Consider the following 121,896-nt stretch of genomic DNA (forward strand, 5'->3'; position numbering starts at 1 on the left):
CATTTGGAGTGTTTGACACTCTCGCCTTTCGAAGACACGATTTATTTCCCTGGGAAACGCACGTGTGGTTCCTTATCTGGATTAGCACTAATTGGCCAGACGACCGTACTTAAAAGGAGGGTCTTCCATTTGGCAATCTGGAGGCACTTAACACTGTGGGAGTTTCGTTTATGAAGAATGGCCCGGAATGTAAATTATCGAGTGTGGGAAAAAGGAATGTCACAGTGGTCACCCAGGGAAGAAGCTGAATCATTACACTACAGATCCAAAAGTTAAATTTTAAATATTTTCTCACAAAAGTGTGCTGCATAATTTATTCGAGGAATTATCACTCATCAATAAAAGTTTAATGCAGACCAACAAGTTTTAAAATTTAACGAAAAATTTGAAATAAAAATAATGTTTATAACTCTTTATATCAATAAATTTAACTGATGCTTATTTTAAAACTGGAAGAAAAATAGTGACGGGTTAAGATCTACCTCAACTGGTTAACATGGATTATTGTGCTTTGTCCTATCAAGTTTGCAAATAAATGTAGCTTATTTTATGACACAAACGCATACAAATTCTGAAGCATCAAGGCTTGCATATGTCTTTCAAGCGATCTACATGAGTAATAATAATTCCGAATATACATGTGACGCAACAGCGCCAATTATCAATTTCACTATAGCTCACGGGAAATAGCATGGTGGGCTTAGGCTTAGTATTAGGTTTAAATAGGCTATAAATTTGAAAAAAATCGACCACAGAAAAGATGATAATAAACCATTTTTTTCCCTCTAAATGCCAAGGATTTTGAGCAGACCATTTTTTTAATACGTAAAAAACAAACTGCATGGAAAAGGATAGAAGATCCGTCTGAAGTGAGTGATTTAAGACTTAGCAATGATCACTCGGAAAAAGACGCACCCTAAAACAAATTGGAAAACGATCACTTGCAGAGATATAAGCTGTCTACACACAGGAAACAGACTCTACCTTTGCAATCGCGATTTCCACAGACCAGGCTCCCTGAAAAGGCTCAGAAAGGATTAGGGCGCAAAAGCAAATGAATAAGCATATTATTCAAAGACAATTTATGGATACTCTTATAATTGAAGGGGGATTCATCTATCTGGCCGTTTATACTTTTTTTATACATTACGTGTCTACAGAAATACGTTTAGAGAATTTTCTATTCACCGCTTTCTTTTCTTGCATCTTTTCGATAGATGAGCAGAAAAGTAGTTGAAAAAGTAGTTCTTATTTTGTTTCATTTCTTCAGAAATACAATTTGCATGCTCTTCTACTGAACTTTTCACTTAACGGAATTCTTAACACCTGATCAAAAGCGTGATTCAGTTTTCTATCGTATGAGCAGTTTTTAAAAGAAAGGTTTTGATCTGTGTAGATTCGATCTACAGTCCTTACCCATAATCGCAGAAGTCTTTGATGTTTAAAAACATTAATCCTGCGTTTCCAAATAATGTGAGGGCTATTTTGACTAGCAATTTTGAAATGTTGTCAGATGACGAAAACAAAACTTTTGCGCATAATTCTGAATAACAAACAAGCATTGGAAGTGTCCTACCCTCGAATTTCAGGCATTATGCCTCGTTTTTATGTCTGTCAATGACAAAGAACGCTTTGAGCTAGAACGCATAAAATTTAGTTATATAGTCTTAACGCCAAAATTGTAGATTCCCATTCAAATTTTGAGAAAAATCTATTCGGAAAAAGCTTGTTCGTCTATCTGTTTGATGGGCTGTTCGAATATAAGTTAGCAAAAAAATTTCAAAACGGGAAGAGCTAGATAGATAAAATTCAGTGCAAGGATTTAATATTTATAGTGTAGACATTTTCAAATTTTGAGGCAAATCCTTCAAGAGACTCATTAGACACATGAAAACGCGATAGCTCAAAAACGCATGGACTTAAATATATCCAATTTTCAAGTGATTTTGAGACTGCAATTGTAGTTCCGTGTCGAATTTTGGTTTCAATCGATCGGAAAAAACTCTTTTAAAACGCAAATTTAATTTTCGGATACTATTAACCGCATGCTAGGGAAACTCGCCGAGGACCAGACGACAGACTCAGTAAGAATTCTAAATTCACGCTAAATGTTGATACTTCGTAACTATTGTATGCCATCTCTGGGATGGTACCTTTATTAGAGAGTATGTAAAAATGATTTGGGGAGATTACTCATGTTAGTTGCTTCGTAATATTGTGAAACAGATCAAGTGTACAATTTCTCTTCCAGCATATGAAATCAAAATTGTATACAGTTCGACATATTTGGTGAGAAGATTTTATATACTAAATTTCATTTGTTTAAGTGATTGCATTTTTAAGTTATGATTTTCACATTCAAGTGAACGCACAAAGTAACAGACGACCAACTCAAAAGCGATTCGAAAAAGAAAAAAAAAATGATAAATTTTGACACAGGGCAGAGCTTGGATTACAAAAATTCAAACAGTTCCTCATTTCCCCTCCCTTTTTTTTTACTAGAGCCTCAAATATTCTTTGCTTGGATAATGCTCTTGTTATACAGAATATAAAGCATTGTCTCCCCTCATGGAAATCTCATACTAACATACAGGGAGGCTAAATGTTGATATTTCGTAACTATTGATGCCATCTCTGGGATAGTACTTTTATTAGAGAGCATACGAGAATAATTTGGAGAGATCTAATGTATGAATGAAGGAAACTTCTCCAATATATGAATGAAGAAAACTACTCCAATGTATGAATGAAGAAAACTTCTCCAATGTATAAATGAAGAAAACTTCTCCAATGTATAAATGAAGAAAATTTCTCCAATGTATGAATGAAGAAAACTTCTCCAATGTATGAATGAAGAAAACTTCTCCAATGTATGAATGAAGAAAACTTCTTCAATGCATGAATGAAGAAAACTTCTTCAATGCATGAATGAAGAAAACTTCTCCAATGTATGAATGAAGAAAACTTCAATGCATGAATCCCTAGCGGCCTATCCTCGCTACCCATCGAAAAGACATTTCATATATAGTTTTTTGAAGGTAGCCGTCAAGATTGAGAGGACTTAAAACAAAGCTTCCATGGTTATACTTACAGAAAAAAAATCTAAATTTTTGAATATAAACACCCACTTTTTTTCTCGATAGAAAGGGATCAGTGCATTGAAAAACCTTAAATGAAGTGGAATCGATGCATAAAACGTAGTGTCGTAAAACTTTTGGAAAGGATAGTATTGTAAAGAAGCTATGGCAACACAATAGGGGCGAGAAAAAATTATTTTAATTGAAAAAAATTTTCGTCTACAAAATAATCACCTTTGTAGACGAAATTCACTGCAAGCAAGAGATTGTTCTCAACAGTGGCAAACGTAACATAACGAGTATAATCTCCACGTTTTATAGAATCTTTCAATTTCTGACAAATACAATAGATTTGATGAGTACTCCTCAGATTTGGATCTAGATCCATAATTGAGATGGCAACGAAATTTCAGAACTGAGGAAGATGACTTCCAATAATTTTGTTGCAGTACTTGTTTAACACATGACGTGTGGAGAAATGCCATCTTACATCTATGCTATGGCAGTAGCATCGTTTCTCAGCAGTTCTGGAATTGCGTACTTTGTAACACAGCTGCATGCCAAACACTTGTGATAGAACGCTTCCTTATACCTATGGAACTAAATTCTTCGAAGAAATATGGACGAAAAACGAATGTGACGCATTCGTTTTAGCTTCGAGCAATGGCCCTGGTGCTCATCATAACGGGAGCCTCGGTCTTGGCTTCGAGGTAGAACTCGAGAACCGATTCCATGGATGCATAAAGTGGTCTGAAGCACGTTAAATCCATTGGGATCAAATATCCGTCCACTGGTAGGGTGCGGGAACTTGGAGAGGGAATGATAGCTCAGTTCCTGTTCTGGTCGTTCTGACCGCAGTTCAAAATTACGAAATAGGTCTAAAATAACTTTACCGTTTCTTTAAAACTGGGCATAAATATACTTAAACTAAATTAAGCCAATTGTGAAGATTTTCATCTATCCTGTGAATTTTCCATTCGCAATTATTAAGAAATGTAACTCATCCGTCCATAAGATCCGATGTAGCAATATGCTATCTTTATCAGGAAAAAAATTCGTAAATTCGACTTAAGTTGTTCGTCTCCAGTAACAACATCTCAGCGCAATGGAATCAATATGGTAATATCTGAAAATAGAACACAGTAGTTTGAGGAGTTTGGTGCATCCAAATAGAGCGCAATTGAACCAGTTTTCACAGAATACAATGAACCTACAGTAATCTTATTATGCACATCCTCAACAACTTCATTGAGAATAGATCGTTTTATTGAGAGCAGCCTAAAACATGCTTATCCAGTATCTTAAAAAAATTTACCAAACGATATACATATTTATTTATACGGAACATGACGTCATTTTAGCTTAGATTTCGCCAATAAATTCTCATTACAGTTTAATCAATGCACCTCGTTGTTTAACTGAAAGTTGTTGTTATCATCTTGTTGGTAAGTTCGTGCACCTGATTAAAGGAACAATCATCTCACATTGCTTATTAAGAATTTTCCATAAACTATGCTTTGCACATGGTGTTCTGTAATTGGTGCTGCTATCAACCATCCTTGCGAATTATGCAGAGTGCCTCACTGCATATTCTCTCTGTGTTGTTATTGATCCTTTACAACGATCTTCTTTGCAAAAGTTTTTTCACCGGCAGATTTCAGTGTACAAATACATCCCAAAATTATTTATGGTTTTTCAATGCGCTTATTTATTTATGCAAGAAAAAAAAAAGCAGATATTGCCACTGGAAAGTTTTGAATTTTTTTCACTGTAACCATAACTTGAGAAGAGCTCTTTTGTTTTGAATCATCACAATCTCAAGCGCATACCTTCAAACAATAATTTCCTTTTGATTTTTTTAGAAAATAGGCCACTAGGGGGTTTCTATATCATGGAAGTTCATCTTATGATCACCTTGTACTTAAACCCATTAAAAACTTGGTAAAACCAGGCGTCATTTAAAACGGCAAACTCAGACTTGCATTTTACTTGCGTATGCTTTCCACTTTCTACCAGCATGCTAACATTTTAATAATCCAAGCGTTAGGTGCTTTCAATCTACTTGCATTATTCTAAAAGGTGCTCATCATAAAATATCGGTTTTTTTATTTTTTACTATTTGATCAGATTAATAAAGCATGTTTTAAAATCGCATTTTCCTGGTATCTTGGGATTTTTTTTTTTTTTTTTTTGCATGCTATATAGATTGGCTAGTAACGACGTATATGATACAATTTTTAAACAGCATTTAAAATAAGACTTAACCCTCACCATATAATTGACGCATTTTAATAAAAAATGGCTGTATCTCCAGTAAGTTCCATCAAATCAAATATTTATGATAATAAAATAAATTCCAAATTCTCCGTAGCCTCATTATCCTACTCATTGGCAAAAGTTCCCCCCTTTCACTAAGCAATAAAATGTGATTATACAAACAAGTTTTAAACCTATTCTCACTTACGCTGCACAAATTTGGGGATTCCCTGCTAAAACCAACCGAAACAAAATTCAAGTTTTACAAAATAAAATAATTCGTATCATTGCCAATGCTCCCTGGTTTATTCGGAATGATATTTTACACGGAGATGTTACACGGAAGTTACACGGAGTTTACACGGAACTCCAAAGCTCGATGATTTCACCAAAGAACTTTCAAGAAAAACTTTTAAATCAACTCAAAACTTATGAAAATTACACAATCAAAGAACAGATTAACTATGCCCACTGCAATGGAAAGTACTCCTTTCCTTACTCTATTACTAAATGGACTTTGCCACTTAAACCTCCATAGTTTCCTCCCAAATTTAAATTGCATTTAAAGAACTGCTTTAATTTTCACCTGAAACGCTTTTAAGTAATATTTTTCTACTCAATTGACGCACTAATAGTACATTACTTGTGTCTTTTCCTCTGCCACTAATTACCTTAAACTGAATAGAAGTGTCTAGGCACTAAGGCTCTTCATACATCTAATTCAAGCAAATTTCTCCGTAGCGGTCAATTTTTTTTAGTAACCGTGTTCACAGAATGATTGACACAATACGGAAACGAAAACTCAATTTCGGACTAAAGGAAGGCTGAAAAAATTATTCTTTAGCATCAAGAGATTAAATTCTGGGGCGAATATTTTCTCTTTTTATATTTCATATGAAGAAAGTAAAAATGCACTTTTACATATTAGATATTCTGATTGCAGAATGTATTTAGTGAGTTTTTTAAAGCATGGAATCATCAATTTCTTCTATGTGCATTCGTGGAAAAAAAATTTGTAACTTTTTCGAGTGCTCTAAATAATCTGCACATAAAATATTAGAGCCTTTCTGATGGCTGAGCCGTGAATACGTTCAAGAAAGTGTCCCTATATGCAGAGAGCTCGCGTGTGTATCCTTTATCTGAGAATACCAGAAGAGAGTAATAATGCTCCGTTTCGTTATAAATAGGATCAAGCAATCTCCGCGTTCGCCCAACCGTTTTCGAGGAGGGGAGGATATTTTCCGCCCCAAAACGTCGAGGGCTTGTTCTTTTTCCAACGGAAAGGGAAGAAAACTAAATGCTTGTTCCACAGCGATAATCAAGCAACTGTGACATAAAATTTAAGAATAACTGACGTTTTTATTTTAGGACTGAGTTTTTATCTAACTTGCTTCATAATTGTGGAAAGGAAATTTTGTAATGAATTTTTCATTCATTTCCGCATTTCTTAAACTTTTTAAATTTTGTACATTGGACAGAACCCATAACAAAGAATATGATGCCAAAAAATATTTTAAGTCTCTAAAACTTGATTATTACTTAATCGATTAATTTTAATTATATTTTGATTCCATTCTAAGGTCTCCACCCGAGAGTGAATTAAAAAAGATTTAAATATTACATAATATTCAACATAATGACTTTTTAAAAAATAGATGCATGAAAAATTTCAAATCAAAAAATCTTTTTATTATTGCAATAAATAAAATGTGTTACAAAAAATGTTTTCGTGCAAACTTTCAGAAAAAAAAAAGTATAAAAATTGGTAAAAATTTCGACTTCGATATGTTGATGCATTTGCATATTTAGAACAACTTGAATCCGAAAAAGTCATATTTGGAATTACGTCCCTGAAAGCACATAAATGCAACCCGCTTAAATGATGCAATTTTATCCCCAAAACTCAAAACATTCTAATTTCAGAAAAGTCTTCCTGTCTCTTCATCCATTTATCTTTGAAAAGATAAATCAAAAACGTCCGAGAAAAATGAAATTTCGACAAAATGTTTTTTTTAATTATTATTATTAAAGATTTGGATATGTTCCAAAGTTTAGACTAAATCCATCCACAGACTAGCCGTCAGTGATCTGCTTGTTTTTAGGTTTATAAAGGCTATCGATGAGAGGAGGCTAATATGGCGACCATTGATACTGACGTGTCATTTCGGTCTCTTGAGGAATGTTTCGAAACGTTAGAGAATGTGTTAAATTGAGTAGGGGATCCAACTAAAAAGTTGTGTGAAGATACAAGAGCTGCCTTGGGTAATCTAAAGTTGCATTTTGCAAAAGTCTCGAATGGATCTGCTGGTGCAAAAAAATTAAGGATATTTATCCTAATACAAGTAGGGGTTTAAAAGATGAGAACCCTCAACATCAAACACTAACATACATAGTTCAGCAACAGATTGTAAAACCCTCCGCGCTTTTGTGCATGTGTTAGGATGGGTTTAATTCGTCAAAATAGGGGTGAAATGAAAGATAAAATGAGGAGATGTTTACATCTAACAATGAAGACTCGCGGTTTTCTGAGACGTAAACATTACAGATAATTATACCGGAAACACCCTTATCGTTCCGCGTCTCACTCCTTAATGAGATGGGGTCGTCGAAAAATGGTCGTCTCAGAATCTGTTGACGAACTCTACTGATATCGTGGCGATATCTATCTTGAAGAATGAAATTCATTCATTTGACAACAGTGTCGTTCTCTGTTCAAAAGAAAACAATTTTTCATCTGAGGAGGTGCTTCTTTGTTTTCTAGGAACTTAATCTTGATTTTGTATCAATCTGGGCTAAGTATCATAAATTAGAGTTTAATGCCGTCAAGTCAAAAGTTAGGGTCTTGAAGAAGAGAGAAAACAACGACCCCACTAGAAATTTGGCTCTAGTGAGGTCGTTATCTATATAGTTATATAGTTATATGAGGTCGTTATCTATAGGTACTCCTCTTTATTTTGTTGAGGAACTAAAATATCTTGATATTATCCTTGGAAGTAAACACTGTTGGATATACCACATTTTACATCCTTCAAATAAATGTGAAAAAATCTGCTTGGCCTTAGTAGAGTTTTCAGAAATAGCTTTGGACTCAAATCCTATCCCTTATTTGCAAACATTACATTATTCCATTTACTTTTTACGGTTCTCGAATCTGGGACTATGCGTTGATACAGAAAATGAATTGTCGGCTCTTACGAAAAATTCAAAGAAGAATACTGCTACGTGTTGTTTCTGGTTATCCTACGCTATCCTATGAATCTGTTTCGGGCTTTCCACCTACTGGTATCTTTATAATCCATAATAATGAATTCAAGAAAGCAACAAAGTACTTGGCCCATAAGAATCTCGATGGTTCCCGCGTTCCCGCCAAATTTCTGAACTCCCTCACCCTTCTGAACGATTTCCTCTTAACTTAGTTAATTATTATAAAGACATTGAAGACAACTTTCCTGTTGTCTATTTTACAGAGGGTAGTAAAATCAACAATAAGATTGTTCTAGCATATGTTATTTTCCAAGATTTTTATTGAAACTGAAACGTGTCAATTCAGAATAAGAGACGAAAGTATTGTTTTCCAGGCTGAATTACTTTGCATAACTCAAACAGTTTCTTAGATTTGTAATAACGAAAACCTTATATCGAATTTCTTTATTTGAGTGAGTCATCTTTATCCGCCTTAAATAACATCAATTCCCCAAATGGAATAATTGTTGAAACTCAATCTGAATTTTCTTCGAAGAAGAGGTGTACAAGTTTTCTTTTATTTGTCCGAGGTCTCACGGGAATCTATAGCAATGAGTGTGCCGACTGGCTTGCTAAAGGAGCAACAAAATGAGTCGATTTAAGTCTTTATCATTCTGAAATCGCATTTTGAGAATGCCTTTAAGGTTAAAGTTATATCTAAGTGGAGTAACTTATTTCAAATATCAAATAATGCACAATTCACAAAGGAATTTATTCCTTCCGTTAAGAGATTCTTAAAAGCTAACTACTTTGAACCTAATTATAACCTTATCCAGTTTCTGATTAAGTATGAAAAGGTTTGAAAAGCTTCAAATTGTCGCATACTGACACGTGTTTGTGCTGCAGTGATGCAGTCCAGGGTGGCAAGCACTTGACACTCGAATGCACCAAATTCAATCCCGAAAGACATGCAGTCAGGTATTACCTGCTATATAACAATATAGCTTGGCCTTCTCCTTCGTCTGGCTTTGTTCAGAGAAAATCACCTTTTATATCTCTCTGTACATATATTAAAAGTTTTTACCCGCATTATTTATATTTTATTTTTGTATGTTTGCATATATATTTTTATGCTTTTATATCTATTTTGAATAATTTTTGATCATGCTTCTACATTATCTAATATTATTTCCGTTAGTGTGTAAGCAACTTTATTATTTTTTTATTGTATTTGTGTATTTTTTTTTCTTTTGTATTTGTGCCTGTGTCTTTCCCATTTGAAATTTTCTTCCCCTTTCAAGTGAGTACTGTTTGACAACGGATTATAAAAACTTCCCCCCTTTTGCGCATGCATTTGGATGGGTTTAATTCGACAAACTAAGGGTAAGAGGAAAGATGAAAGGAGGAGATGTTTACATTTAACAATGAAGACTCGCAGTTTTATGAGACATCATCATTACAGATAATTAACGATACAGAAGGGAAAAGGTACTAATGCACAGTAAAATGTTTCAGAGCAAATTTTATTTAATATGAGGGACATAAACATTAAATGATGAAGAATAAATGAAAAATTTCTGTTCTTAAAATTTGGTAATTACTTTTTTTACAAAATAATAATGATCTTATTTATATAAAAATGTTTCTTTTTTATATGTTATTAAATTTTTTCAGAAATATTTTAATTCCCATTTTTCTACTTCTTGGTCACAATATTTTATTATATTATGTAAAATTTTCTTCGTACTATTCCTGAAAGTTTTTTTTATCACTTTTGGCTACACATATCAATACGAAATTTTGAGTTAAAATAAAATGCTAACAGAAATAACACAACACTCACATACACATGAAAAATAAATGAACTAAAAATGGATGAAATCCAAGGTTAAAGGTGAATACCGGAAATGCGCTTATCATTCCGCGTCTCTTTCCTTAATGAGATGGAATCGTCGAAATGTGGTCGTCTCAGAATCCGCTGACGAACAGTATTGACTTAATTAGTAAACCTTGTGTTGCATTATTTGTTGTCATACAAAGAGTTTATGTCTAGGGACTCAAAAAGAGGGGGGGACGCAATTGTTCCGAAAAGCAATAATTAAGCTAGAGAAATTTATACATAACAACTTTAGATTTTGTTGCAATTGTAGATTTGTGCCGACAAACGATAAAATCGAAGATAGAAGACTCCTGTTAGCTGTTACAGTGAAATCATCCTCATAAACAATTTAATTCCACATAACCCTTTGAATACAATGACATGGTCTAACTTTGATGCACTACCCGTCTCGCAACATTCTGACTTACCGTCTGATTCTGACTTACCTTCAAGGACAAAATTTCTCTAGGTGTGACTGACCTTACGATCCCGCGGGGCCCAAGTGATCACTTATCCTTCCCTCCAAATTCTATGTTCTGCTTTTCTGTTTCTCTCCCTGGCAGTAAGAAAAGACCCATTTGATATCCATGCTTCTCATGGATAACAAAAAAAAAAAAAAAAAAAACCTTACGTTTTGGCCGTGCGGGGCAGAGGGCGCTGTGTCGGTCCGCCGGAATTTGTCAGAGACTATGAAGAAGAGTCACTCTCTGGGGCTCGGACTCAAGAAATTCTCTTGATAAAGTCACGCTGAAAATTTCCTTCCGAAGTTTTTTCGCGGCATACACACGGACGGGATAGTAAACCATTTCCCATGGTATAAAATTAGATAGAAATCCATGTTGTCGTGCTCACAGACTTGCGGCTGTCTAGTACGTGGAGAAAATATCGAGGTAGAATTTTTTGACGACTTTTCGTTTGCTTACAAGAAATAAAAATACTTAGAAATGAATATAACTCATTGGTACATGAACTGCATTAGAAAAGTCATTGATTTTCTATAGCTCACGTTTTCGAATTCGAAAAACTGAGACCGAGCATGCTTTGAAAACTCTCTTTGACTCTTCTTTGAAAGGGTGTTCTAATTAATGTTGAACGGTGAATTGAAATCCCTTTTTTTTATGGGATCATTCTTTTTATTTTAGGTAGGCAGCATATATTATGTGATTACCCCTTTCCAAAAATCATCATTTTAGTTAATCATTACAAAACATTTTTAACTCCATCTACATGTAAACATTTATTTTAGACAAAACTAATTTTATTATTATTATTTTAGTAACTTTGTGGAAATGCATACGTTCTTACAAACAGTTGTGTGACATCTACATATGTTACCAATTTTATTTAAAAAGACACTCGATATCTATAATTACTGTAATAAAAAAAAGCGTAGGTAATGAAATAGGTAGAAGCCTAACTAATTGCAGCTAAAAAATGCTAATATTTTATAAATAATAAAAAATGCATTTTCAAAAAATATTTTTTAACACTCAGGCAAATAGCATTTATTAATCCGCTTGTCTGCATCAGCAGCATTAGGTAGCTTTCTAGTCGGTCTAAGGTTTAGATTCACAGTAGATTTTCACGAAATATTTTATAACAATATAATTAATTCTTAGAACTTTAGCTTACGACTAATTAAAATCTTTGCCCAAGAAACTGGAAGTTCAGAGCATCTCTATCTTTTCTGGCAACGGGGTCGACACGAGTTGAAAAATTGAGTTGGGAATGAAACTTAGTATAATGGTAATATAGCTTTAGGATGTTCATTCATTTAAATTTTAAAGCATTTACATCTGGACACAAGAGAAAAGATGGTGAAACTTTTCTCTGGGTGCTTTTGCGAAGAGATCTTAGGGATATCTTCGAGACGTGTCGATTTAGGAAAGGAAATGTAAAGTATCTGCCCTGCTCCTGAATTTTAACAGTAGTATTAGTCATTCCCTTTTGAGAGCACATTTTGGAAATAATTAAATAAAAGGGGGGGATTTGGATCAGGAAATAATAGAAAATTTTAGAATATAAGCTAATTTAAGATTAGAAAAAATAGGAAATTAAAAATACTTATCCTAGGAAAGGACACGTATCTATTTCTTTAATTACTAAAATTAGATAAATACTTCCAACTGTTCAATTCCAGTTTCATCAAATAAGGTACCCAAATGTATAAAAATATTTCAGTTTCTATTAAGAATAACAAAAAGAAAATTAGAAAAATTTAATTTTTTAGGGCCTTACAATTAAAAAAATGTCTTTGAGCAAAATGTTTTTCTTACATTTCTTGTTATAAAAATCACAAAGTTCAGCGTTTCCATTCGTAAAACTTGCAAAGATATTAAAATGCAATTAAATTGACTCATGACAACACTTGGGCCGATGTTTGAACCGGGTTTTTATTGTAATTTTCAGAACAAATATACGTATAAAGAAAGATTATTCAAATGGCAGCATTCGAAGGTGAAACTCATTTATTAACTTTCATTTGATTTTAAATAATGATCAGGTAATACATTAATTGAAGCGCTTAAAAACTTGTTCAAAACTACTTTATCTATTCATAGTCGCATTCTTTTAATAACGCGCATATTCCACAAAACCTATTTTTAAAAATTTGCCATTGATAATGAACCTCTTCCAAGGTGAAGGAATTTTTACCTTACAAAAATGATTGTTTTGTAGCTTAATGTTTCTATCTTGTTTAAAGCAACATTCCTCTGTCCAAATTATATTTCACAGAAAAAAAATTGATTTTAATTGAAATAGGGCCCATTTGTAAAATTCCAGACACTGATAGAGCAATTTTCCATATAATTGTTGTAACGATCCGTGGACTCCATGAATGACGTGTCGATGCCAGTTATGACATTGAAATATTCTTTATACTGTCTGTTTTGGAATACAGAGCTCTGAACTGGTTGTTAGACACTAGCATGAGGGCACTGTAAAAATAAGCCAAAATATCGATTTCTGCATCGCATGCATAATTATCACAATTTCTTCATCCTTGTCATTCCTCTGTAGGAAAGTAACGATTCTGTTATTTAAAATCACTAAACCATTCTACAACATACTTTCCTAGAAAGACGCCAGAAACAGCGTTTGTGTTTTTTCCTACAGCCAGACCAGCATTGCGAATACGTACTGCACAGATCATAAACATTTCCAAACGTTCTTTTTTATTGAAATAAGCCAGTCTTTTAGAAAGCACGCAGTTACGAGCTAAGAATTTTATTTTCGTGTTCGACATTCGAATATTTCTTTATGATATCTAAAATGTTCAGTTTCTTAAGTTCCCTTCCTTATAAATTCGAAATTACATTTGTCAACCAATCAAAGTGAGTAACATCATGCGTGATAGTAAAATTCGCTCAGTGACTGGATGATTTACTTACTTGACAAATATCTGCATACGACAGTTTATCTTTGCTCATTGAATTTGCATTTCTGAAGTAAATGTTCTCATCTGATTTGGTAATAAGCCCTTTTATCTAAAAAAAGCATATCTTTGAAAATTTTGTCTATAGAAACGTGAGATCTTGCGTGTGAATAGATGAATGTACTCGAAACATTTTACTATTTGACACTTTTACATTATGGGGAACGCATACATTTTTTAAACTTTTTATTGATCAATTTACTTTTACTTACTATTTATATCAAAATATTTTCATATAATTGGTATCTTATTTGATGAAACTATGCAAATTGAAGTAATATCTAATCATAATAGTTAAGGAATTTAAGAAATAGTTAAGGAGAAATTGGACACAGAGTGCCCCCATTTTTTGGGATACTCTTTGTATTTACTTTTAAACGGAAGGTGGTTTGGAGATATAGGAATCATGATCGTTGAAAATCTGCATCAATTTTCCTGAATGAGAGTCATGAGAACCATTACAAAAGGCAGTCTTCTTATAAGTAATCTACATAGACACATATTTAAATTATATTAGATTTCATTATTTATTTTTAAAACTTTATATCATTTAAAATTTTTAATTTTTATCATTTTCTTTTTTTTTATTGTATCGCTTATTGATTGTATGATGTATTGCCTATTGACACCGGAATAAGATAATTCAACAATAATTACAAATTTAAAATCGAAAAGTAAGGGAATATTCCTTCCCTAAAAAACATAAATACATGTGGTGATATGAAGATAAAAAAGCCAAAGTAAAAAAGAAACAGTAAAAGGACAAGCAGTATAAATCATATGTTGCACAAAATGACAAATTTGGCACACAAAAAAATAGAATAAAGCTCTGAAAATAGAAGGAATAAAGATAAACTAAGAAAAAAATAAAAACCAGGAAGGGTCATGAACATGAGAATTGACCTTATACAAGGTGTTTCTGAATTCATGGACTAAACTTTAAGAGTAAGTAAAATACATACAAAGATTTTTTATTTATATATATATATATATATATATATATATATATATATATATATATATATATATATATATATATATATATATATATATATATATATATATATATATATATATATATATTTGTTGTAGCAGCATGAGGTTAGTCGGTATTGAAAAGTGTAGGTGGGAAAGCAAGAAATGTTATAGAAATGAAAAGAAAGATCTTTACTTAAGTACATAATATTACTTCATGTGCACAAATGTGCAATAGTCAACATCGATAGGCCTTGTTGCGTCTAGCAAGTGACTGGCGCACCTACTCTTTCCAAGTTTCTAGATGTTGCAGTTGTAGCAGCGACTGAAAGTTTTGGAATACGATTCTCATCAGAGCCGTAAACGAGTTCCTTCAGATATCTCCATAAGAAAAACTTCTATATTGATAAATTAGATAAATGTGCTGGTCAAGCGAATGAGCCTCATCCCGTTGAAACCACATGGCATTTCGAACAGTAACAGGATTAATTATCAATTAATATCTCTTTCAAAAACATTCAATACTTCGCACCATTGAGTTGATGTGGCAGTAAATATGCGCCAATAAAGTAAATATTCACAGTACCTGCCCATACATAAGATATCCATTCTGACGTATAGCATATGGAGTGGAAGTGACCCACATATGGGAATTGCCGAAGACGACCACATCTGTGAAAATGTACTCTGTAAACGTACTCTGCAGCAAAAACAAACAACAGAAATCTGTGCCCAAAGGCAATCAGCTGCCCTGAGTGTTTGCGTTCTCTGTAACTGATATGAAAAAGTCTTTCTTCATGCAACATTTTCCATACTGTGTTTTAACTCTCACCTGTAGTTCGCGCAATCTATCTTGTGCTAGAGCTTGAATTATCTTCAAACTATCTCAGATTACGTTCTTCCGTTTCTGGAATTCTTACATGTATCAAGTAGCCCACATCCAGTCTCTTGACATAACAAAAAACCGCTTCGGCAAAACTGGTGGTGTAAACGAGAAAAAAATTTGTGATCCGTCATTGTCCTGTTGGGGAAGCGTTCATGGTACAACCTTAACACCTCTTTTCATTTACATTCGCAGCTCCATACATTAGATGCATGCCTGTTTTTTCAGAGAACGTAAATTGCTCTATTACGCAAAAACATTCTCTAACAGTTGAAGTTCACGTAATGCCATTCAAACTTAATAAAATTGTCATCCAGACGATTTGATAATGCAAACTACACAAACTTCTTTATTTATTCAATATTTTTTCCTCAAAAATCCATTTCTTTTTAAACTTTCTTATCGTCTGTTCTAAACATTTTATAGAAATAAAAAGCCTTTTCTTTTTCTTTTTTTCCCCCCATTTCTTATTTTTTCCACCTTCACTTTTCATATTGCTACACAAAGACAAGCCTTCATTATATGTATTTTACCTACCTTTAAAGTTTGTTCCATGAATTCTGGACACCTTGTATAATTAATTTCATATTTTCAGCCATAATTGAAATCTTTATAGTATTTATATATTAAGCAAAATTGAAGCTAAATGTCGCTTGCTCATAAAGAAAACGAACTTAACTTTTGATTGCTTGTTGCAGCCCCGTTTCAAAACCTTTTATTTTCTTTTAGCTTTAAAACAAAACTCAAAAGAAGAGACACGATACTGCGAAATACAGAACAAAAATCTAATCTTAGAGCGGTGCATGCAAATGAGGCATGCTCAGACATTCTCCTGCGGTGGTTACAGTTAATTAAATGAAGTTAGGGGATTTTAGTTTTTTCTTCCCTCACGACATTCAAAGAAATGAATTAAAGAGCATCGATTATGTTAATCAGGTCATTTAGTTCCAAAATGCAGAGCTCCTTTCTTCTGATGAAAAATAAAATAAAATAGCTGTTACCAATAAAATCAACTGAAATGTTGACTCGTTTGTTGAGATTGGTTGCAGAAAATTTTCATTACGTTTCCTGACCTTTTTCAAGATAAGATGAATTATTTCATGTAAATATAAATTAAATCTAGGGTTTACTCCTTCTACCAATTTTATGCATATAATTTACCTCGTTGTGATGTCATTTCTCTTATTATAAATTATTCTTGAAATAAAGATGTTAGGGTAACTACAGATAAATTCAGAAAGATCGTGTTAAAGAATGCACAAAGCATTGCTTTTAAAAGTGAATAGAAATTTTTCGGGGCATTTCAAAGGAAGAAAATATTTCATTTTATTTCATTTAAATATTCCTGTATATGAGTTGGATACATTTTTGAATTTGCATTACATTGTGTCTAAATCACTGAAAAGCTTTTTTAATGTAATTGGAAGGGAAATATTAACTACTGGTTATTCATTATATTAAAAATATAAAAGATTTAATTACAGATAGTAGCATTTAGAACTGCCAACAGATAAAAATAAAAATAATATTTCGAAGTATATATTTCAACTCTTGGGAAGCACTTATAAAGCTGACTTTTTCTGAGTTGTTGCAACAATGTTTTTTTTTAATTTATCTTAAAATACACGAAGTTTTTTTGTAATTAGAAAACTTAACAGCGAATACAATTATTATAACTAGATGTTTGTTTAGTTCCGTAGATAATGCGATGGAATTTATGTAGGACTCAGAAATCACTACCATTTTAGAACGCACATTTAATTACATTTAGGACGATTAGGACATTTAGGATATATATACATTAACATAAAAGAATTGAACATTCAGTAGATTTCGTCGAATACGTCTCGTCTTTACTCTCGTGCAGATCCGTCTGATCTGACACGTCTTTTCTCTCGTCCAGATCCGTCTGATCTGACACGTCTTTTCTCTCGTCCAGATCCGTCTGATCTGCTCTCCGTCTAACCAGCGTCAACTCCGTCTAACAACCAGCAGATGGCGCTCGCCAACAGGCGCTCGTCACTACATTTATATAATTACTCCCTTTATTTATTTCAGTTTAGAAACTTGAATACACTCATCTGTTCCAGAGAAGAGCAACAAGGTAGTTCTCCGATTCTCATCACATATTGCCTAAAATGTGTTAAATTTCATTAATCAAGCTGGTTGCGTCATATAAAGAATCTTCTGGTCGTTATATAAAGAATTTTTGTCACAAACCCGGAAAAGCTTACAAGGGTTCTTTGTCATTGAATCCAGTAACCTTAAAATCCAATAACAACCACTGTATCCTGAAAAAGTCACAGTATATTGTGGTTTTATGACTTCTTTTTATCATTAGACCCTATTTCTTTAAAAAAAAAAATTACAAATGGAATCCAAACCTGTTCTATCACAGGACAACTATACTGCGATATCTTGAGGGATTTTGTAATCTTACAGTTTCAAAAGTGTGGATGCCTTGATACAGCATTTTCATGCAGAATGACGTACCTCCTAGAAAAGATTGTCATATAAAGCAGTTGCCAAGACAACACTTCACAGATGCATGAGTGGATCAGCTATCGTTTCCCAATAACCTGGCTCGTTCGCCGCACACTTGCGACTTTTAGTTGTGGAGTTTCCTGAAAGGTAATATCTATCGTCAAAGGCAAGCGTCTGTGCCAAATCTGAAGACAGCATTCTTGATATTCCATCAGACTTACTCACTTAGGTTAACAAGAAAATATGGTTTTGTGATAGTGGGCACTTTCAGCAATTATATTGCTACTTATTTTAATATTATTTAGCATTTATAAAGTATATTAATTGTTTCATGTATAATACATCTCCATCTATCGGCAGACTTTTGCACTAACTTTTTTACATCTATACTTATAATAAAGCTCAATGTGTGTATGTGTGTGTGTGCTAGCGCTCTACAGGCCAGGTCATTTGACATACAGCTATCAAATTTGGTACATGTATACCTTAGAGGTCGGGAATGTGCACCTGGGGTCCCTTTTTTTGAAATTTTAATTATTAATTAAAAACTAACTTTCCCGCCAAAAAAATCTTCCATTTCCCCCACCGCCAAATGAGTAAGGCTTCAGTGTTTTTTTCTCCCAACAGTAATGAGGCTAGGGTTAACATTTTTCGGTAGATTATTTCAAACGATTCTGTTTATTTTCTTAATGTTTGATGCATTTAAAATTAAACATTGTTAATTAATCCATGTTTCAGATTCATTCTGAAGTACTTTTGAATTAAAATAACACAGAATAAAAGAAATTAAAAATGTATAATCTGCATAGCGTTGTTACCCCAACTGGTAGAAAAATTCACGCCTTTGCGTTACCGTAAAAGGCGAAGAAAATTCACGCATGCGCATTGTGTTCTGATTGTTGGCATGGCAACCATTATCAACGGACGATTTAAACTACTTTTAGGTTAGTTGTATGCTTTTGTAAGTAAATTGTATTTATGTTAGTTATATATATTTTTGTATATGCTTATAGTTTTAAGTACATCGTTTTTTAAGTAGTTTTTTTTAACCTGTTTTCAGGGATTTAAATTATTTTTAGATTAGTTGTATGCTTTTGTAATTAAATTGTATTTATGTTAGTTATATATTTTTTTGTATATGCTTATAATTTTAAGTACATCGTTTTTAAGTAGTTTTTTTAAACCTGTTTTCGAGCTATTATTTTAAACGATTCATTTTATTTTTTTAGGGTTTGATGCATTTAAAATGAAACATTGTTAATGAATCTATCTGTTCATGATGAATCTGAGAAATTTTTGTTGACAAATTCTTGATATATTACATAAATTAAGAAAGATATTCTTTAGTGCCCATAAAGTTAAAACGCTCAGTGACTCTATTATCAGTAATCATATTATTAAAAGAAACGCTTTGTTTCAGTAAAAAATATTATTATATTAATTGCAGATTAATCATTTACACTTTAATTTAAAGCATAAATTCTACGAGGGGTAACAGAAAATTAGAGAGATACATATCACGTTATGACTGAAGGCCTTTATAATATTATGAGTGAATTATATGACTATCAAAATTTGAAGTTTTAAAATATTTTGCTGAAGAATCTATTAAAGTTGGAATTGCGTAAAATATTTAATGATACGATCGGAGTTTAACCCCCTGCTTGGCGCAATTTTTAAAAATCGCCAACAATGGCCTTGCGAAATGTTCGAAAGCAAAGGAGCAGATGTTCAATTATAGTGCATAATAAAGATTGCCAGCTTTGGCGCGTTATCGCAACTTGGCGAAGAAGGGGGTTAAACTCCGGTTCAACCTATTTAATTATTAAAATTTAAACGAACATTAAGATTGGCGAACCGGCTGGTCGCCAAAGGCGGCTAGTATATAATAAATGTTAAGCACATATTTGAATTATCTGTAGTTCAAATTTTATTTCATTTGAAAAAAATAGAAAGCATCCTAGAGAGCTCTGTAATAGGAAATTTATTTCTTGCTGACCTTCTATTAGCGCCAAATTTGGGACTAAAAATGTCTACTATCTGGAATCTTTAGATTAGTAATTAATTACCATTGGACTTTCTAAAATCTTCTTAAGGAGTTGAATAAGAAAGTAAAAGTATTTGTTTCGTTTATTCTTGACAGCATATAGAAAAGGCAACCGTAAGCAAAGCCGCGGGAATAACAGGTAAAACTATAATAAATAACGAAAGTGATCATTTCAGAATATCGTGAAAACGTGTGTTTATAAAGAAAGTAAGTTACCACAATTTTTAAATCATATATTTATTCAAACAAAATGCAGCATAAAAATATTTTACAAGTTCTCATAACAGAAAAAAAATTCCACATTTCTTTCATAATACATCTTTATAACACACTTTTAAACTAGAAGATACATTTTTTACAAGTTCTTTTCAACTCGAGAAGACTTTACAATTATACATTTCATATGATACAATTTAAGCAAAGCTTTATATCATTCTGATAATGATTTTACCACAAAGAGTTGATTTCATTGATCACAAATTGAAAGTACAACAAACCAAAGTAACGGACATGAAAGGCATCAAATGTTGATTCAAAGAGAACAAAAGGGGAAAAAAAAACAAAATTAGGGAACAAAAGAAGATAATCATAAGATGTGAGCACAAAGCAAAAATTTGACTCAATAAAGTCATAAGCAGTTTACAAGTTAGAATGGTAATGGAACAGTTACATTCCACAACAACATATTTTATACATAATCATTTAAAACAAATAATAAAAAAAATTGTGGAAATGAACAGTTTTATCGGATATACAATTTAAATTAAAACCATTGTGTTTCTTCAGTTTAGTGTATTCTTCAATTTATTCTTCACCAAACACATTTAGATTTATAAAAATAAATTTCTCTATGATGTCCTCTTACCACAGGATGTCATTAAGTGTTGCATTAGGTGTAATGAGTTGTGTGTGTGGTGTCCATGAATCCACCACTAAAAGAGAGAGAAAAGAACTGCCAGATTTTAAAAATGAAGAGGAAATAGCTCATTTAATCCTCCTCTTTCCATTTCAAGACTTAAAAAATCCCAAGTGATAACATTTTACTCATTGATTCAGAATGAATTCATTTTGCTTTTCTTCACTACTACCCAACATGTAATGCTGCCATATTGTATAGTGCTGATCATTATTACTCAGCACTGTTCAATAATGCACAATATTACAAAATCATTTGATAGATTCATTTTGCAAAAGATAGATTGATTTTTGCATTTTACTGGAATAACATAATATCTCAACAAGGATTGTAATAAAATTCTTAATGACTAGATGAGGTTGCAAAAACTTTTTTGCAACTGGAAAGGGGTAAACTCTGAACATTTTTATAAAACTTCTGATAGAAGGGTTTGAACAAATGTTTTCAAAAAGTAAAAACTAAATGAACCAAAAAAATACTCAGGCATGTCAAAGAAGATTGAGAATATCTTTGTTTCAAAACATGCTGCTGAAATACAATTGCAAAATATATATATTGATCCAATGATTCATCTCAGTGGAATATATATAATTTTTTCCTTAAATCTGCAGGTATATTAGGATGCATCTCTCTATTATCATTGAACAAAAGCATGTCCATACACAGCCCACTAACATGAAGCAATACCGTAAGATCCAACAAATTATTGAACATTATTAATTTAAAAATACTGATGAATTTAAGTAACCATATATGTTCTCTCCAGCTGTATTCATCCAATTGGCACTCACTCATATTCTAAAAATTTAGTAGACAAATAATAAAGAAGAAGTGCAAAGAGGGCAAAATGTAAGCGGTGAGTGTGGGGGCCAAGTGTATATAACTTGAAAGTTAAGAACTGCAGAAAATACAATATGGAGTTGAATTCTCTCTGATGTAATTTATGAAAGGTAAAATTATTTCCATTCTTCTTTGACCTGCCATCGCAAAAAAAAAAAAAAAAAAAAAAAAAATGAAAATTCATTTTTGCATTCCAATTTAATAATGCACTGTCATTCAAGCATACAAACTTGTGGCTGGTCCCAGGCATGTAAGCTTTGTACTTCACTCTTATTAAATTTCTAATTATATATAATAAAGATTAGGTGAAACAACCATACATCAAACACCAATGTCCAAATTCACACTTCGATTGTTTACGAGTCTTTTTTATTGGTTTGGATAGTCATATAAATAAAAAACATGGAAGTCTTCAATTAAATTCAGCACGACTAACATTTCATCGTGAAGTCCGTAAATTTTGAACAATGATCAGCTAATGATGAAAACACCAAACATGCCCTTATAAAAGCTTATGCACAAACTCTATACTGTTTCGATCTATAATTATTCCTTTCTTCGCGAATATTCTCTAATCAGATGTATGAAGGTCCCTTTCTAGAATTTTCTATGCCACATTAGCAGAGAGATTTCACCCAAAGGACCCTATGCAGACAGTGGATCTTTGGTGAAAATTAATATCAAACCTGCAATTCTCAAGTACTCTTTAACCACAGGTTTTTGATAAAATTCATAATCGATTTTTCCCTCACTGCATAATGTACCAAAATTTTCAAATTTTGTATATCTTTGGGTCCTTTATGAGAGTACACAGTTTTAATGATTTAACAACTTTTCTTATAAACTAATTAATTTGCAGTAGAATATAAGAATATGATATTAATAATAATGAATTAATGAAAAAACTGATATCAAAAGTTTATAATAATCAAAATAATAAATTAAAGACTATAAAAATAGAAAATAATTAGAATAAAAAATCTATTAGGTGTACTAATGAATGTTTTAAAAAATTGTTCTTATTGTTCTTTTTTCAACACACATACATTTTGATCTGATCTGTATTACCTGTCCAATTCGAATTGCTTGAATAGAAAATATGAAAACAACATTGGAGAATCATTTATAATCAATCTTAAAAGGTACTTCATTCCGTCTAACTGTGTTCATCTACTTCTTTTAACAAGAATCAAAATGATTTATCGACACAAACTTGAAAAACATAATGAAATATATTCTTCCATCTGTCGAATATTCCTGAAAGCAGTTTTATTTCAAACAGGAACTCTCTCTACATCAGGAACAAATCAGCCATTTTTGATGGCTGGCGGTAGATCGCTGAAGTAGAGGTGTTGCATAGCTTCATCCGCAGAAGTTCGAATGGCTGGATTGCACACGAGCAGTTTCTGAAACATGAAACAAAAATTCATTGAAACTTGTAAAATATAAAGCCTCTGATTGGTTTAAGTGGTATTTCTTGTGCAGTGGCCGACAACCATGCATTTGACACAAGTTGTCCATCTCAATGCACAGCTGGCACTTTTTAGGTATTGTCAGACAACCAGTAAAAGTGATTCGCTATTATATTTAATGCTGAGGAAAATCTCAAGACATCTGTGGAAGAGAAATATTGAAATGCATCCTATGCTTTGAAGCATTCTTCAAGCGGCACATTAAGACGAACAGGCTCAGCATATTAGAGCAACTTTTTAAAGAAAATTCCCAAAAGAATCCCATTTCTAAAGATCTGACACTCTGTAACTGCAGGTACTCAAATGATGTTCCTTAGTATCAAAAATCAGCAGAGTGAAGAGATGTAAAATGTTATCAGATGAATATGCAGAAAAATATTAGAAAATTTTCACACTTTTTCAATCTTTCATCACAGTCATTCCAATGTGTTTTGACAGTTGTCAGAAATGTGATTGACAAAAAAGCAAAAAAGAGAGCATTTAAAAACATGAAACAAAACAATAAACGAAAGAAAAACATGCAAAAAAACAGGAATTAAATAATTAATGTGCAGAAAGAAATATCAAAAGTACAGCCTACATAGCTTTTATATTCATTTCAAAATATTTTTAAATTTAAGAAATCAAATGCATATGATTTTTTCAAAGACTCTTTAAGAAGTATATATTAGCGGGACATATTTAAATGTGCAGGGTTAGTAAGAAACGTTTCCCACTTTAGAAGGCTGTAGAATGTATTTTATTGGTCTAAATGAGACAAAATTTGAATAGCATATAATTCAAACAATGTGCATAACATTTATTAAATAAAAAAATTTAATATAAAAGTACGCCGCTATGACATAAATGGTACTTATCAGCATTGATATCATAGCGTCATAACATATGTCTAACAGAGTTAATTATGAAAGGCAGATTTTGCATGAGCATCAATTACTTCTCAGCACATTATACCTATGTTGTAAGAAAAAGTGATACTGATAAAACTTTCTGCATTAAGAAGTCCACTGTTTCCTATATACTCTATGCAAGATGACACAGAAATTTGAAACAGTTGGGCAACTTGGCATTTCTTCAAAAAGATGACAATAGCAAATTCCGTCTTCCAGCATCAAAATTGTGGCTACCACAGTCGTTATAACCAGAAGTCAGTCGTTACATGATAGTGTGAATGTGCCAATTGTTTCCCATGTATAGAATATGGGCATAGAATATATAACTGGATTTTTCATTTGAAACCCTACGATATCAATCTTGTGCACCTATTGCAGAATAAGAACTCAGATATTCGTAAAAATTTTGCACTTAGGTTCTTTGCTGGAATGGTGATTGATGTATCTTTGCCATAGAGTATTTTTGCACCAACGGGCAAGTTAACACACACAATAGTTGAATTTAGGCAGTGAAAATCCCTTATGTTAAAAATTAACAATCCTTACAGCCTGAAAAATTGATGGCTATAGCTAAACTGTTCTTTCTTTCTTTCTTTTTTTTAAAAAAAGAAAGAATTACAAAAGAAATCCAATCCTGTTCTGTCACAGGACAATGGTACTGTGACATACTGAAAATTTTTTTAATCTATAAATTTATCAGCATGGATGTCTTCAGGACATTATTTGCATGCAGGATGTTGCACCTCCTTGCATTGATTGTCTGCAAAGCAATTGCTAATGGTGTATGCACGGGGAGCCATCATTTTCCAATAGCATGGCTTTCCTTATTCATTGGAATAATTCCTTCTGAATTTTGGTAGTGGGCTTTCTTGGCCATACATCTACAATTAAAGATCAGATTTAAAGAACAGACTTGGTGCCATATTCTTGATATTCCGAATAGAGCACATTATTGAACTTGATGGGGAATATTTTAAGCAGTTTTAATACTACTTTGTTGTATTATTTAATATTTAGAAAGCATATTAAATGTTTTTATGTGCATTACATAGTCACTAAGAAATGGATTTTTTTTTTTTTTTTACTAAAATGTTTTGTTAAAAGCATCGTTTGAATCATCTGTACAAATTTTATCTTATTTGGACAAACAGAACGCATTCTAGAGTGCTCTGAAGTGATAAACTTATTTTTTGACAACTTGTATATAGGACAACAAATTTATTGTAAACTTACCTCACTAGTATATTCATATTTTAACAGACATTTCTTTAATGATCAATGACCTTTCAGGAATATCTCAAGCACATTACTGTTGGTTTATTTATTATAAGTCTTCGATTGCCATGACTCACTTGGTGTTTCATAATTTGCTTTTCACCATACATTACAATGGTCCAGGCAGCTTAATTTTGTGTAAAAAAATTCAAATGTATTTTTGAGACCTAGAACCTTATTTTTCCTGATAAATATTTTTCTGCAACTTCGTAGCTTTGCCAAATATGCTGTGAAAGGATATGTAGCAAAGAAGAAAGAATTTTACCTTTCTATCCACAGTAGAAGATTCCTTCTGTGTGATAAATTACAGAAAAAAGATATTTTTTTGTTAAAAAAAAAAAAAGGAAAAAGATGACAAATAAAAGAAAAAGCAGAAAACTGTGGATCTGCGAAAGAATCCTATCCCTGGGTTGCTTTTTTACTATTCTTCAGACTAATATTGTCATGTGGCTGTACATGATGCACTGATGATCAGGACCCTGATGCATTGTAGGAATTCAATATTCCATCATACAAGTGCAGTATCCAATGCAGACATCTGTTGTTGCATCAAAATATTATTAAAAGTAAAGGGCTACATCTGAATTCAATACCATGCTTTAATAACATTGTATGGAAAAGCCGTTATGTGGTAATACTCCTCTTCGAAGACTGTGGGAAGGCATGAACTTTTTAGATAATTTCTATTTAAACCAAAAATGTATTCAAATTTTTTTAATTTGAGCAATTGATAAAAATATGCAAAATGTTTTGTTTTTTAATTTTAAAGAGCATATGTGTCAAATTTCATTAAGATTGGACGATACTACCTATTTCAATAAATATAGACAAGCTGATATATATGATGTTATTCAGGTTAAGATAATTTCAGGCCTACGCATTCATAAAAGTCAATAAAACAGTTTCTCATTTCAGCGTCCCTAGAACTGTCTGCTTCCACAGCCAGCAACTAACCCACTTCCTTCCTTCTGTCTATGTGCTTTAATACATTTAATAGGAATCCAACGATTCTTTGTTTTCCCTGCCAATCATTGCTAAGGGATAGTAGAAACTCTCATGATTATGACCTTTCTTTTCTTTTTGGTGTTTTATGTTTCACTAAAAAAATATTTAAAAATTCATATAGTGTTCTTCTCCTAGGGTCCCTCCCCTTCAGCAGGCATGGGACTAAGTAATTTTAAACATGATTGGGAGCATTTTAAAATTGTGAAAGCAAAATCGAAACATTGCATAGTCATTAAGTTGGTTTCATTGGATTTCTATGTACGCACACTGAAAGATGTCTACGCTACAAAATAAAAGCTAACATAAAAATTTAGTCTTTATATAAAACGAAAGCAATTTTTAATAACTGTAAAAAAATAAAGGAAAGCTGTGCAGTTATTGAAATGCTATTATTAAAAGGAAACCTGTTTCCTCTTCAAAATGATATATAAGCACTGAGGCGATTTTTATTTTACAAGTGCTTGTATACATTGGAATCTTCCGAACATTGAACGAGCACCATCGGTGCATATTCCGAAGCAATTTTTTCATTCTATGTTTGCCTAGTTCATAAAATCATTTAAAATAGCAAATAATGCGAGGGCCGTTGTTTTGAGTTCTATTGGTTTGCAGAAAAGTAGTTCTTCCACTACTGACATATTATCACAAAATCGAACATAGGCAATTAAATGAGCATCTTTATAACTATTTGTTGCTTCGTCAAGCTGCATTGAAAACAATTTGGCAGGCAACTTCGAGAAAAGCTGACACTGTACATCTTCAGCTATATCACCAATTAGACGTTCGACAGTATCATTTGAAACAGGTACGGACTGCAATTGTTTTGAAAAATTATCTCCAAACATAGTTTCTACAATCTCAATTGCTGCCGGCAAAATAAGTTCTCCGTCAATGGTGTGAGGTTTTTTTACATCTGGCTATTTTATATGAAACTTTGTAAGATGCAATTAAAGCTTTATTCACAGACAAAATTATTTCTTTAAAAAATGATTTTTGCTTTTTATGTGATTTTAATTTTAATTCGAAGAATTATCTGGGTTTATTGACGTACTTACTATGAAGCGTTTCCAAATGTCGTAAGTTTATTATGCTTCATGCTGCCTGCAGTCAACATTTTTGAGCAAATGATACACAGGGGCCTTTCTTCTTCATTTATTTCAGTACTGGTAAACCCAAAATTTAAGCATTCTTGACAATATTTTCTTGATTTTATTTTCGGAACCACGCTTCTCTGTGTACTTATTGATGCTTGACTGTCGTCTAATGCTCGCTTACTTCAGCTTAAAAATTTATCCACGAGTCTGCATAAATCTGCTGCCGTAAATATTTAATATGGTGAATTGTAATTAACACGAAAGCATATATAACATACACATTCACGATATATTCGATAGCGATAGAAGGATTGACTCGAATGAGACTGGCTGGAATAGAAACTTGCGTTATCAAACATTTTTCTTCTATACATTTCTTTCTAAACATATGCGTATGCTCGGGACAGCATCGGTTGTGTGGATTCTCTTCCACATATATTACTTTTTTTTTTCTTTTGCTTAGTCATGCTTCTTTTTTATTTCTTTTATTATTCGAAAAAATGTATTCCTAGTTTCTAAATTTAGCTCACCCCGTCCAGGTTAACTTTCATTAAAGAATTTTTCTACTTTCATATTCTTTTAACGTTATCTCCCTGTTTGGCTTTCACTTCAAATATAACATTTAAATTTTCCCCGCTTTCATTCTCTTCATCTGTTCACTGCCCGCTTTGCAAAATGCCAGATGTGGTTTCTCGCCGATGTTGGCTCGCCTTTACTCTTTTTTTGGAAGTTAGTTAAAAATAATTTCAGAACAGAATACAAAATACTCAATATACATTATTGCTGTATACTTTTTATTGTAAGCGGGGGGGGGGGAGATGAAAATTATGATTGAAAACTGGGCCACGAATACTGAAAGGTTGAGAAACGCTGCCATAACAGATTAAATGTTTATGAAAATTGCAAAAGAATAATAAATAATCTTACCTGTAACAAGTCCCTGCCTTTAGAGTTGAGCTTAGGCACTACTTGAGCAAAACTGGTGGTGGGGTGATAGAGAGGAAAAGGCTGAAAAGAGAAAAATAAACTCAACAGTGCCTTCATTCATCTTCAAAGTCTCCAAAATTATTTTCTAAAACCAATTTCTTAATAGAGTGCTTGGTTTTAAATTCAACTAAAGTATCTACAGAAATTCTTCAAATGAAATTGTGAAGAAAAAGTATTCAACATCAGAATGAAGAATGGATGAATTAAATCTACACAATGAAATAGAGGGACAATATGTCCCGTAGTAACGAGTTAATGTTTTTGCAGATAAACTATTCAGTTCTGCCATGAAGGCCTTAAAGATAATGCTGAATCATTTTTCTAATACAGAAGAGTCTCTATTCACCGAGTGGAAAGAAGCATTTAATGTTCATGGGCAATGCAACATATTGTTGGATCTAAATAGGCCATTTAAAGCAAATACAAGGGGAAACTCTTGAAAAGTATAATGTTGCTGAAGGAACGTTAAGCGAAGAAGGCTCTCAGACTGCTGACAAAAATTTGATAGGAGTCTTTAAACATCTCCTTACAGATCCAATATCTCGCCACGCAACTCTTATCAATTCTATCTCTTGAAAACATTCCCCGCGACAAGGCCAAGGATTCATCGACAACTCAACAGCTTCGACACTAAATCCACTCCGCTCAAAAGTGTCCAGGTTGTCAGTTAAATGTATGAGTCTAATAAAAAGCAAATTTTAATCTATGTTTATAAAAGGAAATGTTTGTGCGTCTATCGCACTTGCAGTAATGACATTTGCTACATGGACATTCAGTCATAAACGTGATATCTCGAAGCCCGAATATTAAAATTTAATGCAATTTTTTTTATTTAATAGTTTTGTGCTTTTACTTCAGGTTCCCCCCCCCCTCCAATTGTCACATTTCTGATGACTAAAGGAAAGGAGGGAGGGAAGGAATGTGTGCACCATCAAAGAGAGCAAACTGTTCTGCCCCTGTGCTGTAATTTACTGAATTTTGTGTAAATTTTAAATAAGTCACTTTTCCCGAAAAAGTTTCAGAATTAAAATTAAAATTCCTACATATGCATTCCAACTCTATCACCTTTTTCAAACTTTTTTGCGGTGATTATTCAAACATTTCTTTCCCTTTAATTTCAGACAAAAAAGGTCAAATTACCTTCATTCATTCATTTTTAGTCTTTAGCGATCCACTAAAGGAAGTTTTACTTTGCTCTGGCAAGGAGCTATATTAGAAATCCAATGAGCAGTTCAACCGTCTCTTTATTAAAGTTCTTATTCCTTTCTCACCCTCTGGAATGAATGCGTGGTTTGGCGAAATATAGTTACTTCAGCGTGACTGTAGCATCTTAACGAATCCATTGTGCGAATATGAATTTTGGAAGGACTTTTTCCCTAACCGATTGAAATCAAAATTTGACATGGACGCTACAATTATAGTTACAAGATCATATGTCTAATTTCATTCATTTAATTCATTGCGATTACACAAAGTATAGATCGATACATGGTCAATACTTTAAAAGATTTGGTCCAAAATTAGATAATAATCGGCATTTTAGATGCTAAACCTGTATGCAAATTTTATTTATATTGCTCTTTAAATTGTGTAGTTATCAAGTTTCTCTGAATGGGTTTCATTTAAAATTCGATAAAAATCTACAAATCTCGTCTTTTTATCTGTCCAGCTTAAAACATTTTAAATTATCAGAAAGACAAACATAACAATGAAAATATGTTTTTCGAATACAGAGGCGTCTGGAACATAGAAATTCATCCAAAATTCACATTCAAATTTTTTGATGACTTTCTCCATACTTTGTATATGAGAAAGTAAATATACGCCATTCGATTTGTTGCTTAAGCAACCGCCTATGAATCTGCCTGATATCATCTGGCAGATGGTGTTAGATTCAGCAACCGCAAGGCTGACATGCAACAAAAAAGCAATGTAAGCTAACATGCAACAAAAAAGCAAAAAAGCGACTGTAAGCCGTTAATTGGAAATCCAAAGTTCATGTAAGATTTTACACATTCAATCATTGGGTCGATTTTTACCGGTGCATGGTTTCATTGCTATAAATTTTTTAAAAAATGCTAAGTGTGCAAAATCAATCTTTTTACATCACTTTCAGAACATATATATCTTGGTTTTGATTTGACTGGCATTCGAAATGAATAATTCGAATTCTCTAAACATGTGAAACTTTAATAATGTAATAGAAAATAGTATTAATGTGTATATTACAAAAGTTTGTCAAGCATAAAAAAAAATATTCATTCTTTGTAAGCAGTATCAAAACAAAACAGCAAGAGAAATTTTTAGTGTCCTGCTTTCAAATCCAAAAGTAAAAGTCTCATGCGTAAAAGCACATGTAGACAAAATACACAATGAAAAAGCAGACCAACTGGAGAAGGATGCAACGCAAAATGGGCAATTTTATATGCTAACAAAGCTTCCTAAATCGCATATAAAAGACCTTCTCTGGAAAAGCATGCTAGAGGAATGGCTAAGATATTGGAGCAATGGTGATACAGGCAGAAAAGTTTTTAATATCCTGCTTTCAGTTAACCTTCATCCCACTAACTGGATAAGAAAGAATATTATTTTCTTCTCAGAACACCTACCTACCTCAAAAGGTTCGATCTGTCGGAGAGTGATCAGTGCGATTGTGGGGGAACTGGCACGGCACTTCATTATGCTACGGAATGCATCCTTACAATCTCTTGGCATATAAAAAAAACCACCACCAAGCCATGAACAGGAATGGCTGAAAAGAGTCGCCAGCAAGTTCCTCTCCGGGCAAAAAATTCATAGGATAAAATTTATGAATGAAAATAGCAATCGATTCTTGCCTCCCTTGCTCTCAACATCAATTATCACACTCACAAAAGCTAAGGAGGGGAACAAGCACCGCAGTCTCTTTTCATACATTTGCATTCATAAATATCAATCAAACAGTTTCTCTTTCTTACCATTAACCAAATTATTTTCCATTGTATTTTTATAACTGCATCCTCATCTTCTATGTCATGACAGTAAGTGAACACAGAATTCATGTACATTTTCATACCTTTTTTTTTTTTTTTTTTTTTTTTTGCATATTATTATTCCAAATAATTTTTCAAAGTTTAGACTGGTTGTTACCAATACTTTGAATATAATTCCCACAGATTAACTAACGAAAATTGTATTTGAAAATTGACTAAGTGTATACTATATATGTGTGTATGTCTAGTGACATCTCTTTATCTAATTTAAGTCTTTATTTATTTCCAATTTTTCCTCATAATTTAGCCCACATTAACTTCATCCTAAAATATTCTCTTATTTACTGATCCAATTCTCATTTTTTTTATTTAATTAATTAAACACACGCTCTAAAAAACTGCTCATTTCAGCATTTTTCCACGCTCCAAGTGAAGGGATAAAAGTCCTTAATGCAACATTCTGTTAAAGATACCTAAATTTCCCTTTTCAAAGATTACACGTGTCAAAGAAATCCCTATCAAAATCTCATAGTAAAACCAGTGAAGGGGAAAATTTTAGTGTCTACTGCTCTTGTATCACGATGCAGACTGACTATTTCTTGCCACTTATTCTTTGTATGTAAATTATGCCTCCCGTGGTGAAATAAATCAAAGTATTAAAATTTCAAAAGTTTTTTCTATTCGGCTACGCAACTGCTGAAACACGTTATATATATATATATATATATTGCACTGCAGATGTAAATGCGGGGTATTTATTAAAAAAAATACCTTCCTCGATATAGGAACCCCCAGCGGCCTATCTGCTAAACTAATCAAAAAGAAATTTCAGATACTGTCCTTTGAAGGTATGAACGCTAGATTGAGACTGAACTGCCACTCAAATCTAGAAGGAGAAAATTCCTTGTACGTACATGCTATGTAAGGAGAAATGTGCGAACAGTACTCATGTACTAGTTATAGTGGAATAACAATACTCGATCATTTTAATGAATAAAAAAGCAAGGTTCTTCAATAAGTATAAATTTAACGAAGATGCAATTACAAGATGCAGAACAGATTCAATGTTTAAAATAATCACAATCTCGAACACATACTTTCAAATAAAAATACCTGAAATTTCATTTCGTTTGGTTGAGCAAAGAAGCCGCTAGGAGCTCATACATATATCTGGGAAGTTTTTGATGATCACCCAGTACCATTAAAAGTTTTATTTCTTTGCAATGCAAACTTCTTTAAGCATAAAATGCTCAAACCAAAAGTAATCATTAAAATCAGTTTGAAACAATAACTGTCCATTAATGGAGAAAATATAATGTCAAATATAAAATAAAAAATAATGCTGAAAGAAAATATTAACCATTACATCTAAATGAAATCAAAATATTGAATCAGCAGACTTCAGCTCATTAATCTTTGCTACAATCTAGCTTAAAAAAGTTTTAATTAAATGCGAAGTTAGTGATCCCATAGTAATTTTTATTCTCTTGACTTTGTCTCGCCCTTCATCGTGCAATTCTCTTTCGTGCTAACTTCTGTTTCTTTGCAGTGAGATCTTCTCTATATATAATAATGACGAGCATTCAAATTAAAATTAATCATTAAAACAGAACTCCAACAAGCAGCGGTCTAGTAACAGAAAAAAAAGGAATTTCCAAATACAAAATAAAGAAAATAACTGAAAGAAAATAGTTGAAATGATTTTCAGAAAATAATTGAAATGGTATGAAGAAAGAATATTGTGAATTGAGCGTTCGAATAACAACTAATAACATTCTTACAGATTGGAAATTTTCCCATCTATCTTTCACCAAGCCCTTTATCGTACTTAATAGAACTGTTCTGTTTCATTTTTTCTGAATGAAGTTGTTGTTACAAACTCCTGGGCATTATCCATATGCGCGTTCATAAACACTTTCTGGTTCCATTCGGGATTTGCAATCATAGACGTATTCTTATGCAAAATGCAAACCTTTTAAATTTTGAAGATTTCAACTCACTGATCTTTGCTACAATCCAGATTAAAGGAAAAAAAAAACTGCAAGTCGAATAATTCCATAAGTATTATTATTCATGTTTTATACACACAAAAATAAAAAAACTGTTTGAGTCACTAGATGCCAAAACAGCATTACAAATTTCGGTAAACAATTATTTATGACAAAACAGCAAAAATAAATTTACATCTTAATTATTTTTTTCATTTTAATTACATTCATAGCTACATTTATTGAACATTATTACAAATATTAAAGATTCCTGTGATCAATTTTTTTTTTCAAAGTCAGGTGGCCCAATTAATATAAAATTTAAATTTAATTTAATAAATCGATTAATTGATAACTAAGCTCAGAAAATATTAAAACAATGCATTATCATTAGAATCAACAATGTACAATTTTTTTTTAATTCTAGCCAATCAGGAAGTGATTTAAAAAATCGATTACAACATCCCCTCATTAAAAACAGAGAGGAAAATATTAAATAGAAGATTATAATCACAGGGTAGTGAAGTACGTGCTATTGATAATACTATTATACCAAAATGATTTGAGAGAAATTTAGCAGCTAATAATACTGTAACGATGCATAATATGAATTTATTCTTTTACTTTGTATTCAGGTAACTGAGTCATTCCAGGCCATGTTTCTTCTGTTGGAGTACCTAGAAGCTTGAAGCAGTTAAAGTCATTTTACGATAAATAAGACAAGAAAAACTGTACATGATGAACACAAAATACTTCCCTGATTACGAAAATTAAAAGTGTTTAGTTTTGTAAATGTTAAATACTGTTTTTAAGTTTATAATATGGCAATTTAAATGTGAACATCGTTAGTGCATCGGAGAGTATCGAGATTATTCGTAAAGCATTTTACGTACAGTACACTCCCGAGTATACAGCTTAATGGGCCTTAAGGGTAGGCCAGATAACAAAAAGCTGGATACTACGGAGTTCTTTGAACACATTTCTTTGACTTCCAATACCAAAAGCCACTGTTACAATACTATTTTCTCACTTCTTCTTAAGTGTCCATGCCACAAAAATAAAGCTTCCTCACCTTCTGTATGCTTACTTTTCAGAATGGTTTTTCTTACTTTTATTCCACTTCCAATAGCAACACATCGCTTTTCAATTTCTGTGGGTAAAAGCTAGTAGTAAATATTATAGTCTTGTGCATGTGTGCAAAATATTATTAATATAAGGTAAATAGATTTACAATCACTTACCTCACTTACTAGGTAATAGCTTATAGTATAGCATATAATAATTTGATAATTCATTCTTAAAACTGCTTAGTACTGTTAGATATAACCATTTCCACGCCAAGGAAATAACCCTCTGGGTGTCAAAAAAGAAAATTATCAGAAAAGAAAAGAGAAGAAAAGCTAAACTTCAGGAAGTCACAAGTAGATCTGTTTTCTTGGCTACGAAGTAATTCTGGCAAAGAAATTGCTTCAATTTCAGAAATGACAATTCCAACTTCAACTGGAGAAGAAAGTTCCGCGCAAAGTACACAGTCTAGCAATGAAAATATTGAAACGGTGAAATTTGTTAAAGATTTGTGTGTTTATACAAATGTGACCGAATCAGAAAATATTGACGAAAATGACAATAACAAATATGATCAAGAGAGTATAAATGATCCTGGTCTATGATGAAGTATTATAACTGATAAATTTAGAATGTTTTGTATTAAAATCGAACCTGTGCAACGCAAAGGTGTTTTTGCTAAAAATGCTGAAGGTAGATCATTTTCCACTACATACTACTTTAAAAAAATGCCAAATGGTGAAACTCAACTTCGCAGCAGGTTAATTTATTTAAAGACGCAAGAATCCGTATTTTGTTTTTGTTGTATACTGTTTTCCATAAGAAGAGGGAAAGACCAAATGACACTCTTTATAAATGGCTATAATAAGTGGAGAAAGCTCTCAAATGTAATCCAAAATCATGAACGCTCTAGTTGTCATATTAATTTGTTTATTGCTTGGAAAGAATTATTAAAAAGACTAAATTTTTGTTCGACTATTGATAAAACAAATCAAGTTAATATAAGTAAGGAAACGGACCGACTCAAATTACTACTTCAAAGAATTGTAGATGTGATTCTATTTTTAGCGCGTAATATTCTTCCACTTCGAGGAACCTACGAAATAATAGGCAAGTCTAATAATGGAAATTTTTAAAGTTTAAACGAATTATTAAGTAAATACGATCCTGTGCTAATGGCTGATATAAACAAAATAATAAATTCTAAAAATAGAATTGTGCATCATTTAGCACATAGATCACAAGAACAAATTATTTCTGCGTTAGGAAATGAAGTCCTTAACAAAATTAAACACGATATAAAAGCAACCTTGTACTATAGCATTCAAATGGATTGTACTCCTGATATTTTCCATAAGGAACAAAATTCGATCATTATTAGATATGTAAATATTGAAGAGAAAAGGTTAATTATAAATGAGTCATTTATAGGGTTTATTGAAGTAACTGATCTGATTGGTGAAGGACTAGCAAAAACTCTATTGGAAAGATAAAGTGAGCTTGATTTAGATATTACTAGCTTTTACCCGCGACTTCGTACGCGTGGAAATAGATAGGAATTTATAGCATCAATGGCTTTATCTTTTGTTACTCCTGCGCATGCGTGATTTTTCAACGCCAATTGGAGCAACAGAAATGTATGAATTTTCTACGCCAGTTGGGTTAACGCAATATAGATTATAAATTTTTAATTTCCTTTATTCTGTTTTATTTTAATTCAAAAATACTTCAGAATGAATCCGAAAGATCGATTAATTAACAATGTTTAATTTTAAATGTATTGGATACCAAGAAAATAAACAGAATCGTTTGAAATAATAGTCAAAATCGTGTTAAGCCTAATCTCATTAACCTGGGGGGAGGGGGAAGCACTGAAGCTTTACACTTTTTGCGATTTTTGGAGGGAAAGTTAGGTTTTAATTAATAAACAATTAACTACTCAATTAAACGGAATAAATAGTAGCCTATGTCCTATTCCAGACTATAATCTATCTCTCAGCTAAATTTCATCCAATTCTGTTCAGCCGTTCTGACGTGATTGACTAACAAACATTCATCCATCCAAACTTTCACATTTATAATAGTAGTATAGATATAAATACATTTTAATTACAAAAACATCCAACTAACCTAACAACAATTTATTTACATAGTATACTTGAAATAAAACAAATCAGCAAATCAAGTCCGTGTTTCTCTAAAATCAAGTCAAGTCTATTTTATTTATCGATCGAAATTGAGATAGCTACAACAGTGTAACACACATAATTTTTAAACTTTCAATTAAAATGAAAACACAGTTGTCAACATTCAGAACACACTGCGCATGCGTGAATTTTCAACGCCAGTTGTGGTAACGTAATATAAATTAGAAATTTTCTGTTTCCTTAATTCATGTTTTATTTTAATTTAAAAGTACTTCAGAATGAATCCAAAAGATCGATTAATTAACAATATTTAATTTTAAATGCATCAAACACTAAGAAAATAAATAGAATCCTTTGAAATATTCGGTAGAAAATACGTTAAGCCTAACCTGATTAGCGTGGGGGAAAAAACTGAAGCCTTATTCATTTTTGGCGGGATTTGGCCTCAGATTTTTAGCGAGAAAGTTAGTTTTGAATTAATAAAAAATTAACCACACAATTAACCGGAATAAATAGTAGCCTATGTCCTATTCCAGACTATAATCTACGGCTGTGCTAAATTTCATCTAATTCCGCTCGGCTGTTCTGACGTGATTGACTAACAAACCTCCATCCATCTATCCATCCAAACTTTCACATTTGTAATAGTAGTAGTATAGATGAATTGTAGAGGGCAAGCATACGACAACGGTAGCAACATAAAAGGGAAATATACAGTCCAGAATACTTTCTCTAAACCTGCATGCAATTTATGTGCCTTGCCTGTGACACTCCTTTAATTTATTAATTCCAGCAGTATATATTGTAAAAAAAATTTTGAGATATTGCAACGCTTTATACTGCTTATTTTCTGGATCTATAAAAAGTTTGAAAATTCGACAAAGGCATTTAAACATTACTCTTAAACCATTATCTAAAGGGAAAAAGGTTGGGAAGCCAAAATAGATTCAGTTTAAGCTGTGTATACACAGTTTGAACACACTTGTAAAGCCCTAGAAGAATTTATTGATGTATGTAAGGTTAATACAGCGGTATACGAAGCATGTTTAATAGCATAGTTTACAATATTGTCCAAAATTAACACTATCAATAAACTATTTCAAACTAAAACAATTGTTCTTGATTCGGCTTTCAATTTAGTGAATAAAATTAAAATTGAAATCCAAAATTTAACACATTTTTAGACGAAGCAAAAGTACTAGCACATAATTTGAACATTTCAGAACATTTTCCTGTAAAAAGAATTCAAAAAAGAAAAAGATTATATTCCGAATTAGCAGAAGACAAAGTTATAAAAAACCCGGTAGAGGAATTTAGGTGCTATTCTTTTAACACTGTAATTGATACTGTTATTGTATAAATAGAAGACAGATCTAAAAGTATACCAAATATTATTTCTGATTTCAAATTAGTCACTGATATAAAAATTTTAGAAAAACATGAATTAGAGAAATGTTCCAAAAACTTTGTAAAGTTTAAACAAAGATATAGGTGAAAACGTAATCCAGGAATTTTACTACGGGATTTAATTTTGAATGAAAGAGATGTAAATAATGCACAAGATATATTGCAGTATACACTAAATAATAATCATAATGACTTACTTCTAAACGTATTAACTATGTTAAAACTATTCTTTATGTTGCCAGTTACATTAGCAAGTGCTGGGCGCTCTTTCAGTAAATTAAAATTAATAAAGAATTATTTTCGGTCAAGCATGTGTTCAGAATGCTTAAATGCACTTGCTATATTAAACATCGAAAAAGAAATTGCAAAAAACTGTAACTTTTCTAAAGTAATTGATGTATTAGCAAAAACAAAATCACGCATTAATAATATGTGGGGTTTTTTTTAATCAACAAAAAATTAGGGCCCCAAATGGCTTCTTATAACCGGGACACTTCATAGAGAAGGCTGGCTCTGTCTAAAACTACGTATAATAGGAATGAACTCATAAACCATTTTCAATAATAATATATTTTAACTATAGTAAATAAAATGATTAAATAAATTAATGAAACAATATTTTGCATAATATGTATAAATTACATAATTTTTTAATGCTGAAATTATTTGAAAGGCATTCAAATTTCAATATTAAAATGAACCCAAAGGATATTTAAAAATCCGCTTCAGCTGGTCATCCACATCACTTCCAGGAAAGAGGGGTCTTCCAGCATTGGCAAGTTCTACAAAATGAAACACTGGTCACCATAAAAAGTATGACGATGCAAGCATATATATATAAATATATATATAAAAAATGAAACAAAATAATTAAGCATTAACAAACAGGAAAATAAAGGCAATTGTTTCAGTATGAATATTAATTTTAAAAATAGAGATCTCATTTTCATAGTTAATTGATTCATTTGCTCAAAGACACTGAATAAATGGTACCTTCATAATAAAATTGGTTGTGATTCTAGCAGCATTACTCCACATGGTAGAAATCTAAGATTTCTTTGATAAATGACTATGTATGTCAGGAAATATTGGACATAAAACAGTTTATAGTGATCTGTCACTGAATGAAATAGAAAAAAAACAAAGCAACAATTGGATTCCTCTCAACAATCTAAATACACAGTACTACAGTTTTTGTTGACAGAAGGTGCTAATTTAACAAATAATCGATTGAAGGGTAATTGAGTGTATGTTGCAAAATATAATTTTCTGCTAGTGATTTTAAACAATATTTTACCATATTAAGAAATTTTAAACTTTCTCAAAAAATTATGTAACATTAATGAGATAGCAAACAAAATATGAAAGTCAAAAAATTCACCGAAACTCTACTGGTTTTCTTTTTACAAGCTGTCCTATATATAGGATAGTGTCCCAAATCACTACTGCAGATTTTTCAATCAGGCATCTGGGCTTTCATAGAATGACAGGAAATAATAGAATGGCATTCAACATAAAGTTCAAAATTACATTTCTAATAAAAAAAATTTTAAGTTGCTATTTTTTGTACACATTTTAAACTAACATTGGTATGTTTCTTCATTTAGATTTCTAATCAATATTTAATCATCTTACAATTTTAAATAATTTGATTTTTTTTTTTTTTTTTTTTTTTTTTGAATGCTTAATTTTTTTTTTCTACAGTATTTCAAGGTACACACAATGCCAGATAAGCAACAGTAATACTCTGAAAAAATTCAAGGAGTTCCAGAATTTATTCTGAGACAAAAAGTTCTGAAAATTTCCAACTACAACCAATGCCTTTATGCATCTCAAATGCATTTATAAATAATGACCAATGCTTTTTTTTTTTTCCTATGCAAGGCAGGAAAAATGTATTTTCATGAGACTGTCAACACATCTACATCAGTTTTTGTACTTGCTACAAAAAACACCATAAGATGTTATATCTATTTTCTGCTTTCTACCTGTCATTCTTCTTTCTTTTGTAAAGTATTTCGTGTCTTCAAAATTGGTGATTGTTGTCCCAGTAAGCAGCTGCAATTTCATTTTTAATGTCAAATTTTCTATCAGATGTTCCACAATCTATCTTTTCGAATATTAAAGACACTATCCCATTCTATTCTCTATAACTGTTTCTTCTACAGAGTTCTCACTCAAATCTGGGGAAAAAAATCCCCTGTACGTAAATTCAAGACATGAAAAAATGGGCGAATAGCACTCATGTGCCAGTTGCAATGGAATACAATTTTAAGGAGTGGAAAAAGCAAAGAAAGAAAGCATCAATTTAATTATTCAAAATAATAAAAAAAGACAATTTCTCTTTATTTATCTAGAATTTAGAAAGATTAAATTTATATATTAGAAGGAGGGAGTGGGTGCATTACCTCTCATGCACTTTAATTGTAAGTCACAAAAATTAAGGACTCGGGTGAAACAAAATAAGAAACCTTTTTTGTCATCATGATATAAATCATTTAATGATTACTAAACAAAAAACATTATAAAGCAAGATTACTTTTTTTATTTATTCCTTTTTAACAATTTATTTATGCATCAATTTCTGCAACTTCTGCTGCCATCAGTTTCATGGAGCTAATCTTTAACAAATAAGGTACAACATTTTTGTATGACTTAATGTACCCTTTTTAGCTGTTTCACTTTCAGTGAACATATGGGAAAATATATTCCATATATCACAGAACGCAATAAATGGCAAATGTGACACAGCAATTTCAATGACCATAAAAATGCAGCTTTGAATTATTGTTCTTGAATTAAAAAGTTAGAAATTGGTCCATTTTCGTGCATTAAATTTGACATTTTCGGATTTGACATGTCATCTTTTCCTGTATTCCTTTTCGATACTAAGTCCAGCATCAATGGTGATTCTTTTGAACTGGCAGGCAGTCTTGTCCTTTTGATATGACTAGAAAGTGCCTGCTTTCCCATATTACTTAGACTTATCATTTTGATATAAAGCGAGCAGGACGCTACAACAATGAACTTCTCGAGCCCATTCAGCAAAATCAATAGATTTTTTTTTTTTTTTTGTCCGTTCAATTTGCATTAAATAAGGATTTTCAGCAGTTCATTGTTAAAAACAAATTCTCTAATCTACTTCGTATAAGCTCACTGTTTTTCAAATAATAACAAATCATTCAATAAATACAAGTATGATAGGCTAAACATTACCGCGCTGCATCTGCAAATTTAATGTTCCCACCAGAGAAATGTATTATATTCTTTCACACAGTTACAGAAGTCTCGTGCATGCTCATTAGTTGCAATTCGGAAACTCATAGAAAAAGTACAACTGCCTCACAAATATTTCACGAAGTTACAAAAATCTCGCGCATGCTCACAAGCTGCAATTCGGGATTCTCATGGGAAAAGAACAATTGCCTCTCAAATCGAAACTGTACTGATTTATATCCAGGAAAAAAGGGGGAAAGAGTAGAAAAGAGGTGAGTTCCCACATTATACAATCGCAAATGGTATTGTTTCATTTTTGGAAGCTTTAACTACGATCTTTTATTTTTGCAATCTTTAAAGATCGGCATTTTTTAGATAAAAAAATAATTAAAAAACTTAAAATTCCCTGTATTTTCCTAGATTTTGAGAAAATTTTCAAATTTCCCTGCATTTTTCCTGTTTGTCCGGTGGCGTTACAACTATAAGTGTAGCAATGAAGTTCTCTCCTCCTAAGCAAATAAAAAGGTCACATAATATGAAATTGTATAGCCTTGTCATGATTATTAAATATGGCCTCTTTCTTTGTTCCTTGGTAATGTACAATATAAAAAGGATACTCATCGAAAGATAAAGAGTATCCAGATCTTGTATCCAAATTTTACAGATTCCCTTTCATATAAATTTCGCATCTATCTTCCCCACAAATAGCAAATCATTTTTTCATCAATATTGAAATAATCTAAAAATACGCCAAAATGTTGTAAAGCTACATTCAGTAGATGAATTTTATAATATCAATTTGATGATCGTTGAAGTGTAAATATCTCTTGATATTAAAGTATTGCTTTCTTAACATAGTTTGATTAAAATTGTTTCAATATCAAGAATATTTTCCCAGTACATTATTTTTTTTTTCTGAGTAAAATGTAATACCCACTGTAGAATGATACAGGAAAGCTACAGAAACTGTGAAGAAAATTTCCCTGACAAAGCTGCAAATTGTTTCTTGGCCTTCTCCCTTCTCAGAATCACTGTGTGTATGCAATACACATTATTAAAAATAGTTTTTAAGAACTATTTAATATGGAATTATTTTTTTTAATTCTTAAAAAATGGAATGAACATCTTAAAAAAAGTATTAAAACAGCATATCACATTTCTTATATTTAAAAAATACTGGAAATTTCAATAAAATACTTCACATTTAAAACTACATAAGAAGTCTAGGAAACAACATAAGTCTTTGCAACATAAGTAAAATTATTTTAACAGCTTTGTTCAAAATTTTAAAACAGTTCAATGACTAATTAGTTTTTTTTTGCATAGTTATCAGAATTTCATAAATATAACAATAGTATGATTACATGCACCATTATAATATATTTTAGCAAAGATTTAATCAAAAGGAAGTACCAGATATTACTTTAAATCTTTTTTTCTTTAACGAATCATAAGAAATTTCTCCCTCTAATCAAAAACTTATGCTTTTATTAATGAATTGAAGAACTTTAATTGCATTTTTATCAGTTACAATGGCAACGAAAACGCGACTACAAAAAACTTCGCCAATTTGGCGATTTTAATCATCAAATTATACAGCAAGTGATTGCATATTCAAAATTTTTCATAATAAATAATAATGCATGTTGAGCATATTTTTTACAATTCGGCAAAATTTTTTCTTGCCGCTATTTGGTCGCCATTAAAACTGGCAAGTACCCATTTTTATTACAAATAATACTAGATGCAAAATACTATTTTAACTATGCAACAAATTAATACTATTTTAACAATCCAACAAAAAAATAACAGATACTTACCTATTACAATTGAAATGTACAAAATTTACAAATAATAATCAATTAATAATTTCAAAATTAAAATATCAATTTTAGAATACTAATAAAAAATATTTGATTTAAAACAATCAGCTCCAGCTTTAAGGGAATTAAAATTTTAAATCCTTATTTTTGCAAAAATTTGAGGCTTACAACTTCTTCAACTCTTAAATTATTTATTTTGAGCTGCTTCGGGTTTTTTTTTTTTTTTTTTTTTTTTGGTTTCTCCTATTAATACTCTGCATCCCTTTTAACTTTCCAAATTTTTACAGAATTCCTGTATCATTCTTTTTTTTTTTCCCCCTTTATATTCTTCCTATTTGGCTCGAATTCCTCACACTTAAAATCAATTGTTTTCACACTTTAAAATTATTTATTCCACTACTTGCTTGAATGCTGTCATAATCAATTCTTCTTGCAATGATTTGTTCTTTCATATTTTTCCATAAACAATCTTTAATAATCAGAAATCCTCTTTCATCAATTCTGTTGCCATGAGAAAGTGTCATTATCATCTTTCATAATATGCATTTGAAGTTACAATAAAATAATTATAATTTTACTTATAATAAGTTACTTATAATGTTTTAAGAATTGATGCAGGTAGAATTTTTGCTCTAACATCTCTCATTGATAACTATTTTAGATATAAGAATTATGCAAAAATAATTATCTTCTTGCACACAAATAAAAAAAAAAGTTTTCAATGAAAACATTATTTTTATAATCAAAAGCAATTTTCAACATGGTATTTAAAATTTAAACACAAACTTTTCTTCTAAAATTTTTAAAGGTGTGGTACAATATTTAGTGCCACAATGCATTCTAGTTATCTAATAATAATATAAAATATTTTAATGATATTAATAAAAGTTTTACTGTTTAATATCAAATTTTTAAACTTTTCAATCAAATTTAACAATTATGGTTTAAATAAATAACAAAAAAATTAGGAGTAATGAATTATAATAATAAAATATTTTTTAATAAAGAATTTTTTTTTTTCAAATACATCAAAATATTATTTTTAATAAGTCTTTAAATATTTCAGAGTTTTTTTTTTTTTTTTTTTCTTTTTCTGAGGATGGGGGGGGGCTGAGTATAAAGGTACTTGGCAAACTGCAAAAATCCACTCAGTACATTTTTTTTTTTTTTTTTTTTTTTTTTTTTGCATGTGTGTTTTAATTAGCACAGATTCTTCTAATGGATCAAGATAGATTTTTTTAAGTAGATATCTGAAGTATACAAAATTCTTTAATTATATGCATCACAAAATAAAATATCATGCTTCAAATATATCCTTTCTTTATTAAATTAAGGCTTAAAAACGAAGCTACCATGTATTAAATATTTAGCTATAAAAGTTTTAGGAAATAAACTACCATGTTTGAAACACTTCATTATATTGCTTTAAATCCCAAACTAAAAATATGTAAAAAAGAAAAGTAAATAATAGTTATTTACTATTTTTTAAATAAAGTATTTAATAACTTCTACGTATAAAGGTTCTTACTGGTATTTAATAAGTAAATAATGGTTAGAAATTAATACAAATGAATGCTGCGAACTTTAACACTTAAAAACACATTTCAAATGAAATTTAAATAATTTTTATTTAGAACAATTAAATGTTAATGGATCTTTGACTCTTACTCCTATGTCCATACATAGTGTTTGGGATCCATTTAGATCTGAATTCAAAAGAGGGTAATATCTGATTTTTCCATGCCGACAATGATGTCGATTTGATTGAAAATTGCTGTTTCATTTTCGAAGAGTAAATATTTCATCGAGAATTTTCTGATTTGAGAGAGCCTCATCTATTTCAAAAACAAATTTCTGACAGGTAAAACTAGAGATTATCCTTGCTCGCCTTTCCAAATTTCCCCAGTGTGCCATCAGTTTTAATCCAACACAATAAGCAAATTACCAGCAAAAATGCATCCTGCAGACCACATGTCAATTGAAGTAGTATAGAGCTTTGCTCCAAAGAGGACATCTGGAGGACGATACCATAAGGTCACCACCTGAAAAGCAACTTCATATTTATGCTTTCTAAAATAATATTTCTAATTAAACCAATTTTTAAAAATACAGAAGTCAGATAAAAAAAATCTAACTTTTTCTTAAATTTATTATTAAAAATAGTGTGTAAACTGAAAATAAATCTTTTTCTGAAATTCACTATCAAATGGCAACATTGGTTTGGAATTGAAATGAATGATGGTGATAATCAAAATCTTGTACATTTCTAATGCAAATTTTGCCTTTTACTCTTCTGAAAAATCTAATACCGAGATCAAAAATTCATTATTTTAAAGTTCTCACAAGTTTCTAAGTATATTAGAGTTAACAGAATTTATGTAAAATACAATTCCTAAAAACCTTTTAGAATAAAAAAGAAAAATTCAATAAAAAATTCATTTTTCTTCGAATCTAACAGCAATTTATTGTAATGTCTTTGTTAATCATAAATCTTGATTTAAGGGAATGCACATACTATTTATAATACTGCTTCCCAACGTAATTAGTCACAAGGTAAGAGTTTAAAAAATATTTTAATGGCCGTAAAATAAATGCCAGGTCACCTCCAGTCTTGGGGGGGGGGGGGAGTTCACAAGAGAAGAATTTTGACGATATTTCTATCAGGATCCAAAATAAGGAATCTTTCTAGAGATTTTGATACCACGTTCCAAAAGGGAGAAAGAACTAAAGCCAGTCAGTCAAAACAATTATCTCTCTCTTTCTGTATGTATTTGCTTGTGCACGTAATTGTAGAGCAAGTTCTCTAACTGCAATTTAAGTTGCAATAGTTTCAACTGTTATTTAATTAGATAAGATCAGTTAATTAATTAGATAATAACAATAACTGTAATTTAATTAGCAATTAGCAGCTTCAATGTGTTTGTTACTATCTTCAAGTGCTGTCTCTATATATGTTTCTGCTGCATACTGCTGCTTGTATTTTAAGTTTCCTTATGGAACATAGCATTATTATCCAATATCAAGCTTACTGGACTTCTCACCATACATATAATGAATAATTGTTTTGTACTAAAACAAAGAAATCTATGCATTTTTAACCTACAACAAATGAATTACATTATGTTTCATTCAGACACAAAGTCAGCTATGAGTTCTATGCTACAATAAAATTTTTATCTTAATAAAAGTAATATTTGGCTCTAAAGATCACAAGAAAATAGTTTTATAAGAGGGTAAAACTAACAAGCCCCTTTCAAAGATTGATAATACTACACTCATATTATCTAAGAATAATTATCTCATATTACTCTAATGTAAATTAGATATACATTACTTTTCAAAATGATCACTATTCATATTGATGTAGTTAACAATATTTCACAAACTTTGAAAAACCGTCTTTAAAAAATATTTGCTTCCATGCAATTAAATCATTTACTGAATATTATTATCATTCATTTTGAATATTATTATCAATTTTAGATGTGGAACATTATTTAAAAGAAATAATTTTAACAAAAGGGATTTACTTCAGCTGAATAGCATCTAACAGGAATACCAAAGGCTCTTGCTAAACCAAAGTCAGCTAGTTTAAGTTCACCATTCTGAAATTAGAAAGAATCTGAATAAATAAATATGAAAATTCAAAAATAATTTGAATATTACAGAACACCAAACTATACAACATATAGAGTTTTCTTTACACTTTGTTCACAAATACAAAGAAATGTAGGAAGAGAAAGTTTGAGTACTAAAAATAGAGGAAGTTTTGTAACAATTCTTTAAGTATTTCATTTCTCATTAATTAAAAACCACGTTTACAAATACAGAAAATAATATTTTATCCTCATTGTTGTCATTCTGACTAGACGAAATTATTTTAGATATTGCATAACATTTTACACATTTTTCAACAAGTTCCTTGTATAATTATATTTTATAACATTCTTTAAAAAAATTAATAATTTTTTCTAAAATTAAAAATTATTAATAAAGTTATTATTTCAAAACTTTCTTGAAATCTGCAATTTTTCAAGGTGGGAGAAATTAAAAAAATTATTGTCACATTGCTGAAATTCTCATTTTAATTAAAAGTAAAGTTGCAAACAATTGTTTTATATTATTATATCTTATATAAAAATATTTTTATAATAAAATAAATGTGGTATTTTTTAAATATATTTATTCACAGACATACTGTCATGTCATCTAATATATTAAGCATTCATTAAATGGTCAAAAGTATCCAGACATTCCTACATTTATACTTTTTTTTATTACCTCTAGAGAAACTGGGCTAATTGTATATATGAAAAACCATGCAAAAAATGCATTAAACTTATGTTTCAAAGTGCAGATTTGGTGACAAGAGCATTTAGGAGATCAACCAGAGATTGATGGAGCAAAGGTTTTGAGCTCTCTTCATTTCACAAAATGCAGATAAGTTTTGAGATTTTTTACAAAGGTATTTGTTTCAATTAATATTTATTTATAAGCATTTTTACAAAAATAAGAGACATATTTGAGAAAACATAAAGATTAATTATAAAATATCAAATTTTTCTAGGTTCCTTCCCCCTCATAAAATTTAATTCCAAATCATAGAAAATTTATAGAATATGTGGAAAAGTAATATTAAAGCATTATATTAAAATTTAAAGCAAAATTTGTTAATATTCAAGAAAATATGAGCATTTTTAGTAAATATATTTTAACTGTACATATGCTAAATATAGCACATCTTCCTTTTCTTAATTCCAAAGCCAAATATGTAACGTAACTTACATTAAAATTCTTCTAATCGAGCATCACTAAGATTCAAAATAATCTCGGAACTGCAATAGTTGTTCAATCTAAGAACTAAATGAAGAAATGTTTCCCACGAATTGAGATTCGTTAAACTCAATTCTTCAAATAATTATATTGAATTTTATAAAAAAATTAGAAACATATTAAATACTTTTCAATTTCTAAATTAAGTATACTTATCATAAATTTTAATAAATTAGAAATCATAAATAATAGAAAATTTTATTATGCTATTCATTATGATTTGTATAATGATTTCTAATATTACCTATTATGACTTAATATATAATTAAAAGCACATGAACAATGCTTTGTTTATCTAGCAGATATGTCATTTACTGATATGAAAAAATATTATCTTTTGCTGCAATGATTAATTTGCAATTATCTATGTGAGGCTAATTGAACAGCATAGTAGATTTGGAATAAACAGTAAGATTTGAGAAAGCCAGGAGTCTTAGAAGGTATTAAAAAAAAATATTAGTGCAGTAGTTGTAGCGTAAAAATAGTAGTGTATTAGTAGACAAAATATTAGTGCAATTATTCCAGCTGTTAAATTGTGATGAGGATAATGCAATGATCCATTATCGCCAATGTGGGGATAATGCAATGCATAGCCTGGTAAACCAAGGATGATGACAGGAAGTGAAAAATAAATTATATTTTGCCCATTTACTTTCACTATGCCACTGGGCTTACCCACCAGTTTTTGGAATGTTTCTACAGGAGTTGCATACCATCCTCATGATGGAAAAATGGAAAGTCATGTCAATGACATGAGAAGTAGTGATCTAGCTCAAATTTTTCACTTAACCCTACAAGTATTTTCTAGAATTAAGATCCAGACTCTGAGTAGGTCAGTCAAATTCCTTAACACCTGTGGGATAATTCAATTCAAGTTTAAGGCTTATCATTTTATAAAAAACTCTTCATCATTTGGCCTCTCTTTAGAGAATTAAAATTCAGCTCATTTCATCTTAAATCAGCTGTGAAATGAGCTAAAATCTAAATGGCAATGAACTAGAGTGTTTATGTAAGTTACCTTCGATATCTGGCTTTGAAACTGTGAAAGAAAAAAAACTGCTATATTTCATGTTTGCACATTAAAATTCATTAACTAAATATACTTGAATTTCCTCAAATATTTATTAAGTTCACTTCAGATTTTAATACAAAACTTAAAAATACCTTTATATATATTCTATAAATTTAATAAAATTTGGCTAAAAACTCTGCATTTTAATTTTCTCAATATAAGAGCCATTTTTACAAAAACACATGCATATATTTCTCACAGCAAGTAAAATCATTGTTCAAACTTTTAACTCATTATCTACTTTCTATGTAAGGAAAAATCCTTTTTTTCTTTGTCAGTTTCTATTCGATCCCCTTATATGACTCCACGACCGAATCTTCATAATGGAAACTGTGTTCAAGTATATTTATACATGAATGAAGGCTCAAAGACAGTTCATACAGTTTTCCTAGAGATCGATGAAAAATGTGTAAATAAGGAGGTACCAGGATACTTTTGATGATTTGGCACATCTTTATTTTCCTGCATATGATATCCATGTCACATAGAAGTCTATAGCTCATCTAATTTGAGATAAGTGAAATTTTGTTTTTAATGTTTTTGTTATACATAGCTTTTATTTAATAATAAATATTTGTTATGCTATAAGACAGAAAATTTTGCTCACAGTTACTGAAACATAAGAAAAGTTTTAATGAAAATAGTGACAATTAATTAAATAGTTATTTTCTTTTTCATAAAAGGTATGAAAATATTTTACACCTTGAGTGAAACTAGTCAATAAGTCATATAAATTTTTAAGAGGAACATAGTTTTCAACACTCACACATTCATGATAGCTTAACTCACTTTATTAATGAGCAGATTCTGAGGTTTGAGATCACGATGAAGGACGTTGTGACTGTGACAAAATGCCAGACCTCGCAAGAGTTGAAACATGAAAGACTAAACACATAAAAAAAATAGAGATTAGAAAAAAAAATTCCAATTTTTAAAATAAATAAAAATTATGCAAATGCAACATTTATTGATTAATTAAATGTCAAAAATAAAAATCAGGAATTTTTCCCCTTAATTTTCTAAGTATAGGATAATTATAAAAGAAACTCAGTCAATATTTCGAAATCTTGTAATTTAATGATCATACATTCAAGAAAATAGAATGAAATAATAGTAGAGATATTTTAAGATATGAAAGAATTGTGTGAAAAGCTAAAATTCATAAATCACAATTACAGTTACAATGACAAAATTTAAATGGCACTTTAAAAAAAAAAAAATTGGAATGCAATCTTCACTTTGAAAAATCAAAAATGGTATTATAACTGGTACTTGCAACACAAGAAATATTGGTTTCATACATTTCAAACATTAAAAAAAAAGTGAAAATATACAACAAAAAAATTATGGTGTTTTATAAATTTTTTATGTAAGTGCAAGGTCTCCATATATATAAGTGCAGACACACAAAAATTTGTAAAACAAAATAAAATATTTTGCATTTTAGTTGCTCTTCTATCTTTATTGCTTACTTTTGACTTCTTTTTTTTCATTGTGTCTATCTAGTGACCAAATTTTATTTGCTGCAATTATCATTCCAACACTATTTATGTTTTTTGTTGTTGTTGTTGTTCTTGTGTACTTTGTTTGTTTCTATGAAAATCACATACAATAAAATAAAAGTAGGAGATGTCATTTGAAATTTTCAAAATTTTGTCATTGAAGTTCTAAATATCTGTTACGAATTGTTGTTTTTCCTGTCATTTTCAGTATCTAATCCGTCATTTCATTTCATTCTTGAACAATATGATATGCTGTCAAAGATTTTATAATCACACTGAAAAAATGTATACAAAGCACCAAGGTTCTTAGCATATTTTAAGATTAAATACAGAAGAGTGCACTTAGTACTAAAATTCTACATATGGCATATTTTTTCCCCTCCTGCCAATAAAATTATTTCCTAATTTTGACCGTAGGTGGTCCTGTAATTGACTAACAACAAAAAAAGATACCAGAGATGCCGCCATTTGTTTATGCTTAATTTAATAAACACATGAATTTAAATGAAATATTATTTAGAAGAGACTTGTACTATAGAAGACATATACATTAAAATATGGCAATAGATAACACGAGATAAATGTTTGGTAATTCCTTATGACAAAATAAATTCTTTATGGCTTTTTGTGAGATTTTATACTGTTTTTAAGGAACAATGTTATCTCTCTGACTTTCTTAAGGGAAAAAATTCTGCATCACCATCATCATATTTGGCTAGACAGCTCAGGGTAGGCCAGTGCCTTCCTCTGAATTCTGTTCCACCGCATTCCACTTTTGATATTTTTTCACCAATTTCTTTCTTGGATAGCCAGGAAGTCTGTCTCCACTGACTCCATCCATCTCATTTTGGATCTACCCCCTTTCCTACTTGTTAGAGGTTTATGTCAAATATTTTTTTTAATATGGAATTATCATCCATTCTAAATATATGAGCCACCCAATTCATCCTATTTATTTTTATGAACTTATAATATTTGCCTCTCTATCAATTTTATATAGCTCAAAGTTATATCTTTTTCTCCAAACACTGTTGATTTCTATCCCACCAAGAATGGCTCACAGAATTTTTCTTTCGAAAATGCCTATTTTATTTTCTCCAGCTTTTTTCAGAGTCCAAGTCTATGAGCCATAGGTAAGTACTGGTATAATTAAGGTTTCATATAGTAAAAATCTTGTATTTCTTAATAGTAGTGAAGATTTTAAAAAATCGTTTTAGTCCATAAAAGCTTTATTTGCATTCATTAGACGACTTTGAATCTCCTTGACTATGCTATTGTCATCAGTAACTGTAGAATCAAGATAAGTAAAAATTTGGACAACCTGAAATTTGTGAGAACCAATTTCTAGATGGGATTCATGGGAGTTTCCATTACTTACATGCATATATTTGGTCTTTTCACTGTTTATGATAAGTCCCATGCTATTAGCAGCATGCTCTAAAGAAAGAAAAGCATCTTTTAATGTGGAAACGGTTCTTGAAATGATGTCAATATCATCCGCATAGGCCAAAATTTGCATTGATTTTGAGAATATATTGCCTCTGATGTTAATTCCTGAATCTCTTATGACTTTCTCTAAAGCAACATTAAAAAGAAGACAGGATAAAGATTCACCCTGCTTGACGCCATTATTGACACTAATAGTATTTGAATTTTTGCCAGGACTTCATACAAGTGATATCTATTAATACTATCAAAAGCTTCTTTGAAGTCTATGAAAAGATTATGTGTAGTAATACCAAACTATATGGTCTTTTCCAGAATTTGCAGGAGTGCAAAAATCTGGAAAAAATTATGCAAAGTTTTAATGCACATCACAATTTTTTATACCAATTAATTGATTTTGTATTTAATTTTAAAATAATATTTAGGGCTTTTCATACACACATTTCCATTTAACCTAATTGTAATAAATATCAGAGATGACTGTAAGCTCATTTCAAAAATGTAAAAAAGTAGCATGATTTCCAGTAATTCAAAATATTAATGGATTACACTTCATAAAATTTTTTTTTTTTAAATTAGAAAAGCAAGAAGAATTATTTTCCAAACTATTATAAATTATTTTTCATCACATCTTTCTAAAAAGTTGTAATTGATCTTTCTGACTTCTGAACACTTTTTGTTAAATTAGCGATTCTTTCTTTTTTACATATATGGAGATAGAGAGAAAAAGTTAAATTCTTTGAATCCCTATTTATTTATTTTTGCTAGCAATATAAAGTTTAAAATGATCAGCAAGAAATTATTTATCCAAATATTAACTTTCCATTTAACCTTTCCATTATTTAATTAGACTTGAAATGAAAATATGAAGATGCTAAATCTAAGAATTGCTATATGGAAAAATGATATGGGAACTGAAATACTGTTTTCTAAAATCATGCTAATTTGTTCTTAAGATAATTTTTTATATCAGTAACTTCACATGAATTTTTGCTTAATGAGACTTTCACATGTTAGCTATTTCAACTCAGGCTTGTGACTTGGACCATTTATGTAATTGGATTATCATTTTTATCTTTCGCTATCTCTTAAATGTAATAAAGAAGGAGTCATCTAATTGGAAAGTATGAATAAATCTTATGTGAAATATGCAAAAGCTAAATAGATATTTTAATACAACATTTATACTATCAGCGGTCAAGAACACACCACTTAATAAGGATGCAATATGACCTATATAACTGCATCATATCCCTGCATTTACACACAATTTAAAAAAGATAGTGAATTGAAAATTCCAAATTTAAACAGAATGGTCAGCATTTTTGCTGTTGGAATTTCCCTGACATTTCCAGGCTTTTTTAAGAAATTTCCCTGGCATTTTTCAGATATTTCCAGGGTGCATAGAAAGAAACTGCTGCAAAAATTAAATACTTTTAAGCACTTTTTAAGCACCTTAGCCCCAAAAATTAAGCACCTTTGTATAAGTATACATATGTAAACTGTGTAATTTCAAAGTATAGTATTTTTTTTTCGGTTTTATAATAATGCATGGTTTTTATTGAAAAAACTTTTACAAATTAATTTTAAATGTTTATTTTTTTAACTTTAATATTTAATTCTCTATTTGCACAAAATCTTCTATTGTAAAATCGTGTCTTTTTAGATTTGACAAAAACTTAGTAATTATCTTAAAAATGAAAAAATAAACTATTAATATCAAAAGAAAATTAAGTCAACATTTATAAGATTAACAATACAGATCTGTGAGCTTTTTCAACATTTCTTAAAATCAAAACAAAATATCAGATACATACATTTCTGAAAATGTTGATAGTGATGTAGAAACTCAGCATGCTCACAAATTTTGTATTTGATTTTTATAAACGCAACAATTAAAATTAAACATGGCTGGGATGGAAAGAGTAAATTTCTCCTTGCACTGACTCATTCTATTAAGTAATTTTATTTGCAATCCTATAAGGCTATGGTTCAGTAACGGGTTGTAAAACCCTCCGCGTTTTTGCGCATGCGTTAGGATGGATTTAATTCTTCAAAATAGGGGTGAAAGGAGAAGATGTTTACATTTACTAGTATCTAATAGACGAAATCCAACGTCAAAGGGAATACCGGAAATGCATTCATCGTTCCACGTCTCACCCCTTAATGAGATGGAGTCGTCGGAATGTGGTCGTCTCAGAATCCGTTGACGAACTATAAGAACTAAAGCATTCCTATAGCTACCATCATATGACTGGCAAAACTGCCACGAAATTAATGATAGAACAATACCATAATCTAAATAAATTTTTTAATCATTTTTAATATAAAATAATAGCAGCATTTACAAATGAACAGAGTAAAAAGAACTTGTCTTACTGCCTCTCATTTTAAAGTGTAGTAAAAGTCTTTTTTTAATGTTTAATGTTCTTAAAACTTAATGAAAACCTGCTTTTTAACCTATAAGCAAAAATTCTTATTTTAAAAAAAATGCAGAAGAAATATTATATATATTTTAAGAAGAAATGAAAAAAAGTCCTAGTGTTCATAAATAATGCAAACAAATTCATAAAGTATAAAAAAAAATCAGCTCTATAGTTAGAAACAAAACGGATATAATCAACCAGAGCATCTCCCCAAAGATTTCTCGCATATTGCCAGGAAATACCTTGTGTGGCATTGGCGTACAATAGATACAGAATATTAACATTAGGCGTGTATTAAACATTTTTACTGCTTCTATCGCGTGTTCCTTGGCAAGTGTTTTGGCGATTCATCTCTGGCATGCGATTGAAAGTATCTGAAAAGCGAATTTCGATTTTAGACGTATTCTTCCCAATGGATGAAAACTGATTCAAAACTAGACTTGTAGTCATAAAATTACATACCAAACGATATATTTAAGTCACTGCATTTTTGAGTTATCGCGTTTACAGATTTCTGAAAGTACAGACCGACATATGGTTAACCCCTTGTTGGATTTGGCCCAGAATTTCACAGATGTTTATATAATAGATATGAAATCTGTGTATTGAATTTTAAATATCCAGCTCTCTTCGTCTTGTAGTTATCATGCTAACTTATATTCAAACAGTCAGAGAGACAAATTTCTCCTAAACGGATGTTGCTGAAAATTAGATCAAAATCTATGATTAATCCCGTTTGGTGTGCAGACCATATAACAAATTTCATCCATCTCGCTCACAGTGTTTTTGTGTTATCTTTGTCATAGACATTATCCACAATTGTGTTTTTGTATTCTAGGAGACATGAAACGTGGAGACTCATTAAAATCTAGAGTTCGAATTTTTTGACGATTGCAATAGTTTCTCTAAATTTTCCATACGAGAAAGTAAAAAATCCAATTAAAGTATTTCTAAAAAGGTCTTTCTTAAAGCCAGCACGAGACATTATATCATATTGCTTCAAAATTTAACAAATGGAGAATTTTATTCAATGAACATACTTTAAAATTTTTTTAAGTTTAAATAAAAGCAAAGAAAGCATTTCTTTTCTTTTACAACAAATTTAACAACTGCAGAATAATGTGATTCAATGATTCGAAGAAGCAATATCGTTTTGAATTTCATTATAATAAAAATCTTTGTTATAAACTGTGTCCAAAACTAATTTCTCAGAAATTATTTTTCAAAAATACATTAAACCAAATATAATTTTTATTATTCAAAAGCTATTTTTTTTAACCTTTAAAAAGGTGTTAAAATAATTTTTATGCGATGATTTGCTTTGATGTTATCATGAAAATACATTAAAATTCTATTTTTCAATTAAACTTCGGACTAAAAGTTTGTGAAATCCGTTCTTATTTTGCCTCTAATGCCCAAAAAATAACATCCCAAATTTCATGCTCATAATTTCAGTGGTTTTAAGCTGGGCGTTGCTCACGACAAACCTTTATGTATAAAGAAAGATTTCATCGAGGAAAAAAATTTTATAAGAGTTATAAAAAGAAAAATATTATTATAAAATAATAAAACCTAAATCCTGAAAAAAAATTGTAAAAACTTATTTTTATTTCCTTAAAAATATTTAAGTATCAAATCCAGCAGGGGTTTTTTTCCCCTTAATTAAAACAAATTTGGCGAAGTTAGTCCAACAAATAAAAATGTTCAAATGGAATTTGATGCTCCATTCAAAAAGTACCGCAACAAATATCAGGATCATTGAAAATTTAAGGCTTCTAAAAATTTCATCAAACCAGGTTTTAAACGATTGATTAACATAATTACATACCGCAAGTAATTACAATTCAATATAATTGAATACCTGTAGCAGGTCGTTCAAGCAATTACCCCAAAACAACATATTAATGAGAATGATGAAATACGTTAGTGTTTTTAAAGCAGCTTTTCCCATGTTCGATATATCATTTTGGAGCATCAATTTCCAATTTTCCGTTAATCGGACTATATCGCATATTCTTCTTTAAATATATACTTACCAGATATAATTTAAATAAATTCTTCAACATCTAAAACATTAAAAATTGAAATTAGAATGTTTTTCAAATTCGCAATTATTGGGGGAATAGCTCCATTTATATCTTTTTAAATAAAAGAGACCCATTAGAACTTAAAATCATAACAGTAACAGAAGCTGGGATTTAGTTAGGCTGCCTTTTCCTACAGTATACAAAACTATAGTATCCTATATTTGATAATTATGTTCAAAATAGTTAGATAACTTGTTTTTCTGAAAAAAAAAAGCAAACAAACATTTTCGGCGAAAATATCATATATTTATACATATATCCGATAAATTAGATATGGTAGTTAATCTTCCTCTTCCGTCTATTTTAGACTATCAGTAAAAGTTTGATTTTCATTAGTTACCAATGGTTTTATTCTACTTATGAAAAAATATCAGCAAATTAATCTTTTTTGATAAAAATTACCAATTTAAAAAAATTTCAGTTTTATAATAAATTTTCCTGACTTTTCTCGATTTTCTGGAATTCCCTGACGGTTTCGGTTTTCCCAGTCGTCTGACCACCCTGTTAAAGGATAAAAAATGGAACACACTTAACATGATATATATATTTAAAAAATCTATGCAACTATGTCTCATGTATGTGTGACAAATTTGATTCAATTCTGATCTTAACAAACAGAAACAGTTACAGACAAAGAATATGTTCTGAATTTCATACACTTTGATTATTGCATTTTTAAGTGATCCTGACTCAGAGAGTACTAAAATGCCGAAATGCTTCAAAATCTTGAGACATATTTTCTAAAAAATTATTTTTCTTTGCATAAAAAAAAGTTAAAAATAACAAAACAAAAAATATTTTATAAAGAACTATCTATAAAACTAATGAAACTGCTAAATAAATATGTATACCTAAATATGACGCCACAATGGACATCAAAACATTTAAAACAATGTGCAAGTCTCATTCACATGATGCCTCAAACAAAATTTATCTCTTCTTATATCAGATAGTATATATTTTCCATTCTGTTCCACATTGAAAGACGTAACTGGTAGCAACTGCAGAGTACTACTGAATTCAGCAAGACTTTCTTACAGAGGTAGCAAAACATAAGCAAGATCAGCACATTCTCAAAATGTCATCTCTAAATGCAATATCAATAACTGTTAGTACACAAACCATACTGATATCTTTAAAAATGGTTGTTTCATGAAGAGCTGTAAAATTTATTTATTGAAGAAATCACTTAGGAACTAAAGTTCAAAAGTGTCCACCATAATTCATTTTGTATTCACCCTCTGGTCCCCAAGAACATTTGAGCAGGAATATAAAATTGTCTGTCAAGTCTTATATTCCTAATCCTTTGTGATAGTACTTGAAATAACAGTATTTTGATCATTTGAAAACCTCATACTAAAAAACTGTCACTAGTGTTGTTGGTTTTTTTTAGCTGAAAAGGAAAATTTTAAACAGCAATGTAAAAATGAGCAAGGTCTTTTTTAAAAAAATGGTTTCATTACATAATGCTTCTAAACAAATCCTAATGACACACAAACTGATTCTGCCAAACCTACAAATTCTATAATAATTCCTATGTGTGTACATTTTAATTCTGCTCAATCAGAAATTTACTCCATACCAACTAATTCTGAAATAAAGCAGTATGACACTGTTCCAGTCTGAGAATTAAAATTTGTTTCACAAAGCCAATTTTATGCAGTTCAATTCTGAAGTAATTTCTAAACCTTTAAGAACTACACTTTATTGATTTTGAAATCTGATTTTAAACAGATTATTTACATAGCTAATTTTGTAGATGCATAAAGAGAAACTATGGCTACTGGTCATAAAAATAAATCATCTACCATAAAATCCAATTTTGAGCTGATTAATTTTTAAAACAAAATTAAATATCTCTACAATCTTCTGAATTTGATACAGATGTAAAAATCACACTTCTGAAACTAATATATTAAAATAAACCCCAGCAAGATTCTTCAGGATGTAGGTCCTGTTAAAGAAAATAACCTGATACAAGCTTAAAATATTTTAAAAATTACTTGCAGTGAAAAATGGCTATATTTAGATAATCATATTTACAAAAAATAGAATTTTCTGCAATAGCATTTTTAACAATGTTTTGGTTTCAAACAGAATCAATAAATGAGGTTTTCTTCCTTTGTCTAAATATTTTAATTGTTCAGGGTTTAATTACATTTTATATTTTTTATAGATGATATGTTCAAGCTGACAAGCAGAGGTTAAGACAATGACCTAGCATTGTACATAATGGATTAGGACACTATAAGGCTGCAGAATTTTAATTGTTGGAAGAAGGCCAAAAATTCTATCATGGTTGTGTTCTTAATCAGCATTATTTGAAAATTGGTAGACCAAACAGTGTTTTAGCAATGAAGAATTAGTTGTGAATAAAGAATTAGTTGTGATTTCTTATATTTCTGATATATAAAATAATTCAACAACTTCTTAAAACATCATCTAGAAGTAGCCCGCTTCCATTCACTATGGTTAAAATTTAACTTTTATTTTAGTTTATATCTAGATGCTGCTATAAGGTTACTTTAACCAAAAGAAGCTGTAACCCTTCCCCTTCTTCATAAATTCTCTCTTTGTGAATTCTGCTAGTTATATTAGACCACTGGGATTAATCAAAACATCTTTCAATACAACCCAAAGTTTAAGAAACCCTGATATGAATAAATTATATGCACTTTTGTCAATGCATACGACTTTTTGGAAAAGTATTCAATACATTTGTCTGTCATGTAAGAAAAAAAAAATCATAAAGAAAATTTAAAGTAAGAGCTCAAAATAAGAATTATGTTTTTTACAAAATAAGGTTCATTGTTCTTTTCAGAATATTCTAGCGCTCATTTTGAGAATACTCAAGATACCTTAACGACATCAGCATCAATTTCTCCATTCAAACTGTCAAAATATTTCTTCAAATCTTGATCACAGTGTTCAAATACTAGCGTTAATTTCTTCTCGCTGTGTAATACATCATGTAACCTAAGTCAAAAAAACCACAAGTTAAACAAACATGATAGTACATATCTGAAAAATTAACAAAATGTTTCACTTTTCAATTAGGGAAAGTTTTATATCTATTGTCATAAATATATATGAAAATTCATAAATTAGTTTTTAAAAACATTATGTTCATCAATTTATGTATATCAAAAAAGAATTTTAAAGAACAAGGAGAAAATTGAATAAAAAAATGGAGTGTGCTGAGTTTCATCTTAAACTATCTCATTTAACAAATGATATTTATAGAGATGCATATTAAATGAAAATATATATATCTATTCTTCATGGTATAGTAATTCCCATGGTTTTATCTTCTCAATTATTTCCTTAACAACTTCTTGAAACTGTACAGATACTTTATGGATATTGTACATTCTATAATCAATAATGGTTGAACATTTCAAAACAGTAAAAAATAAATAAATAAAATTCATAAATATCTTTATGTTATAGAAATTCAAACTGCTTAAACTATTTTCTCCATAAATATTATGGAGCATAAGTACAATTTAATGAACATTTCATTACAATCATTTAAATAATTAAATTTTATTCAAAAAAATAGATGCAAATATTTTTAACAGAAATAATACTGTGCATATTATTATTTTGTAATAAAATATGTGAAATCATAGACAAAAATCAATTATTAGAATTAATGCATCTTTTAGTAGAACATGAAAATGATAAATAAAATAAAATACATCATTTCACCTAAAACATTTTTCAATGGGACACTCACATTAAATAAGTACACAAAAATAAATAACAGCACACTGAATCAATAAACAATACAAACAAATCTTTCATAAATTTCACAAAACAAAATTCCAAAAATGTTTTTTCTCAGATGCAGAAGTAAAATGTTAAAATTTATCACAATCTTATGAATAAATTTTGATGATTGCAATATTTTACGAGTACTCCATGTAAGAAAATAAAAATAAGCTCTTCTTTTCAATTCAGTTTTAAAAAGTTATTTTTTACATACTCAGCTCTTATACAAACATTGGTGAAAATGAAAATATTGTCTAAAATACTTTTCATGTTATAGACTATTTACATAATGAAATCCTCTTGTCTTCTGAAACTTTGTTTTTAGATTATAATATCTTCTAATTAAATAGTGTAGTTCAAAACTATTATAGAATGTGTCAACACTTTTTAAAATGTCAAAAAAATTAATTGATAACAATCAAGAAACATTTACTCAAATCTTCTTTGTGCTTCATAGTATTTTGAGCAAAATCCCAAGAATATTGATTTTGTAGTAAGGATTTCAACAGCATGCAAAGAATTATAGATTTTATTTTTTATAACTTTTTTTTTAATAAATAAAGTTATTTTTTTCCTCAGTTTAGAATTCTTATTTCAAATAAAAATGTTACTCTTTCAAATGATATAGAAGTCAGGCATTTTCTTGACTTCCATAGGCATTAGATATCTTAATTTGGTAATATTTAGTGATCATACAGGAAGATTCCATAATAACTATCTTCATAATTTCTTTATTAGCAGTATAGCTTCAGTAAAATGTTAAAAATCACTGATTCCATTCTTTTGCATGGATATATAAAGTATATACACATTAAATAATTAAAATATAATAATAAGCATTTCAAAATCAATATTGGGATTTAGGGCTTTGCAAAATTTATTACCTTTGACATGAACTGATAAATGATATATAATACAAAACAGCAACTCAAATAGTTTTCCTACAATGATTCATTAAGAGCACCATTTGTCACCTGAACACAAAGAGATAAAGAAATTTTTGCAATACAGTGATCAATAAGTCTGTAAACAACTACTTCAGTGCTGATTCTTAAGTCAAACAGGTCAGCTGAGAGCAGAGATAAGCCACACAATTCTTATACCCCCAACGCAGATTTCTTAAGGCAATGCATGAAAGATTCCCTGACATATTGAACATCCAATGCTTTCAAACTGATAATACCATCTATGGAAGTTATTATAATACAGAACTAACAACTTACAAGATGGATGTTGAACACATATTCACACTTTGGAAAGTGCAAAATACAAACAATCTTTGGTTCAAGAGTCTTTTTTTTTTTTTTCTGGAGACAATTTTACACAGTAATAAATTGTATATAACTGTTTATAAACATGTACATAACTGAAACTAGCATCTTTAATTTTTCAGTTTAGCATTAAATTATTACTGTATGCCTAGTTTAAAACATAAATATCAAAAGCCCATTATTCATTTTGAAATACCTAGTATGATATTTTACAAAACATAATGTGCAAGAAATAAACAATATGAATGGATATGTAATTTTGAGAAAAATGAAAATAAGGCCATGAAATACCTCACAATATTTTTGTGTTTGAGTTCTTTTAATAGGCATATTTCTCTCAAAGCAGAACTAGGAACACCCTAAAAAGGAATAATATAAATAACTAATAATCAAAATAATAATTCGATAGTAAATATTACATACTTTATGAATAATTTCTTACAAATGCAATTATATATTTGTATATTTGATGTTTTCTACTGGACTTACAATTCCAGTAAGGACAAAAGATTCATTTAACGAAAATCAATTTATCAAGTACACATTCTTATACATCAGGGTTGGCAAACCTTTATGGATAAACATACCATTTTTTTCGAAAGAAATGCTTAATGAGGTATAGCATGCTGTCAAATAATTTTGACTCATGGTTATTGGGATAGTAATAAAATTAAATAATAACAACTCAAAACTCTTTATTTACTACAAAAAAATACATTTTGCACTGTATAGACATAAAGGTTTTAGTTATATGAGTAATTCAAATTAAAGTAACGTTACTGTGACTTCTGTGGTTGCAGATTAGATGACAAATAACTTATATTAGGATTGTATGATGTTACTTTTAGCAGAATGCAAGCCTGAACTGTAGTCATCTGCCAAATGGTTTTTAAGAGTCTTTAATGTTACTTACCTCTGATAATAATCACTTTCATGCATAGGTAGATAAAAATATTGTTAAAATAGCATGAGCCAGCTTTTCGAAACAGTTAAATGGGTCTGGAATCAAATTCTATGTTTCCAAAATTTCATTACTAGCATTTTTATTTATATTGCTTGTTAATCTTTGTATTTCAATCTATTCCTTTTCCTTGTTTCAATAATTTTTTGAATCCATATTGAACTAGACAGGAAATCAATCAGTTATATTTCAAATTCTTTAATTTCCAAATAACCAAATTGGGACTAATTCAATTTATCAAATGAAGTCACATTTGCGTACATAATAAACTTGAGCGTTTCCAATAATTCTTTGAACTGACAAAATCTCGCTGAAAATTCCTTGATTGAAGAATAAATTTTGGAAAAAAAATTTTCAATAACTTTTTCTTCGTCTGGTTTCTCATGTACATCTAAATCTTTGACATATATATATATATATATTTCAAATTTAGGAAGTACTTATAATTTCTTGTAATAATATCATTCCTGAAAACATGCAGTTTAGCGTCAAAAGCACGAATGAGATCCATCATGACAATAATTGTTTTAATTGTGCCTTGAAGCTTTACTTCCAATTTATTGAAATGTTGGCATATGTCTGTAAAAACATCAATTTTGAGAGCCACATAACATCCAACAACTATGAGTATTGTTCAATTTCCCCTTCATTTTGCAGAAACAGTCTGATTTCTTCCAAGCAGTTAACAAATTGTGAAGTATGTTCCTGCAGCTCAACCCGCGAACATTATTATACATTAGTAAGCCATTACATACTGAGTTGACTTCATGCACAAAGCCTCAATTAAAGTCTTTTCGATTACTTTAAACATATTCTATTATTATTAATTTTGCTTATTTCAAGCCTACAATGATATGAGGTTGACTATTTTTGTGACAAACCATAGTCCATCATATTATCATGATTATATATCAATATATATCGTAAGAGATCCTTATATATTATGATATAAGATATCTTATCATGATATAAGAGATCCATCATATATCATTATATGGTGGCTATTATATTATCAAAATATATTAAACCACTCTTAGAACACAAGGCTTGTTGGTGAATAATGCAGGAGAGTTCAAGAATCAAATGCCCTACATCTGTTTGAAATAAACTAATGAAAACATTTTTTTACACCATATTAGGAGCACCATCAGTTACTAAAACAAACTTTTCAAATCAATTTTTTTCTCAGCAAGCGAATTTCTAACTGTACAAATATATGTGCTTTTTTTAAAAATGGAATGGGAACACTCGCGTTTGTTTGTAATACTTTATAGTGAATTTTGTTATTTTGAACTGAAATGCAAACCTTTTTGATTGGCAGTATACCCAAAATATTGTGTCGCATGCCACTGGTTCACCATATCCTGTTATATATCAAACAAAATATACATTAGTTTTATTTTTATCATTCCATTCTTTTTAGCTAATATTTAATTATTATAAATATTATGAAATCTTGAAATTAATTTTTTCCTCAAATTAATTACTAGGGGAAGCTAATAGAATGGATGCACAATTTAATCAATTTACTTTAATTATTATATCAAAGCATTAAAATGGTGTTTTGAATTATGAATGCACAACATTAAAAATGCAAGAGAAAAACTGACTACCAACATTTATTAATTTCAAACAGAACAAAAATTAAATAAATGGAAGTAAATAGCAATTACTTAAATATTTATAATATAATTGACTTCAGTGCAATGCATGCTGATTTCATAATTTGGGGATAGAATTCTGACTATAAAAGAGATTTTTTTCATACTTCATCATCATCATCCAATCTGACTCTTTTCAAAGCAACAATCTCTTGTGTTTCTCTATTCTTTGCCTTAAAAACAGTTCCATAGGTACCTGAAATTAACCAAATTATCAACAAAAATTTTTTTTAAAGAACACAAAGAAATGGTGCAATTACATTGCACAAAAAATATAGATGCAAAATTTTAAAGCAACTGTAAAAAATAAATAAATTTGTAATATCCAAAAGTTTGAAACCATTCAATTTTTCATTACACAATAAATGTGTCACTTTTCAATTAATGAGAACAACCAAATGCACCAAATATAGTAAGCTTCTACCATGAAATATATAATGTAATTTTTTCCCAATAATATCTTGCATAAGGTTGTAATATATTCGATGTTTTTAAGAACTATGTATAAATATGAACTAACTAGGTATTTCTGTTATTAAACATAATAGAAATAATTTATGAAAAACAGAAAGATGGAATAAACTCTTTATTTTATTCACACCTTTTGACATCAATGTTAATGACATTGAAGCAGTGATTGAAAGTTGCCTAAAAGAAAGCATAGGTTAATCACTAAGATAGAGTCAGGAAAAATAAAGACTTTGTGAGCAAATGAGACAGATGCTGAAAGACAGCAGCAGTTTCAGGCTAAGAAAAATAACTCAAATGTTGCACTGTTTCCCATAATAACTTCAAAGAAAACTATTCCAGAAAAAAATATTTATATACTATCTTAAAATTGAAAATTTTACTTTTCCAACTATATTATTTCATTTCTGCACAATTTTATTTGTTTAGAGCAAACAATTCTGAAAAAGGGTTCATAAGTACTCCTTTACTAGACAACATTAAAATTAATTTTACTAGCAAACTTTAATTATTCTATTTTTTTTAATCCTCTTCCATATTAATACATAGTCCTTAACAATATTTTCAAGTAGTCTTTTAATGATAATTAAAAGAAAACATAAGTATACTGCTGAACTTCAACGAAGAACTTTCATGAGCAAATGAAATATTTTTTTATTGTTGATGAACAAGAATACATACGAAGACCTGTTGCCAGAACACAAGAACAAAATTCTAAGGAAAGAAACTTCAAAAGCAGAGGCGATTAATAATTTGTATCAGAAAATTATAGTTTATTTTCCAACAATTTATTAGAAAAAATTGAACTATTAAATTAATAGTTGTTTAAACTTTTCTTACATTTCAGCATTTATGAAAAAAATTTGCTAACATACTGAATTTATGGAGAAAATAAGTATTGGCAGTTCTTAAAATCATCTGCTTGAAATAATATTTTAATTAAAAAAACTTTTCAGGCAATAAACGGATTTTGTTATATTAATATTATAAATAAACAGATACAGAATCAAGTAAAAAAATTTCTTGTGTTTTCCCGAATGTATATATTCAAGATATGAGGAAATGTACAAATAGTATTCAAGTACAAGTTATAATGGAATATGGTTATAAGGAGTGGCAAAAGCAACAAAAGGAAGCAACAATTTAACATAATTTGATATAGCAATTTAAAAGAAGGTTTATATTTACATACAGAAAAGATTTTTTAATCTTTATTTATTATCTAGAATTTAGAAAGATAAAATTTATACATTAAAGGAGAGGGGATATATTACCTCTCATGCACTTTAAAATGACAAAAAATTAAGGACTCAGATGAAAGAAAATACAAAATCTTTTTTTTTTTTTTTTTTTTTTTTTTTTTGCCATGATGTAAATTATTTAATGATTACTTAACAAAAAAAAACATTAAAAAGCAAAATTAGTTCTTTTAAATTTTTTTTAATTTTTGCCAATTCATGCATTTGGACATTGATTTGAACATTTTTTCCTTTCAATTTTTATTAATCATTTAGCAAACAATGCAGATGATTTTAAATATTTGTAGATACTTCTCTTCTAGATAATGTTAAGACTTTAAGCTAAACCATGACCATTAATTTTCTTAATTTCCCTTTTATTTCAATACATAGTCTTATATGTTTTACAATCAAAATTTTTATATTAAAATCATTATATGTGAAAGTATTTTAGTCCCCAGCAACACTGGGTACATCAAATTGTTATAAATAAGCCCTTTGGAAGAATTTGCTTTTAAACTATTGAGTAAAAAACCACACCTTTTCTTACGAAATGTAGTAAATTTCCATCTTTTTGCAGTTTAAGCAAGTTAGACCATATCTATTTCTAAAATGTATACTTCCAGAAAACAGTAAATTTTTCCACATTAATGTGATTAAGAAGAATTAGGATATTTAAACTTCTAACAAAATTTATTAAGATATTTTTAATGTGATAATAAAATGGAGATTTTCAAAGCTGGAATAATATTCTGAAATAACTCCGAAAATGATCAAATCTGCATGGGAACAAGAATCACATCTACTGAAATGATTTTTGATTATCAATGAATTACCAATATTCACTAAAAATAAAAGCTCATGGTTCATTCTAATATTTGAAATGACAGCTACATGATTACTGGGTTTCTTTCTCAAACTAAGGAAAATAAAACAGCTGGACATCTGGAATACACTCTGAAGTGGAATTTTACATCTGCTAATATGAAAATAATTTTACACAATATTAAGAAAATATTGCTTATAGTAAAAACAATAACTTAATTTCAGGGGCCCTTTTAAGTCTGAAGATGCACGCTGCTTTTTGTCTTTAATTAACATAGAAATACTTAACACTTTGAAGGAATTTCTAATGTTCAACAATATTTAATTTTTAACTTATTTATTTTTCATATTTGGCAATATAAGTTATCTGCTCACGTAGATTTTTTTATGCTTTTCTGCAATTTATCATTTACTAAGTTACACTACATCTGAGCAAACAGAATTGCAATATTATATTATAATGATTTATAGCAAATTATTAGATTATTTCAATCACATATAATAAGCAATAATCTTTTAATAGTAGAATTTTCCCTGTCCTCGCCTCCCCCCCCCTTTAACATATGGAGCATGCAGCAATCTGTTTACATGTGTAAGAAAATGTACAATTTTAATCTACCCCGAAATTCTAACAAAAATACATTGCCAAATCTTTACAATAAATGTTGACACTAATGATGAAGCACTAAAATTCAAAGTTGCAATCACTGATGCTTCATTAGCAAATTAGTATTTAAAAAATGTTATTCTTACAATCTGACAAACAAAGAAAGGGCATTGCAATCTCTAATTTTAATTTGAAACATTTCTGTGAACTGTATTTCTTTCCATAATAACATAAATAATAAGTACAAAATATTTTACAAATAAATAAATAATCAATACATAGATATTAATTAATTTGAGGCTCAAGGATCATACAACAAATTTACTTCATCCAAAAATTTGAAATAAGAAAAAAAAAATCATCTAAAAAATGAACACACGCACATAAAAAGAAAATCGCAGTTAACCAATTCAGAAATAAAAAACCATTTTTTTACAATTTTTAGTTTCTATTTCCAATTAAATGCTTGAATTATACATAAAATCTTAATAAAATATAAAAACATGAGAAAAGTTAAAATTATATCAGAATTCTAATTAAAGATGTTCAAATTACATTAGGGAGATTCTTTATTAACAATTCACAATTATTTTAATGTCAATTCAAATTAACATTTTTTTTTTTGATAGATTTCATGAAAAAACTTTTTTATACACTTTTTGTGTGCGTGTATTTCATAATTAGATTACATAAATTATAGATGGCTGTTGAATGTTTAGTTCTAATGAATATATGCATAAATTGAGATAGTAAAGTAAAGAAATAAAAATCACATCTATCATAAAATAAGTATAAAAATAATTCCAAATCATAAAAGTATCTTATAATTAATGTATAACCTACCAACAACAACAAAAATTATCTAATTAGAACACTTACCTTATCACTCAAAACGCAATTTATAGCTTTCTGCTTAATACTAACCTTTCTTCTTCACAATGCTAAGTTAATCTTTTTTTTTTTTTTTTTTGAGATTTAATTACTTAAAGCTTGAAATTAAAATTCTAGTTTAGAGAAGAAAAGTAGAACAGAAAATTAGACAGAAAAGTCATATCAAATAAAAAATTGTATGCACATATATATATTATATTCACATTAAACTATAGCTACCTAATGAATCTTTTTCCACTTCTAATTATTGCTAAAGATACTCAATAATAATTTTAGAAGATACATGCATCTCATTTCAGTAGTAGATAGTCTTAATTTCTATTTATAACTGCTGTTAGAAATTTGAAAACATTTATGATCCCTGTATAAATAACAGGCACTAAAAATTATTCTAAAAAGTTAGAAATGGCTAATCCATAAATACTTTCTTATTTTTAAAATTTTGGAAAAAGTAAAAAGAAATTTATAGCTGTACGACGCAAATTACATTAGAATATTTTTCATTGATGACATAACATCTTAACATTAGAAATGACTCGATTCCGAACTAAAACCTCTTAGTCAAAATTAAGCTTTCTCAGTATCACCATCTATGTTCGACTTGTAAACAAGATGAAAATTTGGAACATATCATTTTTCAGAGCACAAAATATAAAAAAAAAATATATAAATATAATTAGAATTTTTGGATGCATTCCAGTCTTCTTCAATTGGATTCTTTCTCTCACAACTGAAACAAATATGAAATTAATCACCAAGATGAAATTTCTTCATCACATCCAATGCTAATCTTGTAAACCATTCTTGCTTTTCATGTTTCACCCATTTTTTTCCCGTTTGCTTACAAAGAATTTATTCTAAAAGCACTTAAAGAATGTCTTGGCAACATACCTGTTTGTAATCTGAGGTAAATCAACTCAATTGAGCATTAATCTCAAACAAAAAAAACTTTAAACTAAATTATATTAAAAACTTTGCAATAAATTAAATACAAAACTAATATTTTATTGGTAGTATAATACGAATGCAAATCGAATTTTTAAAAAAAATCTATAATTGAATATAATTAAATATCAATTCAGAATGAAAATCTAAATAAGTTACGATCAAAATGTTATAAATTTAATTATCTATTCATTTATCATTTCATTTAGACACACGAACATGAGAAAAACATCTTACTTCCTTACCTTCCCCAATTTTTTCTAATTTCTCATACTTTTGCATTATAATCATTAAAAAAACTATGATCACTTTTCAAAAACTTAATTTTTGACACCGAGCAATGGGAGACATTAACGACAGAGACTGGGGAAACTTCGCCAAAAAAAAGGATAATTCTAGTGAAAATCGAAAATGTAACTTCACTGAAAGGAATTCAATATTCTCTGCCAATAACTAGCAGAATTTTCAGATATGTTGCCAATAAACATTATAGAATTTTGGTTCCCTTATTCGCAGAAGGAAAACAAAAAGAAAACTGCTCATTATGCTGTATGTAGCTATGTATTTCTGCAATAATACGAGTGACGGTTTTTGAAAATAAAAATATATTTGGTGAAAATAAAATGCTAATTTTTCTTTGAATATGAACCTGCACTCTTTTTTTATATGGCTCAAATATGCAACAGCTTACTTTATAAGGAACAAAGTTTTGGTAAAATTGAAAAATATATTGATATTCCATTTTTGAGTATTTTAAAATTATACCGATTTAATAAATGATAACCTTTGATCTTTTCGGGGCTTCATATTTAAATGTCTGTCATGATTCAGAATTAAAAAGATCCCAAAATTCCCATACATATTTGTTTCTAGGTATAGACTAAAACAGTGTGCAAAATTTTTCTCTGTCAATTTTATTCCTTTCGCAATAGGAAATAATTTCAACAGGAAAATTTTGATTATAGCTGGTAAGATATTATTGAAAATTCATCATATCAGATTAAGCAAATGTTTTAGCCATGTTTAAATGTATCATAATAAATGATAGTGCTTAAAAATCAAGAAAATAAATGAAACGTCATTTCAGATTAAAATTTAACACAAGGTCATGTTATCTATTTTCAACCAACCTCTTTCTCTGCGCATTACACTATCATGGACCAATTGAAATTAATATATCAATAGATATGTTAATGATTGGTTGATAACATAAGGGACTGAACAAAAAGATCGTTTTTCATTGGTCGTATTTGCCGCTCAAACATCGTTTGAAAAATATCTATCGATTTAACATAGACATGTATATCGATATCGAAGCGGGATTTGTATTTCTCTCAATTTGTTGTGAATTTGTGTTGTCGCCGATATTTCGTGTGAAACTGAAAAAGTCATTACTATTGATGCAATCACGTGCACTTACCAGTATACATTTTTATAAAATAAACTTTACATTGTTGCATATTCAAGAAAAAAACATTTGTGTCATCTTCTAAAACATATTATTCATTTGTGTAACGATGCTACGCTTAGGCCTAAATGGGTTTGTAACTTTAAAAAAAGTTATTTTACTGTGTATATTTTTAAGGAAATTGTTATTTTTAAATACTATATAGTTTCAGAGCTCCGGTCTTCTATTTGGCATTGTAAATAAAGGATCGGATGCATTTCGTTTTTATAAACATTACGGGGAATAATTTTTTGATGGATATGTTTTTTTAAAGCGTTTATGACTACTGTGTTAAGCATGTTTAGATACAAATGTTCTTAACATCACATTACGTTCAGACTGATATTAGAGCATTTCTTTGTTTATTATTCAGCAACAGCATCTTCTATTTGTTATATCAAAGAATTAAAGTTCGTTATAAAATCGATGCAAATTTCAATATCCACTATTAAAAACTTATATTTGCACCTAAATTTGTTTAAAAATACTTTTTTTTTCTACATGACTACAACTATGTGAAAAACTTAATTTCTGAAAGTTTCTGTGATTTATTTATAAAAATTAATGAATGAAAATTTTTGTCTTTTTATTTAAAGCTTTTATTGAACTATTGTTAATAATTTATACTAGTGTGACATTAATTAGTTTAATATTCTCTTTTTATTATTGTATAGACAGATAAACGTTGTACATGACTTGTTTATTATACTGATTCCTGTAATATTTAAGAAAAGTCATTATAGATTTATTTTTATTCCTTAACTTATCTTGACTTATAATTAATTTTATATAACATGGATGTGAAAAGAAATCATCACTCAGATTTGCAAGTCATATTCAATGTACATTTGCAAAGGATTAACATGTTGATACATATTATTGTTAATGGTCATAGAATTAAGTGTATTATTTTTAAATAATTATTTTTTTTAAAAAAATATCACAATTTTGTAGGTGATGAAGTTAAATTGCGAAATTCCAGTTCAGTGGAATGTTTGTATTAGGCAAGTAATATCTATACTTTAAGGTAAATAAACATAATAAATACTTATTGGTCTAATGTAATAACGATTTTCTGATTTCACATTAGATTGACATTTTTATCTTGTGAATATATGTCCTTTCTACACTGCAAATTAGAGATGTAAATGATATCTTTAATATAAGTGTAAGGAGTTAGGGACATTATATTCCTAAGTTAATTATAAATAATTGTTTTGAGCCTCACTGTTTTAAATTTATTTGGTTCTGGAATCAGTGTGTTGAATATCATTGATTATCTTTTTAAAAAAAATTTAATTTTTCATATACTTATTCAAATGTTATTTAATAATGAAATCTGTTCATTGCAATAATAAAATCATTATTTAAAAATTATGCAATAATAATATTTAAAAAATTGAGCATTGATTAAATAATAATTAAGAAATGTTAAAATAGTATAAAGATCAGTTGTATACAATAATATTTTCAGAAATAGAAAATGTATTTGCACCAAGCTATTACATTTTTTAAGATAAGTTTCCAAATGTGTCAACTTTCTAAAATTTCTCATTATATTAACTGGGGAGGGGTTTGGTAGATTTGGCTAGAATATTTTTTCAACTTGATCAGAATCTGATTCTCCTGTTTTATGAAATTATATGTAATTTTTATGCTATTAAAATTTCCTCAAGAAATTACATTTTTAATTTACAAAGTATCTCTAATTTAGCAGTTCTAAGTCAAACACTCTGTCCTGTAGAATGGAAAAACATATATGTATCGTCCGTTATTATTAGTAGAGATACATCTATCCCAGATATCATTTTAAGCTATAAGTTCCTTTTATCTTCCATGCTTTTTCTAATATTCGCTATGAAATTTCTTTCTCATCAAATGTGTTTTTAGGTATTTAATTTCGAAAGCTGAAGTAAAATTATATGAAAAAGGCATAATTTTCTGTATTGTTGGTACTTGTGTATTAACAATATACCAGTGATTAAGTTTTCATGTTAATGCGTTGATTATGTTCAGCTTTGATGTGCAGTTAAACCTGAAGTTTGCCACTGGCATCGAGTTAAGTCAAATGTTTATTATGTGGTTAATATATGAGTGTCAGTATTTCTGTGTTTTGAGAATGGGAATCTTGATTTGGTTCTTTTATAACAGCAGTTTTTGCATTGATTCTTACATTAAAAATGAATTTGATTAAGATTATAATAGGTGAAAATCCCCCAATAAATTTCTATAATCTCTATATACCCTCTAGTTAATAAATGTCTTGCTATATGTGAATTTTAAATATATAATAAAATAATTGTAATATCATGGATTATTTTCTATATTCAAGGATAAATCATTCAGATTTTTAATGCAAAGTTTAACTGATACTATTTTTCAATTAGTATTTATTTTATTAAAACTTTACATTCATTAGAAATACTTACTGGAAATTAATAACTGTATTATACTTGCAGACCTAAGCAAAGTTTCAGGATTTAGTGATTAGTGCAGTGACATTCAGATGTTTATCTGAAACAAAACATGTAAGTTTATTTACTTCTTTATTCAGCAGTAATTATTTTTTGTTGTTATTTTTGCTTACTTTCATGAGTATTTTACTTTCTTTTTTCAGATTTTGAAATTGGACTTTATGAGTTGATACGACATTTGATTTTTTTTGTTTAAAAAATTCTGATATGGCAAAAGTAATAGGTAAGCCTATATTTGTAATAATGTCTATAATAAAAGTTCAGTAATTTGATTTCTTTTAATAAATAAAGAAATACTTTGGTTAATATTTTTAAAAAAAAAGAAAGCAAATTTTAAATCTGCATAGTTGTAAAATTAACTTTCACTCATTACAGTTTTGAACTTTCTCTTGAGATAAAATCTTTGATGTTGTTTACTCATTGTGCAACTGTTACTCAATCTACTTTTTAAAAATCATGTTTCATTGTAGCTTTAGTATTCCACTGTTTTCCATTAATATCTAGGCTTTCCTTAAATAGCTTATTTAAACTAACATTTTTGTTAGCTGGTAGAGAGCCTTGATCCCAAAGCAATGTGAGTGATTTATTAAATGCAGTGTGTTTTTTTCACTTCCATGCTTGCAGTTGTGTATCTTTAATTCATGGTATGAAACAATCTATGGCCATGTGCTACCTTTTTTTTTATTTTAGCATCTCTGCTAAATGAAGTAATTTTTCTTCCACTCTCAGATTTGTTTTTCATTCACAGAGAAATGTCCTGATATGAGTGGTATTTTCAGTAAACATGATCACATTTGGTATAAAATCATGTACAACATAAAATCTGCTGTATAAAAATGTATTTCTCTGCATCCATCAAACAAAAATTAAAATGACACAGAAAATAAACTAACACAGATAACTACAGATCATATACAAGGCAGCAAATGAATGGAAAAAATGGGTCAACTTCTTATGTTGTTGCCATAACTAAAGCTGTCACTGGCATTTCACTTTACAGCATTATGATTTAAAAATATTTTGTCCATTTTTTTCTGCTTTGCAAATTCTCATGGCAACATTTTTGAATATTGCAAGAATTATTTTTTATCTCCATTTTGACTTAAATAGGGTTCTTGAATTTTATGTAAATTTTTGAATGAAAAAATACATTCTTGTTTTTATATAGACCTGCTTATATTAGGTAATCTGGAAAATTAAATCTCAGGAATGCATGACTGATAAACTATAAAATTATTATTATAATTATTTTTTGCCTGGAAAGTATTGTCACAAATCATAAAAATATTTTTCGAAAGAAAATGTGAGGAAATATCAAAATCTTGTTTAATTTTTAATTAGCTGATATTTTACTTAACTTCTGTACTTTGAAAAATAGACAGTGATTTTTTTTATTTATTTATTTTTTCATTGAAAGTTTGGGTGTATATTTAACATTAGGAAATAGTTTTGTGCTGAGCCTTGAAAGAATTTACAGTCTTTGAAAAATATTCTGTGTGTTCTTGTGATTAAAAAGGAATTTAAATATGACTTTTGATATTGTTTTCAGTGAATAGAAGCAATGATCATTGGAGAGGAAAATGATGCAACTTTACTTCTAAGAATACAAAACAACAACAAAAAATAGTCTTAAAATGCGTGCTTGCGATGTTTTAACAGTCCAAAAAAGAGATTTCCCATTTTTGGGAATATGCTGGAACCAAAACTGAAGAATTGATCAGCAGCAGTTTAAAACAGTTACCATTATTGCATCTCTATAGAGGTGGGGAAACCATTGCAGGTGCTAAGTTAAAAAATATTTTCAAATTGGTTGAAAATAATTTTATGAATGCAGTCAAAATAAAATTATTTTATATAATATGATTTCTTATGATATATCAAACTCCATTTACATAGAAATATGAAAACCTGTAGTAAAATTTTAATGAAAAATTTTAGAAAATTTAGTTTGATACAACTTTTGTGTAGTTATAATCTGAAGAAAATATGTTTCAATGATTATTTTTAAGTAGTAATGTTACAATTTCTAGAATTCATGCAGAATGAATGAAATATTCATTCTGTCTATAAAAATAATTATAATCTCCAGAAAAAATTAAAGAGCCTTTATTTCTGCTTTGAAAATCAATTCCAATAATAACTGGAATTTTTCAATATAGAAACTATTTTTTAAAATATAATTTATACAAATTATTGTGCTAGAGTAAAAGCCCTTCTAAGCTGCATGTGGTTTAATCATCTGTTAGTTATAATAATCTCATCCACTATAGTCAAAAAAGAATGGAATTTTCTTGAAAACCAATTTGATGGGAAATAGAGAATTTGGGGTAAATCTTTTACTTTAAGGGGATTATGTGTTTTTCTATAATCTGTTTTTCCCTACTCTATTTTATAGTTCATTTTCAGATTTATTTTATGTATTTGAATGAATTTTTAAAAACTATAAAATTAATAGCAGAATGATTGTAGAATTTCAAAATAGCATTGTAGGACCCATTCAGAAATGGGATCATAATTAAATGATTGCTATTGTACATGTTGAAATTCATTCATTGTTTGACTTTACAGATAGCTTAGAATGCGGAAAATGTGGTGAGATCTTCCATCAGTTGGAGGTGTTCATTAAACACAAAATGTCCAATTGCACAGCAAAAGAGGATGAGGAAGAAGATTCTGATACGAAAACAAAAAAGCCAGGTATTTCTTTTCGAAAAGTCATTGCATGCAACTTTTACCAGTTACTCGTCTCTATAATTCAATCAATGCATTTAAATTCTTGTGCTACTTGGGGAGGGAATTGTGTTTAGTTATCTTTTATATGTCATCCTGTAATGAATGGTAAAAAATTAAATTCAAAAGAATCAAAAGTTTTGCTTATTAGATAGAGATCTAGTTTTAGTTGACAGCATAATGTAAAACTCCCTTTTCTCAAAGAGATTGCTTCTTAGCTGCAATCGCCTGAGTTTTGAAATCATGATTGTGTTTCCTTTGGACCGAACTAGTTTCCAAGATCTCCTCTCAGTTGCAGATGGTATCTCATATATGTTTCATGTGGCAAGGAGATATGTGAATATGCTATATAAAAATATCCATATATATTTTATAAATAATAAAGTTGAAGAGGAGATTTTAATATAATTATATTGTGTGGGTCATTAAAATTCAGCGAAATGCAAATCGCTTTCTTGTACCATTTATTTTTAGTATAATAGGCTTTTTTATTTCCTATCTTTGTAATTCATTCAAAATATGTGGATCAAGTAGCTAACCAATTAGGAATCATCAGGGAAGTCAGGAAAAATCAGTAAAATTTATTATAAAACTGAAAAGTTTTTTTTATGGTAATTTTTATCGAACATGATAATTTGCTGGTATGTGTTCATAAGTAGAACAAAACATTGTTGACAACTAATAGAAATGGACTGATGTTCTAAAACAGGCAATGGAAGAGAAAGATTCGCCCCCATACCTAATTTATTGCATATTTATATAAGTATATAATATTTTAACTGAAAGTTTTTTTCAGAATGACCAATTATCGATATAATTAACGAAAATGGTTTTGCGCACAATGGAAAAATTCAACCAAACTAAAGCGCAGTTCCTGCTACTGTTATGATTTTAAGCTTTAATCATTCTCTTTTATTTAAAAATATATGTGAAGCTATCCCCCTCCCTTTTTCTTCCCTCAAATGTCAAATCAATCATATTGCATATTATGATAGTGAAAGTATGAATCTTGGGTATTAATATTCAAAACTGGTTGTGAAATTTTAACCCATTATTATAATTCTAAAACAGTTTATTTTAACTAAATAAGTATTTTACAAAAATTGTTTTGCCCACTCTTCTTGGAGATCTTTTTTTTGTTGTTGTTTTTTTTTTTTTTTTTGAATTATGAAGTATCAAACATTATTGCCAATATTTCCGTAAAACTTTATATTATTAACACAGATTATTAAATTCTTCATATGAATGGATGCCATGAAATGGGCAATTATTGCTAATATTTTCTTTTAATGTTTTTGTGTGTGTATGTTAGTTTAAAATTCCCCATACATTCAACAAAATGCTTTATAATTTAAAAATAATATTAAACACAAAAAATGAATTTGTTTGTTACATTATAGGTGCACATGCCTCTTGTATGACAAGAACATGTTGTGCAATAATTAAAGAGAATATAATAACGCAGCATTGTTTTGAAGATATTAGAAATGCCCGAAAAATAACAGGGAAATGTCTTTTAAAAAAAACCTTAAAAAGTCAAGGAACATCAAACAGTAGAAATGTTAGCCAACCCTGTGAATTATTCTTGCCCACTTGCAAATAAATAAATACTGAAAATAGTAAATGTGATATATGGGCAAAAATTTATAAAGTTTGTAGATTACATCTGTTAAATGTTTTTTCATGCCTCGTGACTTATCTAAAATTAGATATGCATCCTAATCTTGCCCTTTTTATAAGTATCCATTGGAACTAATATGCTTATAATGGTTCACTAGTCCACCTAAAAAATTATTATTTATAAAATTATAATTTTAGTTAGATAGCAAATGTTGATTTCTAAAACATAAATTCAGGTATGAAAAGAATTCTTCATTACCATGATATTACTTAAATCAAAGATTCCCATACTTATATGCAACTTCAGCCCATTTACAAGAAAAAGAAATTCCAGTGCTCCTTTCTATTATAATTGAGTAATCATGTATGAGAAAATATTAATGTATAATATCTATTCTTATTCGTTTTATCCATTTTTTTTAAATTTATTTATTTTAAGAGTTGCAAAATAGAAATTTAAACAACAATCAAAGAAGTAAAAAAAAAATGTTAAAAATTTAAAAATAAGCATAAAATTAATTAGATAAAAATATATATAATTATGAGATGATTGAGGCTGGGAAAGTTTAACAATTTGATAATGTCAGATTCAAATTTCATTAACATTCGCTGCAATGACCCTGTTTGTTGATGTGTAATCTCTTTCTTCTTTTAGAAAGTAATTAATCTATTGAACTGAGCCCACGCTCAGCCAAATACAATGAAAGAAGAAGAACAAAAAAAATTTTAAGTTTCTTTACTTTGACTTACAATCCAGGGTGAAAAGTTGCTATTGTTTTTAGAAACCATAACTCCTGGTATCCATTTTTGAATTTTGCCTTTGGTTCTTTATTTGTTGTGAACTCTGCAACCTTCTCATCTAAATTTGATGATTCTGTTGTAACTGTTTTTATGAAGGGTTTTAAAATTAAACAGTATTTGTATAACCACAGTTAATATGAAAACCCAGTAGTTCAAATATGTTACATTAATTTCCTAAATAGGTAGGTAGCCACAGTCACTCCTTTTAACTGTCTTCCTACCTCCTATTTGTCTCTTGACCCATCAGTGGAGGGCACTGTGGGCCTATGGCTTAAATGTACTGCAAGAAAAGTAACTATATTCCAAGAATAATATTATTACTTTTCTAATGTAACATGCATAGCATTGTAATAGTTAAAAAAAAATTCAACCCCAATTAATTTATGAATTTCTACATTTATAGACCTTGCCAAACTGGTGAGTGATTTTTAAATATACCTGTCTTTGTAATTGATAATTAAAAAAACAGAATAAGTTTTATGAAGGGAATTTGGTATATCTGACTAGGTGGGAGGAAAGATTTGTAAACAAATACTGCAGATTTCGGTTTTTTAGGGAAAGTGAGTCCACAGAAATTCTTTTTGTCCATAGAATTGTGAACATTAGGACTGAAAAATTATGAATTGGATAAATAAAATTTGCTATATTATTATGCTATCAAAATTGTAGATCTAAATCACAATGTTTACAATTTGACAAAAGGAAGATGTTCAAATTGCATGCTCAGTTTTCTTCATTATATTTTGAAGCATAATATGTTTGATATGATTCTTATTTAGTTTGCAAGCTTAGATTGGATTCTTATTAAATATGTTTGCAATCACTAGCTGATTTCCCTCCCCGCTGTATCTTGTCTTGTTTATTATCAAGTTTGTGGAAATATACCAAATTTTCTTTAATTAATATCCTAATAAATGTCACGTATTAAAAAATATTTTCTTCCAGTTAAAAAAAGTGAAGGAAGCATGAAAGGTGTCAGCAGAATGAGTAAAGGTATTGAAAAAGCAAAGAATATGAACCGAGTGAGCCCAAAATTCTTACCCAAGAAATCCAAATTAATGATGCTTGAATCAGAATCTCCCAAGCTCAAGGGTGTCACTGGATACTTGTGGAAAGTGAGTTTTCAAATGAAAGCTTTGCATTTTCTTATAAAATCTTTAATGTGCATCTGTTGACAAGTAACTAGGTTATATATATATATATATTCACATGCCTATTTGTTGTCTATATCAATTAGGAACCTATTTGTATATAGGGTTCAATCAGGTTTCATGGGCAAAAGATGGAATACCTTACAATAAACATTTTTTGCATAGAAATGAAAGAATTTTAGTGACATGATGAAGAACTTAAATGAGATGTAGACTTGAGTATTAAGTGCCTACTTAGAGTAGTTATTTCTTCACATTAAATAAAACTGTTCACTAAAAGAAGTATATGTATGTCAGCATTAATAAATAGATAGACATACATTTTTTTTTAAATGTCAAGTATTTTTAGTCTTCCTAGATATTTTGACAAAACCCTTTACACAGCCCATCCAAAATTTTATGCTAAGTTTTTTACAGAGGCTTCGAAACTTGGATTATTGTTGATAGATATAATGTTAGGTATGATTGAAAGCTTTGTTATGGAGAAATAGTTGTCATGGTTGCTGTTAATTAATGTATTTTCTTCATAATATTATATTTTGTATTTTTGTAACTTATTACTTGTGTCTATACTCTATGACAAAAATGTTTGCTGCAGTATACACTACCATCTGTGAAAGTTTTGCCCACGATTTCTGGTTTACCACATATATTCAGGGTTAAAATGCAACTTGTTTGAAATTGGTTAGACTTTCTTCTTTATTGACATTTATTGTTATTGAAAATTTAAGTGAGAATTTCTGATTCCCCTGAACTCTCTCTCTCTTTTTTTTTTTTTTTTTTTTTTTTTTTTCTGCTTATCATCAAGCGAAAGACTTGTGTGTGTGTCTGTGCGTGCGTGTGTGTCTGTGCGTGTGAGTGAGTGATCGAAAAAATGGAACTTTTGGAATTTCAATTTATTCCACCATGGCAGTCATGTACAGAGGAAAAGTGTAAGAGATGTGTCAGTCTATATTTCACCACAAGAGCAAAAAAAGACAGAAATGTTTCCCTTCAGTGATTTTTCTTCTGATAGGGATTTCTTTGCCATCTATAGGCATAGAAAAGAAATTTTTAGGTATCTTTAAAAGAATGTTCTAAGCTTTAGGAATTTTTCATCCCTTTACTATGAGAATGAGAAAATGATTAAGCCAGCAATTTTCTTGAACATGTGTTAAAAATAATTAAATAAAGAGTGGGAATTGGATCAGGAAATAAGAGAAGTTTTAGAATGTTAATATAGGCTAAATTAAAATAAAAATTATTAAATTAATTAGGAAAGATTAAGAGACCGTTTTATATATATATTCATTCTTTGAATTTTCTTAAAAACTATAAAACTGATATTAAAAGTTTAATTGTGTATGTCAAAAAGAACTTTATCAAATGAAATAGTCTATTTCTAAAAGCTGAAAGTTAGACACTTTTGATTATTAATATTTTTGACACCATTCTATTTCTATCAGAGAAATATTGGCTTAGCTATAAAATTGCAAATAAAAATGGAAATTAATTTGTAATGTAGAAAGAATTGTAGCTGTCAAAATATTGATTTTCAAGATTTAGTTGAATCTTCAAGCTTTATCTCTTTCCCGAAGTTCAAAAACCATTTTTAGAAATATTATCTCTGGTCGAAAATTTAGTAATAAGAAATTTCACTCAAAGTCTTGATACTAAAACTAGTTTTTCATCAAATTTTGGAAAAATTCTATAATTCTAGGAAGCCTGATTCTTTGTATGATAACTGCAAAACATAAATAAAAAAAAAGAAATATGGCTTTGTTTTATCTCTGAAATTGTAGTATCTTTCATATTTTGTCTACCAAATTTGTCAGATGTTTGATTGTTAGTGATAGTATTTTAGAATTGTATAAAGCTTAAGAAATAAAATTTGAAATGTGATCTTAATATTACAATTATAAAATGCTGTCAGATAATAGAGCCAATCTTCTACAAAGAGGATGCATAATTGTTTCTCTTTTTTGTACCCTGAACACAATATATTATTTATGTGAAAGTCGAGATATAGTACTCTTCTTTGTTACAAAGATTTTAATACAGGCTTTGAGATTATTTTTATTTTTTTAGAAACGTCTCCTGCAAGAGCAGCAAAAGCAGCTAATGCGGGCTAAGCGCAAGTCCATGATGTCTGAGGAAGAACCTTTTGATCCAGTGGGAGATTCCTCTGACTCTGATTCCAGCCTCATAGGAGAGCGATGTGGACAATGCTCTGGATGTCTTATGGAAGAAGATTGTATGGAGTGTGAAGTGTGTCTGGTGAGTTTAATTAATTAAATTATAGGAAGCTTGAAGCTATAAAGATAAATCTTGGTGTATGCACAAAAATGGTTGGTTTTCTACTTTTCCTTATGGGAAATCCATCTGTCTGCCTGTTGGTATGCATATGAACATGGTAATTCAAATTTTTAATTTTATCCCTTTTATGTGCTAATATTTCAGGTACATTTAATGTTATTCTGTATCAAAATATATAAATTAGATATAAAATATTGAATTTTGCTGTCTATAATATCATTGACCACTGCTGTCAGTAATATTGAATGGAAAAATATATATCTGCCCATTTGATTTGCTTCACTATCAGATGTGAAATCTAGTTTCTGTTTTGGCATGTAGCAACTGAAACAAGTGTTTTTATTATTTTATGTTTAAAATGATGGATTTATCAACATCCAAATAAAGATAGGCATATGTAAAGATAAATGAGGGGTCATAAAAATATTATTTCTTAAGCATTCCTCCAATTATCCCAAGATTTTCTGCTACAGCTTTCATTAATTAATTTGTGACAATCATACCTAAGATATTATTAACAGAATAACAACCATCTAGGTGTAGGTACCTCTTGAAAATTAAATATTTTTATTCAAAAAAAAGATTTGTACATAAATGAATTCATTTAAATTTTCAAATGGAATGGGTAAATGTTCTTTTGTCCTGTTGAAAATTGCATTTGTATCAGTACAACTGTGTGTGTCTAAAGGAACAAACAAATGTCTTTCAGGATTCTGAAACGAGTGTTTTTGTTTTTACACTTGTGATTTGCCAATGGGTAGAAGGATGAGTTTTTATTTTGCTCCCAAATAATCTGAGTTCACCCGGTTGCCAAGTGCAAACATATCTTCCTTTCATATTTCCTCTCCTCCCTCTCTCTTTGCTACCTTCTGATGTAAGCACAGAGGGTTTCAATGAGCATTATAAAGAGTAATTCTTTAAATATTTTGTGAAAAAACTAGCCTTCTATGTATATTTATATTAAAAGCTATGTTCTCTGAGGAGAGGAATCCATTTTTTTTCTCTTCAAAAATAGTGCATGTCAAATGGTAACAAACATTAACTGAACTTAAAAAGTTCAAATTTGCCGATGATATACTTCAATTTAAAATGTAATATTGTAATTAAATACATTGTTGCTGGGCTCGTACCTCCCATTGTACCATCTCAAATAATTTGTCCCTCTTTTATAGCGAAAGATGGAAGATCCAGATGTTGATGATTTGTGCATCATGAGGGAATGTACTGCAGAAGCTGTAAGAATTTATTATTATTTTTAAAATAGGTATGGTGGGAGATTTTTCTATTATTTTATGAATTTGATTTATAAACTTTTCTCTAGGATGGTGAAGTATACAAAGTAGAAAAAATTGTTGCAAAACGATTTCGACATGGGCGTTTTGAATACCTCATTAAATGGAAAGGATATTCTAGGTAGGTTTTTGTGGAATAAAATTTTTCTTTATCTTACAGCACTTAAATGGATACGGACATGACATATTTTCAAAGAAATGCAAATTTCAGCATTTTAAAAATGCATTATTTTTGAGATCAAATTCGTAATTTTTCCTTTATGTAATAATTATACGATATGTTTAATATCTCAGGCACTTTTTTATATGAATATATTCATCTCATTGCTCATTTAATCATACTTATTTTACGTCTTACTTCGACTTACTACTACTTACTTCAATGTGTATAGGTTTAGCAAAATGAATTTTGGCTTTTTTTGTTCCAAGCCTTTGTTTTATTTCTTAGTAATTTTCTATATTAACTAGATCCTTTATTAATTTCTATTCTGATGCTAGGCTTCCTGGGGCATTTTATTTCATACATACATTGAGAAAATTTTGTAATTCACAAAAAAAAAAAAAAACTAACTGACCTTATGATTTCAATGAACCTTCACACTGTATAAAGCTATCTTTCAAAAATTATAATTTTTGCTTTGCTAATGAAATTACATCGCCCTCTTGAAACAAGGTGTGTAGCATCATGATAAGTGTTTTAATTTGAAAACCAGTTTCAAGCACCTTAAAAATGCTTAATTCTTTAATAAGGTCCTTAAAAAAAGGTGCTTTATTTTCTCAAGAAGGGCGAAGACAGCATCCCCTCCCCCCATATGTTGAATACAATAATTCAAAAACATAGTTAAGGCTTGTTTATCAGACATCTCAAGAAAGAAAACCAAGAAAAGGGAAAATTTGGACAATGAATCCAGGATGAAATAGATCCAGGGATTCCCACACATATTAAGCTAATGCTTTATGAGCCTTTCCCTTCCCCCTACTGCCTTCAAAAAAATATTTCAAGTGGCTTTTTCCCCCCAACTTCTTGGATTTGTTTCTGTTATTTATAGACACTAGCAGTTATTAAGGTATTTTCATTTCTTTTGCCTTTCTGCAAATTTTTTAAATCTAAAGTGAGATTTTTTTTTAATGCAAGTTTTTATTAAATTTTTGGAATGCTAAACATTAAAAAAAAAATGCCTTTACTAAACTTTAAAAATAAAAAGCAATAAGATTTTTTTTTTTTAATAATCTGTCCATTTCTATTAAAAAATGATCTGAAGGCACATTTAGAATATGGTTTTGATCCATTGACAATTTTATGGCAGTTTTGCCAATTTTATGATAGGAGCCATTCTGGAATGCTTAGTTCTTGGCTTTAGAAGACTTCAACTACAATTTCAAAATTCTGCAATTACTGCAGGAGGAAATTTAAACTTTCATCCCAGCTATGCTGAATCTTATTCATTGCTGCATATATAAAAATCAAATACATAAGTTTTGGTCATGCTATGCTTCTTCTATGTTTTTATTGACATTTTCAGAAATAGTGTATCCATTTGAATAAACTCCTTGTTATTTTTAAGAAATAAAGAAAAAATTATCATATATCTTTATTGTTAATTTTATAAAAGTTGTCTGAATTTTTTTGATGTTGATAGTTTCTTCATTCTTACAGTCCTTTATTATTTTTATCAGAACCAAAAAGGCATAATTTGTTTTGCAATTGAAGACATTGTGAAGTAAATGCTGTATTTTACAGTAGTAAATGCTGAAATTTTAAAGAATGTTGTTAAAATTAATTATAAAAGTTAATAAAAACTATGCATTATTATTATAAAACAAAATAACTTATGCATAAAACACAGGTGTGTTTTTTTATGCATACGTGTACAAAAGTGTTCATTTTTGGCGAAGCTGCTTAAAAGTACTTAATTTTTGCTGTAGTTTCTCACTATGCATCTTATGAAAATTTCTAGAATTTTTGAAATAGCATCATCCTTTATTTAAATAGAATATTTATAGTTAAAGTTATAAGTTTAAACACTTCGTTTGGTAAAAGATTATAAAAAATGCTTCAAAAACAGTAGAGTCGTATTGAATGCTTCTCTAGGAGATCATTGGTATATGTGTGGTTATATTTATTGTGTCTTTTGCTAATTAACATAGACTGCTGTCTGTCCTTGTGTATTAATTCATTTTCTGACAATAAAATTGTTGTTTTCCTTGCAAATTATTGTTCCTCTTTAGTTTACAACATTTCCATGTTTGGTAAGTTTTTTCATGAGACATTCTAAATTGATTTTATCTCTATGGGTTTTCCATTTAATAACTTACAGATCTGTTTATAAGTTTTTAATGTAATCCCCATTGCCCGTTCATCAAACAGAAATCCCATTTTTCAAGTAAAATTTCACTTCATCCTGACCATTGATTCTTACTAATTGCAACTTTAATTATAATTATATATTTATTTTATGGCATAAAAGTAATTAATTATTTGTTTCTTAGAGAGTTATTGATATGTAATTTAACATACTATTTTAGTGCTGAGAATACTTGGGAACCTAAGGAGAATATCCTAAGTCCTGCTCTTTTAGAGGATTTTGAAAGAAGACAGAGAATGATGTCAAAGCGATCACCACAAAACATGCATGGAATGCCAAGGAAGAGGAAAAAGTTTTATTATACAGTATGTAAACTCATCTTTTTGGCTTCAATTCTTGCTTTTAAAAAATTTGCTTGGAATCATAAAATTTTATCGCATGAGCGATATTCAGTCATTTATAGTGTGATTACTTCTTACTTAATACTAATAAAAAGTATTCTAATTTTTATATTTACTTTTCAAGGAATCCAGTGATGACTCTAGTCATGATGAAACGCGTGCTTCCAGAATGTTTTCTCCGGCAACAGCTTTGGATGCCCAACGAGGCCGTTCCAGCAAGAAGGCTGCCATGAACTTCATCAAGACTGTATGCAAAAAAGGGCGGCGTCCCAGTCCAGAAGTTCTCCATGTTCCAACATTATCATCTGATTCTGAGTCAAGGTCGCCTTCTCCAGAATTGTCTAAAAAAAAGATAATTATTGAAGTACCTGACCCTAAAGAGAAGGGAAAATATATCCGAGTAAAAGGTGAAGCTAGGAAGATAAAATTTCTTAAAGACTGTGATCTACAACCTGTTGTGGATCTTGGTAAACCTGTTCCAAATAATGATGAGGACATACAAGCTTTAGTCTTTGAGGATATTGTTCAAAGGCGGGTTGCTAAATTGAGGGAAAAGGAGATGCAGAAACGAATTGGAGAAGCAAAACAGAAGCCAACTGGTCTTCACAAGGCTCGAGGCAATGAATTTTCTCCAAAAATTGTTACCCCTGTTAAGACAATTTCTTCTAAAGTTGGGGAGACTAAATTTGGTAAACTGCTTGAATATGGTGCTGAAAAGAAAAAGCGTATTGGCTACCAGCAGAAAATTGAGAGTCTAATGGAAAAGAATGCTGAAGACATGGAGACAACATTAGATGACTTCGATGATAGTGGAGATTTCAAAACTCTAGCAGAATTGAGGGAAAGTCTTCGACAGAATGCAAAGAAGGAAGAGAAGACTATTGCCAAACCAAAGGTATCATCTCCTACACCTAAGGCAGGTGCCAGGAAGAACTTCCCCAGGCCTCTGAAACCAAAGGGAGCCCTTTCAACCCAGCCATCCACTCAGAACATAGGAGGAGTTTCTAACCCAGTAGTTGGTGTTAAAGGAAAAGATTCAACAAACGAAAGAGTGTTTGTAGTTATGCCTGATGGAAGTATGGTGGAAGTAAGCACTGCTAAAACAGATTCTAATGTACCAAAGGCACCTGTGGAAACAACTCAGAAGAAGATATTGCCCAAGGAAAAAACCAAAGCAGTCAGCAAATCTGTGGTAAGTGTTGGATTTTCTATATCAAGTATTTCATTTACGAAGAAGAAAAAATGAATATATTCTTATATATCTTTCCTTTTTATCTGTTTTATAAAACTGATATTTTGTATAAGTTTTAATGTTCATATTTAATACATATAACACAAAGAGCATATCAAGTTTTTTTCAACGTGTCAAACATTTTATTGTGTAGCCTACAAGTTGGCAAAAGATTTTTTTTTACCAGAATATATGAACTATTTGAGACAACACATTGTCATAAATTGCTGAAATGAAAGGTGAAATTTTTTAGATTTCAAATTTACTCTGCTTGAATTTGATATACCACACAGTGCCATTGTATTTGCTTGTTACTTCTTAAAAAATTTTAAAGTGAGAAGATACTCTGTGCAGGGGTGTTTGTGCTCCGGGGAAACCCCGGAATTCCGGGGATTTTGAACTTCGATACCCGGAAATTCCGGGGATCGTCGTTCAAAAGGAAGTAGGAATAATAATGAATTATTTATTTTGATCTGGGTAATTTTGTTTGCTTTGAAAGCAGAAAACGCAAGGTCAGTGTGTGTGGTGAAAACTTTTCCTTTCTTTCTCCAAAGGCAGTGATAATGCATGAAAAGGGGGGAAAAACTTCTTTTTTGTTCTTTCCTTATTGCGAGTTATGACTCATTCCCCCGGTTCTCGGACATTCTCTTCTGGATTCTTTTCGGCAAGTAGGCGCGGTAGAAAAAAAAGGGAGAGACTTCGTTCGACCAGATGTGCGATCACGTGACCTGGGTTCAAAGGTCTTAATTTTGCAAAATTAATGGTTATTAATTTTGCAAAAAAAGTAATTAATTGAACTTTTATAATTAGGTCATTCAATACTTCATAATCGTAATTTTTCATTTCTCCCCCCCCCCCTTCTCGAAACTCCAAAATGTCGGTAGTAAGTCCCTTAAAAGTTTCAGGGGATTTTTTTGGGGTCCCACAAACACCCCTGTCTGTGTTATATTCTGTGCTGTTCTGCTGTCAGTTTAATGATTTTTTCCAAATGTATTGTTGAAAGAGAATGTATTCTGGAGAGAAATACAGTTTTAATTATTGTGCATTTGTTAACACTTGGGTTACTTTTACATTAGTGTGTGCTGAAACTGAATTAGTTGCTAGAAATTGAGCTCAGGGGACCGATGATGCATATGTGCATTCTAAACTGGAAAGATTTTTAAAGGTCGCTAGATGGCTCCCTGTGTTCATTACTTTTGAAATTAACATAGTTTTAGTATCCTGACCTTCAGGTAGCTTATATTCTGCCTCACTTTGGTATTTTATTCCTCAACTGTTGAGGGGGGGGGTATAAGCATAATGTAAATAAAGAGAGCTGGGTTCTTTAACTTGTGATAGAAACATCTCATGTTTCTGTTCTTCTTCTGAATTTTATTTATTACTAGCCGCCTTTGGCGACCAGCTGGTTCGCCAATCTTAATGTACGTTAAAATTTTAATAAATATTTTATAGAACTCCCATTTTAATTGCTTCTTCATTAAAATATTTTAAAACTTCAAATTTTAATAATCATATAATTCACTCATAATATTATAAAGGCCTTCAGCCATAACATAATATGTATCTCTCTAATTTTCTATTAGCTCCCAGAGAATTTATGCTTTAAATGAAAGGGGAAAGGATTAAACTGCAATAAATATATATATATATATATATTTTACTGAAACGAAGCATTTTTTTAAAAATATGAGTACTGAAAACAGAGTCGCTGAGTATTTAAACCTTATGGGCACTAAAGAATAATTTTCTTAATTTATATAATATCTCAAGAAGTTTTCAACAAACTTTTCTCAGATTCATGATGAACAGATTAATTAACAATGTTTAGTTTTAAATGCATCAAACACTAAAAAAATAAACAAACAATCATAATAACAATAACAATAATCAATCAAAAACATATTAAGCCTTCAAAACCAAGTCTGTATCCATTGTCAACAATCAAAATATAATGTGCATGCGTGAATTTTCTACGCCAGCTGGGATAACACTATGCAGATTAGAAATTTTTAATTTCCTTTATTCTGTTTTATTTTAATTCAAAAGTATTTTAGAATGAATCTGAAAGATTGATTAATTAACAATGTTTAACTTTAAATGCATCAAACCTTAGAAAATAAACAGAATCCTTTGAAATAATCTGCCGAAAATTTCTTAAGCCTATCCTCTTTCGCATGGGGAAAAAACTGAAGCCTTACTCATTTGGCGGTGGAAAAATGAAAAAAAAATTTTGTGTGTGGGAAAGTTAATTTTTAATTAATAATTAAAATTCTAATTAAAAATTCAAAAAAAGGGACCCCAGGTGCACATTCTTGACCTCCAAATTTATGTGCCAAAGGTACTCAAGTGCCAAATTTGGTAGCTGTAGGTTGAACAGTCTGGTCTGTAGAGCGCCAACACACACATACATTGAGCTTTATATAAGTATAGATTATTTTTATTTTATTTATTCTACTGTGCAGGATCTCATCAGTTCTGTTGCATTTAGCATAACATTCAGATGTGTACTTCCTTTTTTTATTTCGGAATGGCTTGAAATCAATTTGTTATGGTAATAAAATGTTATTTATTTGAGGAAGAAAGTTGCATGAATAAGAAAATTAGGGGCACAGTAGAGTGGAACAAAAAAAAAAAAAAAAAAAAAAACTTTTGATTTTTAATTTGTAATAGTGCAGAAAAGTTGCCTTTTGGTGTGCATAAGATAAATTAAAAATATTGGAGTGCATCTTGAAGTTCCACAATGACGTTAAAATTTCGTAAAATTGAAATTTTTGTTAAAGATTTTTTAAGAAATAATCAATTTTTAATTCGTAATAGCGCCGAATATTTGCCTGTTAGTTTAGATAAGATAAATCAAAAATATTGGAGTACATCTTGAGGTGCTGCAAGGATGTTAAAGTTTCATAAAAATACACTTTTGGGGACTTTTTCAAAGGTTTGTGTCTTGATTATGAAATAAAATTTTTAGATAGGCATTATAATATGAATAAAAATATTAAAAAAAAGTATTGCTATTGTGTTTGCATGGCATTCAGGACACTGAGTCATCGCTGAGGCTGATTTTATTGGGGGAAGGTGGAGATTTTTTTGTCTATGTGTGGTGACGAGCTCAGAGCTGGTGTCTAGTCAGCAGTTTTGCCGAGTTCAGTTGAGTTGGTGTCTCTGAACCGTCTATTGTTTAACTGATTTGTTAGTTTGTGTGCTATGCTGTGAGTAAAAATGGCTGAAACTAAATTATTGAAGACTAGATAAATGTCGGAATGTCCTATTTTGGAGAAATTTAGTGATTTGCTTTAAGTTGAACTGCCTACATACGAATCTCTTAAGTCTAAAAGCAGAAAAGGGTCAGGTCAGTTTGATTCTAACCTCATAAAATTTAGAGAAGCTTAATGTTTATTTGATATTGCTGCCTGTAAACTTTAATACTTGTATAAATGAAAGAAAGAACTAATGATGTAACAAGAGTTTCTAAACGATCAACACTCTAACCGAAAAATGCTTATATGTAATACTGATAAAGTTACCATAAGTACTTGAGGAAGAAAGAAAAAGTAAAGAACTACAGAGAAAGGGGAGTTTAGTAATGAACGGACAAAAGAATACTAGTGTGACAGAAACGGCTACTGGCGACAATGACAGCCCTGAAATCAACATTGTGAAAGTGTATATGTTAGTATGGTTTAAATTAACACCTTCTTGTACTTATGGTTCCAAACATCCGTTTAACCTTATCTCATATTCACACTATATCAAATAACGTTCTTGAGGTGATCCCAAGAACGTTAATTGATCATTCAAAGAAATGGGTGCATTGCTGCTTCAGAAAATATCCTTTTGTCTATGATAAACATAAAATTAAAAGAGAACTTAATTTATTATGTATTTTAAAAGCAAGAACAGAAAATAAAAGTATGGCTGGCCATTTTCATTCCACCCTAGGGTGCAGTTTCATGGTCTAAATAATTAAAAATCAAGATTTTTAGTGATATATGCCTAGATAAGATAAGGTATGGCCAGCAAAGAAGTGTAAATCACAAAATTATGAAGCATCAGGAGGGAGGATAGATACTTTCTCCAAGAATGTCACCAAGGTCAGTTTAGACAGATGTCTGGAAGAAAAAGTTTTATGAAAACAAATAAAATAATTTTAAAAATGATTTTTTTAGATAATATATGTTATGTATATTAGATACAAAAGTCTTTTTAAACATGTCAGACATTATGTATGAAAGATAGTGCTGTTCAACATAAATAATCAGACGTTTAAGTTTTTGTGTTGATAGGGTTAGAAGCTAATGTCTTTTTTGTCTTTCTGTTTAAATTTTACCAAGACTTGTCCTAAAAAGTGTCACCCATTTTCCTGCAGACCCCCCACCCACCGATAGAGATTGAGTGTCTGCAAACTTGTAAACCAAACTCTGAATTCTTTTCTTCTACATCTATACTTTATATTTGGCAATTACTTTATAGACTACTAAACAAAGTCAGAAAATACTTTTCTGGTATCATACTGAATATCATATTTAAATTAACTTTCTATTCAATACTTTCACATATTTCTTGTCTTGCTCAAAGATAATGTGTTATAACATTTTTAAAAAAAAGATTACACTAATTAATATCTATTACATCAGATCAATAATCCATGGTACTGGATGTATTTGTTATTGATTCGTGATGCAATAGGTGACAGACAGTTTATGCTTCTGTATTGATTTTTATTGGTTATGCTTGAACTTACAAATAATGTGTATTTTAACTTACCAAATTATACTGCCCAAACTAAAATGCTGAAGAACTTCAAAAATTCTTAAAGTTTATAAATAAGTAATATATGTATATATGTAATTCTTCAAAATTTTTAATTTAGAAAAGAGTTTACTAATGCACTTATAAATAAAACTTAAATGGCTAATAAGAGATTTTTATTAAATACTAGTGAATATTACTCAGTTCAGCTAATCTCTGTTGATAGCAGTTCATACTAAGATGGAGTTAGTGATCCAAGATACATTATACCAAAGTACGTCTGTCCTGCTCTCTAATGGAAGAGTTTTCACCTTTATAAATTAGCTAAATTCCAGGCCTAATTTTGATCTGTATATCTAGTATGAAGCATTCAGTTTTGGTGTTACTTACAGATATGTCAAATTAAAATAATAACTATAAAAGCTGACATTACAATAATCATTTTTGTCATAGATTCCACTCTCTAAGAAAACAAGTAGTCAAGTGACTTTGGAAGATTGCACAGGAGATGCCATTGATGATAGTAAAACCCTGAAACTACCCAATACTCTACAGTTAGTACAAAGTGAACTCCCTCTGTCTGAGGCAGAGAACAACAGCAAGCTGATTGGAATGTTCCTCTTTCGGCAGGTCATTTCCCCCAATGATCCATCACAAAAATGTCTTCTTTGCCCCAACAAGAACACTTTTCGAGAATTGGTAGACCTTGAGAAGCACTATAGCCAGGTCCACGAACTAGCCTCACAGACATTCAAAGCAGAGTTCAGTGAAAACATAGTCTTTGTATGTGTTCCACCTGATGTTACAGAATCAACAACACTTAACTCTATTTGCCGCTTCTGCGACATCACCCTCAAGAATCTCTCCGAAGTGAGATCACATTACCCAACATCCCACAACAAGGTCGTCCGGCTTGTGCAGGAGCGGGAGGTAACGGAACTAAGTAGTTCCCTTTTTTGCTCCATTTGCTCTGAAATGTCAAAAGATTTCACGGAACATCATGCTCACATGAAGGCCGTCCATCGTATGCAAACTTATGTCTGCAAGTACTGTAATTTTGTTACTTCGAGGGCTAATCGGCTGAAGAGTCACGTCAAACAGAAACACATCTCTGGTGGAGTGGACTTGACTCCGACTATTTTAGGAGCCAAAGGATCCAAAATCAAACTGAAGTGCCCTGTGTGCCATTTATTTATCAATGGCAAGGTGAATTTAGATCAACATATCCTGCTAGCACATTCAGTTCAGACAGGTAAGTTATTGCAATATGAATACTAATATATCTGTTATGTATTGTAGATAGAATGGTTCTCATTCCGTTAAATGTGAAATGACAAAATATTAATTATGAAGATAAAAATCAAATTGAATATGCAAAACTTATTAATAAGTTTAAATTAAATTAAAATGTCATTCTTTAAGTTAGATATTTTGGTAATTCGAAATAATTACCATGATTGCTATTAGTTATAACTTCCTTATAAACACTGAAAGAAATATAATGTAAAAAGAATCATGGTCATATAAATAGTTTCTATATTGCAATTGATCTTTTGTTACAGTATAAGCAATCATTAAGACAGGTAACAGGGTAATTCCCATGAAATGAAGACACAGAAAAAATAATTTTAGAAAATTTCAGCTGCAACATACGGAACTGCATATCATACTTTATGTAATTATAATAGTTTCTGTTAATTCAGAGTTTACTTGTTCATCTCATTAGTCTGTAATGTTAAAAGGTGATCGAAATTAACCGACATTTTAGCAATTCAAGTATAAAAATTATGGGTTGAAAATAATAATGATATTTTATGCACATGCTGCAGAATACAAGATTGAAACTACTTTTTACAGAAATTTTTTTTCCAGGATATATATATATAAAAATAAAAAGACAAATTTCTCCCATTTTAGATACATGAAATTTTATGAATCTATTTTCTTTTGTGGTATTTAATCTTTCATCTTTGACAGAATGTCAATGAGTTCAGAAGTCAGAATTAAAAAGTTTCCCTGGATTTTATTATATACTGATAGATGGAAAAAATATATTCTTTCATTGACTTGAATCTTCTTTCATCTCTTATTACTGGTGTGTGATGAGGAAAAAATCTTTTCTTTTCAAAGATAATTTTATATATTCTCAGAAATAACAGATTTATTTTGTTTTGTTATACTATTTAATAATTTTCATGCAAAGGTTTCTTACTGTCTCCCTGGGAAAAAAGTATCTCGTTTACTGTGGACTCTCAAAAGGAATATACTGAATGATTGATTGATTGTTTACAAAGATAAAAATATGACAATAAACATTATTAGAGAGTTGAAAATATCAACTCTTTCAAAAAAAAAAAAAAAAAAAAAAAAAAACCTCCAAGAAAGATAATTTAACTTAAATTGAGACTTTTCTTTATTATCAAAATCTGTTGCATTGCAAAATGTTATTAGTAAGAAGAATGAATAATTGAAAAAATTAGATAGGAAAATTCTTAAAAGAAAACAGAAATCTTTGCTTACTTATTTCTTGTAGTTTTTTTAGGTTTAAAAATGCTGATGCAATGGCAATGTGATAAAATGATTTTAGATGTGCAATGTAAAATCTTTAGAAAGATTTTTGTAAGAAACTTGCAAAAAAATTATTATTTTTATTTAATAGCTTTACTTTAATGTTTTTGAACAATATTCATCGATTACTGGTGATATTCTATGCTTATATTTGTATAAAATTGGGCTTCTGTTGTTAGGAATATAACTATATTTAAATGTGAGGTGTTTATATATATATATATATATTCTTATGGTAGTAATTTTTTTTTTTTTTTAAGTGTAATGTAAAAGGTATTATACTTTTACTAACTGTGGAAAAATTCAAATTCGTTTTCAGTGTCAGTAAAAAGGAGGCTTGGATATTGCTGGATAAATTTCAAAATAAAAGTTTTTAAAAAATACTTTTTAGTTAATAAAAAGTTTTTTTTTTTAATTTTTAATTATTTTTTATGTATTTGTCTCTAAATAATAATTTTTTATGATAAATATTATAGAATCTTGTGATCAACTATTTTCTGAAGTTTACTGGCATGTTATTCATATGGGATTAATCTATTAATTACCAATTGACCTCTAAAAATATTAGATGTATTTTCATCAAAAGTAGAGAAATAAACAAAATTTGAAAATAATTGCTTGAGGATGTGATTAAAGAATTCATTACAAAATTTTATAAGTCATTTTAAATAAAAGAGATAAAAATCTTTCTGCCAATAATCTTTTAACGAAATTGTTCTTACTAATACTAGAGAAGCATTCTCGTAGCATTAATAAACAAAAAAAAAAAAGCATTTCTCCCTCTTTTCTAAATTATAAACTTATATAGATAAAGTGTCAACAGGCAGATCAATAAAGGAATAGATCATATTAGAAGGAATTGTGTACTCAATAAACATTTATGATTGAAACCTTCTGTCACTGTCTTAACTCTTTTTAAGGCTGTGGTAAGTACACCTATTGCCAAATTTATCAGCTTTTGTGTGCAATTATGTAGATTATTCTTTGTTCTCGGCTAATTTTTTAATGAAACAAGATTCTAGTGAATTTATTTACATGGTCTCACACCATAATGAAGTGTGTTAATTTGTTAATGAGCCAAATCAATTATTGCATCAGATTAATTATATTTAATAAGTTAAATATTTTACATTTATAATTAATCTCAGCCTTAAAAATATTTTAATATACCATTAATGCTAATAATATTGGGGAGGGGGAATGATCTTTTTAAGGGTTAAAATAAAATGTTTGCTAATTATAATTATTAATTTTATTAGCAATTTAAATGCTGTATGGAGACAAAATTTGATTGATTATTGCTTGGAGACAATACTAAATATTGTTCTGTAAAATGAAACTAAACAAAAAAAATCCATCTCTAATTTACTAGTATATGTTTTTTCTTGGTATTTAAAACAGCTGTTGAAACTTGCCTTTTTCATTAGGTCCTGAAACTTGGTCTTGTGCCAAGTGCCTTAAGCCTTGTGGTTCAGCAAAAGACTTCACTGTACACGTGTTTTCATGCACTTCTAACCGAGGAGGAGATCGTAACATTCAGTACAAACCAACTTTTGTAAAGCAGACTACTTGCATTTACAAATGCAATCAGTGTTCTGCTACTTACATTTCAGAGAAACTCATTAAGGTCAGTGATAGTCATATTGTACAGATTTTATGCGTGCTTAATATTGTGTGTATTCAGATGATTTTTGTACTTTTCAGATGTGTATTTATTTATTTTTTAAAATTGGTACCAAGTGTAATGTTAACAAGATGGCAAATATTTTATATTTTCTAAGTACTGAAAATTTTTATTATATATCTGGTTCCTTTAATAAGTTCTTTAAATCAGTCTTAGGTTTTAGGAATGTGTGCACTTAAAATGTTTAAAATAATTTATAGGGCATTGTTAGAGCTCAAAGTTAAGTGTCTCCAATTGAAAGCAGTAATTTCAAGAAAAATGCTTTTCAAGAATGAAATGCTTTGCTCGATTTGTGAGCAATTCCAATTGTGAATTTATTTTTGATTATGTTTTACAGAAACACTTGTCAGAATCTAAACACAGTCAAGGTTTTGAGGTGGTCCGACAAGTGGAAGCAGATGAGGGGCCCAAACAGAACTGCTTCTTATGTGATAAAACTTTTCCAAGTCCCAAACTCTACGAAAAGCATCTTGTTCATGTTCATATGGAATGGGTGGAGAGGAAGGGAGTAGAGCACAATGATGGAACCAATCCAGGTGAGTACTTTTGGGAAAAGCTTGAATCATCTGAAAAGGAATTGTGGATTTATTTTTATCTTAATGGGGAATGAAATAAAACTAAATCTATATTTTAAGGGGAAGAGTATCAACCTCGAATCAATTGCTCGAAGATGGCAGCCATTATCTTCCTAGTTTGAATTCATAAAATGAAATATAAAGATTTAAAAAAAGAGAGCAAAGAGGGCATTGAATGAATATCATAAAATATTGCTTTTCAAAAAGAGCAATATCCCGATGATATTAAAAAAGAAAGACTTTTTATGTACTGTTTGTTTCAGTATTTTGAGACGAACACTTTTCGGAGGTTTTGTTGCACTAATTTTTATACGAAAGGATGAGCGCCATTTCCAAAATTAACTTTATTGTTCAATGTAAACATCTCTTTCCTTTCACCCCTGTTTTGCTGAATGAAACCATCCTAACACATGCTCAAAAGTGTGGAGGGTTTTAGAATCCATTGTCAACAATAGTACAATCAACGAATTGACATTAAAAAATTGACAATTTTTATTCTGAGAATTTTCTGACAATTTCTATTTTAGAAATTAGCACTGCAAAAGAAATACGTCTAAATGAAGCACTGTCATAAGGAATTGAATTATCCTAAATTTAAAAAATAAATGAAATTCAAGTATATAAAGCAATAATCCCTAGAACTTTTTTAAAAATTAAAAGCAATCAATCAAATAATCAGTAAAACTTAATTTTTAAAAAGTAATATAAAGGTAAAAATGTTATATAAAGGTTCTACTTTTTTTGATTCAGTAAATTAATTGTTTGAAAATGCATGTTAGCATATGAATGAATACATCACATTTATTTCCTGAATTACTTGTCATAGTAGTTTCCAAGATCCAGATAAGGTCATATTTAATTATTTATATGTTATCTGTAGTAGTATTGTTATTTTATAGTTATTCCTAATTCAGAGATCCAAATTTATTTAGAAAAAAAAACTAAATTAATTTTTAAACTTGAAGTTTTAAAAAAATTGAGCCTTTGACAGGATAACATTCTAGTCAGCAATAAACTTTTTTTTTTTTTAATGCTCCTCCCTGAACTAAACACACATGAATCAGGCTATATATTAATATGCAGAATGTTTACAAAACACTTTTTAACAATTTCAAAGCTTTATTAAGAAGACAAATGATTAGAGCTATAAATATTTGGGCATAATTTGAAAATTAAGAGTGGTTAATGAAATCACCACTACCACTTTTCCTACCTCTAGATAGAACATTTAGCTACTTAAAATACATACGAATGTTTTATCATCTCTATGGCTCAGTGTCATTGGTGTCAGATATATCCACTCCTCTTTTTATTCAATATTATCCCTGTCTATAAATTTTTTTGTACCATATACAAATTTAGAAGGATGATGATAGATATTTTCTATATTTCTGTGCCTTTGCTAAGGGTCCATATCTATCATTTATGATTTAAACTGTGATGCATGCTATGCCTTAAGGAATAATCTTTTTAGGGAGTTTGTATAGTAGACTCATTCATCAACAGAGTAGCTTAAAAACACAAATGCAATAGGATCAAAAACTGTTAGAACAATTGGGTTTCAAATTAATATTATCTAAAGTATAATTTTCTGCTTTTATATGGCCTAAAAGTCTTTTTCTGTTGTAATTCTTACAGAATTTACTGCTATGAAGGTTTGTGGCCTAGTTAATAAAACAGTGTTTTTTGTTAAAATTTTGATAAAATACACTCTATTTTTAAAAATTTTTTATTTATTTATTTTATTTGTCCTATAGAAATGATAACAAAACACTGAGTTTATACTGAATATTCAATTAATCTTTGCCACCTGAATGTGAAAATCTATAAGTAAAGATTCATAAGCACATAAATTATGGTATATATTTTAAAAAACAAAATAGTGGATAAAGAAAGAAGTAACGTAAAATGTCCTGTTACCCAAACAATAAAAAACCAAAGTTAATTGCCCAGGTCTTAACTTTGAAATATCACCTCACTTTCAGTTTTTTAGTTCAATTCTTAAAAAATTACTTTTTTAATCTGTTGAAAGCTTAGTTAGCTAGCTAATCAGCTGTATATTTATTTTGAAAAGCATAATGAAATAAGCCAAATATTTGTTTTGGCATCAATAGCGAAGATCAAAAAGGAGAATAAAATTTCTGATCCCTCTTTTAGATTTGAATTCCTATCAATTAAGATTACTATTATTCTGTAGATTGTATTCTGTATTTTTCATAAAAAAAATTAATAAGATGCAACTTCAAAGGGCATGCTAAATTTGAAAATGGTGTGTCATCTCAATATGTGCATATTCTTTTACCCCTGGTTGAACTGATGTAACCTTAAGCAGAGGAAAGTTTTCCTTTTATTTTTAAAATGATAAATATAAAACTTTTCAATGTCACAATTGGTAATAAACTTCATACTAAATTTAAAACTGTTCTGCTAGGTTCTGTGAACCACAAAATGACTGCAGAAAACTGAACCTTAAAACCTCAACTGAAATACTCGTGCTGGGAGTTAAAATTTCAAATTGCAGCCCAACTTTGTCTCCAATTCCATTTTTGTGTATAATTTAAGATCAAAATTTAATTTTTAAGAAAAATAAATACTCATAATATTTGGAACAAAACTCTTATATCAGATGTATAAATTTTTTTTTTACAGACGATGTCATCAACACTTCTCTGCAAATGGAGGAGGTGCCCACTCAAGAAGAGTTGGCTGACATCTCTTTTCCATCAAAAATAGGCCATTATTGCCATATATGTGACACTGTGATCGCCAGTTATCCTCTGTACTACCTACATATGCAGGACCTTCATGTGACAGAAAAATGTTTCCGATGTGTGATTACATCCTGCCGCAAAACTTTTACTAGCCCCTCAGAATTTGAACAACACATCCAATCACATCCACAGGACATGGTACATAATTGCAGCATTTGTGATGCCACTTTTGTTGACCAAGAAGAACTGAAGGAACACAATCTGTCAGTCGAGCATGGAAGTCGTTACATGAAGATGCATGTGAGTGTGGTATTGGTTTTTATTGCTAGTATTGTTATAGAAAAGAGCTACAACTGAAGGGATTTATTTATATATAACTAGGGCCAATTCAAAAGATGTAATTCAAAGTTTTTTTTTCCTGCAAATTATTACATAATTCTTACAAAATAATACACAATAAGCATGAAATAATATTCCCACCATCCAAATTTAATGATTTCATTTGTCAATGTCTAATAACTTAAAAAAGGGTGCAGTCAAATGTCAAAAAATTTGATTTAGATAATTGATTGGGCCATATTTTTAATTGAAAATAAGGAAATAGAATGATATATTTTGTGTTATTGTTTCTCAAATAAGTTCATACTAAAGTACAAAAATTTTTGTAATGTTGTTTAACTGATATTTAATTTTGTCATTTAATAAAGATGTATTTATTTTTTTTTAATTTTATTTTCAATTAGAACATGATAGAAACTATGAAAACTGAAATATTTGCCCCATATAATAAAAGATTTAGAAGAAAAAAATCACCTTCCTTTATTAGTGTTTTATGATTTGCTATGTAAAATACAAATAATACTATCTAATATACTTAATTCATAGGCATAATATGCAATATTACCGAGGGCAGAATTTTGTTTTTGATACTTTTTAGAGCTAATTATGATATTTTTAGTAATAGAAATTTTATACACAATGCATCTGGAAAAAACAGCAAGATTTGTACACAAATTTGCTTTAAAGGGCGGGGCAGGATAAGGCATATTGTGCATGCTGTGCCTTAAGCAATAATGTTTCTAAGCAGTTTGTATAGTGGATTCTTCTATGAACAGAGTAGCTTAAAAACACAAATGCAACAGGATCAAAAACTGTTAGAACAATTGAGTTCAAGTAATAGCTAAAGTATAGTTTTCTGCTTTTATATGACCTAAAAATCTTTTTCTGCAGTAAATCTTTTAGAATTTACTGATGTAGATTTGTGTCTAATACCAAAACAATGCTTAATTTTTTAATTAAAATTTTAATAAAATTCACTCTAAGGTGTGTGTGTTTCTTTTCTTTTCTTTTCCTCCCTCCCTTCTACTTCTCCCCATCATTTATCCTAAAGAAATGATAACAAAACTCTCCGTTTATCCTGAATATTCAATTAATCTTTGCCAGAAATTCAAACAAAAATTTAATATCTACACTACATTGGGTGTTGGAGAAATACTAACACCCAACCTTGTACATCCTATAAAACAATACAAATAAATAATTGCAGTTTTAATAGCAGCAATTTTAATTAGAAATGCAAATCTAATCACTAGTATGTCAAATAAAAAGCAACTTTTCTTTTAAAGGAAATGAATAGCAATTCAAATCTATAGAAAGATATATATATTTTAAGTAATTTTGTTTACAATGTATAACAAATCCTATTTCTGATTTTTATAACTTCCCAGAGTCAATAAATTACATTGTTATTAAATATTTTATATAGTCTTTTTTAAAAATTATTTAATAGCTTGCTTTAATGGAATGTGTATATTATAAGAAAAGGTTTGCACTTCAGATTTTACTACAAATAAAAAAAGAGGAGATTGGTTGTTAATTTTACCACCCTTTCTATCAGTGTTTCCATTTTTACTTATTGTAATTTGCTTCACATACATAAGAAGGATATTTTATAATAAATTTTTCATTCACTGCATAGTCTGAAGTTTCGAAATTTGGTATTTCTGCAATTTTTGGCAACATTGCATTATTTTAAAATTTTCAAGATTTAATTAATTCAATTCAATTTTAGTACCATGCATATAAGGCCACATGAAAAAAATTTTATGTATGCGACATAGATTGATTTTTGAGATTCCTTAGCATTTATAATAGTAACTTAAAAATTATAGAGTAAAAAAAAAAAAAAATAATAATAATAATAATCCACTTTTTGAAATCTTAGTTGTAAGTGGTGTTTTGTTTTTTTAAAGTTGTTTTTATGAACTTTTATCCTGCTTAACCTCTTCTTGTGATTTTTGCCAGGAAAAATGTCGACCAAGTGGCATTGAGGCTAGGAATTATCAATGCAAGGTGTGTCAGACATGGTTCGGTTTACGCCATTATCTCATTCAGCACATGGAGACAGACAATCATGACTACAAATGCCAGAAGTGTGGCCTCCAGTATCTTCAGCCAGGATCACGCCGATTACATATACAACAAGTGCACCCAGACATTGCAACAACATGCGAAGTAAATTCCGTATATTGTCCTGCATTAACATATTTTTATTTTAACTAGATTTGTTTTGTGATTGTAAAGATTATCCACCTCATGTGTCGGAAGTCTGAAATTTTATACTGTTGTGTTTTCTTTATGGCACTGCATACTGTTTAATATTTCCACAGCTTAATTGATAACAATTTATTAATTTGAGTAAAAATTTTATTCACTTTCCCTCATAATCGGGAATTTAAGAATAAGTTGGAGAAAAGCATTACATTATAACAGTCAATTCCATTTTATAACAGTTAATTATAAATATATGAAAAACCAAAATGCAGATTCTGAAGTATTTAAGCTCAAAAATTGGAACATATATACATTATCAGAATTCTTTGTGGGGGGGGACATATCAGAATAAATATATATATGGTAATTCGGAATTTTAATTGTTTTGAATTTTTATTTTTTGGCTTGCTGATTTTTTAATTAAAAAATTAGCTTCTGCTTTTTCATTAAAGCGAAAATTTTAATATAAGTAAAATATATATGGTGATTATTATTATTAGAAGCTACAATGTAGAAGTTTTTACTATTATCATTGAGTTTCTCTCCTTACTTATGGAATTTTTAGTTATTTTGCACCAGAACTTAAACTTTCTTTGCATGTCATAACTTTTTTTGCAATGCACTATCTTTAAATTAATTTTTTTTATTTCTGTACCAAAATTACAAAAGATAAAAAAAAGGAGGGGTGATATTTTCTGGTTAAAAAAAAAATGAAATTATTGTTTGCTGTTAATGTAAAGAAATCTTTATATCCAAATAGTTCCCCCTTACCCATTGATGAAAAACAAAGAATATTATTATAAAGGTTCGTTGATCTCAGTGATTGGTGCACAGTGTGATCTACCCTCTGGTGTAGGCCTGTATTTTAAAAAGCTTTGTTTCTTAATGCTTTTTTAACTTATGAAATACTTCATTTATTTAATTCAGGAGCAAAATCGAGCATAGAGTTTTCCTAGAATTTTATTAAATTATTAAAATATGTTGAAAAGCTCTTCATAAAAATTGTTCATAGATCCCAGATTTATAAACATATAATTGATGTTCCCATTTTTTGAAGCTAAACAGTATTGATAAATGTAATAAAGATATTATATTTTTGGGCTTATGGACAGAAAATGAGTAATCATTAACTATTTACCATGTTACAGTAAAAGGTTGATGAGATGAGGATTTCCTTTATATTATCTTCTTAAAATCTTATATTATCTTATCAATAAATCTTATTTGTAGTTTTGTGGATTGAAAATGCAGAGCACACAGGCTGTATGGGGACACTTGAAGACACATGGCATCGTGCATGAATGCCAAAGTTGTCATCGGCGTTTCTTGCACAAGGAACAAGTTAATACACATATGGAAACACATGAGTAAGTATTTGTTTGTTTGTTTTTTTAAATATTACATACAATTATGCATCAAAGTATGTAATACACAGCTTCCATAAATTTACAAGTTGCTTAATAAATCTTGTAAATGCTGAGAACAGCAGATGGTAAGTTCACTAAAGTTCTTTTATGACCCATATGCCATTCTGAATTCAAAAACTGTGCACTATTAATTATACTTATCCCCCCCCCCTTAAAATGAAAATGGCAAAAAAAAATGGATTAATCTGAGAAACAAAAGTCAGCATTTAGTATAGGAAAAAACAGGGAAATAATTTAATGTATTATGAAGGAAAAATTATAGAAAGTATAGCAAAAGGTAAAACTTATTTCAACAATGATTATAATAGTGTTAATTAAAGTTTGCATCAAAACATTTTGTAGATAAATTATCCCATTAAATAATCATCTTATGAACAATATGTGACAAAGTACCCCAAAAATTACAAAATTCTTTACTTTTCTTGATGGTCTATATAGTTGAAAAGTTTGTTTTTAGATTTCTGAGTGTTGTCAGTCTTAAATTGGAGAAACATAATGAGTTTTATTTTCAGTTTGAAACATTTTTATATCTTAGAAGTTAATTAATTAGAAATATATTTGCATTAATCCATTTCTTAGATGAAATGGTTATCTGTCATTACTTAAATTGTCAGGCTTGCCTTGTCACCTGGAGAACTGGAAAAATACAGGAAATTTGAAAATAGTCTTAAAAAATGGGGAAAATACTGAAAAATTCCATAAAAAATACAAGAAAATACAGTGAATTTTAAGTTTCTTAGATCGCTTTTTATTCCATCTATTTTTTTTAAAAATGCCGATATGTAGACGTTGCAGGAATAAAGGTCATGGCTCCAAAAATGGAACAAGTATGCAATTTTAGAAAATCCTTTTCTTCTCATCCCCCCCTCCCCCGAACACACCTTTATTTTCTATAGATTGGTCTAATTTCGATTTCAAAGATAGTTGTTTTATTTTTATGAGATTCAGAGATTATAAGTATTGAAGATGTACGTGACAGTTATAGCTGCATGAGAGAACGAATAAATTTCTCTGATAGGAATATAGCAATATTTAATCTACAGAACCATACTTGGGTTTATTGAATGGTTTGTTTATTATTTAAGTAATTGTGAGCTTAGTCAGAATAGATTAGAGATTTATTTTTTTTAAGAATGAGCTGCACAAAATTTATATTTAATACGAATTAGATGGATAAAAAAAATTAATCCTGATTTTGCTGAATGGGTTCCAGAAGTCCTATAAAACCCATTTATTGCTTGCTTTGTAAGAAGATAATAAGCCTAAGTCATATGAGAAAACAGGAACTTATTAGTCATGCTAAAAAAAGGGAAACAAAATTGTGTGTCAGTTAAAAAAAGAAAAAAGTCTTAATTAATATTATACTTTAAAGAAATAAAGGTGAAGGCAATATTTGAAGTCCGAAAAATAAACCAATTTCAAACTTTTTAGTTCAAGAACAATGATTTCAAGCTGAATTTTTATGGGCATTAAAACTGCATTGCATTTATTCTTTAATGCATTCAATGATGTACCAGAAATATTTTCACATATTTTAACTGAAAAGAAATAGCTAAAACATGTATGTTAGTCTACAAAAATGTACCTTATTTGTTAAGGACTAAGTCCATTCGCTGTGTAAAAATGATAGCTGAAAAATTGCATAAATTGATGCCCATATATAGAAATAGGTAAAAATGGATTTAAAAAAAAAAAATCTTTGTAATGTTTTTTTTTTTTTTTTTTTTTTTTTTTTTTTTTTTTTTTTTAATAATTTGCATCATAACAAAAAAAAATGTTTGTTTTATTTCACACTAGCCGCCTTTGGCAACCAGATAGTTCGCCAATCTTAATGCTCGTTAAAATTAAAATTAATAATTAAATAGGTTGAACCGGAGTTTAACCCCCTTCTTCGCCTATTAATTTTAAAATTAATATTTTATGTAACTCCTATTTTAATAGCTTCTTCATCAAAATATTTTAAAGCTTCAAATTTTGATAGTCATATAATTGACTCATAATATTATAAAGGCCTTCAGTCATAATGTAATATGTATGTCTCTAATTTTCTGTTAGTTTCCCTAAAATTTATGCTTTAAATTAAAGTGGAAATGATTAATCTGCAATTAATATAGTAATATATTTTACTGGAACAAAGTATTTTTTTTAATAATATGAACATTTAAACCTTATCGGCACTAAAGAATATATTTAATAATTTATGTAATATCTCAAGAATTTGCCAACAAAATTTTCTTAGATCATCATGAGCAGATCGATTAATTAACAATGTTTGATTTTAAATGCATCAAACACTAAGAAAATAAAACGAATCGTTTAAAATAGTTGAAAACAGGTTTAAAAAAAACTACTTAAAAAACGATGTACTTAAAACTATAAGCATATACAAAAAATTTATAACTAACATAAATACAATTTAATTACAAAAGCATAAAACTAACTTAAAAATAATTTAAATCAAGTCCGCATCCGTTGAAAATAGTTGTCAACAATCAGAATACAATGCACATGCATGAATTTTCTACGCCAGTTGGGGTAACACTATGCAGATTAGAAATTTTTAATTTCTTTATTCTGTTTTATTTTAATTCAGAAGTACTTCAGAATGAATCTGAAAGATTGATTAATTAACGATATTTAATTTTAAATTCATCGAAGAAAATAAACAGAATCGTTTGAAATAATCGAATATGTTAAGCCTATGTTATAAATATGTTATGCCTATGAAAATATGTTAAGCCTATCCTTGTTAGTGGGGGGGGGGACTGAAGCCTTACTCATTTGGTGGTGGCGAAATGAAAAGATTTTTTGGCGGGAAAGTTAGTTTTTTTAGTAATAATTAAAATTCAAAAAAAAGGGACCCCAGGTGCACATTCCCAACCTCCAAGGTATACATGTGCCAAATTTGATAGCTGTTGATCAAACGATCTGGTCTGTAGAGCGCCAACACACACACACATTGAGCTTTATATAAGTATAGATAAATCCTTAATTTTTTGTGACGTGCAATTAAAGAGCATGAGAGATAATGTATCCCACCTAAATATATAAATTTTGTCTTGCAAAGTTCTAGATAATGAATAAAAAGAAGTTGTTTTTCTGTATGTAAATATCAATATTCTTTTTATATGCTATTATTTCAAATAATGTTAAAATAATGTTAAATTGTTCCCTTTCCTTGTTTTTACCACTCTTTAAAATCATATTGCATTTTAACTACATTATTTACCAATAAAATTGCTTGCTATTTACCAATTGAACACCTGTGATAAAAGAGATAGACATTATTCATATTCAGTAGTTGTATTCACAGTTGGTAGGCCCTCTTCCTGAGTCAATTAGAGACTTAACACTCTGGGACATGCTTTATATATGTGTTTGGGTGATGTGCAGTGGTATTTTCTTCTACTTGGCTTGGAAAAGACATGCAAGTTCTTCTACTAATTTTGGACGGTTGCTGCACTTCTTAATCGGCAGTCCAACTCGTCCCAGAGGTTTTCGGCAAGATTCAGGTCTGGGCTCTGGTAGTATTATCATCATACCAAGCCATGGTGGACCTCGCAACATGACAAGGCATTTTCATCCTTGAAATAATGATGCAATCCATAAAATTGCCACAGTGTAAGAAGTACATTGTTGACTAGATTAGTGGAGTAGGAATCGTGTGTCCCAGACTAAACTACGAGATACATCCCCAGACCAATAATTCCGAATCCACCAAACTTTACTGTAGTTACAATGCATTCTGGTTAAAAGAGTTCTCCATGCATTTGGCAAACCCAGACTCTGCTATCCAACTGGTAGAGATTGAAGCTTAATTCATAACTCCAGAGAATTCATTTAAAGTCCAATTTCGACGTACCTTGCTCCACCTAAACTGAGCTGCCCAATTGGATTTTATGATGAAAGACTTATGGGTGGCATGGAAACCAATAAAATGTGCTTTGTTGCAGATGTGTTTATCGAAACAATAGTCTCGGATACTTATTGGAACTTCTGGAATATGTGGGCCATTGGTTTGGTGCGGTTTTTCCGAATTTCTTAAGACAGCACTCGTCGGTCTTTATCTCTTAGTTTCGTGAGTCTGCTGGGTCAAAGAACATTCTGACAATCGCCACTCACCTTTCATTTCTTAATCACAAAAGTCATTGTTCATTTTTGAATGTTTAATTCACTAGATATGTCCCTTAAGAATCAGCCATTTTTATGATATCTTACAATTGCGGCTTTCTCGAAGTCAGACAGATCTGAATTTCGTGGCATTTTGCATGCTACCAATCCCAATACTGTTTTCTACCTGATATTTTAAGGTGTGAAGTAGATCAGGACCAGAGATATAATCTCTTGCATGTATGACCAAATAGATATTGGTAGATAGTATGGTATGTGATTGTTATTCAAACATTTCCTTGTATCTTGAATGTGCATACGGGGAATTTTTTCCCAGATTTGAGTGATAACCCTGATGGGTATTGTGAATAAAGGCAGATACCTTTTATGCATCCAGTTATGTTGTGGATAGTGAAAATAAAATCTGTATAGTTATGCAGCAAAACAAAAACTGCTAACTAATTGGCTGATTCAAAAAGAAAAGAAATTAGAAAGTTTTATGAATACAGTACACTCCCGATTATCCGCGGAATTGGGTGGCGCGGCCGCCGCGGATAACAAAAATCGCGGATAATCCGAAAAAAGCTAAAAACGGGTATAGCAAAAAAGAAAACAGTCATTCCAACTTTGAAAAATCGTTTTATGTACAATAAAACGTAAAATAAACAGCAGGAAATGTTTCACTAAAGCTTAATATTTTAGTATATCACTCAAAACTAACCTAAAATGCATTTTGTTAATGAAAACAGAAAAGTGCTTTGTACTTACGAGAGGCGTCAAGGATACACAGAAAAATTAATACATATGTACTGTTTTAATACTGTAATGTATTATGTAATTACAAAAGCTTAACTGTAAAACTGCACTTTTTTGAAAAAATCAGTCAAAAAAAAAAAAAAAAACTTTGTGCGGCAGGCGCGGATAACCCGCTCGCGGATAATCGGGAGTCTACTGTATATCATTTAAACGTTTTAATTGCTATGATTATCTTTTTTTTTATTAAGTATATTATATTCAAAGATTTTATGAAAATATTAGATTTGGGTTGAGCCGAATAATTTATCACTGTCATAATCAGTGTCATTGTGCAAAAACGTAATATTTTCTAATAATATATATATATATAGAGAGAGAGAGAGAGAGTCAGTTATATGAGTTAAAATTAAGGTTTTATGCTTTTTTTTTTTCTTTTTTTTTTTTTTTCATTTGAGAAGTAATGTATTAAAAAATTAGGCTCCACAAACACTGTTATTTTTTGCTTTATGCATTTATTAAGTTTATGTGCATTTTCTTCAGGCTTTTGTTTTTGTTGGTGCCAGTGTTTTCTATTCCCATAGCGTTTTTCTTGTTAAGGTAGAGCCTTAAAATTTTTACATAAGATGGTCTGGTATAATCATCAACAAAAAAAAAAAAAATCATCTATATAGCTTTTATTAATTGCCGCATATTCACAAAATGGCTAGAGGAGACAGGTTTATCAGGGTAGTCAACTGACCAGAAATCACTAGAGAATTCCAGAAGGTTGGGAAAGTTAGAGAATTTTTTTTATAAATCAGTAATTTTTATCAAATATGATAATTTGCTAATATTTTTTCCATAAATAGAATGAAACATCTTTGGCAACTAGTGAAAATGAAACTTTTACTGATAGTCTAAAGTAAACTATGAAAAAGAAAGATTAATCGCCATATCTAATTTATTGCATTGCTCAAAATCATGAAAAATCCAAATTTTAAAAGTTAGTCCATTGTTTTGAACGTTTTCGGATGTGTAGATGTGTTGTAATTTACTTGAGTACTGCATTTCACACTCGGGTACAAATGATAAGACAATCCACTGATTGCATCATTAGCTTATCAATCTTTTGGATGCTTGTGGCTGTTGCTTCAACATTTGAAGACATCACTTCAGCATAACCGGGGGGTTTTTTACATTATGCCTATTACTACTTGCCTCATAATGGGTATATCTTGTTTTATATACAAAGAGTACACATGTATTCATTTTGTGTCCGGATTTTGCAATATTAACTTTAGGGGAGCTGAGGAAGAGTATCGTCTGCTTTATCCAATCGCCGTACACCTAATTTGCCGCTGTTCATCAGAGGCTAAGGGAGACTGGTTCATTTATTAAGATGCTAGAAAAAAGTAAGAATCACTGATCTTTTAGATGAAAGTCCAAGTGTGAGTTCACTTGTTAGCAAAGCTGGAACTTCACAAAGTACAGTAGTGAAAATCTTACACAAAAATAGATATCGCCTGTTCCATTTTACATAGGTGCTAGAATTATGGAGATCGGACTTCCAAAAATTGGTAACTCTTTCGGCAGATGCAAATATTTATGGAAGAAAGGCATTTCCTGAGAATGATACTGTCGACTGATGAATCACTTTTTACTTGGGATGGCATTTTCATTTAGCACAATTGAAACCATTACACGTACTGCGAAACTTTTTGATCCAGACATTATTCAGCTTAAAAGTTTGTCTTGGAATGATTGGCGATTACTTAATTGGCCCACATATTTTCTAGGGTAATTTCACTGGCAATATGTATTTGTAATTCTTTTAACATCATTTACCAGGATTATTTGATTTCGTTCTTCCACCCAAAAGATGGCAAATCATTCTCCAACAAGATTGGGTTTCAACACGTTCTTCAACAGCAGTTCAGGATTTTCTAAATAAGCGTAATCTATGACGGATTGGTTCGGAGTTGGGGGGAGGACCTCCTGGATCATCAGATTTTATTCCAATTGACTTTTCTGTTTGGGGTTTTCACAAGCAAAAAGTTTACTGCACAGAAGTTGCCAGTTTAGAAGACATAAGAAGTCAGTTAGATGAGGCAATATTTTAATTTAAGGGGGAGCTGTCATTAAAAAAAGTTGTTAAATCCATTCGGGAAAAAACAAGGGTATATATTAGGTGTGGCGGCAACCAAGTCTTTTCATAAGCTCCTAACTTAAACAGCAGAATGAAAGTAAAGAGGAAATTAAAATCAGAAATGGCCTCTTTTAGGTATTCTTTTTTGACAAACATCGATTTCAGGAATGTGTTGCCAACAAATGAATTTTTTCTGAAATAAAATATTTATAGGGTTTATGGTGGATAATTCAAAAACTAATAGTATGTTTTTGGTAAATTTGACAAATTGTTTCAGTTTTGGACTTTAGAATTGAAATTTTTGGCGGCATTTCGATATTGAATCTTTTTTTTTTTTTTTTTTTTTTTTGTTAATAATATTAAACATAAATAAAAAATAATATTAAATATGAGAAATCAACTTATTTGATACATTATAGATACCCATGCCTTCTGTAATTTTTTAAAAAAATAGAAAGGTAGCATTTTTCTTATATGGTTTGATATATATGAAACTGTTTGCCACAAAAATTTACGTAATTCATTCATATTATCTTTTTTGAAGTTTATACCTCTAAAACATTTTTCTTTTTATACAGTAAAGGAAAAAAAAAATGATAAGGACCAATTTCCAACTTTTTATCTCTATTTTAGGGATTAAGCACTGTGCAAGCGTTTATATATATATATATATATATATATATATATATATATATATATATATATATAAATTTAATTGCAGGACAGATTGACTATAGGAATATTTAATTAATTTTTTCTCTTTATCACTATTATTAAGAAATTGAAAGTTCTATATGTTCCTTGATAAATTGTATCTTTTTGGGCGGAGTTTTCAGAAACAAAATTAAGTATATCTCAAGAATTACTACGAATTGTGGAATGAAATTTAAAACACTTGCATAAAAAGGTCTGTGGACCAAATTATTAAAAAATCTCGATCCCCATAATGGAAAATTTTTGAGATAATAGTTAATTAACTATTATCTTGAGATTAGAAATTATCTTGAGTTAGTCTATCTCAGCAGTCCTAACCCTTTAATACATTTCTATCAATGCCAATTTTGTAAAAATGCAACAATAAGTTACAAAAGTGTCTTTTTTTTTTTTTTTTCTCTCTCTCTCAACTGTATAAACTTAGTAAAGGATAGAGAACAAATGTTTGAAAAATATACATGTAGGAAACCCAATTTGCAAATATGTCTCAAATAAACTGAAAAAAGATGTTTAATTTCCAACTTCTGCACCAATAAAGATGTATTAATGAAATTGCTTGGTGGGCCCATCCCTTGGCCAACGTGATTTATCAGATCATTCCCCCCCCCTTCTTCGGGACATCCGAAAAGTTGCTTTAAAGGCTCTAGTTGAGTTAGCTGAGGATTTCATTACTCAAATATTAGTAGCTGCTGCACATGTGCATGAAATACTAGACATTTTTTGGCAGTGTGTGCAATTGCTTCACCAGAGTTATCAAACATGATTGCTATTGTAGATCACGATTTTGAACACTTCTTTTAAATATTGCACTTGTCAGTGATGCTGCTATTGGATGCTTTGTCTGTCTTCATCTCTTTTTTGCATCTCTTGTGCTCACGTTCCTGCACAATAAATTATTTTTTTAATAACTGTATATTTGTTGAAAATTTCATTAAAAGACCTTCGTAGTGTAGAAGTTAAAATCGCAGTATCTTGTTTCGCTTGATACGCTGCATTTAGATTAAAGAAATGGATTGTGACTTGAGTTTCCTATGTGAATATTATTTGTATCTCTGTTCTATTTTTTCATATTAATGTATAATAAGAATCAATATGAAATTAGGTCTGAAAGTTCTAGTTATTTTTTTAACAACAAAGATAATATTTTTAGAATTTTCATTTTTTTTTTCAAGTTTAGATACAAAAATAATTAGTAAAGATTAATTTTTAAAGAAAAAATCAGATCTTTAATTGCATATTAACTTTTGTTGCCAATATTCTAAGAAATAAAAAAACACTTGTAATAGTTTAAAAAAGTTCTACGATTTTTTTCAGAATCGATTTCTTTTTTCTTTTATCAGACTTTGGAAATTATCTGTTTCATTTTTTCAAGAGAAATATAATCTTTTGACTAAATATTTGATTCTGATATACAGATTTTTTCCAAAAATCAGTATCTATATATAGTTGTTATATATAGACTTCCACTATATATAACAACTAACGGCTTAGCTGTTCAACCGAATCAAAATTTCAGACATGGTTGTTTGAAGGTATATGCTTGAGATTGTGATGCTTTTAAACAATGCAGAACAGTTATGGTTGCAGTGAAAGAATTTTGTTTTTGGATTGCAATACCCACTTTTTCTTTGTGCAATATATTATATAAGTAATAAATAAATATATATAAGTAATATATATATGTATAAATCCTGATGCCATTTTTAACACTTATTTCACATTTTTCCACATATTAGAATGATTAGGCATTTTTCTGTGCATAAAAGTCCTTTTGCAATTTGATAATTTTCTACTGCAGAACATTTTTTTTATTATTATTATATAAATTAATTAACTTCTTTAAATTTTTCTACTTCAATACTTTTATTTAAGAAAAATTCCTTTTCAACTATGATTTCCTTATCAGATTGCATAGTTAGAATCTTAATTACTTCCCATATTTTCTAGTAATATTTTTCACTTTTTCATTATTTTAATGATTTTTTTTTAATCCAAACTCCAAAATTCTACTGAATTCCAAGTCACATCATTCAAAAAGTTGCTCACTTTTATTAATATAGAATCGCATTCTTTTTCCTGTAGGAGCTTGCAATTCGTAAGAACAGAAAGAATAGCCATCTTGTTATAGTAGAGTTTATTTGACTGTTTTCTTTAGATCTATATACTTCTCACAAGTGTGTAGTTGAAAAGGAGCATACCCAAAACTTTTATAAATGAAAGAAATACAAGTCCTGACATTAATTTTCCAAATCTGTTGGCTGCTTTTACGTAAAGTTTTTTCTGATTAGTAAGCATTCAGTAATAACTTTTCAGATATCCGCAAACAAATCTGCAATTGAAAACCCAAAGAAATGCTATGTACAGTTTTAGCCTTCAAGAACATCACTTTTCATGACATTGAATGTTTTCAAACAGCCACTAACCATTTTTGTTGCTAAAAATGGTAAAAGGGAACAGTTTACTTTGAAGAATGTAAATAAAAATTGGATGATTTTGTCAATGATGAGCAAAACCTCTGTCTGACTAGTAGGATTTATATCACATTCAGCAACAAATTTATGTAATTTCAATTTTCATGTTAAAAATGTGTATTTTTTAACATATAAAACCAAATTGATCCTCATTTTGACTGCTCATTCAACAGAAGTATCTTTATCATTTTCTAGAAATTCAAACCATAGCCATTTATTCTGGCAAGTTTTCGAATAAACAATACACATTAGATAAAAAGAAGTTCTAAATTCCATGCAGGATATAACAGCCTGCTTGGAATTATTAACAAAATTGAATTTTTTTTATTATTATTATTTTATCATCCAATACTGTTGACTATCCATGGAGATTGATAAAGACGAACTCAAATCCAATTTTTTCAAAGAATTCAATAAATATCTTCACCTGCAGAATAGCTCATTATAATTGCAGTTTTAAGCCTCCTTATTTAGTTTAGTTTCCCTATCCCCCATTCCAAAAAAAGAAAGAGTAAATTCATTTGCCTTGTTCCAATGATTTGTTGAATGTTCATCAAAAATAAGTGCATCGTTACAAGAACCATATGAATAATTACTCCTACACTTCAAAGGCTATTTCCGTTTGGTAACTATAGTGTAATAATACTATCTCCTGTTGCTGGACCTGTTGAAAATATTTTCCTTGTATTGTAAACTTGCTTGCTGCATCCCCTTTTCCCTTCTTCAAATTTCATAGAGGAAAATGGTTAGAGAATGACAACTCTATAATATCAATATCACTTTCTGTTGGTAGAATTCTCAAAACCTATAATCTAGTTGAATTGTTATGAAAAGTGTCAAAATGTGAAAAGTAACAGCCATTTTATTGGTTTAAGTTGGTTGTTGAAAACCAAGGAACCCCCTACCTTTTTTTACTATTATTAGACTGATTTATCATTTTCTTCATATCCAGCAATCATTGAACATTTATGAAGGTCACATTAGCCTTGGTATTCATACCGTTAGCCAATTATTCATACTATTCAGTGTTGCACAACAGTTTAATTAGTTCTCATCTTCATAAATTTTCATGCTAGAAGCTCAAGTGTGGGAAAAGTAAAGGGCAGTGAAACAAAAATTATAGACTTTTTAGGGACCCCTGAAAGGATTTTGATATTTAGGGCCTTTACAAGGTCCCTGCAAACCATGTGTGAAAACGTACTTCACTAACAAAAACAATTCGGACTTGAAAACATTTATTTTTTTTTAATTTCAAAAAAATCAAAATAAATTCAAATTGCACATGATATGTCAAGAGGAAATTCAAGAAACAATAGAAAAGTCTGATTTAAGAAAGAAAACTATTACAACATTTGAATAAATCAAATTTTGCTACACCCTGTATACAAGGTAGTCCAAAAATGATCTATCTGCTCAACCAATCAAGCTAAAATTTCAGACATAATTATTAAAGGTGTGCACTTAAGTTTATGCTGATATATATATATATGTAATCACAATTTTTGAAGCAGAGTCATAGCCAAAGACTCTTTGAATTTTTAACTTTGTTTTATTTTATCCCGGGAGACATGATTTATGAATAAGCAGAAGCGACTAGCACAGTACAAAACGAAATGAGGAAAAGCTAATGAGAATATTGTCCCTGTGAGATTTTAATAGGGATTTCCAACAGTTGTCAATCACAGGCAGGGGAATCATAGGGAACTTTTAAAAAGAATGTGCTTGGCTGGACAGTTTTTATCCCTTCACTCGGAGTATGGGAACTTGTCGGCTTTTAGTTGATTCAGTAATTTTAGTACTCGTGTTAAATTAATTAAATAGAAAAGGTGGAATGGGATCAGGAAATAAGAGAAAAGCTAAGAATTAGGAAATTAATTAAGTTTAAATTAGATTTTAAAGTATATATATATATATATATATATATACAAAAGTATTGAAATCAAGTTAATAGGAAAATCAAAAAAAACCAAATAAAAATTAAACCAAAAAAATATATAAAAGAATCCGGCCTGAAGACTTTTTCAAGGGTCACCCTCAGGTAGAGATTCAAAGAAAGGGATTTTTTCTGTGAAGGGAATGCAGATATTAGTCTAATAATGATTCCTCGTGACCCGAAAATCCCCTGGCAAGGATTCTTCTTTATATTTTTTTGGTTTAATTTTTATTTGGTTTTTTTTATTTTCCTATTAACTTGATTTCAATACTTTTGTATCAAATCATCTGTGTTTTAGAAGTAGCTGCAGTTGCGCTCTCTAAATACTATGAAGTTGTTGTTTTTTTTTTTTCCGTTTCCTTTTTTGATTTTTGTTTGAATAGGTAATAATTTTTAGTTGCGATTTCGAAACTGTTTTGTTTCGTTTTCATTTTAGTTTTGTTTTCGAACTATTTCTTACTTTAGATTGGTTATTTATATATATAATATATATATATTGTTGTTATTATTAAGAACATAATTCTCATAATAAAAGAAAGAATTCTATAAAAATGTTTTTATAATAAAATTAAATTTACTAGGAGTAGAAGGTAGAAGAAAAAAAAATTTGGCTAGATTAGTCAAAAAAATTTCATCATTTATTTTCATTCTTTAAAAAATCCTATTAGTCATTGAAAAAAGTAATAATATTCTGAAAAGGCATGGTCTTCTAAATGGAAACACTTGGGATAGTTTTCATCAAAATTAAAAGCATCTAATGCAGATATTGTAAGCAATAAAAATTTAGAATAGTATAAATACAATTAGAAACATTTATTGGATGTTTTTACTCATTCTTGAAACTACAGTAAAGTTATTCTTTTGAAAGTAAGCCATATAGAACAGTGGCAAAGTATGGAATAATTCTCATGGCGAGGTACAGGAAAATCTATTGTATATTACATTTGTGAGTTATCTTTGATTTCTCCTTTATGATAATTAGATAACACTATTTATTCAACAGCAAATGCTGTTAAATAATAATAAAGATTTTTACTATAAATGTAATTGAATAAGCTGTTCTTATTAATAGGTTCATATCCTAAAAATTTGCTGTTACATTTCTTACTATATTATTATTAAGCTGTTTATTAGATTTTGTGTTCTTCCTCAGTCCTCCTGTGCAATGTCCTTGGGAAGGTTGCTCTCGACATTTGGTCACCAAAATTAGTCTTTACTTTCATTTGAAAACACACAGAGGTGATGAAGATCACAAGTGCCCTTATTGTCAAAAAGGTGAGATTTTTAGATTTAAATATTGCATGCATTCTTAAACACTTAACTTCCCCCCCCCCCCATTTAAAATGTTTGAAAAGGTTCACTCTTTTATTACTTCTTAGCTTCAATATGCAATATCGTAAGTTTTAAATACCTATAGCTATGGAGATTAAACATTTAGAATACATTTTCAGTGATTTCTAAAACATTTTTTGTTTTTGGAAGCTCGCATTTTGATCATACCTATTTACTATACAATAAAACAATAAAAGGTGAATGAATAAGAATTTATGTGAAGTTTTTAATTTAAATTTATTTTCTTACTTGACACAAAGCCAGATCATTGATAAATATCTTTTTCAAAGAAGCTGCTTCATTGTTGCAAGCAACTTATTTTACAGAATATGCACTCTAAATATGGAGACATGGTATCCCCTCTTTGGTCATTGTGCAGTCCCTATATTTCATTCAGCCAAAAGATAGTCTGATATGTAGTCCATAAATATCACACAACATAATAAGTCATAACATTAACCAGTAAATACAATCTAAATTTTAAGGTTTTTCCTTTGTATTGCTTTAGGGAAGGGAGTTGGACAATATAGTTAACCCCTTCAGGACGAAGGCGCATGAAAAGAAGTGCTCCCCAGAATAAGACCTGGCCTCTTCTGACTGGTCGGAGCATTTTTTTTTTTTTTCCATTAAGTACTTGCTTTTTAATTCATAAAAATCTGCATGGTAATTCATTAAAAGTACCCTTTCCAAAGAAATGAAACAGTTTTTAAATATGTGACAGTAAATAACGTATTTTCAACCAGGATTAAAAATTAATTTAAATCTTCATATTTAAACTAAAAAATAACAAAATATTGAGTGTTTTATTATGATTGATAACACTTAAATTAATATCAGATTGGCACAAAGTATAAAAACATATACAAAATATTTTCAAAAACTTCATAATGATTTACCAATCATTATGAAGTTTTTAATAATATTTATATAATTAATGCTTCAAAAATGTATAAAAAAATCTTACAGCACAGATAAGTATAGAGACATCTTAATTACACAATTTATATTCATAGGCAGTCTAAGGAAAACATTTATATACATCCCTAAAAAGAAGAATGGTGAAACCCGAGAAAACTATTTATAGCAATTTTGATTGCCAGAATTCTACTAATATTTTTAGATATGAAGTTTTCAACTGCATTAGTTTGTAATCCAGTATTATTCTTTTGATCTAGGTTTTATGAAAGAAAAATTGCTGGAAGCACATATCAAAACTCATGAAACAGAAGTTTCTAAAACCGAAGAAACAGAAGCAAAAGGTGGGTAGATTTGATTATTTCACAAAAATCTTCTATTTTTCTGAAAATTTAATTGCTATATGGTTTTTCTGAATTCCATAGTTGATTTATGAGGCAATATTTTACATCTTTTTTAGTGGCATCCGCAGCTGTTGCCATGGATGAATCAAATGAAGCTGAGCTCATACAGTTGATATGTGCTGGTTGTGACCAAGGTTTTGATGATGAAGACCAATTTGCTGGGCATGATTGCAAAGTTTCAAAACAATCCTCGATGTAAGTGCTTCCCTTCAAACTATAAATATCTTCACTCTCACTATTATTTTGTATATATCTTTATGTATCTATTTCCTATATATTCTCCTATAAATATCTAGTTCATATTATATATATTCTTTGGAAATAAGAATTATTTTTCTGCTTAAAGTATGATCTTTACACATCACGACATACAAATGAAATAGAAATAAATAAAATGAAATTTTGGAACATGTTCCCTTTTTTTAAGACATGGATAGTTATGATATAGTTTGATTTATTATTCTTTTTATATTCTGATGTTAATGTAGTTTTTTTTTTTTTTTTTTTTTTTCAGAACTGATATTGTTCCGAATCAAAAATATTCCAGTAATAAAGAGGAGAATGAAAGACCATCAGGAAATGAAGATCCCAAAAATTCTGATAATGATCTTCTCTCATCAGTGTTAGAAAACACTGATGACCTTCAGCTTCTTCAAGAAGAGGGCACTTTGAAATCCGATGAGTGTAAACCATTGGAGGTATCATCAGAAAACAACCAAGATATCAGCGAGAAAAATCTTCAGCTGGAAACAGAAGTTTCGAATGGAAGTGATGAAAGAAAAGATTTCATAGATGGTGTTCTTTCGATATCCAACCAAGAAAGTAATGACGCTTCTTCTGCACAGTTTGACGATCTTTCTAATGAAATGGTTCTCGCTCTGGAAAAAAATGAAGTGATGACTCTGGAGGATTCAGAATCTGCTGACCATCAGGCAGATTTGAGTCAAGATTTCTCATTGGATAGTGATGGTAAGCCAGAAGATGAGCAAAACTTATCTAGTAGCATGCAAGAAGAGACAACAGATGTCCTCGACTCTGAAAATAAATTAGCTGACAAGTACATGGAAGTACCAGCAGATGAGGAATTCCCTACAACCGCAGAATCTGTCGAACAAGAGACTATGTCGGAAGATAGAGATGCAAAAGAAGCAGATATCGAATCAGAAACAGAACACAGAACAGTGATGATGGTTGTTTCTGACCATCAAGATGAGGGTCAGGAAATGGAGTTGGAACTTCCAGACGATCCGTCATATGCAGGTGCAACTTTGTTGAAAGTTCCAACCTCAGATGGGAAACAGGTACTTCTCATCCCCTTCAGCAGTGCAGATGGAACAGTCTCTCTGCAATTGCCTCCAGGCATGACCTTGGAAGGGGCAGATGGCACTCATGGACAGAACATTCAAGTTGCCCTTGAAGGGGCCGGGACCATCGATGAAAATGGAGTAGGGACCGAGCCCAGGTATCTTCATGTGCCTGTAGAAGGGGAGGTTATAAATGAATTGCTACAAAATGAGCAAGACATGCAAGTGCACGAAAAATTGACTGCTGATTCCATAGTGTCAGAAAACAGCATCTCTTCATTGTAATATTGTGAAATGTTTTTGTAATTGATCAAAACACAATAATGTATTGAAAATATTGTTAACATACAGATTTTACAGTGTTAAAAAAAATTCTTTTGAGTTAGTCATTGAAATTGCCATTTCATCTCTTTTATGTTAGTTAATTGCAGTTTTTGTTCAAAATTTATCAAAACAGAATAAATAATATGTCATTATGGACATAAAATAAGTTTGAAAATGAATTCTTAATCAAACTTCATCTTTATTTATCAAACTAAAAACTCAGATTTAAGATTTTGGGTGTTAAAAATATTCAACTGCGGAAGGTTTCCTCCAGTTTATATGAAATAAATTATGTGTATATAAGGTATGCCCAAATTAAAAAAGGGGTTTAATTATATCTAAAGAATTTTTAATTATAATGGAATGCTTGTGCATAATGGACATTTTTTCATTACAATACATGGGAAAGGATAGTTTTATGTAATCTTATAAATTTCTGATTGATCCAGTTTTCTAAAATCCAATTGTCAGAGGTAAGCGTTTGGCTTTTAAATTATTGTATTCACATATTGAATCACATGAAAATAATGAAACTATAAGCAGAATTCCCCTCTGGCCACATATGGGTTAATGTCCTAAGCCACCCATTCCCCATCAACCTTTTGTGTGTGTGTGTCTGTTTAGTTCTCAGTAATCACATTAAGCATTAATTGTATCTGCATATACCAACCAGTCAATGGGTGGAATTCTTTTGTCAGAAAAGAAACCAAACAGTACTTTTATTGGCAGAGTGAACTGAAGGGGAGCCTTGATGTCATCTGTTTATATTGTATTTGCGAACAATCTCGTAACAAAAATCTCTTACTTATTTGGGCTTGCCTTATAGTTACTTCTCATTTGTAACCATCTGTAATTTTCTGTTCTAAGTGAGAGGACCTTTCATCTGTTTCTGTAAAATCGCTTACATGGAAAAAATCCACTCATCTTGCATTTGGCAAAGAGCATTGTATATATGAATCTTGTTGCAAATATTTTAGTTTCTAGGGTTATTTTTTAAGCAGCATCCACAAAAATGGACAATGCAAAGATTGGAACACAAACATTGCCATCTTCTAAGTTGCAGCATTTTGCAATGCCTTAAGCTATAGTTGTCTGAGTTTTTAAGGATAACTTTTATTAGTTAAACCTTGGTAATTTTAGTTGTAAAATTTTTACCATTTCTGTGGTTATTTTATTTTATTTTATTTTATCTTGTTGAAAAATCAGTTCTGGTTGAGATGTTCTTCCTCTTCAAATTTTCAATGGACTAAAATATTTGTACTCTTGTTTATAGTGTAAATATTCATGTAAATGTTGAAAAATAAATATTCCACACTTTCCTTATTCCATTTGTCTCAACATAAAATTGTTAAATTTTCTCTTTACATGCCTCGTTGGTTTTAGTATTAATTTTAAATTTTGTGTAGGTAAATGAATATGCATATTGAGTGTATTTCAAAATTTTATCTCTATTAAGAGATGTGTAATTTCTTGCATCCTACAAAATATTGGGCTTGGTAAATCTAATTATTTTGTAAATTTCATATTTTTCTTTTCTCTAAGAGATTTGAAGTGTAAATTTATATTTTAAAATACTTTGAAATTATTAATCAATTAGTTTCAAACTGGTAAGATTTTCTTAAAGAGAAAATTCTGCCACCAAAATTTGTAATTTGTCCTTCTACCCTTGCAGTAGAATTTATCAAGAATTTGTGTCAACTTATTCTTACTCGTAGGGTTCGGGCAATTAACTAGATTTTGTATAGTTATTAGCTGCTATCAATTAAGTTAACTGGACCATAAGAATATCAAATGTTTCAGCGATGTGCCCCCTTAAATGAAGATGGGAGACGTGCTTATGAAGGGTTGATAAAGATTTTAAATGCATTGTTTGGACAATTATCACTTAATTGCCCAACATGGTACGCAATTTTAAGAAAACGAAGTCGTCGTCTTTTTTTTTTTTTTTTTTTTTTTTTTTTCCCTTCCAAAGTGCAAATGTTTTGAGGACAAAATAGATTAAAGTTTATTAATAATTACTAGATTAAAGCTTATTCCAATAATTTTCCTCACGAAAAAATGCCTTAAAAGCCAACAAAAAGTATTCAATTTTAACTGGTTAAAACAAAAGCCACTCTAAAATTATTAGGCTTAACCGAAACGGTTACAGTTAACTTGTCTGTCACT

At 29.7% G+C, this 121,896-nt stretch overlaps 2 protein-coding genes across 3 annotated transcripts; one reads left to right on the forward strand and one right to left on the reverse strand.

Moving 5' to 3' along the window:
* Positions 1-20,478: 20,478 nt before the first annotated feature.
* LOC129962727 (cyclin-dependent kinase 5) lies at positions 20,479-69,772 on the reverse strand. Its single transcript, XM_056076686.1, has 11 exons — positions 69,573-69,772; positions 64,461-64,549; positions 62,023-62,090; positions 59,545-59,662; positions 50,015-50,110; positions 46,851-46,925; positions 45,266-45,362; positions 38,994-39,063; positions 34,287-34,347; positions 28,643-28,723; positions 20,479-23,382 (listed from the first exon to the last, which is right to left on the reverse strand). The coding sequence occupies exons 1-11, from the start codon at positions 69,616-69,618 to the stop codon at positions 23,284-23,286; spliced, it is 900 nt and encodes a 299-aa protein (XP_055932661.1). The 5' UTR covers positions 69,619-69,772; the 3' UTR covers positions 20,479-23,283.
* Positions 69,773-70,653: 881 nt separating this feature from the next.
* Positions 70,654-121,677, forward strand: LOC129959791 (uncharacterized). 2 transcript variants are annotated; one of them, XM_056072759.1, is made up of 21 exons: positions 70,654-70,867; positions 71,729-71,801; positions 73,234-73,302; positions 73,392-73,471; positions 75,817-75,945; positions 79,345-79,514; positions 81,618-81,806; positions 83,018-83,080; positions 83,167-83,258; positions 85,664-85,808; positions 85,969-87,036; positions 92,278-93,076; positions 95,820-96,019; positions 96,414-96,612; positions 99,301-99,662; positions 101,667-101,876; positions 103,146-103,282; positions 116,605-116,726; positions 117,959-118,042; positions 118,159-118,297; positions 118,617-121,677. In XM_056072759.1, exons 4-21 carry the CDS (start codon positions 73,456-73,458, stop codon positions 119,689-119,691), a joined length of 5,199 nt encoding a protein of 1,732 aa, XP_055928734.1. In that variant the 5' UTR covers positions 70,654-70,867; positions 71,729-71,801; positions 73,234-73,302; positions 73,392-73,455; the 3' UTR covers positions 119,692-121,677. The 2 variants fall into 2 exon arrangements, with proteins under 2 accessions (XP_055928734.1, XP_055928681.1); XM_056072706.1 differs by lacking the exon at positions 71,729-71,801.
* Positions 121,678-121,896: the final 219 nt, after the last annotated feature.

The sequence above is a fragment of the Argiope bruennichi genome, chromosome 1, assembly GCF_947563725.1.
Source record: "Argiope bruennichi chromosome 1, qqArgBrue1.1, whole genome shotgun sequence".
In the NCBI taxonomy this organism is placed as follows: domain Eukaryota; kingdom Metazoa; phylum Arthropoda; class Arachnida; order Araneae; family Araneidae; genus Argiope; species Argiope bruennichi.

Bases quoted from the DNA above. Each gene is read 5' to 3' on its own strand.
- LOC129962727 (XM_056076686.1), bottom strand. From the start codon at position 69,618: ATGATTATAATGCAAAAGTATGAGAAATTAGAAAAAATTGGGGAAG. The intron at 62,091-64,460 runs GTATGAAAAAAA...ATTCCTTTTTAG, and splicing joins GATTGGATGATGATGATGAA to GGTGTTCCTAGTTCTGCTTT. The intron at 28,724-34,286 runs GTAAAAGAATAA...TTCTCTTTTCAG, and splicing joins CTCAGTTACCTGAATACAAA to CCTTTTCCTCTCTATCACCC.
- LOC129959791 (XM_056072759.1), top strand. The intron at 81,807-83,017 runs GTGAGTTTAATT...CCTCTTTTATAG, and splicing joins TGGAGTGTGAAGTGTGTCTG to CGAAAGATGGAAGATCCAGA. The intron at 99,663-101,666 runs GTGAGTGTGGTA...GATTTTTGCCAG, and splicing joins GTCGTTACATGAAGATGCAT to GAAAAATGTCGACCAAGTGG.